The 140,384-nt window shown below is 52.4% G+C and overlaps 2 protein-coding genes across 11 annotated transcripts in view; both read left to right on the top strand.

Moving 5' to 3' along the window:
• The first annotated feature begins 49,348 nt into the window (after positions 1-49,348).
• Positions 49,349-105,241, top strand: NFASC (neurofascin). Of its 10 annotated transcripts, XM_075722413.1 has the most exons (30): positions 49,349-49,442; positions 52,463-52,480; positions 53,537-53,642; positions 53,843-54,039; positions 55,013-55,135; positions 55,345-55,515; positions 58,503-58,553; positions 63,539-63,650; positions 64,330-64,514; positions 65,508-65,639; positions 66,589-66,732; positions 67,129-67,240; positions 67,339-67,505; positions 68,069-68,216; positions 68,841-68,965; positions 69,897-69,932; positions 70,734-70,835; positions 70,949-71,146; positions 72,118-72,188; positions 72,811-73,033; positions 75,188-75,303; positions 76,568-76,772; positions 78,700-78,822; positions 79,457-79,630; positions 81,681-81,695; positions 88,480-88,683; positions 98,328-98,459; positions 99,040-99,109; positions 102,681-102,692; positions 105,010-105,241. In XM_075722413.1, the coding sequence occupies exons 1-30, from the start codon at positions 49,349-49,351 to the stop codon at positions 105,239-105,241; spliced, it is 3,798 nt and encodes a 1,265-aa protein (XP_075578528.1). The 10 variants fall into 10 exon arrangements, with proteins under 10 accessions (XP_075578528.1, XP_075578529.1, XP_075578530.1 ...); XM_075722414.1 differs by lacking the exons at positions 58,503-58,553; positions 75,188-75,303; positions 76,568-76,772; positions 102,681-102,692 and adding exons at positions 90,972-91,088; positions 93,255-93,410; XM_075722415.1 differs by lacking the exons at positions 52,463-52,480; positions 69,897-69,932; positions 88,480-88,683.
• A 24,927-nt stretch (positions 105,242-130,168) lies between these two features.
• CNTN2 (contactin 2) overlaps positions 130,169-140,384 on the top strand; it is a 16,221-nt gene continuing 6,005 nt past the window's right edge. Inside the window, exons 1-10 of the mRNA XM_009483807.2 lie at positions 130,169-130,223; positions 135,307-135,451; positions 135,744-135,919; positions 136,246-136,341; positions 136,661-136,870; positions 137,447-137,546; positions 137,819-137,994; positions 138,686-138,822; positions 139,355-139,484; positions 140,367-140,384. The exon at positions 140,367-140,384 is cut by the window's right edge and continues 133 nt beyond it. Coding sequence (XP_009482082.1) covers positions 130,169-130,223; positions 135,307-135,451; positions 135,744-135,919; positions 136,246-136,341; positions 136,661-136,870; positions 137,447-137,546; positions 137,819-137,994; positions 138,686-138,822; positions 139,355-139,484; positions 140,367-140,384 — 1,243 coding nt within the window. The remainder of the gene's footprint in view (positions 130,224-135,306; positions 135,452-135,743; positions 135,920-136,245; positions 136,342-136,660; positions 136,871-137,446; positions 137,547-137,818; positions 137,995-138,685; positions 138,823-139,354; positions 139,485-140,366) is intronic.

Consider the following 140,384-nt stretch of genomic DNA (forward strand, 5'->3'; position numbering starts at 1 on the left):
CTGGCCTCGAAAGCCCATCGGTTAATCCCAGCCTTCATGCCTGCTCCACACCGGAGCTCAGAGAGCCTGGGAGCACCAGGGCTGCACAAGGCTGGGCCACCCCTCCCGGCCCTGCCATGAGCATCCTTCCCCGTGCCCGGCCAGCGATAAACATGTCAGATGCACTAAGCTTGCAAGGATCGATTCCCTTCACAGGATCAACAAAGCAATTTGCTGTCTAGGTCTTGTTCTGTTGTGAATAATAAGCAGCCATGCAAGCCCGGCCTGTGTAACACCTTGTGCACTTGAAATTTGGAAACCATCAAGGGCTGCATTAGTCAGTAAAGGCAGGGAGCAGAAAAACACGGAGGGGGAAAGGAGGGAAGGAAATTCCAGCCACTGATTGTCAGCATCGTCTTCTCAGATACCTAATCCATTAAGGGCTCTTCAGGTTCTGGAGTGCTGCAGGCAAACAGAGGGCATGAATTCAGCGGGGTGTGAAAGTGCCACTGCAGCGGGAAGAGGGCGGCACGGGCAGTGCCGGCTCTGCCCACCAGCTGCCTGCCACCCACAACCAGCTCGGAGAGCACAGGGCACCGCCGGGGCTGTGGGGCAGCTTGGGTTGCTCCAGCGGTTGGTCATCATCTTACTTCACGTGGAGCCGCTCTCCTTAAAAGCTTCCTTTTTTCATTAGTCCTCCTCTTCCCCCTCAGGGCATGCACAGGGCAGGGATGCTGAGCAGCTGGGCTGCACAGGGCAGGACATCTCTGTTCCTGCAGCTCTGTGGAACAAGAACATCCTCGCAAGGACAGATCTCTTGGGGCCCTCTCCAAAACCATCTTCCTCCATCAGCCCGCCTGTGGCTGTATGGAGCTTAGAAACAGAGAATCGTTTAGGCTGGAGAAGACCTTTAAGATCATCCAGTCCAGCCATTAACCTAACACTACCAAGTCCACCGCTAAACCAATTAAAGGGAGAGTAATAATTAATTTCATGTTTCCTGGCTTGGTGGCTGAAATTAATTATTAGCTCTGGCCATCTTGCCAAGCTTTCTCTCCATGGCCCAGCCTCTGGCCACTGAGAAGTGTGTTATTCCCCACTGGACCCACTGTCACCCCACTAGTACTGCCTGTGCCAGCAAGCCCCATGATGAAATTGCAGGAGCTGTATCCTCCTTAAGCAACTGCACAAGCTCATCAAGTACCTTCAGCAACAACCCATGCAGAAGGCAGCTTTTGCCTGGTGCACCAAAGCCTTGCAGATCCCCCCCTCCTCAGGGGATCCGACCGAAGCCATATGCCGGTGCTTCATGCACAAGGTCCAGGTGTGAAGACGCATGGCCCGTGCCTGCGGTGGGTGCTCTACCTAAGATCAGATGCAAGGCCAGCTGCTGCCTTCACAAGGTCGCATGATTAACCCACAATTCAGAGGAGGAGTACAAGGAAGGACCCATGCATGTATCAAACTGTACATTCCCAGGGCCAGCCGTGCCCGACAGCCTCAGGGGACACCCTCAGCTCTCTCTTTGACAGCGGTGTTTTGTCCCTTTTGCTCTCCAGAGTGTTTTCAGCATACCAACATCAGCCCATTGACATTGAACCCAGCCCTCCTTCCCCTTAGCAACAGCATCAATATTTACGAAGGGTAGCTAATGCAGTCTGCTTATGTGATTTCTAGGATTTCAGGTGGGAATTCTTTGTACAAAAGACCTCTATTACCTTTCAGTATGGGATGCTGCTGTTCACCTGCAAAACACGCATTATGGATCTGCGACCTTTCTTTTACAAGCTATTTCATGCTGAAGAGACCCAGGCTGCAGCTGCTTCTCAATCACAGATAATTTAAGTGGGAATATAGGTACCAGAAACCCAGCTAATACTAATTGCTCTGCTTAAGCAGGTTTCTGTAAGTGTCTGAAAAGGATCAAGCATATTGATTAGTTAACCAATAACCTATATACAGGCTTTGGTGGGAACTCTGCAGCTGTGTGCTTGTGTCGTGCTGCTGCCTTCAGTCACACAAAATGGTGAGCAAGTTGAGCACCCTCAGGGTTGGCTTTATTAGGCTTTATTAGCCTCGTGCCTGAAGAGGCTGTTTGAAAGGCTGTGAAACGTCCATACCAAGGCACAACAAAGAGCTTGGAGGTTGATCAGTGGTGATGGAGGGAGACTGGTGGTGTGGAAAAAAATCTGGTCTTCGACTACTGAATAGGGCTAATGTTATAGGGCTGATGAACAGTAGGTGTTAACAAATTCATCGGGGTCTCAAATATTGTGGTGAGCAGCCCATGAAGCATCTAGGAGGAGAGTACTACCTGTGAGATACCTCTCAAAGGCAGGGTGCAGGAATCCTTGCATCGTGGATGGACTGCACCAGCTCACGAGGGTGTAAGTACACGTACCTGCTAAGTCATCTCTGGGCTCTTTTCCCCACCCCACAAGCTGACTCTGGGATGTGGCAGCTCTGTACCGCTGCAGTTTCATGCATCCTGCTGTTGTTCAGCGCGGGCTTCAGTTTTTTAAAGAGGGTGACTCTGAAAGGGCGTTCATCCTTCCTGGCAGCAAAGGCTTTCTGCAGGGGGGATCTTTTTCAGCTCACTGCCTGGCTAAGGAGGGCTGGGAGAAGTTGGTCTGGTTTTGGAGGGGTTTTTTCTTCATATAAATAGGATATTCAGCAAGAGTGGTGTTTTCAAGTCAAGCAAAAACACTGCTGAGTGATCAAGTCCCATGTGCTTTATTTTTGTTCAGACATGGCCATTTAAAGAAGGAAGCCAAATACTTTGTATGACCCAGCGCAATTACCATGCCTCCCTCCCTCCTTCCTTGCTTTTTCTGGAATGAGCTGGCTGTGCAGCTGTAACCCGGGCTTTCCCTGTTGCCCCTTGCTTCTGCTGTCTTCTCTGGACCCTTTAATTCCTCTGTGGTTTATACAATCCCAGAGTTTCCCACCAATCCCCAGGAGAGAGATTGCTTTAGGACTGGCATGTGCCAGACGCAGTGCAACCAGCTGGATGCTTCCCCCTTGGCACTAAAGCCCCACGGAAGGCATTAGGGACAAGGCAGTGGTTATCCGAGCGATGGCCCGAATGCTGAGAAATCCTTTAAGGCTCCCAGCCCCAGGACTGGTTGTTTCTGTCAGGACACGTCCTCCAGACTGGAAACTTCTCGCTGCTCCAGCAAAGCCGCTGCCCTTTTCTGTCTAGGGCACCTAGCAGCCAAAACCAGAATGTTAGTTGTTAAAAACAGTTGACTGATGATTATGTTCCCTCTCTTTTAATTAAAAGCCTGGCATTTACAAATCAAAAATATCCACACCAGGATTTTTCCTGCCCTGGTATTTTAAATAATAATTGTTAATTATTAATTATTCATGATTAATGAATGTTTTGCACATCTAAATGTCTTCCTTCCAGACAACCCTGTAAAATCATTTGCTATAATTGTGAGAAATCTGCTAGGCTAGTGATAGCGGTGAAAGTCCTGGGTCCTTCTGGGGCTCCAGTGGAAACGGCGGCAGATCTTGACTAATGTATGGCCTAACTCCTCACCGGGGAGGGTGCCTTTGGTAGCTAATGGGTCTGCTCTGGGTGTGCTCGGTTACATCCGCCTGCTCTAGCAACTACAGGAAGGCCATTTTGTTCCTGCTCTCTGTAGGAGGCTGCCTGGATCACCCCCAGTGACAAAATTGCAAACCGAGGGGCTGCAGACATCCCCTCGCGCGCAGGGCGGTGGTGCGGGCTGCCAGACGTGGGGCCGAAGGCACACAGCAGCAGAAGGGAGAACTTAACCTTTTGTCGTGGTTGAGCCCCAGCCCGCAGCTCAACGCCACGCAGCCATCACTCACTGCCCCTGCCCCGGTGGGATGGGGGAGAGAATCGGAGGAGTGAGAGTGAGAAACACTCCTGGGGTGAGATAAGAACAGTTTAACAGTTGAAATAAAGTAAAATAGTAATGATAATAGTAACAATAATAATAATAATAATACACAGAGCAAGTGATGCCCAATGCAATTGCTCACCACCCGCCGACCGATACCCAGACAGTTCCCGAGCAGCGATTGCTGCTCCCCAGCCAACCCCTCCAGTTTCTATACTGCCCATGATGCCGTATGGTATGGAATAGCCCTTGGGGCAGTTGGGATCATCCTGGCTGTGCCCCCTCCCAGCTTCTTGTGCACCTGGCAGAGCATGGGAAGCTGAAAAGTCCTTGACTAGCATAAGCAGTACTGAGCAACAACTCAAACATCGGTGTGTTATCAGCGTTATTCTCATACTAAATCCAAAACACAGCACTGTGCCTGCTACTAGGAAGAAAATTAACTCTATCCCAGCTGAAACCAGGACACCTTTGGAGTTTGAGACCAACATGTCCAAGTTAAGAGCCTAAAGTCCAGCTCTAGAACACTGATGCCAACTCAAGGACTCGGTGGGTTGAAGTTCAAGAGTGCTTAGCATGTAACTCCTCTTGAATTTGCTCTACAAAGAGAGCTACAGAGGAGCGGTTTGGTGACAGCCACCGCTGCTTGTCAGCCCCTCTGGGCTTTGATGTCTTTGATGGCTCATTGGCTTCTTCTTTCCTTGTAGGATTCACAGCCAAGTTTCAAGCTTTCGATGTTTGTGCAAACTTAGTAAAAACACAACGGTCCAGTTTCACTGGGACTGGGTTGTAACATTTACCTCCGTGGCAATGCAAAGCCTTGGGCAAACTGGCTGGGAAGCAGCATGATACCAACTGCTGCACCTACGGAATGTGCTTTCAGCCCAACTGGGTGGGCAAGTAAGATATTCTTGTGGGTTGCGTGCATCCTAAAGGTAGTGGTTTTCTTTGCTGCGGCTCCCTTTCTGCAGGATTTCTCACCTAGGTTTTTGCTAGAGTGGTTGCAAGAACGTTTCAGTGCTGCACGCTGTTCTGTTTGCTCTTTTCTCCTGTCCAGCAAGCGCGCTGGCAGCAGAAATAGGTGTTTTGCTGCAATCTAGTGGTGTAAGCACATGGAACAGGCTCGTGGTATTCACTTCGGGCTGAAGATAGGCTCCCAAGCAGGTTTTCCCAGGCTCCAGGCTAAGTGATACTTGTGTATATGTGCTCTGTACACAACTCCTTCATCAAATGAAAGAAAACAAAAGCGATGTACATTATTCTTCATACTAAGCAATAGAGAAGATGGATACTGCACAAGATAGATGATGCAGAAAGGTGTTTCAGGAAGTATAACCTTTTAAATGTGCCATCTGGAGAGTGCTGGAAATCTTAGGCTTTATGATGGGGCAACTTTACTGACTGCTTGCATAATGAGCAGCTGACTCATATTACAAATCAAGGTGATATAAGCACAGGCAAGATGGCCTAGTCCTTTCCAGCTGAGCAAGCTCCTAACCCTCTAGCAATAAATAAGTAAATGGAAGCACTCAGTGCCCCTCAAGTCAGTAGAAGTGCTTGCAGGGTGCGATGAGAGAGAGATGGAGATGTGGAGGGGAAAGGTAAAGGGTTGGTTGGTTTGTTTGTTTAAACTCCTTCACTTCCCCTCAGCCCCTCCTTGGGAACCTGAGGAGCTCTCAGGGAATGACATAATTCAGCTTTCCCTTGAAAAATAGCTTTACCTTCATCTTTTTCCCATCCCCTCATGCAAAACAGGAGGCTTGGGAAGGCAAGTGCTGCTGAGCATAGGGATGCAATGCGAATCTGCCTGGCAGGGGGAGAGGGGGGGAAGGATGCTGGGCAAAGCTGCCTGGACTCTTGTACCTGTGATCTTGAAATCTGCCTGGAAAGAGCAGTATCACAGTAAAGTTTTGTTCACGTCGAGCTGCTTAATATTTCGTGGTAAGCCCGTGTTAGGCACAGGAGTCTCCAGGAACGTCTGGAGCTGTGCAACAGAGAGGTCTCAACGGCCTGGGTGGCTGCCGAGCTGCCATTGCCCGTGCAGGCTTTGCTCTCGGCTGTGCCAGCGCTAGTGGGGTCCTCTCTGGGCTGGTAGCACCCCTGGTAGCACCCCTGCGCCCCCAAAGCAGCCTCCCCACAGCCAGCAGCCCACCGAGCGGTTCCCTGGACCAGGTCTGGAGCTGTGATCCTGGGGCTGCAAACTGTGAGGAGGAATTTGACCCAGGTAGAGAGGAGGTTATTAAAGGCAATTTTTAGGGAAACAACTGCTTTAGGATGCTGTTTTGCAAAAACAACATAGGGCAAGTTCAGCTGGTGTCCCTGCTGGTTCAGGAACAGGAATGTCAGTATTTCGTTGTGGACCTACCTGATGACGCACCTCAAGATTTCACCCACCTCTGTTCTGGGGTGGGTGCAAGTCTTGATTGCCACAAGCAGGCAAATAAAGGTCTTTTTTCTGGATCTAAAAGTTGAAGGAAACTTTTCCTGGAATGAAGGCTGGAGCGCACCTGGCTGACACCAAGTAAATCTCTCCATGGGGTTCAGAGCACTCACCTAGCCGACTGCGATTCTTTTCCTTCGCTCCCATGCCTGTAATATGCACACAGAGAAGTTTTACTCCCAGGGCCAAGGAGCTCATACTCTTTTGATGAATATTTGTAGGGAAGCGAAATAGCTGCTCTCCCAGTTTGCTGCAAACCACCTGCAGATTTTCCCCATCTGCTGAGATTTGCGGGCGAGATTCACAACAGCCGCCTGACAGCGGTACCACAATGGCGTATGTTCATAGAATCACAGAATGCTTTGGGTGGGAAGGGACCTTTAGAGCTCACCCAGCCCAGCCCCTGCAGTGACAGGGACAGCTTTAACCAGAGCAGGGTGCTCAAGAGTCCCGTCCAACCTGACCAGGAATGTTTCCAGGGATGGGGCCTCCACTGCCTCTCTGGGCAACCCCTTCCAGTGCTTCACCACCGTCATTGTAAAAAATTGTTTTGTGGGGTGGGTTGGGTTTTGCGCACGCTAAAAAGCATCGCCCTTAGCAGGGAAATGCCATTTTGCTGTAGCAGCAGATGGCAGCACCGCATAAGGAACGGCGTGTGCCGGGCTGTGCGCTGAGGCAGGGCTCCAGCATGGCTGGCCAGACCTGAGCATCCACACCCCCCCCCTCAGCCCCACGGGTGGGTTGGTAGCGGTAGGGGGGATTTTGCATCCTTCTGCAGTTGCAGAGGTCTGGTATTGCTGGCAAGTGAGATCCGAGGAGTTGGATGCTCATGAACTGAAGGATCCTTTCCCCTTTTAAATTGTTGGCTCCAAGTCTGTGCTGCGTTGCATGCTTGCAGTGGCTTAGCAAATACAGGATGAGTGTATTTAAATGCCAGCCGAGGTTTTAGATCCTCTGCACCAACACTGACTAAAACTGCAGGTGCATTAATGAGGCAAGACACCTCTGCCAGTGCTCCTGTAGCTACCGATGGGAAGGGCTTCGTGTCCTGCTCTTAACTAGGGAAGCACAGACCGGCTGTAACAGCACAATGATTTATGTCCTAGGGGCAAGCGAAGCTGCTGCTCCATTAAAACAAAGTGCCTGGGATGTGCATCCATCACTAGCTTTTCCTGAAAGGCTTGAGTGTCATAGCAGGGTGCCCATGAATCCATCTTCCCGAGTGCAAATGCTTTAAGGCTGATCAATACTTTTTGCAAAGAGATTGGTTGGAGGAGAGAAACTCATCTAATTTCTCCTCATCGCCCATTCCCTGGTTAACCATGTTAATTTGATTGCAGTGGATCTCTAGGGAGAAGGCAAAGGAGGGGACCCTCTATGAGCTCTTGAGTGAGGACAAATATCCAGAGTGGACCTGGCAAGGAATCGGAGCCAAGGGGGGAGCACGGCACTGCCGTGTCAGGAGTCGGCCCCTCGCCTCCCGGGACGGGACTTTGCCCTGCAAGGAGGTCTGGCTCAATAACCAACGCACATCTGTCTCTCTCCGTTGGCATGGGATGTCCTCCTAGTTCAGCCGCACGCTTGCTGGGAAACACCAAGCCCCTGGGCCCAGCTTCATGCTAATTTTAATGGTTAACTATCAGAAAGGTATCTTGCAAGTACAGGGTGCAATTTCTATTGCACTTGTGTGCTTCATCTCGAGTTGCCAATGGTTTGCAACAAACTCTTTCTCTTGACCATTTTGATCCCTGCTGCACCAGATTTGCCTATCCCTAGGCCGAGATGCAGGCTAGGAGACGCGTCTCGGTTTCATTTCCCCCATGTTTGAACAGTCTCCAAGCATCAGAGCTCTGGCTCGCTGCTTCTTCCAGTTCATCTCGCAGAGGTAGCTACAAAGAAGAGCGAGCAAATAGTTGTTCATAGCACAAACAGATCAGCGCTGCATGTTGCAAATCGGTATTTGTGTGATGCAGGTAGGCAGCGTCCTCCTCCAGATGGAATTCTCTGCAAAGAGACTTCCAAAAGCAAGAAGGGATGTTTCAGTTCCTTCCCAGCAGGCTCTTTTGCAACCAGCGCCACTAACAGGAGAGAAGGGATAGACACTTGCAGCAACAAGAAGTGAATTTTGCAAGGTACTGAGCAGCTCATGAAGTAGAGCGTGCCCGCAGATCCCTCTGGAGTTAAGAGCAATCAGCATCTCGGAGGAGCACTCCACAATGTTCGAGAGGGAGTTCTCGAGTGCCTTTACATACTCCTGCCCTAAATGTAGCTGTGCAAAGGGATCCCTGCAGAAATGGCAAAGCCTGACGAAGCCTAATGTGTCCAAAAGTGCTGAGCAGCTCCAGGGTAAGGGAGGTGAGCCTGTGCCTCAGTGACATTAACAGTAAAAGGTCCCCAGCTTTAGACGCCTGGTTTCCTCGTACTTTGCTACTGATCCCTCTTTGCTCCCGTGCACGGCTTGGCTTTTGCCTCTGCTTTCACCAGCACCCTGGCAGCTGGGGGTGGGTGGCTGGAGCTCTGCTCAGCACTGGGTTCTGCACTGGCTCAGCTATTCTTAATTGATTTATCTTCCTTCATTTCTAGCAGCTGGGCTGTTGCTGCCCTGCAGCACCTGCTCTCCAAATCTGGTTTTGTGTTACTGTATCTACTACCCGATGGCAAAATTGCCATCTCCAGCTTCTTTTCCAGATGCCCTGAGGAATCTTTCTTTTCTCTGGTGGTCCAGTAGACCCCACAGGATACACATTTAACTTCTGACACTTGAATTCTTCCATGACTTTCATGGGATGGCAACACACGTAAATGCAAATGAATCTTTTGAGCTAAGCCAGGGACCTCAGTACTTTTTATGAGAAACCCCTAAAGGGCTTGAATAAATGCTGTGCATCGGCATGTTCGATATATGTTGTCTAGAAGATATGCTAAATCAATATGGATCAGTGTGCCGCTTCTGGAGAAAGTGTCTATATTAGTTTAAGTTTCACAACTTCAGCAGAATATTTGTAATGTAATAAAATGTACGGCGAGGGAAGTGGCAAATCTCGCTGTGAGTGTTTCCTAGACGGGGGAGGCTTTAATTAAACTGACATTTCTGATAACGGAGTCACCAAAGAGATGTCTGGGCTGTGATGTTAACAGAAGCCGCTGCTGGGTCACTCGCTGGGGAGAGTGCCCGGTGGCAGGCAGCTCCCTGCTGGCATCTTACCCAGAGCCGAGCTGAGCTCCCTCTGCCCCTCTCAGCAGCACCCTGCAAAGGTGGCACAGGTCCCCCGGGCGGGCCTGCTGCTGGGGGGGCGGGGAGGGCGCTGTAACGGGGGGCTCCTCCGCAGCCCTTCCGCTGCGTGATTCCCTCTGCTCAGAAAAAGAATTGTGGAATCACAGAATGGTTTGGGTGGGAAGGGCCCTTCAGAGCCCACCCAGCCCAGCCCCTGCAGTACCAGGGACAGCTTTAACCAGCCCAGGGTGCTCAGAGCCCCGTCCAGCCTGGCCTGGGATGGTTCCAGGGATGGGGCCTCCACCGCCTCTCTGGGCAACCTGTGCCAGTGCCTCACCACCCTCAGTGTAAAACATTTCCTTCTTATATCCAGTCTAAATCTCCCCTCCTTTAGTTTAAATCCATTATTCCTTGTCCTGTCCCAACAGGCCTTGCTAAAAAGCTTGTCCCCGTCCTTCCTATGGCCCCCTCTCAGCACTGCCAGGCCGCACTCAGGCCTCCCCGCAGCCCCCTCCTCTCCAGGCTGAGCACCCCCAGCCCCCCAGCCTGGCCCCACAGCAGAGGGGCTCCGGCCCTCGGGGCATTTCTGTGGCCCTCCAAAAAAAAAAAATAAAAGACTTGCCCTTCCCTGCTGAAAAATCTTGAGATGGGCTTTAAAGCCTGGGACCCGCGTGGTTTGTGACCCCCGTTTGTGCTTTCAGTGCCTGCGGGGAATTTGGGGGGGGGGGGGGCGGGGGGGCTGCTCAGCCGGGAGGGCAGAGCCGGTGCCGGCCCGCAGCGCGCTGGAGGCTGCAGCCGCTAATTAGCGGCGCCGCTAATGAATCCCTCCCCCTGCCTCGCACCCTGCCAGACCCTGCCTTCCTCCCTGCCTCCTCCCGGGGCGCGCCCGCCCGCCCGCCCGGGAGCGCGCAGTGCGGCGCGGCCGCGCCCGGGACCGCGCAGTGCGGAGCACCGAGCCCCGCACCGAGCCCCGCACCGAGCCCCCCACCGAGTCCCGCACCGAGCCCCGCACCGAGCCCCCCACCGAGCCCCGCACCGAGCCCCGCCGCTCCTGGATCAGGTAAACGGGGGGCACCGGGTGGTCCCCGGGGGATGCTGGGGTCTGTCCGGCCGCGGCAGCCCCCGGGGCACGGCTGGGGCTGCGGGGGGGGATTGGCCCCGCACCCTCACCGCGGGTTTGGGACCCCACTGCATGCGGGCTCCCCTCCCCCCCACACACAATTTTTCCCTCCCCAGGATGGAGCCGCATGCTGGGGGAGCTGGGTCCCGGGCTCGGGCGTGTGACGGGATTTTTGCTCTTACGTCACGACATCGTGTCTATGCGTGCGATAAAATCCTGGCGTGTCGGTGTGGGGGGATGGGGCGCAGGAAGGGGAACGCAGCCCCGGTAGGGACCGTTGTGTGACAGGGCATATTTCGGTCCCCGAAAGCTCCTGGGGAGGAAGGCTCGCTCTGCCCCGTACCCTGCGTCTTCCCTCTCGTCTTCGGGGCTGGATTCGTGTTCTCCCTCTGAAACACCCTGTGCTGGCAAAATACATCCCCCGGCCTCGTCGGCGAGGCCTCTTTGAAACCGCCTGGGTTGCGATGCTGCGGTCGGTGGAGCCGGGCCCCGCTGGAGAGCAGCGGTCAGTGACTGCCGTATTTTTAATCTGCATGCTCTGGCTGTTGCCTGCAGAGCGGCTCGCTGCTATCGATCGGGCTTCTGGAGGTGGGGAAAGTGCTGAATCATTTGTACTCCCGGCTGCACGGGCGGTTCAGCTGTTCCCGATCTCCGGCAAAGGCTCAGAAACGGGCTGCAGAGGCTGCAGGCAGCTCCACGACGTGTGCGTGGCCGTGGCGGGAGTCGTGCGGGGCTGGAAGAGGTACGGTTTGGCGTGAGCACCGTGTCACATCCTCCTCTGCGGCCTCAGCTGCTCCTTGGAGGACGGGGCACGGGGCAGATGCACGCGTGCATCTCGGGGAGGCCTCCGGGCACCGTGCTGCGGGGATGCCGGGGGGCTCTAGGGGGGCTGAGGGAGGTTTCCTCTAGAAAATCCTGCCCCTTCTAAAACTGGGAAAGGCATGTGGGGCTTGCTGCTTGGATAGGGTTTTTTTTCTTTTTCCTTCTGAGCCCTGTCTTTGAGATTCTTTTTCAAGGTCAGGTCCTTGGAACAGCACGTGGGCTATGGAGCACTTCCGAAAGTCAAACGGGGGGGTTTCTGCCTGCTTTTTGAGAGAGAGGCAGCGTGAAGGGGCAGGGGGACGTGTGTATTGCAGAAAAACCGGAATACTGAAATGCCGACCAGATGCCTGACTGTTTTAAGATGGATACTGTGGCGCTGTCAGTGTTTCCGGGGTGCTCCTATCAGATGCTGAGGACAAAAGCAAGAATCCAGTGACTTTTACTGAGATGCCGACTCCTTTATTGTTGACCGTGTTTCTGTAAAAATATCTACCCTTTGGCAGACAGCTAAATTGATCGTCAGCGTGACTTCTTTGTTTCCAGAAAACTTCTTTGCATGGCCTACCTTGAAAGATAACTGCTCAAATTCAGCATCACATTCTTTCTATTTAACGGCTTCAGGCTGGGCCCTTGCTGACTTCCTTTTTTTGTGTAGCTGTAATGTGAGTCCAGCATAAATAATGCATGGCAGTCCTCTCAGCTGACGGAGGATGGGCTCAAGTTGTTAAATTTGAAAATGGACTTTGTTTGCAGGGCTTGAGACCTGGGGACTGGCTTTGTCTTCCCTGAGCTAGAGCTGTGTGGGAGCGCTGGCTATCGTAATAACAAAGCTCCAACATCATCTTCAGCGTCTCGCTGGGGGTTACTGCAGGCCGGAGTGTTTCCCGAGTTGTGTTGCCTTGGCTGTGGCTAGGGATCTGATTTAACCTAAGTCAGTCAATCCAATCATCTCTTCTCCCAGCTAATGATTAAATGGAAAATATCCCAAGCTCTCAAATGGTATTAATTCATAATGAATTATTTGCCTAGCTGTGATCTAATTGTCTTCGTCTTCATGGGTCTTGTGTATAAAATCGATGCCGCTGCTGGCAAAGTGCCACCGCAAAGGCTTTCTGCAGCGCACAAGCATCAAAGACGGTCAAATTTCTTTAATACTAACAGCAAGAAATGAGGTCTCCTTCTTCATATCTGTGTTCCTGCCTGCTGCCTGAGACCCTGCCGGGAGGCCACTTGCATGCAGACCCCTGTGTGTAGGTCTTGGCGTGGTTGTGTCCCTCGTGTGAAGGAGGGCACTGAGTCTCATGGGCGAGCTGCTGGGTGCAGCCCGTGCAGGGTGAGCGGGGAAGGTGCTGGGATCGGGTGTGAACGGTAACGTGTCGATATGGCGTGTTGGGGACTGCGTGGGACTAGAAATGAAAAGCTGTGAATGCAGACCCGGGCAGCTGTTGGCGTTGCCTGCGATCGTGACGAAGGGAAGAACGGACATGGACAGGAGGCAAAGGGACCTTTGTTGGTGCTCAGTTCAGGCTGATGGGAACCGGTAAATAGATGGCTTTTTAAGTAGTTTAACTTTCCACTGAAACGATTTTTACTTCCGATGCTCTGTTTCAGGCCTGGTCAGGTGACCCGGTGTCCTTGGGAGGAGGCTCGCTGGGTGAATTATTCATAGGTACCCAGTACCTTGCCAGACCTGAATCCTCCAACTGTTCCTGTCATCTCTTTAACCCCACTTAGCAGAAATGTGGTAGCTGTGCGGTGTCTCTAACAAAATGCCGTCTGGATAAACGCCAATGTTTCTAGAAATGCAGCCCACCTGGGCAGAGCGAAGGTTTGTGCAGGTTACTCGGAGCTTCAGAGCATGGTGGCTCCATCTTGTTCTTGGTGCGCTCTGGTAAGGAGCCCACAAGTAAAAGGTTTGTGCTTGAGATTGTTTAAGAAATCTGGGGAAATTAAAGAGATGGATTCCCAGGACACTTCTGCGGTTCTGACATTATCTGCGAGCCTTCGGCAGGAGTTGCTGAATTTCTTCCTTCTCTGTACAGATGTAGCGTGTGTGTGCGTGTGTATTGACTTTTATGAGGTTTTAATTTAGTTGTCTGTGCAGCATCAGGCTCTCAAATCTTATCAGCACTTAACCTTATATGTAGATAAACCTGAATGGCAAGGCAGAGCTCCTACAATCGTATTCTCACGGGACTTGAGAGAGCCGTGAAATTGCCTGATTTCTGCAGAGTTGCGAAGCCCTACTTGTTTAGGTGAAATAAGAATGCAGCTAAATTGTGAGGATTTAAATCCACTACAGTTGTTTACATTGAATGTCTCCAAGTCATATATCGAAAATAAGGTTTTGCTTGAATTTGAATAAAAGCAAAGCCTGGGCAGAGACTTTTAAAAATTCAAGAAAGAAACCTAAACTCTGGTACTTCCCCTTTGAATCTTTATTGTTCCTTGGGTTTAGATTGCCCTTATCAAAATATTCCCTTGTATCTTAAAACCGAGCAGGCAGCTCAAACCAAGGGTTGTACTCAGCTACAGGTTTTGAAAGGCTCTAGCAAATCTTGTCAGAGAGGTCTAGCTTGTCTCCCTGCCCTGTGGGTAACTCCTTTCAAAAATCATTTTCTTTATTTTAAATGTTGTTGGATGACTTCTGCTATGCCTTTTTTTTTTTTTTTTCCCCTTTTTCCTCCTGCTGAAGCAGGTCATACCTTCATTCTTTTACCTTTGCTGTCCAAGATAATTGTTGCATAATTTTAGAGATCCAGCTCAGAATTAACTTGCTTGAAGTTGTTGCTATGCTAAATAATCCCCCTCCTTTTTTTTTAATCCAGATCTGAAAGAAACCGTGCTGTGTTATTATGGATTAAAATAGAGAAGGATTTAGACCTCAGCCCTGCTTATAGGGATCACCGTTCCTAGTTAATGAGATAGGAGGAGAAGGATTAACAACTGAACAAATAGAGATGGTTTTGCGTGGCTAAACTAGGCAGAAGTTTCCAAGGATGCTATGCAGGCACAAGTCTTTGCCTTGCCTCTAGCTCCTCTAAGTTCAGAGTCCTTTGGATCTCATCCCACCCTCTTGCTGCTGGTGATAACCGGGTCCTATTATTCTCACTGTAGGAATGCAGCTTCGAGGGAACAGCCCAAGGGCACAGGAGAGCAAAGCATCGTGCCCTGGCTGCAGGCAAAGCTGGACAAAAGACAGGATCCAGGCCTTGGGAACAGGGAATGGAGACTTTGCTTCAAAAAGCAGCACCTGGAAATCCTTTGCTAGGGTCACTCTGCCTCTGCTACTCAATTAAGTCTAAACTGAGGGCTGCTGACTTCTGAGGCTGCCAGAGAAGCGTCAGCACTGGAAAGAGGGTGCTTTGTACAGTCAAGGTTCAATCTAGTATGGTACTGAGCACCTTCCAGCCCCAGTGACTCCAGTGGAACTTGGGAGGGTTTGACAACTTCATACACGAAAGCCTGTGCAGTCCGGGCTGGACCCACCTCCTGCCAGGCCCTGCTCCGATGGGCACTGCTGCTCCTTGTTGCAGGCAACAAATAATCCCATGTTCAAAGCGTGGCGTAGGTATAGCTGATAAATACCTGGCATGGGCTGTCCTCGATGCTGCTTTCCCGCTTTTGCAAGCAAACGTTGATCCTTACAGATGGCTAGTTAAAGGGAGCATAACCCAGCGGCTTGGTGCAAGGTGAACCTGGAGTTCATTTGAGTTCCTGGCAGATTTTCTACTGCTTTATGCCTCCTTGACAGTAGATTTTGCTATCTTCCAGCATGGGGACTGATGAGTTCCTGCAGACCTTCTAAGTCACAGCAAGCATGATACTGTCTCACTGTCAGCCAGCATATTATATTCCTCCTGAAATGCCCTGGCACAGATGGACAGGGCTGGCAATCGCAGTGTGAGCTGTGAGGTGGATGGGACTCTCCTTGAATCTGCAGAAAATGTAGTGAAATCCCCTCTCTGCTATGAAACATTTACTTTTCCTAGTTATCCCAGTAACCTGAAGAAACTCCGGCTTAAAAGAGAATGCAGTGCCTCTAAAATTGAGGAGGCACTGACCTGTTGCTCATGTTTTTTGTTTGTATTAAGTAGTCACTCTTTAAGGAGGGGAAAGTGGCTTCTATGCTCTAGGGGTCACTCAGAGAGCAGTGCTCTTGAACAAGCATTCAGGCTCTCCGTTCAATTTGCTTGGTGTCCTGCATATGTTGGGGTGCACGAGCAGGACGTACGCTCCCCGCTTTTTAAAGATTTTTTTTCATTCCACACAAGGCTCAGGGACATGGTTTAGTGGTGGGCTTGGCAGTGTTAGGTTTACGGTTGGACTTGATGATCTCAGAGGTCTTTTCCAAGCCAAACGAGTCTACGACTCCACATATATGTACGCTGAAGATGCAAACGAAGCCATAGGTGGTGATGTGAGCCTGAGGGAGCACCCCATCCCCAAATTCCAACACGGAAAGAGGCTAAAAGCTCAGTTGGTTAGAGCATGGTGCTAATAACGCCAAGTTCACAGGTTTAATCCCTGCTTACTGCAGGGGGGCTGGGCTCGATGATCTCTCAAGGTCCCTTCCAACCCAAAGCATTCTATGATTCTATGATTCTATGATTCTATGATTAAAGGATGGTTTACTCGCAGTTAGCAAGGAGGAACGAAAATCGCCGCGGGGCAGGGAATTCCAAGGAAACGCGTATCAATGGGTGCGGGAAAGCCCCGACGCGACCCGGCCCCGTCCCGCCGCTCTCCAGGGTGCTGAACCGCCGGGACCCCGCCGGGACCCCGCCCGGGGGTGGAGGGGCTCTGCGCGCCCTCCCTGCCTTCCTGAGCTCCCTCTCGCTCCTTCTGGCTTGGGAAGGAGAAGGGATAAGGGGCATAGGTGGGAACAAGAAGCTAAAGCTTCAGTTGTTCAATGTACCTACAAGTTCATTACAAATGAAAAAAGGTTCAAGTTTCCTCTTAAAAACTTTTATTAGGTAACTTGTGGAGCTTTTGCACAAATAGTCCAGAGTAATAAAATTGAACAACACTGAAACTTTTTTTGATGCGAAAATGCATTCATTTTTGGCGGGTTATATACCAAGTAACTTTCTAGATACACATTTCTTCTCTTTCTGAGCAATAAAGTATAAAGGGGAAAGAAGTAAGTGAAGAATAAAAGGGAAGAGAAAAGAAGGGAAGAGAAAAGAAGGGAATGGAAGAACATGTTTATTTGCATTTAATAAAAATTCTAACAGTTAGAAACTGATAGAAATGGAAAGGGGAGGGGGGCAATCCCCCCGCCTCCAGCACGGCTGCCAAGCAGCAGCGTAGGTCACCCAGCGAGGCTGGGTGGTCTCCACCCTTGCTGGACGGGCGTTTTAAAGGCCCGTCGGATTAAAGCCCTGCACAACCTGGTGTGACCTTACAGCTGATCCTGCTTCCAGCTGCCGGGTGGACTAGCTGACCGGCTGTGGGCCCTGCCAAACAGAGTAGTTTTGTGATCCTGTTACCTTAAGGGTTTTCACCAGCAGGAAACAAAACAATCTGCTTCCTCTCTGCATCACTTTGAGAACCTTTTCTCGCATACAAAGATTGACTGCCCATCCTCATATCGCTGTGAAGCGGCTTTTATTGGATATTCACAGCAGCCTTTATTGGATATTCACAGCCTGGGGGCAGGAGCGGGGGAAAGAAATTGCAGCACTCCCTTCTCACCCAACAAACTGAAGAGGTGAAGAGCAGCCCTGACTCTTGACTTGCTCCTGGAAGCACATAGTCTGCTCAGTTAATGAGGAGCTGCCTGCGCTCTGGTGTGCGAGTGGTGGTAAATGTCACTCTTCCTCAAGCAATTTGGATGATTAGTACTCGGAGCCAGCCTGCATCTTGTTCCACAGGCTCTTAACAGTTCCACAGTAGGGTATGGTACCACCAGCCGCCCCGCATTTAATTACACAGCCCTGTTTGTCATAGCTGGGAGAGTTACTAATATGCCTAACAGCACAGCATGGCTCTGCAGTTGATAAAGACACATCTGTATGCTGAGCTGTACCCTTATTGAGTTAAGGGCACAGAAAAAGCTCTCTTTCTTGCTGTCACTTAAATGGTGTCAGGATTCGTGAAATCTTGCTTTCAGATTCCTACCAGACCCAGCAACAAAGACTGCTTGTTGCAAGCTCATTGGCTTCTGTTCGAATCCCTGTGACGTGTTCACAGATGTGTGCAGGCAAGTGGGAGGCAGGGGGCACGGAGAGAACTGAGGCTTTGTAGCCATGCATGTGTGAGAGCATGCATGGGACCCTGGAAGCTCCTCTCGGGCCAGCCCTCCTTTCATGATACATCTGCCATGCCCCAGACCATGTTTTGGCACTGGCATTTTGAGCAGTCCGTCTGTAGCTGTATTGCAAGTCTTGCAGCGCGTCTGGGGCCTTAAATCTTGGCTTAGTTTTATTTCTCCCGTTGCAAATTCAAAAGAGCGTAGCTAGGGTAGGATTTGATGTCCTCTGCAGTGAAGCTATGAATATGAGTGTGCACTGAGAACAACCTCTTGAAAACCATATCAAATTAACTTACTTAATAAATTGATAATCCTATTTCCTTCTTCCATTATATCTAGTAAATTTGAATTCTAATGTAAAATGTCTTAAGACTGAACTTCCTGTCAAAACTAAGTGCTCCTTCCCTTATGCCCAGAAAAGCTGAAGTTGGGGTTAATTCATACATGCATTAGTTTATACAAAGTACACGGGCTGCACTTATTAGAAGACAAATATGCGTACAATAGAAGTGTCCTTCAAAATATTATGTTGCATATCACAGCCTGACATCTCTTATTGACAGCTCTGGTATCCAGATGCCAAGGCCCACAGGGTTTTATTTTCCAGCAGTATCAGCAGCTGGGTCCACGGCTATGTATTTTTGGTTGACCTCATCTGAATTCTCCCAGCCATGGTGACAGCTGTGAGGCTAATCTGGCTTGAGCCCAGTATAGCAGGCTCCTCTCTAATGTTGTATTTCATGGACTCTGGTTTCCTCTTCTGCCTTGCTGCTCTAACCTTCCTCTCCAAATAGACCAACCTTTCTAGAGAGCCTTGGTTTTGGAAAGGAGGTGGGACTGGTTCCTGTGAGTCCCAGGAGATGGGCCGGGGAGCCTGTGCTTTCTAAATGTTCCTGGCAGGCTTTGTACCCAGGAGATCGCTGTGTTTGCTCAGCTGTAGTGCTTCTTCCTTCCCTCTGACTTGCCTTGCAAGACAAACAAATGTGAATTATGTTTATGTCCATAAAATGGCCCTGGTCCGTGACACACGCTAATACATTTAAAAGACAACTTTATCACAATTAGGAGAGGAGTTAGGGACTTTTATAAGAACAAATACATCTCTGATGGCAGAGCTTGGATCAAGCGCTGCAGAAACAGGTTAGTTACATTCAGTGGGAATTGTATACTGGGATTGTCGCTTCTGGGGAGGGACGGCGCTTTCCTAGAACTGCATAAATGGGAAATTAATGCAGTGAGTCCCAGCTCTCTCACTGGCATCCAGTTGTTCCCAAGCGCTTCTTATCTTGGGAATTCACTTGCAGCTCCAGATGCTTCCCCAAGAGCAGGCTTATAATGGCAGTTTTATAATACACAATAGCATGGTCCTTCTGTGGAAATCAAACTCACGAAGCAGGGTTCGGAAGGGAGGAAGGACAGGAGCTCTTGGTTGAAGGGGCCAGTCAAAGCAGGAGAGCCTGAGAATGAATTTTAAATACATGTATTGCCTCTTACACTGAGCAAACATATAATTAACAATAAGATAACAGGGTGGCTCTACAAGGCAGCTAATTGCATTTTCAAATGTCAGCTTGTCAGCTCTTTTCGTCTTCATTCAATCTGGGCTTTGCCAGAGCAGTGTCTGGTTTTTAAATGACATTTCCCTCTCCTGGCACCGTGGACGGATCTTCTCCTTCCTTGTCCTCAGAAGCCTCTGCTAGCCCAGCTCCTGATTTGCTTCACCTTTGATGTGGTCTCACTTGCTGGAATGTGGTATTAGTCCCCTGGGTTACATTTAAAAAAGTCTTTGCAGGGGTAGAAAAAAAAATACCACCACAAACACTAGGAGACTGTCCTGCAGGCTGCAAGGCTTGCAGGGCATCAGCTGCCGGAGGAAGTCTTGCAGGCACTTTCCTCTTGCTGCAAGCGATAAGACGATTATCACGATGCGAGATGCCTGTGTAGCTGCCCCGGGCTCCACACGCTAGTTGGCTCGCTGGAACTAGGTGCGCTTGCTGGAGATGGCTCCATAGGGACTGCTGTGATGGGTCCTTTATGACCCACGTGCTGACGTCAAGGAGGGAGCTGGCAACCTGTGGACAACAGGAGATTCCTTGGATGGGAAGAAAATCGTGTCACGCTTGCAACTTGTTGACTTGGCTGCTGGTAGCTGGCTGAAGAGTTCTGTGCTCCACTGCTACTCCTCTGAGTAACCGTACGTGCTTTTAAAACTACATTAATTTAAGGTAAATGGCGATGAAGTATTTTGAGCTGCTTTGTCAGAGCGTTGATGTGTAGCAGGATTGAACCAGCCAGGCAGGAGCCCTTTGGAGAAAACCTCCTCCAGCAGAATGAGTGGATGAGAGGGAAAAACTCCAAGGCTCCCTGTAAGTTTTTGGTCTGTGGGTGCAGGATATCATTCCAGATGTGAGGGTACGTTGGCAGCCAAAACTCGGCCTCTGTGGAGAAGGCTGATGTGTGACTGCAGGCAGGAGCTGGGAAAGGAGCACGGGGACATCCCAGCTCCACAACCCCTCCAGGGAGGGTGAGGAGGCAGCTCCCCAGCCCCTAGACAGCCTCCCCGTGCCACTGAGCTGGCTTTGCTCTGCTTCTGGTTTCCATGAGCAGAAGCGCTGTAGGAAGACGTGCAGCAGGCTGCTGTCATGGGAGGGTGTTTAACCCGCGCTGGCCAGCGTGGCCGTATCACGGGCAGAGATCAGCATCACCCTCCTGTCTGAAGCAGACAGCGCATACGCTGCGTCGGCTCCGGCCACACGCCACAGCAGCGTATAGCGAGCAGCGGCGTGTCACTTCCACTCAGCGCAGCCGGGGACCGTGCCCTCGCAGCTGACCAGCAAGTAACGCCGGCGCTGGCCCCCGTGCCTGCCTTAGTCTGTGATAAGTAGGGAAATGGCACTAATGAACTTTTCAGTGTCTAAGCCCTGACGTGCTTAGGCAGGAGCGGTAGGACTTGACTTAAGGATGGCTTTGGACCGCCTGCGGTGGCGGAGAGCATCTGTGGAGCTACTGCTACCTACTTAAGGCTCGGAGGCTGGAAAGCGCTTTGCATTGATGTGTGCAGACGCGCCGGGGGTGGCTTGTCCGGGACGAGCGCTGCCCTCCCTGCCCCGCAGCTGGCTGTGGGCGGACGAGGGCTGGGCTCCAGACGCGGCCCGGCCGACGGGCGAGGTGGATCAGGCGGCAGGAGAGCAGCGAAACTTTGAGTTCCTCTTAATCCCTCCAAATCAGACCTCCTCTGCGCTTCACTGCACTGACAGGCTGTGGGCGCAGCCTCGGAGCAGCACGACACGGGAGGGAAGGGGGTTGGTGTAAAGTACGAGCCCCAGCTCCATGCTCGGACATCCAGGAGAGACTCGAGCTGGCCTCTGGTGTTCTGGAAACCCTCGTAGCTGCTGGCTCTCAGCACGGAGGTCAGGGTCACGGGGTATTTCTGCCCCTTCCCAACCATTCCTGGCAGTGATGCCCCGGGAGATCCATCGTCTCCAGCTCGGTGTAGGGGAGGATTTTGCCTTCGTGACTCCTGTTGATGGAGCAGCCTTGTGCAGAGTGATGGGGCTGCAGGGTGAGAGTGCTGAGCCAACTACAGCTGCCTGGTTTAACCTTCTTGTGGTCACGGTCTTGAAGATAAAACAACTGAAAAGAGAATTTTCTAAAGTTTTTGCTTTGCTTTTGCTACATTTCAAGGCCCATCCTTGGGGTCCCATCCCCTCTTTGTTATTGTAGGATTGTTCCCTAAAATGCAGCTAAAAAGTTATTGAAAATAATCCGTAGAACAAAACCAGAAGTCCTTGTTCTAATTCCAGCTCTGCTACCAGGAGGCTGTGACCCTGAACCAGCCATTTAGATACCCTGCCTCAGTTTCCCCACAGGTAGATAAGGAGGACTGTCCATGTTGCAGGGACTGGTATGTGTTTTCTCCTCACGTCAAGAATCTTTGAGACCCTGGGTGAGCTCCAAATATTTATTCTGTGGGCTGTTGAATGCATTAAATCACTGCCTTTGCCTGGTTCAAGTCAACATATGTCAATCAATTTGCAATAAATCCTAGTTCTCAATCAGAAGGAGCTCTTACAAAATCAAATAGCAGAGGCAAACAGCAGGGATGTGGTACGTGCACAGCCACGGAAGTTACATGCCAGAAAGCAAAAAAAAAAAAAAAAAAAAAGCTTCTCTACAATGGAAATGCAGTTTCTGCCTGATGCTGCCTATTGTCCAGTAAAAAGGGGTTTGTTGAGCTGCGCTGGCGACGCTCCTGGTATTGATTCTGAACAGATGCTGAGATGCGGGAAGGCAGATGGAGCCCCGCGGCGCAATTACCCCCCGCGATGGGGTGGGCAGCGTCGGCTCCCAGATGGGTTGGTGCGGGGGCTCAGGTTCAGCCCGGGCTGCGGCGAGCCCTTCCCCGCGAGGCTGCGGTGGGAGAGCCTGCGGAGGGGACGTGCCTTTGGGCTAAACACAGTCCTGCTCTCGGGCAAGTGAATCTGACACTTGACTAAAATCCTAATTGTGCTGGTGCTGAGGGACCCCGCGCCGCTCAGAGCAACATGTGCCACCACCTTTCTATTTCTGAATCGCAATCTGTGACAAATCCATAGGCGTCTTCGGCGTCGGGCTCTAGAGGGCAAAAGAAAGGCTTTTGGAGTTGGGTTGCCATCAGCGTGTGCTCGTGGCTAATTATAGCCCCGTGCCGGCAGCTGTGGCTCCCGTGGAGGGAGGGAGGGAGCAGTGGGGACCACCAGTGCCGGCTGGAGCAGCATGGACCTGAGCCCTCCCGGGATGATGGCGTGGGCTTCGTCCTGCTGCTCTGACCACATCCTTGGCACCTCTGTGCACATCTGGGGGCTGAAACCCCCCTCTCCGGTGCCTTTTGGGTGCAGAGGACCCAGAGGGTCCTGCCCTGCAGCTGAGCATCTGGATGGGAGCCGGGGGTGCATGTGGGGTGTGGTCAGAGGTTTTGTGATGAGTTTCTAAGCTAGAAGAGATGGTTGAAATGAGAATGCAGCTACAGCTGGGATCCTGGTAGCAGAGTAGCAATGTTTCAAGAGCAAGTTAAAGGTGCGCTAAGCTGTTAATTGGGACTTCTGGAGGGTTTGTAGAATGCAGCCTTAAGTGCTAATCGGGCAGATAAAAGGCATCTTCCTCCTGGAGAGGAGCTGAAGCAGGAGAGGAGGTGATCTGCCTTTAGACAGGGATGACAATTCCTGGATTTCACACTAGATTCCTACCCCTTCCTCATACTTCCTTCTCTGAGTTACGGCAGTCTGTAGGCTTGCAAGAGGAAGAGAAGCCATCCTGCAGGACAGCAAAATGTCCTGCTGTCTGTGTGGGCAGGAGCTTGTTGCTGTCCTGCCTCCCCCCATAAAGAGGGGCAGCAAACAGGACAGCAATACGCAGAAACTGCACCAAGTACAAATACGAGAAGAAACCAACTGCTTTTCTCTGAAGTTTCCTTCGGGACAAAGGCAGAAGAGAAATACGGTTAGTTTATTCTGGCCAGAAACTTTGCGGGATTGTCAAACTCATTCCGTGTGACCGTGCAGGAGGTTCGTGGGGCTAATGAAGCAGAAGGCAGCGCTGTCTTTGCTCTTGCATGCTGCCATTTCAAGGAACAAGAAGTGCATCTTGTTTAATAAACAGCTTTATGCTAAGTTAGAGTTGTTTCCTAGCTGCTGCCCTGGGCATGTTTAGTCCCTGATAAAGCACCAAGCCTGAGCTGCAAAAGGAGCTCAGGATTTTCCCTGCCATCGCTGCTGACTTGTGGGCCTCCACCCCATGAAAAAACTCATCCCCTGCCCGCAGCTAATTATCCCTGAAACACGATCGGTTCTAAGAGCCTCTTCGGGCTTCTCTGGGGGGGAAGAAGAACCAGCTCCAGTGGACTCTTCTTGCTCAGCGTAAGCCTGTGAGCAATCAATGGGATTTCAAGGGTCCTGAAAAGGGAACATGGCTCACCTTCCCTGGGGAGCCTTTATTCATCCTCATTATTCCCTATCTCCCAGGCCTGCAGCTTGTCTGTCCCCAACTTAAAGCAATAGAGATATCGGACTGAGTTAGTCCCCGGTGACTTCATTCATCTTCAAGCAGGGATGAATTTTTGCTGGCAACCAGCCCTGCTTCTGACCACCTACCACTGCTTTCCGTGGCACGACTGAGGCCATCGCCTCCTGCCAGGCTTTGCATCTCTTCCTCCGCACCTCCGTAACGTGCTGTCTGGCCTGTCCGTCACTAAGCAGACAGCATCCACTGCGATGGGAAATTTTTCAGACTGCAGTGCTGGCAGGGTCCTGCTGCTGTCTGGAGTCATGCGGAGAGCAGATCTCTCGGGCTGCTTTTGTGCTGTGAGAATGCTGGTGCTAATGTGCGCCGTGCATCCGCCTGTCTCGTGGGAGTACGCTGCGTTGTAGAGGTCAGCATCAAGGATGATCGGCAAAGGTTTGGTGGCTCGCTCTCCAGGGTCAGGGTAACGTCCTGGGGCATCATGAGGAGATGCCACACAGCTACTGCAGCCTCCGGCACTCGCAGCCCCACAGAGAGCTGCAGAGCCAAACCCGCTCTGCTCCCGCACGGGGAAATGGAGATGCTGTGGCCTCACCAGGCTGGGCACAGCGGCAAGACCAGAGTTAGCAATTCAGGGCAGCTGGCAAGATTTCGTGGCTCTGGGTGCTGTTAAGTCTGTCATCCTTGCAGGGGGACCAGTTCTGCAACGATAAGCCCTTAAGGCAGCGTGAGATGCGGAGGGTCTGGGGCGAGCGGCACGGCTGGCAGCGAGAACGTGCCGTCGTAGCCGGCCTTTTGCAGCAGCTGCTGTTGCTTCCCCTCCAGGCGTGGCTGATCTGCCTCATCCTCTACCTCTGCGGTGACAGAGCAGGCTGAGCCACCCGCGCGGCCGCTCGGTGCGGTGGGAGCGATGCTGCTTTCCACAGCCGTCTGCTCCGGTCGCCGTTTCTCAAGCGTAGCTTGGCATCGCATTTAGTCTCTTTGGTATCGTGATGGCTCAGCTGAGGATCTGCATTAGGCAGTCTTTGCAGATTAAAAGTAATTCAGGTTTTTAAACTCGGATCTTACTTACAGCTCTTTAAAGTTTATTCTTTAAGGGGCTGGTTCATGTTTTAATTTCACCAGGTAGCAGGAAGGCATTGCCTGAATACAGGGGAAAAGAGAGAGAAGTAATTAATCAATTGGTAAGAATGTGGCTTATGGTTTCAAATCCCAATGCTCGGTCCTGCTCTCATTGTCCCATTGCATTGGACCCCTTATCCTTCTCCCTTCCAGCCCCACTCTAATTTTCTAGTGGTTTGAAATCTGTTTGGGCTTGCTGGCTTGCCCGTTGGGCACTGCCCAATCTCAAAAATCCGGATCAGCAAGGCTGACTCTGTAATTATCTCGGCAGCTCCGCTGGGTTAATGAGGAATACAGACAGCGGAGCCGAACCGAAATCAGTTTGTGGTGGTTACGATGCCCTTTCGTGGGGGAGAAGGGATTTGGGGGGCTTATGGAGACTGAGGTGCATTGTGCTTGTGATTGAATTAGCTGTCACAAATAACCTTCTGATCAGCTGTTTGAGGCTTAAAGGTATTAGAACGGTAATTGCTACTAAAGGGTAAGTTTTGCAGCACTGGGAGGGGATTGTGTGCTCTTGTTGGTGGAGATAAGAACATACCCCTTGGCATACAACATCCAGCGAGCATTAATACCGAACGCTTGGGAGACAGGAGCCAGAAAATAAGGGAGATGTTGCCATGTTTGCTTTGAAGTATCAGGTTCTGGGTACATCTGGGCTGGGAGGAAGGTGCGTCCTGGGAGGGCACCTTGGGAAGGAAGAGAATTGAAGTGCTTGCTCAAAAAGGTGTCACCCAAACTGTCCCCAGGGTGGGGGACTTAGACCTCTTGGCACCAAAGCATCTCCTCCCTGGAGGATAGCCAAGCCCACAAATGCTTCTCTACTTGCACCCGTTTAATCAGGAAAATGGAAATAGCATTTTAATAAGATGGTAATGAAGTTGTGGATCAGATTGGTGGATTCCTCATTTGAGGCTACAAAGGGGAGCTTTGTTTTTTCCTTGGGTTTATCACTTCTGTTCTTGCCTGATTAGTCATAATCTTCTGCTGTCCTTCACTGGGAAACTCCCTCTTTTATTCTCTCCAAAAGTCTATCCTTAAGTTTGTGTACAATCCTCCAGGGAAATCAGGCCACCTATATTTCATTTAGTGACTTCAAACAATTAACCTAACAAAGATTCCTCCCTCTCTCCCCTCCTTCCCCCATCTGTTTCCTAATTACCAGTAGAACTGGGATGCATATGCAGACTGTGCCCATTTTTTAATTAAGTCACCTCTCCGATGTTTTGTGGCTGGCTCTTTAAAAGCTGCGTCTCAGTACTGGGAAAATAGTAAAAATGCAGGATGTACCACGAAGGCAAATGAGCCTGAAAAGGGTCTGAGATTCAGATTTGGGAGATTTTTTTTCACATCAGAGCTGCAATGCAGAATCACTTCGGTCCTTCTCGTGGATCAGAAAGTGTCGAGTCATCCGGAGGGGAAGGCTGAGCGACCTGGGACCCCGGAGGAGGTCTCTCCCCTCTGCTTAACCTGGAGCAGCTCTGGGATAAGCTGTCTTGGGACCGGGGAAGCATTTTGGGGAGGAGAGCATCTCCTGTTTCTCTGTTCAAGAAGGAAACCCCCCCCCGTGTCCCCCTGTCCTTGTACCGGCTGTCCTGCCTGCCCCATCCCGCTCCCTTCGGAGAGCTCGGGGGTGCCATGGCCTGTGCCGTGCCAGCGAGCAATCCCTTCCTGCGAGCACAGGGCTGTTAAAGGCCCTGTGTGATGATGGGGAGGCCGGTGCATCTGTACTGGTGTTACTGGGAGAAGTGCCCTGCAGTGGGGGCTCTGGATCTGTATGGGAACTGATGCCCACCTGGTGCAGGGTTTGATGCAGCCTTCGGCTCTCATAGAATCATAGAATCGTGTAGGTTGGAAAAGACCTTTAAGATCATCCAGTCCAACCATTAACCTACACTGCCAAGTCCACACTAAGCCAATCAAGGGTAGACCAGACTGAACCATGTCCCTAAATGCCACATCTACCCGTGTTTTGAACACTTCCAGGGATGGGGACTCCCCCACCTCTCTGGGCAGCCTGTTCCAATGCTTGACCACCCTTTCCGTGAAGAAATTTCTCCTAATTTCCAGCCCGAACCTCCCCTGGTGCAGCTTGAGCCCATTTCCTCTCGTCCTATCGCTAACTACTTGGGAGAAGAGCCCAACACCCCCCTCCCTGCCCCCTCCTTTCAGGGAGTTGTAGAGAGCGATCAGGTCTCCCCTCAGCCTCCTCTTCTCCAGGCTGAACACCCCCAGAGCCGCAAACGACCGCGTGCTCTCCAGCTCCAGGACCCCGCTGGCATCTTCGCTCCCTTCTCCCCCCGCTCTCTGCCCTCCTCCTGCCCACCCCCTGCCCTTTTCCTCGCCCTCTGTTTTACCCTGCCTTGCGCTCCCCTGTGCTCCGAGTCATCTTGTCTGCACCTGGGGGGGGGGGGGGGGGACACGATGAGGAAAACCTGTTCGCGTCTGGCTGCTCAGCCCACGCCGCCGGCGCGTGGGAATGAGCCGAGATGCGTCTGCCTCTCCCCCGCGCTGGGAGTCACCCCGCTTCTCAGCCGTGCCCGGGCACCCCTGCACCCCAGCAGCCACGCTCATGAGGAGCTGCTTTCCTGACAGCTAGAGTCTGGCTGGCAGAAAAGCATTCAAGTGTTAGAGGTGCAGTTAATGATAGGCAGGGCTGGACAGTTGGGGCTCTGCTAAAACCTGCTGGGAGGTAATTATCCTCTCCTCGGCTCTGAATGCCTTCGGTGTGCTGCGATGCTTCAGGAGTTAAAGCCGCAGCTGATGCTGCTGAGCGCCGCGTCTCGGGCGTGAGGCTCGCAAGGCTCGGGGAAGGTCCCACCAGCGGTGCCGGCAATGCAGTAAGTGATTCAGCAGAACGGCTGGAACGAAGGGGCTTTGGGAGGAGGCAGCTGCTTTGCTCTGTTGGTTTGTGCTTCGCCGCGTTCGAGCCCGGCTCGTGTGTTGTTAGACCGCTGTGGTGGTAGAGGATGGACGCATCGCAGTCCGGTGGGTGTTTGGGGGGCGGGGGGAAGGCCACGCACCTCCCAGCGCGCAGCAGCTCGGGGTAGGGCACCTTGCACCGGGCACAGAGGCTCAAGGACGGTTCGGGAACAGGCAGGGTTGAAGAGACATTTGGAGCTCAGTTCTGCAGTGTGCTTTGTGCTTTCTGCATTGCAAGACCAGGATCTGGGAGCTCAAAGTGAATTTTCTTTTTTTTTTTTTTTTTTTTTTCCACCCCAGCTGGTAGAAGGGCAGAAAAGCCCGTGCTTTCCAAAGCGTGTCCCCTCCAATGCGGGCCAGCCTCCTCCTCGGCTTCTCTTGCTTGAACTGGAGGGATTCGTGCTTCTCTTGCACCTTGCAATAAATAACATTCTCCCTGAAGTCTGTGTTTGGGGCATATCAGGACTGTGGCTACAAGGCAAAGGGCGGGGGGTGTGCGTTATTAATTCACTCGCTTGCACTTCCATTTGGCACCGGCAGAGTTGGTACCTGCACAATCCGAGTCGCTCAAATGAGTGTGGTAAAAGATGAGGGTCCCTGCGACCCCTCACTTTCATTGCCTCAGTTTCCATAGCTGTAAAATGGAGATGCTGCCATTGGAGAGGGGAGAAATTGTGCTGAAGTATTGGTGAAATACTTAGAAATCCGTGGCTAGGAAGCCTCTGTCCACGGGCTGGCTCCGGAGTCAGCGAGATCTCTGCTCTGCCTCTTCGGCAGCTTTGCTGCATGATGTCCGGGTCCGTCTCACCGCCGCGGACGCCATTGCCAGCAGGGCTGGAACAAAAGGAAGCTGCATCTGGGAACAAAACCCCATCGTACCGGCGGTGCTGGCGCCCAGGACACGGGGCCAGGCCCTGGCTGGCACTCGAGCCCGATCCCCGCTGGCTCGGGGGCTGGCGGGGGACAGAATGGGTAGTGTCCTGCACCACAGCGCCTGCATTATTCATGAAGGAAAACCCAGCAAGAGCAGGCAGGGAAGGGAGAAGAAAGTCGGAGTTATTAATAACGGCTATTGTGCCTTCTCTTCCCCAGCCCGTGGGGATGGGTGGGCTGGGGATAACGCAGCCCTGTGTTGGGGGCGGGGGGAGGATGGGGAAAGGGTCTTGGGCAGCAGCCCAGCGATTTCTGGGCTCGCCCCCGAGCAGGTCGGGTCCGCTCCAGGGCTGGGGGATGCTGGCGGAGCCGCGGGGCTCGCAGCTCTGCGAGGGGCTCGGTGCATCCTCCCCGGCACATGGAGACAGGCTGTGTTTGGGATAGAGGAGACGGAGAACCTTAACCCGGGCTCTGGAGGGGAAGAACCATGTCTTAAATGGGAAAGGCAAAGGTAGGCGGCTCTCAGCCTTTGGAGTAGCTTGTGAGGAGGTGGTGGTGGAGGTGATTTTCTGCAACAGCCTTGGATGTTGAGACATTTGCGGTAGGAAGGGCAGGAAAGTGCTGCTGTGTCCTGCTTGAGGGTTGACCGGCGTGTCCCAAGGGCACGGCGTGAGTCACCTTGGGGTGAGACCTGCCGGCGGCTCCGTCCGCGTGCGTCTGTCCCGCTGCGGCAGCGGTGTGCGGAGAACACACCGCGGCCGCCTGCACCTGGGCCCCCCTTTGCTCTTCAATCACCTCGTTTTGCCATGGCTGGATGCTGCCTGCAGCAAGTTAATTGGGTTTTGATCTCTATTATCGCAGCGCGTCTTTTGACTGTCTTGCTTTCCGTTCTTTTCCAAGTCAGGCAGAGATGACGTGTGCATCTAACCCCTTAATTCCTGCTCTCGGGGCTGCTTGTCACTGAGACAGAGCTGAGTAACGCTGCCGCTGTGCCTGGATGGAAACAGCCCGTTCCTCTGCAGGGGGGAGGTGGTGGAAATGGCAGTGTTCATCAGAAACACGCATACCTTTCGGTTTTATTAGGATGCTTCTCTTTTAATCCAGAGAGCTTTAGGGCAAGACGTAAAAGTGCTATCCTGCCTGCTTGGCTTACTAATAAGCTTTTTCTCGCAAAAGGAGTTGGTGGCTCTGCAGTAATCTGGGCGCAAACTGATTGTAGCCTCCCTTGCACTGCAGGTTTGTTTGGATCTGGGCTGGTGTGGGAAGGAGGGTATTCCAGAGCACCTACAGATGCCCCCCCCAGGGTGCAGACATCAAGCAGTGGGAGCAGACCTTGTAGCATGGCCGGGTCTGCCTGTGCATCCCTGCACCGCAGGCAGCCCAGGGCAGTGGCAGGAGGCATTCAAGCACCCGGCAGCCTCTGGGCATGAGGAGATGGAGCCGATGGAGGCGAACTCCTCGGGGAGGTGATTAGTGTCCTCTTCCTCCCACAAACCGCGCTGGGCATTTTCATTACTATTTAATGGCAGGATTTGTCTGTTCTGCTTTGCCCGAACCCTCCTCGCACTGAGATGCTTTGGCTCTTGAGGCCCTAGAAAGCTCCATGCACGGAGGAGAGGGCAGCCCGCTGGGCTGGCTTTGTGCTTTGGAGGAACACAAAAGGCATGTACGAGCTGGTGAGCTGGAAATCTGCCTCCCCGCTCTCCTCCATCCGTCCAGGCGGACTCGTGAGCTGTGTGGTACGAGGATACTGCATCTTCGCTGCCCCCAGCAATGGCCAGCCCTTCCTCGCACACAAATTCCGCCTTTCCCCCCAGCCCTGCCCGTGCTGCGGGGAGGAAAGCTGCTCTCTGAGCTGCTCCAGATTTCCACGCAGGCCACATGGTCAGACGGTTTGGGTGTAATTGCAGCCGCGTTGCTCTGGAGACGCTGTGTCGAGTCATATACATCAGTCGTACCTGTCTGTTGCTGTAATTTGATCTGATTAAAATGAAAACCTCTCAAAAGATTGCCCGGGAAACCTATCCTAAGAGCCATGGTTGCTGAAACACAGTTGCTGCTTTGCTGGTTTGTTTGCAGAAAATGCTCCACCAGACATCTGTTGGGGGGGGACCCTCTTTCATGGACCCAGAGTTGCCTGCAGTCGGTCTCCCCTGCATGCAGCTCAAGTCTCAGCCTCTCTCCTGCCCGTGAAGCATCTGAATTTGGGAAAGCAGAAACCAAAGTCTCTGGATAAGCTCAGTTTTGCTGCCTTTTGTGTTCCTCCTCCCGTTGCCCTGGCATCTTTCCTTCCGTACCTGTAACTGTGCGCCACAGTCCCAGCATTGAAAGGCAGGTCAAAATTATCCCCCTCCCCGGGCTCCGCGCTGGGCTGCGGTGGTGGAGACGCAACAAGAGCTGTGAGTCACTACGGAACATCCAGCAGCCGGTTTGCTGGGAGCTGGTGGAAAGGGCGTAACGCGTGGCAAGCTCGCCTGCACCCCAGCAACGACCCGGCAGGACGGTGTTAGCATTCCCAAATGGAGCGGGACCAGGCGTGTCTGGAAGCTGATGTGACCAGCTGATTGCGCTGCCGGCACTCCGAGTATGGCAAATACATTTCCATGCATCTCACTCTGTAGGAAGGATTTGCATAAAACCGTACAGAAAATAATTAGCATGAAATGGCCGGAATGATGCTGCTGGATGGGTAGCAGACTCCCGGGGGTGCAGCGGGGACCCTGGGCAGTGCTGGCCCCCTGCATGCAGGAGCAAACCCGCTGCCTGCTCCGGAGGGAAGCGGGGAAGCGGCCCCTGAGCCGCAGGGGTAGCCAGCTGCAGTTCCCGGTGGGAAATGCTTATTGAGCTCTGGTGGGAATGGTGAGGAGGTTTCTGGTTTCTCAACCATTGTGTAATTGTGGCAGAACATGGTCCTTTAATCGAATCAACTTCTTATAGATCCTGACTGGGTATTTTCTTTTCCATGTCAGTTTGCTGCAGTAAGTAGTGGGATTTCCCTGCCCCTCGCTGGCCAGGGTGCAGGAAAGGGCTGAGATGAAAATAAGCAAGCAAAAGGCTGTGGGTGGCTGGGGGCAGAGGGGTGGGGAAAGGGGTGGCTCAGGGCTGCACCTCTCCCCACGGCACTGCTGCATCCCTGCGAGGCTCTGTCCGCAGCCCCAGGTTACCTTTAGGTGCAAGATCAGGTTTGGCTTTTGGAGTTTAAGAGAAAAAAAAAAAATCTACATGGGGTCAGAAATCTCTGATGTGAGCAACTCATGCCGGCTTAGGCTGCAATGGGAGCTGAACTAGGGGAGTAGGAGAGGGGGTCTGAAAGCAGCAGTGGGGTGACCAGCCGCTCTGCCAGCTGCTCAGAGACTCCCTTCAGGAAGGTTTTTCTTCTAATTAAGAACAACAACAACCAAAAAAGGCACTCAGAGTGGTGCTTCAGAACTGGCATCGCAAGAAAGGGCACTTTTCCTTTTTTAATATTACATTAACAGCCTTTTGCCAAGGGGAACGGAGAGGAAGGTCCTCCGCCTGCCTGCTCCCAGGCAGGGCTGGGGGGGGAGCACGCTTCAGAGGGCTTCTTGTAGCTCTCACTAATTTCTCATGAATAATTTTTGAGCTGGGGAGCGAATTCCCCCCCTTTTTTGCTCAGGCAGCGTTTCTGCGCATGAACACAGGTTGCCATGGCCACGCGCGAGTGCTCCGCTCCCGGGGGTTGCGAGCGAGCGGCTGGGGAGAGCGCTGGGGGCTCGTGATCCCCAAAAAGGGGTCTGACATCCTGCGAGGGCGTCTGCTGCTCCAAACCGTCCTCCTCTGGTCTTGATGTGCGACTCGGTGACAGCTTTCGTGCCTGCCTGTGTGCTCTTGGGCAGGGTTTGATCCTGCAGGCTTCATTCCTTCTTCATGGAAATCCTAATTTGTCCAAAACTCAAAGCTCGCCTCTCTTGCATTCCTCGAGATTTTGGTGGTGGAAGCCTGTTAGTTGGGGTGGGTGAAGGACTGATTTGATTTAATGCCACTGTAATTTAATCCTCTTCTCACAGGATTCTGCACCGGGCAGGGAGCATCCGGCTGCACCCCGCGTGCGAGCTGTGGCGTTGGGTTTGCTCGCGTTTCCTGAAGCTCTGCAGCTTTCTCAAACCATGCAAAGCGTGCAAAGGGTTACAGATGCCTGCAGGTTTCGCCCAGCGAGGCAGATATTATGGGAATTGTATGCATGCCTGAGCGGGAGGGAGGCTCGGCTGCTTGGCATCCGCTTGTCACATGGGGCCTTGTTTGGATGCCAGAGGAAGGATCCTGAGGTTGCCATCCAGAATAGATGCTTGTTCTTAAGCTAGTTGCACCCTTCCAGTGATTCTCAAATAACAGAGGGCCAAGCTTTCTCTGCTCCGAAAATTCCTGGAAAATGCCTGACACTTTTCATTATGCATTGGAAAGAATGCTTTAAAAGAGCTAAGTAGCAAAATAAACAGTTGCTTGTAAGATCACAAAAAGGAGTGTTTTATGAGCAGTTAAAAAAAAAGTCTAGCTTTATCGAGCTGCTTCAGTGGGCTCGGTTCTGACAGGCTTGTGATTTCCCCAGTTACTTTGGGAAGCGCTTGCCAAGTGAGAGTGGGCTCAGGTCCTCAGGGGAATAGGGCTTGGGCATCTTCCCATGTCCAAAATGGTACAGACCCAATTCCCCTGTCCGCACTTGTAGAAGTCATGTTTCAGTCAAGTTTTTACAAATGCATTTCCTTCCGAGAGGGTGATAAACGCTCAGGAGCCGCCTTGCCAGCCCTGCCTGCTCTCCGGGTAGCAGCTGCCTCTGCAGCCACCCACCTCCTCCTGCAGCCAGGCAGCAAGGCTCTTCCTCCGACAAGAGCACCTGGAAAATGCCGTTGCTGCCTTTATGTATATTCAGGCAAGAAAAAACAAGTGGTACTGCTTGGCACCAAGCCAAAGCTCATTAACAGAAGCTCCTTGGTACCTTCTGATGGGGATGGCGTTGCTTTACCGTTTTGTAGTCCCGAACATGGGCTTGCCTGCAAACGAGCGTGAAAATCCCAGCCTTAAATTAAGAGCGTAACTCTTGAGCCAGGAGCCTGGTTGAATTGGGTAGAAAGATGCAGCTGGGGATACAGGATCAGCCCTGAAGTGCTCAGACTCGTGGCTAGCTCTCCATTTGTTCACGCTGGGTTTGAAATAAAGCTACTTGTGTGAGAAGTGCATTGCCTTGAAGTGCAGCTTGTTAGGAGTGAAACTAGCAGCAAGGCTGGAAGGCAAAACTGAACTCATTGCTTGCTATAGCTTAAAAACAATTGAAGCTGGCTTTCCCCCTCTTGTTCTTTGAGGGGGTTTAATAAATGAGCTGTGAAAATATCTCTGGGGAGAGATGATTTTTTAATGTAGCTATCTTTTAAGCATATGCTTGCCTTATCAACATTTCTAACAAAGTCTTAAAGTGGAGAAATGTCTAAATGGGTTAGGCTCTTCAGTGCCGTTAGCGCTCGGTGGGATTTGAGCACGTATCTCTCTGGTGGCATGGAAGAAACCAGCCTTAACCTTCAAGCCCGGCAGCCACAAGTGGTGGTACCAGCGCGTACGTCACGGTACTGGTTCTTGAGGGGAAGCAAGAAGTGCAGGCTGGGGATGCTGCGGTCAGCACTACACTGAAGTGTAGACAACGTGGAATCAGTGTATTGCACTTTTTGTTTTTATTTTCTGTTTACAGTGATCCAGCTCCACACGGTTCTCTGTGTGCATTTTGGTCAAGAAGCTCAAATTCACTCTATTTTTAAAATGAAAGTTAGTGTGCAGCTTTCCTTTGGATTCTGTTCCACTCTTAAAGCCACTAGACAAAGCCCAAGCTTGCGTAGTTCCTTCAGTGTGAGAATAATGTTGCTTGGAAAATGTCAGCAGTTTGTGCTAGAAAAAAGGGGAAAGAAACTCTTTCAAAACCCATGTGAAAAACATTTACAATTTTCCATATCGCTTTAGCCAACGTGGAACATGCTCGGCATTTCTATATTATCTTCTGTCCTGGGGGAAGTCGAGGGAAGGAGCTTGGGAACAGTTTTTTGTGAAAAGCCCCGAGACCGGTCGTGCCTGGCGCCTGGCTGAGCGCTGGTGCCTCCCGAGCCCTGTTCAGGCAGCGGTGCAGGCAGCGCAGGCAGCCTGCCCGGCTGGAGCGTGGCCAGGGTGCCGGGGCCGGGAAGCGTCGGGATGCTTTGGCTGAGCGGCGCTGAGCACCAGCTGTCCCGACGCTCCCTCTGCGGCTCCTGCCAGAGGTGATCTCGGGTGTTACTCTGCGATCGCTCCTCCTCTCCTCGAGTACTGTCAGGGGGAAAAAGCATTGAGGTATTTTACTAGAAACCCAAAGGCAGATTTCAGTTCAGACTTTGGCGCACAGCACTCAAGAAAATTGCTGATTCAGCCCTCGGTTCCCAATCCCTTCTCATTACCCCTTGTTTCTTGTCAGCTACAGTGGTTTAATAGCTTTACAAAGATACTTTGCATTTAACATTTGCAGCCGTTCACCTCCGTGATGCAGAGCTCGGCTGAGTGAATTTGAGATGATGTGAGAGGCAGCGTAGTTGAATATTGAAGTTTTCCTTTGTTTTCTGCTTGTCTTTAAACTCCGTTATTTATCTAGTGAAGTTTTCCCCCGCTTCCAGTCCTTGTCGGCAAGAGGACATTTGTATTTGCAAGGGTTTGTAGGAGACGGGTTCCATATCTTGCAGCCTGTGGGATGTTGGAAATGTTTTGCAAGCCAGAGAAGGCGGATAAAGGTCCTTAGCTTGTGTATCCCCCGCCTCAAAGCAGCCTCCCAGCTAAATACTGCTTGTAGTCTCGGGATTGATCTTGCACAGCTGGAGATCGCAAAGCGATGGTTACTCCTGCAGCCGGTTGGGTTTTTTCCTCCTGGTACTTACCTATCATTTGTTGCTAACACCTACGCTCTTCCTGTGCCCGTCTGCGCCTTCTCAAGGCACGAACCGCTTGCTTTTGCCTTCCCGCTTCCACAGCTAGCGCCAGGGACGCTGCCGACTCGGCGTGGGCGTCGCGCCGGGCGCCAGCGCCCGCGGGTTTGCACGGCAGCTCGGGAGCAGCGGTGCACGGAGCAGCTCCGCTCCAGCAAAGCTTGGTGGATGCTGTGCCCAGTGCCGGGCGCAGCCTTGCTGCCTTCACCTTCAGTTTGACTCTTTAAAAAGAAATACTCGGCGCCAGCCTGGTCTTTCAGTATGCATACACAGCCCTTTTTATTTATGAGGTTTGTTTTTTTCTTTTTAAACACAGCGAACAAGTAATCCCTATCCTGCATCCTGTACTCAGTCCTGAAGGTTAAAAGCTGGTTTTGTGCCAACTTCATTATGTAGAAGCCAAATGCTTCTACCAATTAACTGATTACTGTTTTGGAGGGGGCTCAAAAGGCAGATGGAGTGACTGTGCCGGCAATATTAATGACCGTGTTGCAAAGGGTGAGAATTTTATGCAGAGCAATGTGAAAACGTGCTGGCAAACTTGCGAAGGCATTGCTGAGAAATACCGGAGAACGGTGTTTTCCTTCTAGTTCTGAGCTCAGGGTAATAAATAACGTGTGATTTCACAGCTATACCAGGCTGAAATGCGCTGTCTGTCGTTTGAGGCTGTCAATATTTCACGTCCGAGGACAGGCAGTGAGAACGGGGCCACCCAAACGTTACAGGCGGGTGGTGGGAGACGCGCGGACCACTAACTTTGGGTCGCCAGTTGGTTCTGTTGGGAAATAAACTACTTGAAAATGGGTGGGTGGGTCTGAGGGAGGCAGGGGGAGTGAAGGAACCCAGCCTGCCCGGGTCGGGGTGGTGGATGCGTGCCGGGGGTGCAGTGGGAGCCGTGGGGCTTGGTTTTAACTGCATAACTAATACAGTCTGTGCATCTAAGTCTCCTGGACGAATGTCTGTCCCATAAGAGGAAAGCTCTCCGACAAGCGATTTCCATGAAATTTGCAGGAATTTAATATCTATAGCAGAGGCAGAGAGGTCCCCAGCTGGATTTGAAATGAGCCAGCAGGCTGAGGAGTTACTGGCAGTGCCCAGCTGAAAGGCAGGCAGTGCGGGGAGGGTTTTTCCTTTGGGAAACTGGCTGAAAATGTGGATTTGTGATACTTCGTTTGCCCATTTTGGAAAACCATTACAAGACACGCTTTATGCCTGCAGAATAGTGCAGTAAAAGATAATTTCTTGTGAAGATTTGTGAAGCTATGGCAGGTGGGTAGTCATTGAAAATCAGATTTCCCAGACATGAGCTCCATTATGCTGTAGTAATGTGACTTGTTAAGGGAGTGTAGAGGAGAGGTAATGATCTCCTTCCTGTGATTGCCCACCTGTAATCAGGATCTAAGCGTGCACAGGGCAAGGAAAACCCGTTACACAGCATTTTTGCAAAAGCAAATCCAGTGCTACTGAGAGAGGCAGACTTCCAGGTAGCCTTGTTGTTTGCATTTTTATATAAGGTTTTCAAGAATTGCCCTATCTTTCTTGATCCCCTCCCATTTCTCCAAGCTGTTCTGTGCCATAGTCTCGTCTAAAGGTTGTACATCAGATGGCTCAGGGTTGAAATGTCAGATTTGCTGCTGTTTTGCTCCGTCACCACTGTCGAAGCGCCTGGGGTTTGCAATTAAATGTCAAAGGCATTTTGCAGAACACAGGAACCAGATGTGCTCCAAGACTATGTCTGGGAAGAGCGGAGCAACTAAGTCTGGGAAGAGCGGAGCAACTAATTACTTACATTGACTCTTCTTTGGAGATTTATCTCCGGATTCGGGCTGATACCCGGTGTAGGGATGTGGTCCTGGAGAGCCGTGCTCCACACAGCGCAGGCTGCCCGGTCTAGGGGTGGGGATGGAGGACACGGTGTCTGGCAGCTGCCTGCACATCGTGACTAGCTGTAAGGTGATATAACAGCTTGGGGGCCCTCGGCCAGGCTCTGGGGAAGAGCCGGTGTCTGTAAATACAGCTCACTTAAGGGATTAATCATCAGCAGACATGTTCCTGCCTTGTCAGTGACACCTGTGTGTTTGATCCGGTTGCAGTCCGGGGGGAGATGGTGTCGGGGGACCTGCGCTGGAGGGGGGTGGTGGTGGTTGGAGGGGTCGGGTCGGGAGTGTTGCCGAAAGCAGCCAGGATGGGGGAAACTGTGGAGGAGGAGCAGAGCCTGCGTACCCGGGCAAACACCCGTGGGGCTGCGGTGGGTGGGTCCCCACGGACCTCAGCATCTCTGCCGGCTATGGCCAGCCCATGCCGTGTTGTGTTCCCGCTGGGAATGTGGCATTTCCAGCTTCTCGGAAGGTGCATTCCTGCGCGGGCGGGTGGCTGCACAGTCCCGCTTTGTTCCCCGTGCCCTCTGAGGAGGCACAGAAGGACTTGCCCCGTGACGCTGCCCATCGGCTCCTTAGAGCCGGTCGCAGCCCTCGGTGCCGTTTCTGCCTCCAGTTCTCCGGGGCAAAGCCCTCCTTGCTCATCCCGGTAGCTCTTGTCCCAGCTCTTCTTCTGGGCTCACGCCACCCCATGAAAATTAAAGCTTTTGTGCTCAAGTCCTCCTTCACCTTTGAATGCTGTAATTTCCAGTGGGGAATGTTCGGCGCTTGAATAATTGCACCCATTCAGTGCGTCCTGCGCAGCACCCACGACCGAGAGCAGGTCTGAAAGAGCCCAGCTCTGCGCCCAGCCTGGCCTCGCTGCCTGCACAGCATCAGGACGGCTGCCCTAGAGCGGGCACTTCTGCTTTTCAACCCTAAACCCCAGAAGTATTCACCTTCCTTCCACCTGTGCTACTGAAATAACCGCATTTCCCTGATGGAGGGAGTGTTCGGCTTAATAAAATCACGGGTAGTCTGTACTAATGCAATTGTTTTCCACCTGCTAAATAAAAAAATCTTGGTGAATTGTTTTGAAAGGAGAAGCCATGGAATGAACAGTCTCTGTTTGCGGAGGCGCAGGCAGGACCAGGGCTCTCCCGGGTCCCTCGGCCGCTGTGTTTGCCCGGGGATGCTCCCGCGCTGCTCCCTGGGCTCACCCTTGTCCCCGGGTTCGCTTCTGGCAGCGCTGCCCCTGCCCGGCCACCAAAACTGCGGCGCTGGGGATGTTGGCTCTGGGCTGCGGTGCAGACCCTGCTGAGGCCGAAGGCAAGCTTTCCTGCCGGTCAAAGGACTCATCAGGGCGCTGGGGGTCCCTGGGAGGGAGTCAGAAGGTAATGGAAGGGTTAATCTTTTTTTTTTCCCCAGGCTCTTTAGTGATCACAAGCAACCATGATGTGCGACAGAAACACAAATACTGCGATTCAGTTAGTACCAAAGTGGCTTCCTGGCGCAGGAGCAGCCAAGGGTCTTTTAACCCCTGGGCACCCGCTGAGGGTCAGGCCCTTTTGCTTCTTTAACCTTTTCCCTCCGTGCAAAGGGAGAAGCCTTCCTGCGGTGTCAGGGCACGCGTGTGGCGATGTGCACCGTGCCCTGGGCGCAGCTGAACGGGGCGGCTTGCCCTGCCCGGCACCGTGGGTGGGAGAACGCGGGCAGCTCCCGTGGCACGCACCGAGGAGGGGCTCCGGTGGCCCGGTTGAATAAGTCACCATTTATTTATGACTTGAGGCGGGGAGGGATGCTGTGGGCTCTGGGAAAGCCCTGGGCATGGGAAGGGGAGAGGCTGGGCAGGGGCAGGGCAGCTCTCCGAGTGCGTGGGACCCTGCGGGACCCTTCTCCTTCCAGGAGCTCCGTGTGACCAACTTGAGGTCTTGCTGATTTTCTGAGCTTTTTAGCTGAATGAAAGCACAGAGGGAGGGGACCTTGCCCGGGCAGCGTGTCCCCTGCCACACCTTGCGGTCTCCTCTGGCCACGGGGATCGACTGCGGCCAGCAGCGTGTCTGGGAGGCTCGGCCAGCTCACAGCTATTGAACCCTCGCTGCAGTCTTGTCCAGAGTGCTGCCGAGACGTGAGCTGAGACACAGCTCCTGCCTGGGCCACCGTTATTTGCTGTCACGAAGGAGAAGCAGCCGCAGGAGGGAATTGCTGCTGGGACAAGTTGCATCCAACGCTCTTTGCAGGGCTGAGAGCTGCAGGCTGCCTTGCAGAGCCTCTGCGGTGCGAGGCACGGGGATCCGCGTCGGCTCCCTCCCGTGTCTGATGGCTCCTCGGGCGGTGGGAGGTCAGCGCAGGGGTGCTCTGCCCGGAGCGGCTTTGCCCATTGCCACAACCACCCCCCGATCTCAAGGCACATCACCAAGGTGCAGGTCACGACCAGCGTACAAGGAAGCAAGCAAGGGTTGGCGCCCTTAATTCAAGCCAGACCCTCCCTGGCCCCGTACCATTAGAGATGCACGTACTCTTGCTTCTCTCTGGGTGTTGCATCCATCGTCTTTACTGGAGAGGCTCAGCCTGCTGCAAACCCCCAGGCCTGCCTGCTCCTCCTCGGGGTCGTGCCCCGCAGAGGGAAGCGGAGCAGACTGGCGTGGGAGCCAGAAAGGGAAAGGCAGCTTTTCCAGAGCCATTGCTGCACGAACCGTCCAACAGTCGCCGTTTACAGCTATCGCTCTGCGTGATCAGCAGTTGGCTAATCACCAGGGGCCAGATGCTGCCGTCCCTGGCCGGGGTGGCCAGGGACACGGCGGGGGCAGGCATTAAGCGCTTGCAGGCTGGGCGTCCCCCCTCGCTCTTAGCTCCGTCGCGCTTCCCCTGAGCAGCGTGGGACGGATGGCCCTGGAAAGGAGCTTTGCTTGAGGGTGGGGGACTGGGACCCTGTTGTCTCCACCTCTCCTCAGACTGCCGGGGGGTTCGGCCGCGCTGCTGTTGGGGTTGGGTTTGCAGGTGGGTGCTGCTCCGTCAGGAACCGGCCGAGATGCCCAGGCTGTTTCGCACAGGCACCGCCCGACAGCCACTTGGGGGTCTGGCGCGTGGGACTCCTGCTTTGGTGTCGAAATGGCGACTGAGAAGCTCCCGGACCAGCCCCAGTATCATTGCTGCCGGGTGAGGTGCTCACAGGCAGACGCCCTGGCAGCACTAAAACGGGCTGCCAGCGCCAGTGCCGTCGGTGTGTCCTGTGCCCTAAAACTGCCCCTTAAAAATTCTCATTGAGAAACTTTCCCACCTGTTTTTTTTCCTTTTTAATCTGTATTTTTCACACCGGTTCCCTTCCTTGTCCCTCTTAAACAAAGCAACACCCTAATTAAGTAAATGACCATGTATTTTTTCCAAATAGTTTGCAATATAAGGAGAGCTGTTAAATATTTTTCCCCCAGAAACAACAAGGAAAAATGATTGCTTTTTCATCTTAGCTGTAACCCACCCTGTGTTCCTTCAACGTCACGACATGCCCAAGATGCACCCCATGCAGAAACAATGCTCTGGAGCCCCTTTGTTTTCTACCAAGGATAACTCAGATGAATTGGGTTTTTTCTTTTTTCCTTACTCGCTTCTCAGTCTTGCTGATGAAAGGAAAAGATGCGGGAACAAGGGGCTCCCCGGGAGGGTGGGAAGCTGATTAGCGGGGCTGGTGTGCCCCGGGTCCCCGGCGCGGCCGGCGGTCAGCTGTTGCCGGACCAATTCCCAGCTGCTGCGGGGGCACGGCACGGGCTCGTGGGTGCTGTGCCGGCTGGCAAAGGCCACGGCGTCATCTTCCATGGGAAGTTTCATGCTTTTGCTTTTTTTTTTTTTTTTTTTTTTTTCCCCCTGCATGTGACCGGTTCGTAAAGGTTAAATGGTATTTTCTGATTAAACCGAGTACTCCGGTGATCTCAGCTCATTTCCCGCTCATGCCGTATCTTTTGTCTGACCTTAGGGTAGCACTTAACCTCTCCGGACTGGAGTCCCTCTGTGTAATAGAACGACAGTATTTCCTTACATTACCAGAAGGACAGGGCGATAAATTAATTCCCGTTTATGTAGTGCTGAGATATGACCGTGATAGATTATGAGTCTGTCCCCGGAGTTATCCGTGCTCTCAGGAGCAATACGCAGCTCTATGGGGGAATGAATTACCTCCTGAAAGCGTAACCGCTGCCTGCGCTCTAACGCTGCGAAACACAGCCGCAGCTCTGAATAGCAGCAAGTGCAATTATCCCCTTCCTCCTGCGTTTTTTGAATATTTCTGAAATTGGAGCCCGGGTGCAGCTGGTCCCAACTTGAGAGCGCTGCAGGAGGAAGGTTGGGTGAGCTCTGGCTGGCTGATAGCTACCGAGACAAGCTAAAGCGTAAGTCTCCTTACTGTCAGCATCAGCTCTGAAGTTCAGGGGATTGCTGGATTCATTCCTGCTTCCCACGCGTTGCCCTGTGCGGAGTCGGAGGGATGCTGCCACGGCTCTTCCTGGCATGTGCTGGTGGGTGACTCTAGGAAGCCCGTCCTTGTTCCTGCTGATATCACGGCGCTTCCTCTCAATGCTTGTTCGTTTGCTCGGTTCTTTTAAAATGCGTACGGCCTGCAGGGCTTGGGTTTGAAAACTCACTCACGTGCGAGGCAGGAGAGTTACAGGGAGTGAAAGGAAAATGCAGCATACGGCAAAAATCCCACGGAGGAGTGAGACAAGAAACCAGGGGCTGCGAGAAAGAGCCCGTGCGTGTGTTTCTTCAAGATGTGCTGAAAACGTACTGGGAGGAGCGTGTGGGCAGTTACCCTGAACAAACAGGTCTGCCTGGAGGTTTTACGGAGGGTTGGCAGCGATGGTGTCGAAAAGTGCCTGCCTCGGCAAACCTCTGCTGCTGCAGGTCGTGCGTCGAGAAATGTCCTTTTGTTCAGAGGGCAGGAGCAAAGACGTGCTTGGGGACTCCTTTGGGGTTACAGTGGGTATAGGAAATGGTTCTTGGTAGACACTGGGCCACCGATAATCTTAGCCTAGGACCTGTTTCCCGTGACGAGCCCGACTCCTCCTTGCCTGTGATTAGAGGGTACGCAGGTCTGAGGCGCTAGTTGCTGAAGGGACGGGTACGATTGTTTTTTAAGGGGGAGACAGACAAGATGTAAATGAATTTGCTGGTGTTTGCTCTGACAGTTGTTTGGCAGAACAATCGTGAAAGCTGTACCCAGCCTCAGGAACAGACACAAAGCGCTTCTCTCTCCTCCAGGCAGAGGCGAGCGGGAAGCGCTGCCCTCCCCGTGCGCCGCCGGCTGTCCCCGGGAAAGAGCACGGTCCATCCCTCGGGATGGAAATGCCAAACGACCATGTCTTGCCACCTTTGTGATCGTTCCTTTGCTTCTTCGTGATCGTTTCTTTCCTTCTTTCCACTGACTTCTGCATCGTAACGCGACATTTGCTTTGACCGGCTTCCTACGCGTGCTGTAGCGACACCGCTGTACGTGCATCGTTTACCGGCGTGTGTCTGCGTACGATGGGGGAGATGGAAAGGCGCGTGGATGCGTCCATCCGTATCCCGCAGGTTTCGTGTCGCAGGGTGGGTCCCAGCTCCCTGCCCGGCTCCCGATGGGGATGCACCTGGGTGGAGCAGTTCCTCTGATGGGCTGGCAGGGTCGGCTGCACCCGTGCGGTGGCTTTTACCACGGGTGCCAGGAGGTCCTGTCACTGCCGAACGAAAGGGGCGTGCAGATTTTTGGCCTGGAAGTCAGCAACCCAGCAGCCCATCTGACGTGGTAAGTTGGGGCGGCCCACGGAGAACCTGAACGGATGCAGGAGCAAAATGAAGCCTTCAGTCACTGTTAGGGAATCGCATACATCTATTCCCTCTAAATGAATGTTTTTCATTATCTGAAGCCGAAAGGGTTTTTTTGTTGTGGAAACATCGCTCTGTGCCATTTAATCAGTATTAATTAAGCGGCTGAAATGCATTAAATGGTGCTGTAGGAATCTTCTTGGGAACGCTAGCTGCTCGAGTTTTACTGTTCCTCTTACAACCGTAAATAAGGATAAATGCCTAACTGCTACTGAAAGAGTCCTGCTGGACCTAATGAGCTGATTAAAAACAATCCTTCATTGTGGAATTATTTAGTTTTATTTAACTTTTATTTCTATTTAACTTTATTTAGATTCCCCTTGCTTGCCATCTCTGCCTCGAAGAGTCCATGCCCGTGGTCATTTTGCAGGAGTGGGGCTACAGGAAAGGGATTTGTTTCCATTGTTATTCCGCAAGGTCTCATTTCATTAAGCTGTTGAGGAGGAAATTAATTTCAGGCCTTCCCTGGTGTTTTTTGTGCACCCAGGGGAAGTCCTCGGGCTCTGCTCAGCGTGCCCAGCCTGATGAAGGATGTGTGAAGGCAGGGTGAAGGGCAGCGGGGCTGGGGCAGGACATCACGCATGTTGTGGTTTGCAGGGATGCGGTTTTGGGAATTATGACAAAGAGCCGAGCTGTGGCCAAATCAGCCTGGGGGATCGGGGTGCTGGTTTCTGCTGCCTTGGCCTGGAGCGGGTTCTGGCTGACGGTTGCATCTCTGCAGCAAGAGGAGATATTTTCACATTATCCTTTGCCCTCCAGCGCTGCGAAGCCGTGGAGCTCTGAAGGGGGAGCCCGGAGCCTGGCTGGAGAAGACGTGAACGGATTACATGGCATGTGGTTCACGTTCCGCTAATGAGCGGAGCATGTCAGCAGCCTCGTCCGTCCGCTTTCTGCTGGCGGAGGGAGCCTGCGATAGGCAAACTCCCCCCTCCCGCCTCTCCTGGCCATGCCAATCGAAGCCAGCGGGAAACTTGTTGGTGCCGAGCAGATGGGAGCTCTGGCTCGCAGGCACGGGGGGAAGCAGGGATGCTCCGGGGCTGGGATGTGAGGATTCGCTAGCTCAGCTCACCACCATCTGTGGAAAGGAGCGATTTCCCCCACCTCAAGGCAGGGAGGAAGCAATGTACATGTCAAATTGACATGTGTGTGGAGAAATAGAAAATCAAAGTTTCTTCTGTATGGCTGTGAAGGCTTGCGGCTCCTCCGGGTTGGTACGCAGCCCGCGGTGCTGGCTTGGCATCCCCGCGGAGCTGTGAAGCGAGGAGGCAGCGCCTGCGGAGAAACCCTTCTCTAGTGGTACCATCCGCAGCACTGCTGGTGCTGGAGCAGGGCTCTGAAGAGATGGAGAAGGACCTACGAGAATTTTAAAAGCTGATTTTTTTTTCCCTTTCACTGCAGATTTTGAGTGGCTTACATACAAAGCACTCGGATACGTTTTCTGGGTTAATTATTGGCACGCGAGCGTTGTCTTTACATAAGGAGAAACCCAAGAGCGTGAAACTTGCAGCAGAGCAGGGCAGCGAGCCTGTAACAGCATACGGGCCGGGCATAGTTTCAGTGGCATCCTGTTCACCACGGGGCTGTTGGGATAATCGAGGCACGTTCGCCCCGTGGGTGCTGTGACCGTCGGCACCTCTTGGGAGAGGGTGTCACGGGGGGCTTGTCCCTGCTGGAAGGGGCGCCCGGGGCTCCCTGGGGCCAGGCTGGGCTCTGCTGGGCCACGCAAGCATCCCATACCCCTTGACTCTTCGCACCTCCTCTCGACTCCACCAACCCTTGGGGCGGTTGCTTACCTGCAGCTCTGTCATTTGCAAATCTGGATTTGTTTGGGAAATGTTTGACAATGCAGCAAAATCGCCCTCTGCCTTTAAAATAGAACACAAAACCCACGCTGCCAGGATGCGGTCCTCTGCCCGTGTGTTTTCTCATGCAGGATGGCCTATGCACAGCAAGATGTTTCCTTCTGGAAACTTCTTTTTCTTTCAAGCTGATTTGTCCTGACTGATGCACAAGAATAAAAACTGTGGCTAATTTTTCTATGGAAAGTCCAAATCCCCTCCAAACCCCATCCTGGTCACCCAGCCCTCCGCTGGGGCAGGCACGGCTACCATGGAGTCCCAGCATCTGTATTTTCAGCCCCATTATGGGTGTCTCCATCATCCCCAGGTGTCCATCCTTTTTTTGTCCTTTTTTTGTCTTTCTTGCATTTAATTTTTTCCCTCCAGTGCCTGTTCAGAGAGAGAAGGGAGGCTACGAACTGAGCAGAGTTAAGGTTGCACATCCACCTTTCAGCTGCGCCCCGTGCTGTGTGGATATTTGGTTGGATTTTGCGAAGAGTCTCTAGTTGTAAAGGTTCTGTCCTGGGGTTACTCATGCTTTTGTCCAGAGAAAAACATATTTACAAAAGTATCTGATGCATGTGGAGAGAGGTCTGGGTCAAGGTCTGGGATGTGTTTCTCAACCCAGACGAACCGTTTGTGAGAACTGATGTTGCAGTAGGTCATCAGGGAAATGGAAAGCACCAACAAGTCTGAAAAACACTTCTGAACTCTGGATAAGTATTTGGGGAAAAAGGCATCGGAGTCCGCCTCACTGCTGTGTCTTGCCTGTAGCTGGAGGAAAGTGGAGCAGGGACGCGGCGTTTGTTGGCGCTCGGGTGCAGGCTCAATGCTGGATGAGAAATGCATTTAAGCAGTTAAATTCCTATTTGATGGCGTCACAATCTTGCAACTATTTGCATGAGATTTTGCTCTGTGTTGTGTTTTTACTGAACATTACGGGCCCAGATTTTGGATGGGGTTTGGGTCCAGCTGGCTCAGCGGCTTCCTGAGCATCCCCAGACTCAACCCTCCCGCCTCCACGGCTCTGGCCATCCCAGGACGTGGCTGCAGATATGAGGTTGAAGGGCTTGTGCAGCTCTTTGGGCAGCAATCAGATCTTTTCTGTGTTGCACAAGAGGGCCAGGAGCAACGATTAGGAAATGCTAAGTGTGGGAAGAAGAGGTCTCATCTACCCCTTTGCATGGGCCGTTTCGGATTGAGTCAGTCTCAGAAGTAGCTGAAGACATCAGACAGCTTCCCGACTCTTAGCGTCCCCAGATCAGCGCATTTGTGCCCCTCCCGCAGCTCCAACCCTCTGTGCTGGGGAGATGTCCCTGTCCCCAAGCGAGGAGCAGCCCTGACAATGTGGGCTGTGTTCTGCACGGCCGGGGGCTCACGGCACTGCCTGTCCCCGGGACCCACCTACACGCACAAGCACGGCGGCAAATTGTTCCTGATGCGCAGCGAGTCGCACCCACATCTGCCCCGAGACAAAGGGGCCCTGGAACAGCCCAGCGTTCGCTCTTCTAAAGGCGGGGATGCATTTTGTGCGTGCCCTGTCGTGGGTTTTATTCTTCGCTCTCGGTCGGTGCCGCTTGGCGTGGACGTGCGGTCACCCGTGCCGTACGGGCCGTCCTCCCTGGCCGGTCCCACCGGCACTGGAAGCGCCTGGGTCGTTCCCACGGGGCTCTGCCCACGGTTTCAGTCCAGAGCCGCCATGTGCCTGCTGTTCCCTTTTGCAGCTCAAAAGTTATCTGCAAATTTCTCTCTTCCTGCTATGCACAGCCCTGACTTTTCTAGTCCCTGTGCACGTGATGATGGGTAGGATATACTTTTTTTCATCAGTTAGACCACCCAGATGCCTCCTGTGTATACCGCGTGTATCAGTGTTTGGGCTCAGTCCTTTCTGTATTCCCATTTAATGCAAAATCACCCTCATATGCATGCACGTACAAATATCTCCCAAGCATCTATGCCAGGAACCTACTCCTTAGTGTCGCAGCCATTTCTTTCACACTAACTAGTACTCAGTCTAAAGAAAATAACATATTCTTCACTTTTCGGGCTCCAAGCAGCATGTAGAGATGTGCGCTACTTAAATCCCTGCTGTCTTGCACCTCCCCTCCCATACTACATCTGTGAATGAAGAGGGGTTTAAAGCATTTTGTGATAGTGATGTGAAGCATCGGTATATGAGCATAGTAAGGACACTAGAAATCATGGCCTCGCTAAATCTCTGGTTGCGGTATCGGCTGATTCAGTTCCTAAGTCAGACTTGTGCTTAGTAACAGAAAGGCATAAAACCAGCTGACCCATTACTCATTTTAAGCTGTAACTGGAGAAATGAACCGCTCTGAAAAATGAAGGCTACAGATCAAAATGATATCTTCCCTTAGACAGAAAGCTAAAGAAATAATTTGGAAAGCTTTGTTCGGCATGACCTGATCACAGGACTGCGGAAGTCCTGGACATGACTTTAATTACTGGCCCAGTCCTATAATTATTCTGTCCTTCAACTATTTTTATTGCAACAGCTGGATTGGAAAATCCTTAGAACGAGCAAAAAAGATCAAAGCAACACTCCCCTCCAAGCCCCTTCACAACCTGCAATCTGTCATCTGGTGTAACTGGGACACGCTGGGACGATGAGTTCCTTTGGGCTTCAGCCAAAGAGCGGGGACGTGGAGACCCCGCTCGCACCCGAGCAGGGCAGCGAGGAGGGATGGGTGGAGGAACCATTAAGCACATCTCGTTCCCCATAAGGGTAATGGGGAAAGGTGTCCTTAAAAGCTGTCTGGCGCTGGGTTTGATCCTGTCTGGGGGTCAGGAGAGCTTCCCGGGCCATGTGTCAGGGCTGTTTATTTTCCATGACATCTGTTCCTCGCTGGCTCCCAGCAGCGTTCCCTGCGGTACCCGGAGCCCCCCGGCAGCCCCGCGCTCGCCGGGTTTTGTCTGTTGTGCTGGGTCCCCCCTCCCTCCCGCAATCGCTTCATGGCGGGCTCGGGAACAGCTGAAGGGGTGGCAGCATCCAAAGCTGCAGCCGGTTATTTATATTTCGTGAAGACGGGCTCTCCTTGCTCGCCAAATGGCCTCTGCGCCGCTCCCCTGCCTGGCGACATCCCACCTTGGCGAAAGCCTGCGTGAGGGCCAGCGAGGAGCGGCGCCGAGCAAGGCTGGGGATTTTCCACTGTTTGCTGCCCTGGCGTTATTTTTGTTCTTAGCCGAGAGAGCTGTCTGCACGGCTGATGCCCTTTTTTATAACTATTACAGGGAGTTGTAACTCAGCCGTGATGCAACCTCTGCGCCACAGCAGCCTTTCTAAGGGGGCTTTTGTTGTACAGACAGGGTAATTTATCCTCATTTTCACTCTTTTTTTAATGTGCATTTAGGGTTCATTAACAGCAAAATAAAAGGTATGTGAATGGAAAATGCAGACGATATCCTGACAGTCCCCAGGAGGTTTGGGTGGGTGCCCCTGGGAGGCTGGCAGCGGAGTGCTGCGCACCAGGGACCGTCCGGGGAGGGAAGCAGCCGGAGCCCGGCGGGAAGCGGGCTCGTTTAGAGACCGCTTGGGAAAGGTTCCGCCGCATCCCGACTCCTGCTAGGGCTGTGCCGGGTCGGCGACGGGCTCTTTGGTATGCGAGGGGGTCTCTGGAGCCGGTCCCCCTGCTCTTGGCAGCCGCACGTGCAGGCAGAGCTCACCCCGGTGCCCCGCCGGAGGGAGCGGATGTTCGCTATGTAGGTATTTCTTGTGCATAAAATAGAATTATTATTATTTTTTTAAACAGCAAATCATCTTTTTCATTTTATCCTATGGGGACCGCGGCTTTTGTATGCACTTGCTCTGAGTAACTTTCCATCAGTCCCAGGGGACAGTGCAGCCCTTCTCCTTCCATCCGCGAGGTCTCTCCAGGGTTTGAGCACGAATAATCCCGTAAGGCCGATTTTTCTGCCAGCAGAGCCACCCAGGGGTTGGGAGGACAGGGACCACGGGCTTGTACGTGGGTCACCAGAGCCTGGAAACTATTTCTGGCACTATTCACGCTCCTGTCCCTCTGCACAAATATTGTTGGATTGGAAACCCTCTCCCTCCACAGTTGCCAAAAGGAAGATGACAGAAATGGAGCTGCAAATGGCTCGCTGACCGCTGGGGTTGTGTTTGTTTTGCAGCTGAGGATCTGTCTGCACTTGCCGCTGGTCTGCTCGCCTCAGGGGACGCAGCCGAGGTCCTAACGCTGCCCAGGCGTCCAAAATGGTCATGCAAAGACACCACCTCACCTGCGCAGGAATAGCACTGGCTCTCTACCTTCATCACCTCGTCAGCACCATCGAAGTCCCTCTGGATTGTAAGTTACGGTTTACCCCGCTAAAAACTCGTGCTCAGGTGGTCGAGGAGGTAGAGTGAAGATGTGCATGGCCCAGGTGGCTTTCCTGGTCCAGCCTCAGGTTTTCTTTTCTGTTGTTTGGTTTGGGGCTGTTTTTCTTCGTAAACCACATGCCCTCCAGCACGTCGCCTAAGTCGCGCTCTGATTTAGTGAATTTATCTCAAAAGCTGAGCGAAGGACTCAAACCCACATATCAAAATGGGACAGAGCACCCGAGCCAGAGCCGGGGAGGAAACCGGGTCCTGACAAGTCTTCAGGCTGTTGATTTCATGGAGCATCCCGGGCCTCCTGGTGTTCCTACAGAATACGGGTGGGCTTCAGGATGCTCCTTTGTGAAGGACGTGAGCGCGTTGCTTATCTGCTCGGGGAGATGCTGCCACAATCTGACACCCAGGTCCCCGAGGGCAGCGGGGACCTGGGCAGCTCCTGCAGAGCAACGTGATTTTTCTCTCTCTCATTCTCTGTTGGGACTTTTCAGTTAATTATGAGCTGGAAGTTATGTTTTATTCAGAAAAGCTGGGGGATATGGAGCGAGGAGGAAGGGGGACATGGGCTGATGTTTCTGCTGAATGGGCATCTTCAGGCCAGTGCATGGGAAACGCATGACTTGTTTATAACGCACTTGAGACAGGGGTTCATACTGAGAGCTGCTCAGCCGCTGTTCTGGAAACCAGTTTCATAATTTCTTTGTATCCCAGCTTCCTCCTGTAGCGGCTGTTAATAACAATCGGCCCGTCGCTGCAGGGAATCTCTTCCGACAGTGCAATGCACAGAAATCCTCCAGTGAGTGGTGCATTAGTAGAAAACGCGCAGCTTTTTGCAGGGGTCTAAATTCAGGCTGAAGTGCCAGGGTTGCTCTCGATAGGAGAAATTTCTGCCCTGTGGGCTGTTGCTCTGTGGAGTCCGGGGTGTGCGGGCTGTAGCTGTGGTACCTCAGCTGATCCAGCAAAACGGGAAGGAAAAATTTAAGGCAGTGGCTTTTGGCTGAAATTTGGAAATGACTGAAGAGAAAGGATGAGAAAGCTCTGATTTGCAGATGTGAATAAATACTTATGTTACTTGAAAAGAAGAGGGTCCCAGACTCGAGCCTGAGTCCCTGCTCTGCTCCATTCCAGAGAGTTGTGGATGAAAATACCTGTTCCCCGGGAGTCAGCGCTGCAATACGCACAGGGCGCTCTTGTTCCCAGCAGTGGGAATTTCATTTGATGCACAAAGCTCGGTGATTCCTTCAGGCCTGGATTTGTTAGCATCTATAATATTCCAGAAATGCAGGCAGACGGCATGGAAGTAGGGGCCAGTGCAGTTGGGGAAAACGGAATGGGTCTGCAAACAGCCGCCTTCTGCCATTGCTTGTGCTTTGCATCAGGAAAGGAGTAATTTTGCTACTTAAATGTAATGTGGCCTTAGAAGAGTAAGAGAAATGCTGACAGCTGGTGGAGAAAGGCTCAAGGCAGCCTGCGCAGCTCACCATTTCCCAGCAGCTCACCGTTTCTCTGGCCGCCTCCTCCTCCTCCTCCCTGCTGCACAGCACTGAGCCACGGGAGAGCATCGTCCCCTCCAGTTCTGGTGGGAAACTGGGATCGTAACTAAGAGCTTCCTTCTGTTATCCTTCCCTGAACGGGTCCCTGGCATGAGAGATATCTGTAAATAATGTGCGCGGGGGGCAGCTGCGCACAGCAGCGCCAAGAGCAGGGGGGCGAGGAGCGTCTCCCAGCCCCGGGTGAGGGTTGGGGTCCTGCCGACGCCTGTCACCGCCAGCCCACCCTTCCCAGCATCCCGGAGCTCTTTTGGACACATGGAGCATCAGCTTCGTTTTACATCCATCCCAACCTTCAGAGCCATCAGGGGTTTGCTTTCAGCTCCTGTTTAAGCCACCTGGGGCTCAGGGCTCCCTTACCCACTGCTCGTCTGCGAGACTGAGCTAATGAAAGCGCCGCCTGCACTTGAGCGGCTGCAGGTCTGACCAGGTGGTGTGTAAAGAGCCCCAGCTGCTCCGGCTTCGTGCAGGGGCCGATCAATGTGCAAGTCACGGGCTCCGTGAGTGCCCGAGCTCTGTCCCCTGCGTACCGCCAGTGCAAGTCCTCCCTGCTCCGCGGAGACCAGCTCCTTCATCCAGGTGCTGGGGGGTGGGCTCTGCGCGGTCCCCACCGGCAGGAGGGGGGGGGTCCCCACCACCAGCCCCGGGGGGTCGAGGTGCTGGTGGGCACCCAGCTGCCCTGACACACCTCGGGGGTGGGAGATCTCCCCAGGGATGCGTTTTGCTCCCTGGACCTTATGTTTCAAGGGCAGAAGCAGCTCGGGAAAGGGCACATGTGTGGGCAAAGCCTCAGAGTCCCCTCTGGGCAGAGGGAACAGCCCCCGCTCACCCTGTGTCGGGGGAGCTGCACTATTTGCTCTTTCTTTTAAGCTTGCCTGGGTGTTTTCTCCCCTCCCCAACCCTAACAAGTTTTCTTCTTTGGATAAAATCCTGCCTGCCGCTGTCCTGGGGACAGGATATATATATCTCCCTATATTAGAGGCACCTTCTTTGAGTTTGACTGTCACCTAAGAAGCCAGCTAAGGGTTTATCAGGCACATTTTAGCCTCTGACTCAGGGGGATGAAGCTGGAGGGGCTCAGGGTAAGCCCAGCCAGAGGGAAGCGGGGAATGGTGCTAACTCCTGCGGGCGACCCGCTGGACCACGGGGCCACCAGTGCCCGCAGGCGAGCGGTGCAGGAATGCCTACACCTTCTTTTGGCCCCCAAAACCCCTGCTGCAGAGGCAGCTGACAGCTAACGGGACCGCTCAGCAGCTGCTTCTCCCACGTGGACAGTAAGTAGGTAGATTAGAACATGCTTGAATTGGAAAATGATTTGTGTGTAGTATTTGTGAGCCCTACAATAACGATACATGTTTATGTTTGCGTACACGACGTATACAGGTTTGTTCTTCAGTTAACCTTTTTTCTTTCTTTCATTATGCTCGCGCTTTGGGAATAACAGCAAGTATTCAGAGTGAACGTAAGTGTTCCCCTCGCCCTCTGCGTGCACGTGCCCGTCTCCTCTGCATGGCCGAAACAGGGCACGAGGGGTCCGTACCGAGCCGGGGGCCGGTGGTGGCTGTGGCTTGGCACGTGGTGACCCAACGTACGTGGTGCGTTGCCCGCTGCTGTGGCAGGGCTGGCCAGAGTCGGGACAAGCCACTTCTCCCGCACAGCCAGGCATGGCTGGGAGAGACACGGGAGGTGCTGGAGCAGCTTGGGAGGAGTGCTTAGGCTCTGCTGCTTTCCCTGGAGCAGGAACCAGGCTGCCTTTGCGACGCAAATGTTGTTTCTGCAGGGGCTTGTTACTGCTAACGCCACGCCTCAGAGGCGAGCAGGCTCCTCTGCCTTGCAAGAGTGCACGTGCCGAGCTCAGCTCCACGTACCCACACCTTTGCAGCGTCGCTAGCTCTCGGCGGGGAGAGCAAACAGCCTCGGACCTGAGCAGCTTTTTCCAGGACAGCCATGGAACTGAGCTCTTGCATTCAGAGTTCAGGACCGGAGCCAGGTCCTACACTGGCTGCTGGGCTCGTGCGCCGCTTTTCATAAGCCCTGCCCTGCTAAACACCAGCGCTGCGCTCCTTCAGGGTAAACCTGGGAGGTTTTGAGCCCCTTTCTTGCACAGGGAGTACCTGTAAGCGTCTTGTAGTGGCTCCCTGGCTCCCTGTCCCAGCTGCAGCCCCTGTCCTTGAGGTGCACAGCCAGGGTGCCTTTCAGTCTGACTCAAACAACCTGTGGTAGCAGGAAGGTGTAACTGTGAAATTTCTTAATGAGACCAAGATACCAAGTGAGAAGCAGGGGCTTCCTGGTACCGAAAGGGGGTCTGAACAGTGCTGATGGTCTGAGAGGAGATGAGTAGCACAGCCCAACAAATGCTCTTGGTAATTTCCTCAGGTGTTGAGTGGCTTTAAACCACAAATTGCACGTCCAGCCTGGGGAAGATGCTGAAATCCCATCAGGATCTGCTGCAGGATGGCAGAGAGGGGATTCACCCTCTTTCCACAACCCTCCTCATGGCTTTTCCTTTGCTTTGCAGTGCCTCAGCCCCCCACAATCACCAAGCAGTCTGTGAAGGACTACATCGTCGACCCAAGGGATAACATCTTCATTGAATGTGAAGCCAAAGGGAACCCCGTTCCCACGTAAGTGCAGCTGCAGCCCTTGTTACGCCGAAGCTGTTCAGTAGAGCTGGCTCAGGAGGAGCTCCCCTCCGGTCTCCGGTCGAGCTGTGCCACTTACACAATCAGTTAATCCAGCTGTTGGCTTGCACAGCACAGGTAAGGATCTCACCGGGTAAATATGGTCCATGGTTACAAAACCAACCTCTCCCTCATGCTTGCAGCTTTTCCTGGACGCGGAACGGGAAGTTCTTCAACGTGGCGAAGGACCCCAAGGTGTCCATGCGACGGCGGTCGGGGACGCTGGTTATCGATTTCCACAGCGGGGGACGGCCAGAGGACTACGAGGGCGAGTACCAGTGCTTCGCTCGGAATGACTACGGCACTGCTCTCTCCAGCAAAATCCACCTCCAGGTTTCTAGTGAGTAACGTCAGTGGTGCAGAGCAAGCAGCCAGCTGTGCCCCGAGGGGAGCAGGGACTACCTGCACTGTATGAGATTCTGTAGAAGGGGCATGGAGAATATCCAGTGCTCAAACATCTCAGCCTGCTTGGTCTGTTACCTGTGTTGGGAAGTACCCAGCCACAGGACCAAGATGCGCTGGTGAGGCCGCACCTGGAATGCTGTGTCCAGTTTTGGGCCCCTCAATACAAGAAAGACATTGAGGTGCTGAGGCATGTCCAGGGAAGGGCAGCGGAGCTGAGGAAGGGTCTGGAGCACAGGGCTGGTGGGGAGCGGCTGAGGGAGCTGGGGGGTGTTCAGCCTGGAGAAGAGGAGGCTGAGGGGAGACCTGATCACTCTCTACAACTACCTGAAAGGAGGGTGTAGTGAGGTGGGTGTTGGTCTTTTCTCCCATGTGGTTAGCGATAGAACGAGAGGAAATGGGCTCAAGCTGCGCCAGGGGAGGTTTAGGTTGGAAATTAGGAGAAATTTCTTTACAGAAAGGGTGGTCAAGAATTGGAACAGGGTGCCCAGAGAGGTGGTGGAGTCCCCATCCCTGGAGGTGTTCAAAAAATGGGCAGAGGTGGCACTTTGGGACATGGTTTAGTCTAGTCTGCCCTTGATTGGTTTAGAGTAGACTTGATAGTGTAGGTTAATGGTTGGACTGGATGATCTTAAAGGTCTTTTCCAACCTAGATGATTCTATGATTCTATGATTCTATGATCTTAAAGGTCTTTTCCAACCTAAACGATTCTATGATTCTATGAAGACATGGGGGTCATGGCTGTAGCTAACAGGGAAATACTCGGTATAGATTTAAGGGAATCTTGCACATATAGAAATGAAGTTTGCATTGAGGCCGCTCCATTGAAACCAGGCCAGGTCCGGTGGGAAGAGATCTGCAAAGCTACGGCCCTCCCTTCCTCACACCGCGTCTTTGCTTCTTACGGCAGAGTCTCCCCTGTGGCCCAAGGAGAAGGTGGATGTGATAGAGGTGGATGAAGGCGCTCCACTCAGTCTGCAGTGCAACCCCCCGCCTGGCCTGCCCTCTCCCGTCATCTTCTGGATGAGCAGCTGTGAGTCGGGGGAGCCCCTTCCCACCTCGAGCCCCGCGGGCAGCCTTTCCGTCACCCGCAGTGCTTATTTAAAATAACTATGTTTAGGGTCATTACTGCTAGTTCAGAGCTTGGAGGCACCCGTATGTGGCCTGGGCCAGGGGTTTCTCCTTTGTGCAGCCGCCCGCGGGAGGATGTGACTTGCTCTGATCGCCGGTTCTCCCCTGCAGCCATGGAGCCCATCCATCAGGACAAGCGCGTCTCCCAGGGCCAGAACGGCGACCTGTACTTCTCCAACGTCATGCTGCAGGATGCCCAGACCGACTACAGCTGCAACGCGCGCTTCCACTTCACCCACACCATTCAGCAGAAAAACCCCTACACCCTCAAGGTGAAAACCAGTAAGTGTCACAGTGATCGCTCAGGATGGGTCGTCCCTGGCCTCCCTTGGGCAGGGTTTTCCTTCCAGTCACCTTGTTTCTGTTCTTGACAGCACTGAGACCTACCAGGGAGAAGAGTGGCTTCCTTCATTTTGTTTAGGATAGTACAGGAACCTGTTTGGATGAGGAATGATAGTCCTTGGACAACTAAGCTGGCAGGGAGGGGTGGCTGGGTTCCCTCCAGCATCCCAGAGCTTTGCATCTTCATGAGTCGAGGCTGCAGAGGTAGCTCGGTGCAGGTGTTGCTATGTCCATGTGTCTGGGATAAACTGGAAAGCATTTCAACACAGACGGGGTGTTCCCCTCATCTCTAGGGAAATGCATAATATCAAGTGATCTTTCCTGAGTTTGAAAAGCTGGAAATAGTCTTGGTTTGCTTCAGGCTTAGGTTTATGGAGAACGCCTGGCCGTGCTGGTGCTGCACGGGGGGACTGAGTGTGCGTCAACCTTGCACAGCTCAGGATTTACCTCCTGACCAGGAGCTGCTGTTTAGCGCCGTGGCTCTGGGACGTGCTGACAGGAGGGCTTGAGCCTTTGGGGTCTGAGCGTGTACACGTGGGACGTGCTCAGGATGGCCAGAGATCTCAGTTTCACCTTGGCGAAGAGCATCGTCTTGGGGGACAGGAGGAGCACGTGCGTGGCTCTCTCCAGGCACATGAAGAGCCTTTCCACGGGCAGGTCAGGCACCAGCAGTCTCTTCTCCAGAAAGGAGACTGCCTGAAGGAAGGCAAGCTCGTGATGCCAATGCGTTTCACGCCAGCTGGCTGAGGGCCTGAGCTGAGCGCTGCAGGACACGAAGCTTTTGAGTTGGTGCAGGTCCTGCAGAGCATGGGCTCTCTTTTGGGCTGCATGTGCAGAGCACCGGCACAATCAGCACCTGACACAGAAGCAGCGCCTACGGGTCCCAGTCATCAGGCAGGAGCTGTCTCGCGTTCCCAGTAAGGTCAGACTGGGAGGAAGGGGTAGCGTGTGCTGGCAGATGCAAGGCTGTGTTTTGGGGAGCAGGCTTTTGTCCAAAGCAGGCACGAGGCGCTCCTGAATCCCAGCGTTAGGAGCTTAATCTGGTCTCGCAGCAGCTTAAATTAGAAGTAACGCTATTAAAGTGTTCTGATAGCAGTGACCTAAAAGCGATGTGAGAAGCAGACGGGCCCTGGAGTGTTTTGCACTTTTATTGTAACAGCTTCTCCTCTGTGCAAAGCACGAGTGGAGAATCAGCAATATGAATACTATAAACGGGCTCTTTGCTAACGGCGAGGAATGTGTGTAGGTAATTCATTCTGAATATTATTTGTCTGTTTACAGAGCTGGCCGAACAATGCCAACGTTTACCTGCTAGGGAAGGACTGAGTCCTAATTTAGTGTGAGCTGGAGGGATTCTGGCAAGCAAAGATCTGTGGTCATTTGAGCCTCCAAAGGCTTTAGCCTGACATATTTGTCAAGCTCTAGAAAAGAATGTGGAAGAAATCCTGGAAGATTTCTGGGCAGAGAGATACAGGCTCCCCCTCCTGCTACACTCAGACACCACGACAGCGCTTCTCTCCCAGGCTGTGTAGAATTGGCTTCCAATTATATTGGACCCTCTCTTTAAGTTTTCCTTTGGAAAGGTCTGCTGCATTATCAGATGCAAATGCCACCCCATGAGCTCCCCAGAGGCCCTTATAATTTAAAGAACCAAGGCTCTAATTTCTCATCTGTTACGATACAAAAAATTCTTTATACGTACAGTGTTCAAAGGAGACGAGCTTGTATTTGTCTCAAGCGGTTCAATCATCTCAGCCTTAAGCCATGAGTATTGGCTGTCCTTAAAAAAAAAAAAATTCACCAGCTGCTGAAAAATCCTTGCATGGGATTGCCATGCTCTTGGATGTGAGAAGAGAAAACGCAAAGGCTTGGGGGAGCGATGCACCCGTGCCTTTCCCTGCAGAGTGTTTCTCTGGTGTATCCAGGTTCAGGTAGCTCTTGGGCATCTGCTGGGCTCTCTTAACCCCCTTGCACTGAGACACAGCATGTGGCTGATGACTTAAGGCTCAGGGCAACAACTATATGGTAGCCAACAGAGCCTCTCACATCTGCTGTTGGGCAGATGATACCGTGACACGGCTCTGCCACATCCTGGTGGAAACCGGGGCATTCTCCCACGCCACAGCAGTATTTTGGGTAACGGTGTGAGCTGAGGAGGGCAGATCCTCCAGTAGCCGCGGGCCAGGACTGGATGATCTTAAAGGTCTTTTCCAACCTAAACGATTCCATGATTCTGTGATCCCCGCAGAGCGCGGGGGCAATCAGCTCACTGCTTCAAGTGTAGGTGATGGCTGGCGGTGGTTGGCAATAAACAGGAGCAGCGTGGCATTGAAGAGCTGGTATTTTGCCTGTGACACAATCTACTTTAATTACCTGGTAATTAAAAGGGATTTTACAGCAGATTATGCTTTTAGAGCCTAATTATTATTATTATTATTTGTTCATCTTGGCCATGCCTTTCTGCATTGTCACGCTGCTGCCTAGCTGTGTCCAACCTATGCTTTACGATGGGAAAATGTAGCTGCAATATGTTTCCCTCATAGTTAAGAAACTCAGAGAAAAAACATTTTCTTCTCCAAATTGAACTGATTTTTTTTTTTTCACCCAAAGATACAAATGTCTTTATACCGAAAAGAAAAGCACTTCAAGGCAATGGTTATGATACAATTGTCATACATTTATTTGTCTTCCCATCTTCCAGGAGGAAAACAGCCCTCTTTTCCTCTCCTTTATTGCTGTGTTATGTTTGTCCTGGAAGGCAGCTGTGCTCAAGTGCTTTTGTATCCCTGCCGTTGCGTGTCCGTGTCCGCACCTCTCTTGTGTTTCGGGAAGTTATTTTGTTTTCCGTCCCCCATCCCCCCCGCACCGCCTGTCCCCCCGCCCGCTTTGTGGCACTCGGTACGCTCACGGTCTTTTGTTTATTGCAGAGAAACCCCATAACGAAACGTCTTTACGAAATCACACTGACATGTACAGTGGTGAGTCAACGCTGGCTTCTGGAGACCTTCACGATTTAACCCCCTTCCGCCTAACCTGACTTATCTCCTTCGCTAACCGGGCAGCGAGCGGCCGCGTTCGCAGCGTCGTCTGCCTCCGTCTGTGCCCACGCACCCCTGTGTGTGCCCCTGTCCCCGCTCGTGGGTTACAGCCTCGACTTTGCAAAACTGGGTGCGAGGAAAGAGCCAAACAGCGACAAAAATCCCCTCCAAGTCTTCCCAATTTAAAATTATTGAGTTTTCAGCTAATTAACTGGCTATGCAGAGCTCAGCTTGAGAGGCGTTTGGATTAATAGGACCTGGCCCACGTGAAAAAGTCTGCGTGGCTGAGCAAGCCCAGCTTGCTTCCTCGCCACAGAGGTGGCTTGTCCTCAGCAAAGGCTCATGATTTAAAGATAAGACCCACCATCCCTCTTCCGTCCTCAGAAAGAGCATCTATTGTATTTGCAGCTAAGCACAGGCAGCGACTGGGAGAAAAAAAAAGGGAAAAAAAAAAAAAGAGTATTTGGTTTTCTCAAAAGCTGGGTGCTTTGTTTCTTTGTGCCGAGGTTGTACATGTGTTGGATGCTTTTGCGAGGCTCCTGCCCTTTGTCTGGGCAGGGAGATTACCTCCGGAGCCTGTGTTTGCTGGGAGAAGCCCATCCCAAACTCATAAATTATGCTTTAGACACAAAACCGCGCAGCTCCCCGGGGCGCGATCGCTGCCCTGAGAACAGATTGGAAGTGTCACGGACATGATGGGATAATGCGGGCAGAGTTGGGCAGCAGCAGGGGTTTGTAGGGGAGCGGGGAGATGGGGCGGATTGCGGGCGACGCTGAGAGCGCAGGCGCTACCAGGGGTGCCAACGCCTGGCCAGAGACCACCACGGAGTCCGATTGCCCCAAGGCCAGGCGCCGTCATGGGCAGGATTTGCTTGCTGCCCCTCTCACTGCTTACGGGGCCGGGGCTGTGCGGCAGCCAGGTGGGAACAGCCCCGGCGATGCCCCGCGCTGGTCCCCGGCTGTGTCCGACAGCGAGATCCCGCTCCGCTTCCCACCCGGAGCCACAGCTTGCTTTGTGCCTCGCGCAACCCAGGGCACATTTTCTTCTTCCACGGGGACTTTTGGGGACAAACAGGGCTTTTGCCAGCTGAGAGCAGAGAGAGTTGGAGTGTGAGACGAGGAGGATGTGCCAGGCGAGGGCACTGGGTTCGGTGTCCCCGGCAAGAGCCCTCGTGCCGACGGGCAGCCCAGGCATCCATTCCCCGCCGAGGGAACCGGGGTGTTGGCATCTCACCGGCAGCCGGGAGTGGGAGGTTTCTGAGGATGCTGGAGAGCTGAGGAGGGCTCAGCAGAAGAACCAGCCTCAGAGGAAGTGCTGGTGGCAGCAAATGGGCTGGGCGTAGCCTGAAAATATTTGTAGAAATGACCGTGAAAGGGGGTAGCCAGCAAAATTAGCTTCAGCAGGAACAGCATAAACTGCATCACGCCTCAACCAGAGGCGAGCAGGAGGAGATGCCTCCCTTGCAGGCACGCAGGGCCAGGGACCAAAGAGAAATTCAGTGGCGAGCTCTCCTGTAAATACATCTTGTACATCAGCAGTGTAAATGATGTTTGCTTTTCAAAGGGAATGTCTTCACGCTGGCTGGGCACCATCTCTGTGTTTGCAGCCCTTGCCGGATCAGGAGGGAAAGTCACCACAGTGGTCGTGGGCTTCTTGATCTCAGGGAACAGGGATGCTTACTAGTCACTTGGTTAGGAAAATGAGAGCTTATCTGCACTGTCTCATAGATTTCTCCAGATTTCTAGCCATAGGCGCGTAGGATAAACTGCCCGCTCTTTGCACTACATGGATTATTTGCACTGAATGTCTCCTGGAACATTTTATGGGTCCAGTGGGTTCAAATCACCCGCTCACGCCCCTGTGCAAATCTGAGCTCCAAACAAACAACTCCTTAATGAATTGGTAAAAAAAAAATTCTTAACCCTCAGCCCTTTTTTCTTTTTGCTAACCCCGTGTTTCTCCCTGGAATGAGCTGTCTGGCTGTACTGGCTGCTGGAGCCAGCTCCAGCAAAGCAAGGAGTCTTAGGGGCAGGGGAGCAGGGAAGAGGGACAGCAGTCTCCCAAGTATTTTAGGTGTTTGGGAGACCTGGGGCTCTCGGAGCCCGTACCCTGGGGTGCTGGTCCCTACGGTACGGGCTCAGCTCCAGAGCCAGCGGGCAAAGGGCTCTGCAGAGCTGGCAGGGAAGCTCGATGGGACGGGCTGGGGGTGCGCGGCAAAGCAGCGGGAGGCTGCGAGTCCCCTTCCCTGCCCGTCTGCGATGGACGCGCCCGAGCTCACTCGGGGACGTGGGGCCTGCTGGCGCGGACACGGGGCACGAGCGGTTTGTGGGACACTCCTCTCAAACCGCGCTGGAGGGCCAGGCTAATCGCGGGAGATGCAGCCAAGCCCTTCTCCCCACGGCTCGTAGCGGGTGCAGGGATTTCCTTGCTGCAAAGCTTAATTGCCTCGTCTGCAATTATGAAGGAAAAATGACCTAAAAGGATTAATTGAATATTTTATTCAGCAGAAGTTTCTCACCTTTTTTTTTAAAATGGAAATTCAAGTCTGGTTTGTTCTTTTTTTCTTTCCTTTTTTTTCTTTATTCTGGCAAACCTGCAGGATGTTTTAAAGCTGGCTAGCTGTGCAGGAGGCGAACAGATGGGATGTGTCTGGATGTGCATATTCCTATTATCGCCTCTAAGTAGAAATGCAAGCTGATGTACAATTTTTAAATGCCGTCAGGTCAGGACTGTGGGGAGGGGGCACTTGGCTGCTCCCGGGTGAGAAGTGGCTGTTTCTGGGATATCCTGTTCACAGCTGAATGGGTCCAATCTCGTAGAGGCCGGGACAACAGCAGCAATATACTGGAAGCAGAGCCTATGTTTGAGCAGAAATAAATAGCCATGGGATTTATTTTTCCAGTTGTGTTCCATCCAAACAGATGAGTGAGACACTGCTATTTGTCTGACAGCTTCCAGCTGTAGCTGCCTCAAGTTCAGAGCTGGAACGGTACCGCTGCCTGAGAGAATTTCTGGCCGCTCCCTATTACAAATAGCAAAATATTTATTAGTAGCGCTGTACTAAGGCAAAAAGCTTATCAGCTATGCAGTGTTGTTGCTGGGTTTATTAAACAAGTGGACAGGGTACTAATTTATCTCCCTTATTTTTAATGTTCATCATCATTAATACATGGCTCGTAAAATTTGGCTTGCCCTGCTGCTTATCTCTTCTAGTAAAGCCCCGGGCTCCTGAGCAAACGGGTTCATTGTGGGAGTGAAACGTGCAGCCAGTTCAAACAGGCTGCAGACTGTTGGCTAATAAGAAGCAATATTGGCTTATAAAATAATATCCCACTCTCCTAACCACGTGAGAAGAGAGAAGTTCACAAGTCTGGCCGGAGGTATGGGGCTGTTGAATACTGGCTACAACCCAGCCGCTGGCTCTCTCATCCCCCCGCAGAGCCCGGCGCGGGCTGGCTGGTTTTAAGCAGGAACAAGATCTGCTGCAGCAGCAGGCAAGCAAACAGCGGCGTGCGCCTGCCCAGAGAACTGGCCCTTCAGGATAAGGTCAAGATTTGCCTGCCCTGGTAATCCATTAATCAAATAATTGACTAACCCGCTGACCAGCGCGTGCGGACTGGTAACCTGTGGGCGCGTGGAAGCGGTGGGACGCGCGTGTGCGGCCGGGCTCCGGCAGATGCGGAGTCGTTTCAAAGGCACGGTTTAACTCCTGGGGTTGGGGTTTTCTTTCCCCCTTGTGAGCCTGGTCCTAGGCTTTCCCTAAGGCAAGCTGAAGGAACTCCATGAACAGCCCCTGCCCTCTCTCCCCTCCTTCTTCCCAGCCCTTTTCCCCGACCAGAGCTCAGGTGGAGGCTTCCCAAATAGACGTGGGCATCCCCAAAAGCCTTGCGGCGCTGGGCACGGTGGCTGCCTCCTGCTTGCTGAGCAAACGAAGCTTTTGGGGCGGCAGGAAAGGGCTTGGTCTGCACCCCAAGATCCTGCTCCTGCACCGGGGTGGGCTCTCGCTTTGGTATTTGTAGTGACCCTGTGCCAACCCCGTCCATTCTGTCCCCTTTCCTAATCTCGTAACCTCCGTCTCTGCTACTGCTGCTTTCAAGCCCATCTCATCCCATTTTGTCCTCACTGGTCTAGATCTAGTTTAATAATTCCACTTATTAATGGAATTTATTCCATTAATAATTATTTTTTTCCCCTACAAAGAGACCTTTGCTGTGTGTATCTGTAGAGAGTTGTCTTGTGTCTTCCCCTGGTTTTCTCCTGTTAAACTTTCCTGTCCAGTCCTGAAATTTGTCATTTTGGTCGCTAAGTTGTTCCTTTCCAACGGGCGCTGTCCTTCCAGGCCCCGCAGCTCCTAGTAAGGGTGGGAAACCTCCTTGGTGCTGCTAGAGCCCCAGACAGCGCCGGGATCCTCTGTATTTTGGAGATCTCTGTGGCAAAGCGGCTCAGTTATCCGAGTAAACCCTTCCTGTGCCCACTTGTTCCTTTTGTCCTTCACTACATGTTCTGTCCATCAGTATTTCCAAGTCTCATCTGATTTCAGCCCATTTCTTTGTGCTAGAGGCGGGGGTGGGCAGGAAAGGTGCTGCCCCGGCGGGAGCTGATGGTGCTGGGACTTTCCTGATGCACCATCCCCGCGGCTCAGCTCCCTCTGCCCATCCTCTGCTGCTTCTTTACCTCCCTGCCTGCCCAGCGTCCTCTCTCTACCCTTTTTTTTTTTTACTTTAAAAATCACCTTGAGCCCTTCTCTACTTTTCAGGTACATTTCTGGGTGAGTTCAGCATCCCAGGCTTGGCCAGGAACTTGACAGCTTCCCCCCAAAACCACCACGTATTTCTGGCCCTGTATGTGCCCTCCCCGTGGCTGCGGCAAAGGAGAGTTTAAAAGCACTTTGTTTTGTTTGTTTTTTCTCTCCTGCTGATTTCAGCCCGAGGGATTACAGAAACAACTCCCAGCTTCATGTATCCCTATGGGACCTCGAGCAGTCAGATGGTGCTCAGAGGGGTGGACCTCTTGCTGGAGTGCATTGCTTCAGGAGTGTACGTACCGCTTCCTGGCCGGCGGCGATGGGGAGAGGGTGGTCCCCAGCCGTCCCCAGTGGGATGGCCTGGGACCAAGATCCTGAATTGCCAGTGGAAATACCTCTGGCTAGGAAAAGGGGTTGTTCCCTTCCTTTTACCTGCTATTAACAGCACTCTCATACCCTACTCGAAGCGTAAGAGCATGGAGCGAAGGGGAGAGCTGAGTTTTGCGGCACTGTTCAGAGAAGCAGGTGTCTCTGGATACTTGCTGTCCAAGGATAATTCCCCACTGGTTTGTCCTTCTGGCTATTTGCAAATCTCCTGGGTGCTCCTCACCACAGCGTACAAACTGCGGGTGAGGACATTTGCGGTCCATGTGCTTGCAGAAGCGTCCCGGGCTCGGGGCAGACTTTGGCAGCACTCCCGGGGCCTGCTGCGCGGTGCTGCCTGCGCACGCGGCCAGACCAGCGCTCTGCAGCCCCAGGCACGAGGCATGAGATGGCCCCCGCTCCCGGCCAGCGGGTGATGCTCGGGGCCCTGGTTTAGGGGCTGTGGTGGGAAGGAGGGTGGCCCAGCAGTTGGGAGCAGTCCTTCTCCCTGGGTGTGAGTGGTTCCGAGTGCAGGATTATCAACTGGGGTTTTTTTAGGAGTAGTTTTCTTGCCTTGCAAAACCATTTATCTCCTTCCCTCTCCTTAGACCAGCACCAGACATCATGTGGTACAAGAAAGGAGGAGAGCTCCCAGCAGGCAAAACCAAGCTGGAAAACTTTAACAAGGCTCTTCGTATCTCCAATGTCTCCGAGGAAGACTCCGGGGAGTATTTCTGCTTGGCATCCAACAAGATGGGCAGCATCCGCCACACGATCTCGGTGAGAGTGAAGGGTACGTCACCTTTACCTTGCCATCTTTTTTACCTTCGCAACCAGAAGCTGTGAGGGGACGTGCACGGGAGGGGATGCTCTGATTTTCTGATGTCGTGGTTTAGCCCCAGCCAGCAGCTCAGTACCACGCAGCCGCTCACTCACTCCCCCTGCCCCGATGGGATGGGGGAGAGAATCGGAGGAGTAAGAGTGAGAAACACTCCTGGGGTGAGATAAGAACAGTTTAATAATTGGAAGAAAGTAAAATAGTAATGATAATAGTAACAATAAAATAATAATAATAATAATATACAGAACAAGTGATGCACAATGCAATTGCTCACCACCCGCTGACCGATACCCAGCCAGTTCCCAGCAGCGATCGCTGCTCCCCGGCCAACCCCCCCAGTTTCTATACTGCCCATGACGCCATATGGTATGGAATAGCCCTTGGAGCAGTTTGCATCAACTATTCTGGCTGTGCCCCCTCCCAGCTTCTTGTGCCTCTGGCAGAGCATGGGAAGCTGAAAAGTCCTTGACTGGCATAAGCAGTACTGAGCAACAACTCAAACATCGGTGTGTTATCAACATTCTTCTCCTACTAAATCCAAAACACAGCACTGTGCCTGCTACTAGGAAGAAAATTAACTCTATCCCAGCCGAAACCAGGACAGCTGAAAGGGGGAGCGGGGGCTTTCTGCAGGGGCTGTCTCTGTGCTGTATCCAGCTGTAGTTGCTTCTCGTCCAAACTGACCTAAAAGCAGTGTGAGATGTGATGTCAGCTGGTGCCACTCAGCAGAGCCGCACTGGTGTAAATGGTTGCGTTTTTGTGCAAAACAGGAGGATCGTGGCCAAAGAGGGGGCAAGAGGACTCTCCGCTCTCACTGCACCCCAGAAAGCCCACTCGAGAGGATGGTGTTTTCATGTCTTAGTTCGGCGGGGTGCAGGCAGGGAGGGGATTTTGGATGAGGTAGCACTGCTGTGTTTGTAACTGGTGCATTGGCGTATTTTAAAGCTGCGCCATACTGGTTGGACGAACCCCAAAACCTCATTCTGGCCCCTGGCGAGGACGGCAGGCTGGTGTGTCGAGCCAACGGGAACCCCAAGCCTGCGATACAGTGGCTGGTGAACGGCGAGCCTATAGAAGGTGAGCAAGGAAGAATCTGTGTGCGGACATGAGCCATCAATGTGCATTGCAGCCCGGAAAGCCAGCCCCATCCTGGGCTGCATCCCCGGCAGCGTGGGCAGCGGGCGAGGGAGGGGGTTCTGCCCCTCTGCTCCAGTGAGACCCCCCCTGCAGCCCTGCGCCCAGCTCTGGGCCCTCAGCACAGGACATGGAGCTGTTGGAGCGGGTCCGGAGGAGGCCACAAAAATGCCCCGAGGGCCGGAGCCCCTCTGCTGCGGGGCCAGGCTGGGGGTGCTCAGCCTGGAGAGGAGGGGGCTGCGGGGAGACCTGAGTGCGGCCTGGCAGTGCTGAAAGGGGGCCATAGGAAGGATGGGGACAAGCTTTTTAGCAAGGCCTGTTGGGACAGGACAAGGAATAATGGTTTTAAACTCAAGAAGAATAGATTTAGACTGGATATAAGGAAGAAATGTTTTACAGTGCGGGTGGTGAGGCACTGGCACAGGTTGCCCAGAGAGGCGGTGGGGGCCCCATCCCTGGCACCATCCCAGGCCAGGCTGGACGGGGCTCTGAGCACCCTGGGCTGGTTAAAGCTGTCCCTGGCACTGCAGGGGCTGGGCTGGGTGGGCTCTAAAGGGCCCTTCCCACCCAAAGCATTCTGTGATTCTATGATTCTATGTACCTCCTTTACAAAAAACCTAGCCAAGGATCTCGTGGCTGACCACGAGAGCCAGAGCTGCTGTCGGGGTGCCAGGCACCCCACGGTGTGGTGTGCGTGGGCTCCGGCATCGCAGCACATAAACCACCTGCTTGTCTGAGACGAGGCCAGATGAATTGTGTCTTTGTAGGCTGGGGAGGTCACGTACCACCGGCTGCTTTTATCTGGGCTGAGACGGAAAGATGCGTAATGATACCGACAGTCTTGTGAATTTTAATTTAAAATTTAATTTAAAGAGTGCTCTCTGTTTTGAAGCTTCTCCCCCCAACCCGAGCCGAGAGGTGGCTGGAGACACCATTGTATTTCGAGATACCCAGATTGGCAGCAGTGCTGTGTACCAGTGCAATGCGTCCAACGAGCACGGCTACCTTCTCGCCAATGCCTTTGTCAGCGTCCTGGGTAAGTAGTTATGAAAGATGAACACCCTGCACTCAAGTTTTCCCTCCAGGAGTTCTCTGTTTGCTTTCCTCTTTGTTGCTAGCTACTCTGAGGCGAATGCGCAAAGGTACACAAGCTCTGCAACCAGGCTTTGGAGCAGAATCCATTGCCGTGGACCTGCGAAGCCAGGCAAGGCTGAGCAAGTCCTGCTGGCGCTAAGATGTAAGCTGATTCATGTAGTGAGGCTAGAAAGGGAAGGAGAGATCAGAGGGCATGGAGAAGCTCTGCTGAGTCTTGAAAGTGCCAACAAGGAAGAGTGAACAACAGAGAAGGGAGGGTGGGTGAAAAGACTGGAAAGGGAGCAGCGGGCTGGGAACTGGTTTCTTTCTCAATGGCTGTGACTTTTGCTGTTTGCAGATGTGCCTCCACGGATACTGGCCCCTCGCAACCAGCTCATCAGGGTGATTCAAAACAACAGGACCCGACTCGACTGCCCCTTCTTTGGCTCGCCGATCCCCACCCTGAGATGGTAAGAGCTGCAGCACGTCCCCTGCCAGTCCAGAGGGGTGGGGAAGGGAGGTTTCCTGCTCTTTCTTCCCTTACAATAGCACTTTGTGGTGTTGTGAGGTTTAAGAACGGCCAGGGGAACACACTGGATGGAGGAAACTACAAGGCACACGAGAACGGGAGCTTGGAGATGAACATGGCTCGGAAGGAGGACCAGGGCATCTACACTTGCGTTGCTACCAACATCCTGGGTAAAGCGGAAGCACAGGTTCGCCTGGAGGTCAAAGGTAGGGGCACGAAGGGTTTTAGGTCAAAATGGTCTCTTGGATCTTCTGAAATTTGCAGCAGAAATAATAATTTAGGTTAAGGGAAGGTTAGCTGTGTGCTCCAGCAGTCTGTCAGCAGGACAGGCACTATGTAATTTGGAGCTGAAATCCAGAAAATGGTAGAGATTCCCTTCTAATGTTGGAAAAAAACAAGGCTGTGGATATACTGAAGCTGTCGAAGGGCTTGGTGTGGATACTGAGCTGTGAGATGCCACAAACAATGCAAAAAGAAATACAAAGTGTTCCTCAGGGTTAACTGATGGCAACAAAACATTTTTCTGAATCAAGTTTCCACTGGGGCTTTCCCTGTTCAGCAAAACTGATTGCTGACTCAGAAAACTGGGTATTTTTTAAAGGGTCGGCATAAATTAATGGCTTGTTAAATTAATTTATTTGAAAGCATTTGTATCAGAGACAGTCCACTACAGCAAGCTGTCCTTTCCAAGTAACACCGCTCTTCATTGAGTTCCTGAGCTAAGACCCAGCAGTTTGGTGCCTAACGCTTTCCTCCTGACTTTGCGCAGACCCCACCAGGATTGTGAGAGGACCAGAAGATCAGGTGGTGAAGAGGGGCTCCATGCCTCGCCTCCACTGCCGTATAAAGCACGACCCGACACTGAAACTCACAGTCACCTGGCTGAAAGATGATGCACCCCTGTACATTGGAAACAGGTCTGTGTTTAACACTTTCATGGGTCTTCTCTCCCAGGATTGTCGGATTTTTTACAGAACGTTTCAGGAGTCACCAGGGATAATGTGGACAGACATCAAGTTCCCATCTAGGCAACATTTGCTGTTCTTGATACTTTTAATGTTACTAGCTCCTTCCAACAGACACCACCTAGCAATTAAAATTGACTTAGCAGTAAATCAAGACTTTGTCTATAGGTTTTATTTACAGATATTTCCGGACATCTTGATAAAACAGGTGGGTTAATAACAAGCTACTTCAAAATTAATGTTTATCTGCTGTGAGTGGTCCAGTTGTAATTTCCTTTCCATAGCTGACTCCGTTCTCGTGAAGTGCGATCTGATCGTGGGACACGAGCCAATCAGAGGTCAGGCTGTTTTCCTAAAAGTGTGATTATTCCAGAGCACATTTGCTGATTCCTTAGGAAATGAGGTTTCTAAGGATAACTCAACACATCCTTAGCTGATAAAATCTTCAGACCAGAGGCGTACTCCTGTTCCGTTTGGGCTTTTATGTGTATTCTACAAGAGAACAGTTAGACCTCAATCCTGCTGCCTATTGTGCTTAGGCACAGTTGTGTGAGTTATCGTTTTCATCCCTTGAAGGATGAAGAAAGAAGATGATGGTCTGACAATATATGGCGTGGCTGAAAAGGACCAAGGGGATTACACCTGCATAGCTAGCACGGAGCTGGACAAGGACTCGGCTAAAGCGTACCTCACCGTACTAGGTAAAGCTGTCCTCCCAACGCACTGACACAGAGCTAAGTGCTTTATTTTTAATACAACAGACTGACTTCAAGGTCAGACCGAAAGGGTGATCTGTGATCATGGAATCATCCTCTGAAGCAGAGATGCTCAGGGAGATGCTGGCAGAGCAATTGTTCCATTGCTGCAGGACTCGGCAAGGACGTGCTGCCTGATCTCTGACTCAGACAATGGCAATGAATTTGAGTCAAGGGAAACTTGCTTTTGAGACCAAAAATAAAGAGTAGTTATTACAGACAGCTAAAAATATCCAAATGTGGATGTCGAAGCTCTGTGAGAACAGTCCTGAATTTGCAAGTGAATTGAACTGAATGTCAGGCTGCTGAGCAGCGTTGGAGACCAGGGGGTGAGGGAGCCACTCCTAGCCTTGCAGGTCCCCTTTTCAAGATGGGGACTGACAAACCCAAACCCATTCCCCATACCTGTTTATGTACGCTGCGAGATCTACTCGCAAAACACAGACTTATCAGTCCCTGCTCTTGGCCACCTCAGATCTTGCTGACGTGCTGCATTCACAGGAGTGCCGCAACCTGCCAGCGCTGCTGGCGTAGACCTGCAATGCCCTACAAAAGTTGGAGTGCAACATGAATCTCGCATCCCTAATAATTTGACTGGGCTTGATTTATTTCCCTTCCTTTTCCCCTAATAGCTAATTAACTCTAAAGCAGGCTGATGTTTCCCCTTTGCCATGTACTAGACATATGAATAAAGGTGTGCAGAGCGTGCCTGGAGGTCGTGGGGGAAGGACGTACCTACTCTGGTCTCCAGGCAGGATCGGATCCTTCTGAAATCTGTAACTGTGTGTGTAACTTTATGTTTGCCAGGTACTCCTTTGGCCACCCAAGCTTAATGACTTAAACTAACACCGTTAACAACCAATGTCTTACCTTGCAGCTGTCCCTGCTAACCGTTTGAGAGACTTACCAAAAGGTAATCATCACTAATTCATTGGCTTTATTTTATTTTGTAAAGTGCTTTTGTTTTGCCTTGCCAATAACACCAACAGAAAATCTAGGTGTAGTGGTTGAAAAAGCTGGGAGCTGATGCTTCCAAGTCCTGTCCATGTTGTCCTTGAAAACCCGTCCAGATGGCCGTAGGTAGAAAGCTCCTGTGTCGCATCATTTCGTGTCCCACGGTGCCAGCGCTTGAGTGCAAGAATCACCTTACCCATACCTGTAAATGGTGAGCCCTGATGGGAGAAAAAAAAATTGCATTGAATTCCTTGACCTTTACCTGTAAAGAAGTTATTACTGTTACTGTTATTGCATGAGCTGGTTCTGTGCAACCATGTGGGGTGTGACCAGGTAAAGAAACCAGAATTGTGCCCAGAGCATTTCTAATAATTATGTGTTTTCATTGAGGCTTTGTGTCTTTTCTGTTCTATTTGTTTGCATTTATTTTTTGGACAGCTACATGTAGTTTGTTGTAAGATCATATATCCCCCTTCTAAGCCACGATATCGTGCTTCCACCACCAGATAACATCAGTTGTACAGGGAGCAGGTAGGGTTTCAAGGCAAAGCACAATTAGTACGTGAGCAGATTTGTATTTAAAAAATTGCATTGGTCCACCAAGAGCTGCAGGACGTGAATCGTGCCGCAGAGCACATGTCCTCCCACGGGTCTGGACTAAGATGGCCAGGGCTTCCCCTCCCGGGAGAAGCGATGGGAACTGGGACTCCCAGCTCCTGGGACAATCCCAGCCTAATTTGTGTCATTCCTCGGCCAACAGAACGACCCGACCGGCCCCGTGACTTGGAGCTGACAGACCTGGCTGAGAGGAGCGTGCGGCTGACGTGGATTCCCGGAGATGACAATAACAGCCCCATCACAGGTCAGCCGCTGGACCCTCTGCCCCGTATCCCTCCCGCTTTCTTCTGCACAGCAGAAGGAAAACTTTCCTTGTGAGCTGAGCCCTTAACCCCACCTCTCCATCCTCTCCCCCAGACTACATTGTCCAGTTCGAGGAGGACCGGTTCCAACCTGGCACGTGGCATAACCACTCCAGGTACCCCGGGAGCGTCAACTCAGCCGTCCTGAGCCTCTCTCCTTACGTCAACTACCAGTTTCGGGTGATTGCGGTGAACGATGTGGGCAGCAGCCTGCCCAGCGTGCCCTCCGAACGATACCAGACCAACGGGGCACGTGAGTACCATCCACCCGGTCCCTCTTGCCGCGGTGACTTGACATTGTTCTTAGCACCTGGCCACCGCTCGCTGTGTAGACTCTTCCCTCGTGGTGTATGATCGCAGCTCCTGTAAGAAAAAATGATTTACACGGGTGAGGGAATGAGCTGGTCCATGCATGTGCTGCGGTGTAATTTTATATATCACATCCTCAAGCCTATGACTGATATTCTGCAGAGCTGCAAAACTCCAATGGAAAGATTTATGCAAAGGTCACTCCAGCAGAATCTGTTGAAGGAAAGCCCAGGTTCACCTTACACAGAAGCTTTCTAAAGAAAGTCTTTCATCCTTTCTGACCACAGGAAGCTCAGAAGTCTCTTGGAAAATTAGACTCAAGTGTAAACTGGCCACAAGCAAAAGGCATTTTGTTCCAAAATTGCTAAATCATTGTCCACTGCTAGCGCTGGCCAGGAGCCCAGATGGATGCAGGAGTAAAGTGTGCTCCAGTCCCCGACCAAGACTCGGGTCTTCAGTTTGTGTGCCCAGTGCTTTGTAGGTTGTAGAATACTTGGGAAAATTCATATGAGGAATTCATAAGAAGCTTAGTAGTGTGGCTGCATTTCTTAATTTAACCATTGCAGAGCTACTTCTGCAATGTCTACTGGCATCTAGTGTTGGCTTTTGACATTACTCTTGTTTCAGATTTCAAAGGTGTCAGACTTGGCTCTTGGGGCAGCTTCACAATGGCTGTCTTTCAAAGATTTAGGACAATTTGGGGGGGGGGAAGAGGCTCCTAAATAAATGGCCTGGTTTTCAAGAGTGCTGAGAGTCTCATGTTCCATTAACCTGAATGCGAACTTCTGGAAAAATGAGGCCATTAACTCCTGTCTTGGAAGTACTTTTGGCTTGCACAGTAAAGGGTTTTTAACCACTCAAGCGGTCATTTTTCAACATTATAAACTGCATTTTTATTTTCAATGTGAATTTCAGGTCCTGAAATTAACCCAACAGGAGTTCAAGGTGCTGGGACCCAAAAAAACAACATGGAGATAACCTGGACGGTGAGTTGTTCTTTGATGCTTGACAGCCACCCAGCATCTTACCATTACGGTCACAGATGCCAAGGTAGAGAGAACTCAGCATCTCTAGCACGTGAGATGTACCACACAGAACACCATAACCCTAAGGATCATAAAAAGCAGAAGATGCATCTACAGGAGAGGACGTTATTAGTGCCTAGAAGAAGGTTTGTGATAAAAACAATAATTTGCAACTATGTAAGCCAAAGAAAAGATGCTGGATCACAGATACAGGTTAGGGAGGATGCTCAGAGAGTCTGATTCCTGGAGCAGTACAGAGGGCTTACAGACCAGCTCTTGCTTTTCTTCGTGGACCAGCAGGTGTCATCCACAAATAAGCCAGCATCTCTAAGGAGGATAGCAATTGCAGTGGGAGTACGGACTGGAATATAAGGATATGGTTCTTGGTTTTGCCTTGGGTCTGGAGGGCAAGGACTAGGCATGTCTGTCTCTGGGAACAAAAATATTGACCTCCTTTGAGAATCTCTGATGGAGCATGAAATGAGAACCAGCTGCTGAACAGAACGTTTTGGAGCTCCATGGCAGAGAAATACAGTTGCTCTTTCTCCTTCTCACTTTCTTTTTCTGTTTTGGTCCATTAAAGCCTCTGAATGCAACTCAAGCTTATGGGCCCAACCTCAGGTACATCGTGAGATGGAGGCGAAGGGATCCCCGAGGGAGCTGGTACAATGAGACCGTGAAGACACCAAGGCATGTGGTCTGGAACACACCCATCTACGTCCCCTATGAGATCAAGGTGCAGGCAGAGAACGACTTTGGTAGAGCACCAGAGCCTGACACCGTCATCGGCTATTCAGGGGAAGATTGTGAGTATTTTCTCAGTCAGAGACCTGTAAGTTATTCAGAAGGGCAGGATCCCACCCAAGGTCAGTGGGTTGGCACCTGTGCCCGGGACGTGTTCATAGTGCTGCTTGATTTGGCACAAAAATCCAGTCCCAGGCGTTGGAAGAAAGAGGCTTGGCCATTAGACTCTGTTCTGGGCTCTGCCTGCATGACCCGAGTCACTTAGCCTCTCCCTTGCTCTCTGTAATACCCAGATAACACTTTGAATGTGGAACACAGTGAGGTTTCATTTAAGATGAGCTCTGGCTGTATTCCAATAAACCGCATTAAATTTTTTGCCCCTGACATCTGTAGAGCACCGAGTTCACCTCGGATGAGAGGTGCTATGATGGCCAAGAGGGCCTTGCTTCATCCTGGACTGGATTCTTGTCCCTCTCTGGTAAGGCCCCAGCTAAGCCCCAGCTTGGGCTCCTGTTTGCAACACACCATTGGCTCAGCTTATCTTTCTTTAAAACTTTCCACCTGGTCACGCAGAACAGCAGCCAGCTTGTTTAACTCTCTTTTCACCTTCTTTCTGGGCTACTGGTATCGCCTTCCGTGCCTGTAGCATCCAAGACTCTGAACTACGATTATCCTTACCCTGTTATGATAATGTGGTTTGCTGCCAACAGCTTTATTTTTAAAGAAGTATATATTAGTTCCTTGCATTGCAGCATCAGTGGGGGTCCCTGGCTGTGTGACTTTAGCATTACCAAGAAGTAAGGCAGATAAGCCAGCGAACCGCCCATGACTCTAGGCTTGAAGTCAAGGGGGCACAAACAGGGCACAGCAATTTCAAGAAAATCTGCAATCTTGGTGCTGAGATAGCACGCACGACACACCCTCCGACTGGGCACCTTCTCCCAGAGGAGACAGGGCAACAGGAAGGAAAATGGGCAGAGACGGTGGGAGTCAGGGTAAGAGCTGAGCGCTGGAAGCAAAGCTGGACCTAGCTGAGAGGCTCTGACTGGAAAAGCTCCACAAGCACCCAACTGCACCATCGTCTCTGCATTACCTGTCTGGACACTACCAGGGTGCTTTGGTTTTTGTTTTTTTTTTTTTTCCTAGTTTCAGTTGAAAACTTGTGCAATAATTTTGAGTTTTGGGAGGATCTGAATGAGCCTGCACATGTGTGCTTTTACAAGGAGGTAAACCACGGAGACCAAACCAGCTGTATCACACCCCAGGCACAAATGTGTTCCTGCCTGTGTCCCAAGGGCTGGGACAAGTTTTAAAAAACCCCAAACCAAACAAAAAAACCTAGTCCCCGCCCTGTCATGTCTGAATCACTTCACAAATAACTGCAGATTTCTACATTACAAACAGGTGATCTGTAAAGAGGAGGGTAAAAAAAAAAAACCAACTGGATCAACAGCAGGTTCCGGCCAAATTCAGATTAACAGGTGTGGAAATAACAGGTAGTTTTGTAACTCTTGGGTCTAACAGTGGCCAGCCGGTTGCCGCAGGAGGGGGCTGCATTTGCCGGCAGCAGAGTCACGCCGTGCTACCCTTCGCTCGGAGAGGGAGCGGGGCCAGACCCTTCCTTGCGGATAACGTGATCCGTCATCTCTTGCAGCAGCGTGCAGGAAGCCCTGCTAGTAACTGGATCGTGAATATTCTTGCGATGCCTGGCTGAGTGAAATAGGGTTGGGTTTTTTTTTTTTTTTTTCCCTTTCTTCCCTGTGGAAGCACTGCTAAAAACCCCAATAGTGAGCTTCTAAAGTGTGCACATGTCAGGGAGAAAGCGAGGGGGCCAGAGGTAAGTGATGCCAGTCTGTGTATTTGCAAGGTTGTAGGGGCTGCTCACCCCAAACGAGGGCAGCCAGGAAGCTGCGAGTTGGCCTGTTGCTCCTGTTTTACGCTATCGAGTTTGGAAATCCTCAGAAACTGAATTTAAGGAGGGAGAAAAGGTGCTGATTATCCCCACGCAAACCCCGCTGGCAGACAGGGCCGGCCGGGATGCCAGCAGATGGCAGAGCCGGCGCGCAGCCGCTGCTCGCCCCGTTTGCAGCAGCCTGGCAGCGCTGCCGTGGGAAAACCATGGCGAGGGGGGGCAGAGGGGCGTCCGTCTGTCTGTCTGACCTCCAGGGCACCGCTGGGTGCCTAATGCACGCTCTGCTTTATCCCTGACCACTCAGATCCCAAGGCTGCGCCTACCGATGTTAGGATCAGAGTTTTAAACAGCACTGCCGTTGCTCTGACCTGGACCCGAGTGCACCTGGACACCATCCAGGGACAGCTCAAGGAGTACAGAGTGAGCCACCCCACCGTCTCTTCAGCGCTGACTATTAATACAGCTAACCTTCTCACAAGCCGAGGCGGCCCCGGTGGTGGAGCTGCCTGCGATGGGGATGACAGAAAACTCTCTTCCGGCCATCAGGACCCCTTAGCCGCAGCCGGGGTGCAGGACCACAGGGGCTGAGCTCTGCTCTGGAGCAGCACCAGCAACCAAGGGCCTTGGTTTGCTCTTCGTGGTGCCGGGACGGGGCTGGGGACGTCTCCCGTTGCTCCCCCAGAGCTCGGTGCTGGGCTGGCCCTTGCCAGTGCCTGCCTGCGGGATCTGGGGTGCTCAGAGAAAGCAAGCGGGGCTGCCCTCGTGCACCCAGCGAGGGACTCGGGTGCTCCTGCCCATGCAGCGAGGTGTCTCCTGGCTCTAGAGCTGCCCAGGACCACAGGCTGGCTGGCTCGGGGGTGAGCGACCTCAGATAGGTACGAGCAGGGTAGTTTTTGTGTCATCCCCAAAGTACCTACACTGGTTTTTAATGAACACAAACCCCTGCAAAGCCTAAACCCAGCGGTTCGTACTAACTGGCAACTAAAGACAGCATGGATCCTAGTTGTTTATTTACTGCTAAGGTAAAATACCAATGTTTCTGTACAGAGGATAGACCCTGTTCAAAACAAGCTACAGTCTGGACAGAGCCCCTTCTGTCAGCGTTTAAGACGTTGTCAAAAGTGCATGTCCTGCAAATGGTTATAACATTTCAAATCCAATAATCCACTGGGCATAAAGAAAGCTCCCTGGGTACTGCTTTCATTTTTTTTTTCCTGCCTCTGCTCTGTCGTTCTGGCCTATTTTCTGCATGAATCTTATTTCTGCATGAAATAAGATTTACAGTCGGGGCTTTGAATGGGAGGCTTCCCAAGTTCAGACTTTCCTTTGTGCCTGGACGCGTCCCACCTTTCCTCGTTCACCACTACGGCACTAATCCGGGTAGAAAGGGGGAGTCACTCGACGCCTAGTGCTCGGGAGCCAGAAACGGCTCTCTGTAGTCTGAGCTTAGCTGGTTTTGCTCTGGGACCTCTGGTAAGCGCTTAACCCCATGCTCAGCCTCTTCCTCGGGTAACACCACTGACCTGCCTCGCTGGGGGGACGTGGAGCTTCATTAATTCCTCAGAAACGCTTCTGCAGCCGAGAGCTGCTCTTTGGAAAGGCAAAGTTTTGCTATGCTTTGTTAATGAAAAACCAGTTGCACTTAAATGGGAAAAGCTTCACTTGCCATGCATGTTTCTTGAAGGCCTATTTCTGGAGAGACAGTAGTTTGCTGAAGAACCTGTGGGTCTCCAAAAAACGGCAGTATGTGAGTTTTCCTGGAGACCGAAACCGGGGCATAGTGTCCCGGCTGTTTCCTTACAGCAACTACAAGCTTGAGATGGTTGTAACCAACGGGCGAGGAGATGGGCCACGCAGTGAAGTTAAGGAGTTCCCCACACCAGAAGGAGGTACGTTCCCGGGGGGTCGTGCAGGCACCCGTCCCTCGGGCGCGTGCGGGGAGAGGTTCGGGTGGTTCAGCTCCACAGAGCGGACCGGGAGCCGCACGGCTCTGCGGCTCCGCGACGCTGCTGGGGAGATGCCCCAGGGACGATTTTTAGCTGAGCCTGGGCAGCGTCCATCACGCAGCACTGCTGCGTGCCTTCGTCACCGTGGGGTAGGTGACATCTCTGCAGCTACACCTAGAGCTAACTACCGGCACCGTCTCATCAATCTTAAAAAAAAAAAAAACAACCCCTTCAGGTACTTTGAATGCATCAGCAAGTAGCTCGTAGGTTGAACAAGAGAAATGTTTGCAAAGCCTCTTCAGAGGCGCAGCACCGTGCCCTTGATTTGCTGCCTGACCTGCAAATGTCACCGCAGCCCCCCGTGCTGTGGGGTCGGTGAAATGGGAGCGAACGTATTCGTCTTGCTCAGTAAAAGGCAGTAAAATCTCTGTAAGACCTAAGTACTTTTGTTCTAAAAGGACGTCACTGCTACCCCTGTCAGGCTTTTAAGGCAAGAGCACCTCGTTCTTCCGTTCAAAGAGCTTGTGTCAAGGATGAACCTGAGATTTTAATTTTCTTGCTGTCACAGGAGCTATTTATAGACACGCCAGTAACTTTTTGTTGGAGCTGCACTTTCAGTGGCTGGCAATGAATCTTCCTATAGCACAGATGTTTTTGGCACTGTATGTTACAAAAACGCAAGAGGAGAAAATAGTAGAGGCTGGAAGCAAATCCTGCCTCAACTAACACAAAATATTGTGGGGCCTTCCTCTTCATCCTACTCCTGTTGTACAAGAACAGCCTCTCTCAGTCCTCTCTCTTCCTTCCTTAACGTTTTCTTGGATGCTGTCACCATTTTCTAAGGCGGTTCAATTGACCAGCCATAATTAAGCTTCTTTAAAAAGAAAGGACTCTGCTGCAGACGGGCGGTTTCGCAGTCAGGCGCATTTTGATCGAGCTGCTCACCTGCGTGCTAGAGGCACGGAGCATTTGGGGTGGTTACATGCAGGCGTGGGCGGCATGGATTGAAACAATTACAGCAGATTATACTCTTGTCAGAAGTAAACTGCCGATTTGTTTTTTCCTATACCACTAAGCAATTTTATTGACTATATATTGATGTTCAGGAGCGTGAATTACATTCTGCAAAACTTCTTTTTAAAAAAAAATAAATTGCTAATCTCTCGGATCAGAGAGTCAAGTTCTTTCCCCAGTCAAGACACCGCAATTATGAGTAAACCAGGAGAATAATTTAATTCAAGAATGCATAATGCTTTCCTTCCTTTACTAGCTTTGAATAAGCAGTCATAAAAGCAGCCATTCCTCAGGGTAAGAACCACTGTATGCGTGCACCAGCTCCGTTACACGTCTCTGGGCGTTAGTAACACAAAGATGCTTCGCAGTAAGAGAAGCTGCTATACTATTTTTCCCCGTTCCAACAGACAAATAGATGAGATGTAAATGTTGGGCTGGATGGGGGCTGTAAACAAGACCGGTAAAGTAGGCGTACCACATACAGAAGCGGGACTCGAACTGCGTCACAGCTCCGCTTCGCGGCTGCAGCATCTTTTGCGGGTGCCTCCCCGAGCTACGCGCAGGAGGGCAGCGGCACCCAGCGAGCGCCGTGCGGGCACGGTGCTGCCGGGGCTGGGGTTGCATGCAGAGCTGCTCTGGTTTCTGCTCCCCGCATACACGCTGCTGAAAACCCTGGGCTGGCGCATGGTTTCTGGCAGATTCTTGTTCAATCAGGTTTTGACCCTTTAGTGTGTGTGTATTTATGAGTGTCTTGAGTGTATCAGTCAGCCTGCGATGTATACGGTATTGTAAGGTATGTTATCTTGTATGTTTTTTCTTCTTTCTTTCTCCTTCCTGGCCCCATCCTCCTCCCAAGTGCCCAGCTCCCCCAGGTACTTAAGAATCCGACAGCCAAATCTGGAAAGCATCAATCTGGAGTGGGATCACCCAGAGCATCCCAATGGAGTCCTCACAGGATACAACCTTAGATACCAAGCCTGTACGTTCCACGTTACCTTTTTAGTGATAATAATTAAGTCATTAAGTATTTTCCTTGCCGCTAATTCCCTCCTCACCTAGCACAGAAAGCTCTCCGTAAGTAGCTGGAGGCTCTCATCCCCAGATGAGACACGCTGGGGCTGGAGTCCTGGAGCAGTGCCGGGCAGCTGCAGTTAACCAGGGAGGGCTGTGGACGCTCAGCAGTTCTCCAGACTTGACCACTGAAGGGAAATAAGTTTGGTCTCTGATTTAGAAAGACCTCGAAGCGCGGTGTGAGTAGTTTATGCGCTCGCTCAAACACAAGCTCCCGGCTGCATGAGATGCTGCCCGGAGCGCAGCACGCTCTGCAGAGCCCGGCACGGTGCTGGGGGCAGCACAGCCTTCTCCGAGACCCTGGCGCTTGTGCTATGCCCTTCCTTGGCCGCCTACACGACCCTGGACGTCCCCACTAGCAGGTCCCCCAGCCAGTAAGTCACCAGCTGCCCTAGCCGAAGCGTATTTAACAGCAGCTACAGCTCCACGCGTACGGGGCCCCGCACCGACCGCAGGTCCGGTCCCGGGGGCGAGGTGATGAGGTAGCACGGCGTATTTCTGAAACAAGGCTGAAGCCCCCACGACCTGCCTTTCCTCCCCAGTTAACGGATCCAAAACGGGCCGAACCCTGGTAGAGAACTTCTCTCCCAATCAGACAAGGTTCACCCTGCAGAGGACAGACCCCATCTCGCGCTACCGCTTCTTCCTGCGCGCACGGACCCAGGTCGGAGAAGGGGAGACCATAGTGGAGGAGTCGCCAGCCTTGCTGAATGAAGGTATGTGCAGCAGCAACAGCTTCTGGCTTTGCTGAGGGGTTAGGGAGGTGATGGTACATGCATCAGCCAAAAACTGCAGGGCAGAGAATCAGGCGGTCCACAGGGCAACCAGTACAAGATAGTAACTGGTGCACAGCTACTGTCTACTTAGAGATGGATAGGTGCCTGACCAGAACCGAAAACTGCAGCAGAAATGCTGCAGAGGTGACTGAGGGGACTGTCCTGTGCTCTCAGGAACCACCTTGCTGCCCCCCGAGCAATTAGCATCCCTCACGTGCCCCAGAGCAGGAGCACATCTTGCTCTTGTCTTGCAAAAGGTGAAGCTCTACTCCGCCCCTCTGCAGCCTCTGTACGAGCTCGATGAGGGGCAGATGTGGGTGATTTTTACGTGGTTTGAAGGGGTTGCAGCAGCTGCATCCTCCAGGCACTGAACCCAGGCAGGGGCTACGGTGCCACTTCCCTGTCACCCCATAACCAGCAGCTGACCTGACCCTCCAAAGCGAAGCCCCAACTCCCAGATTCATAATAAGATAAAATGCCCATTGTGGGACATTCATCAAACTAAGTGAAAGTTCAGGAGCCCTGAGGGAACTCAGGGAGACAAAAGCTGGCTCTTTCCTTTCTTTAGCGTTTGCTAAAAGACCTATGATTTGGTTAGCCCTCTGATTTAATGGGGTTTTTGTCTCTTTCCTCCATCTCCCCCTCCCCAACTAATGGCTCTGAGTAGGAAAAGTAATTCCTACTGATGGCCCAGTGGAAAGGAAATGCTTCCTGACACCTCTTAGGTGGGCTCCAGCATCCCTAATTGACGCGACAGGATGGGAGACCGGGCCGCATATGCTATGGGGGAAAAAAAAAAAACAGCTAAGTTACGCCCTGGCAAACAGGAGCGGGGGCATGTCATCGCTTTAAAAAGGAGCTTGGCTGACCAAACTGTTAGAGCACAGAGAGCGGATTGAAGTTGCCGGTGCTGACCGTCAATAGTTGTTTCATATACAGTTGCTTTACTGGGTTTGTTTCTAAGTGCTGTTAACAGTGACTGTTAGGAGAGCACAGCTAAATAATAGCCATAACCATGGCTGTTGTATCAATATACCTATCAATTGCTCAACTGATTTGTGTCAGGACATGGCAGGTACAGCGTCTGCCGGCGTGACAAGGTAAGGTTCCCTGTCCGCAGGGTCGGGGACGTGGATGGGCAGCGGCACCCAGGGCTCCCCGGCTGCCCTGCCGAAGGGACAAGCTCTGCCACTTAGCAAAAGGACGAGGCACTGGCCGTTAAGCAGCAAGAAAAATTAAGAGAGTCAAATCCCAGTCTGAAGTTACAGAACTATGGCAAAGTTTGGCCTCAACCAATGAGACCCTGAGGTACAACACGGCACAGGCGAGTTCTGCTAATGATGGGCACATAGGTACGGTTGGCAGCTCTGAATGCCCACTCTGATATGAAGGTACCGGCTGTAAAGCTACGTGAAAGATGAGTTTGGAATGTAAAAAACAAGCAGATTAAGAAAATTAAACCCATTAATGCATCCAGAGGTTGTTTTCTGCTTGCCAGACTCATTCACCTGAGAAGTTTAAATAAGACGAATCTCTCTCGTATTCTGCACCATGGGCTCCAACCCACGCCAGGTAGGACGAGCACTGATGGTAGAATTACACTAGAAAAAAAATTAAGATGAAATTCAGAGTGTCAAAACCGGTCCTTGCTGGGATTAGATATAAGCACCTGCTTAAGCACTTTGCTTAATCGACACCACCGGCATCTTCTGCTGCGGAGCTGGCGTGTGTTTAACCGGTAATTTCCGTCTCCAAGGGGCCACCCCTGCCCTCTCTGCCCGCTGCAAGTGGCTCTGACGCACAGGAGGGTGCCGGTTGTAGTTAATGCATTTATTCCCTCTCTCTCAAGTCTCTGGTGACTGTGCGCAAGTGGTCCCCAGGCTCTTGTTGGTGTGTTCTGGTTGTTTTATATATTCCTCTCTTTTCTCTTCCCTTCTCTTCTATGCTCTCTTCGCATTCCCCTCTCTATCCTTGCCGCTGCCCTCTGAAGCCACGCCAACCCCAGGTACCGTACCAGCCGGAGGAGGTAACAGGCATGGGGCAAGGCTCACCCCTCGCTTGCTCGGGTGTGCTGCCAATTAAGCATGCACTCCATTAACCCTTTCAATGGGAAGGTGAAGTGTCAGGAGTCTAAATTGGACATATGAAACGACGGCAGGTAAAAAGCAGCCCCACAGGCAGCAGGGACTAGGGCAAGCTCCGGGGGGGGGGGGCGGTCTGCAAAGATTAAAGTATCTCTGAGCAGAGCTTAACAGCCTCCCAGATGCCTAATGATAGCCAAACCCACCAAACGCTGCAGCTGCCGCGGACTGTGCAAGCTAAAATGAGAGTCAAGTTGCCCTAGTCAAGATGGTTTTAATCCCAGGTCTGCACAAAGCCCTCTCCCCTTTTTAAGCCTCAACATCCCTGCCCTGCAAAAATACAGCCGAACATTTACCGGCCCCTTCCCGACTCAGCGGTGCCTGCCTGTGCCCTGCAGCATTTAAGCTGCAATTTTACACCCAGGAGCCTGCGCTGTTGCTGCCGGAGCAGGGCTGTGCCACGCAGGTCTGTGTCGCAGCATCCGGACGCCGCAAGCCGCGCACCTCCCGGGGTTCTTTGAGGGCTGCCGGGGCTTTTGTACAGGAGAATCCTTTTGTTTCCAGGTGCCCATTGAAAGGGTTAAGGACAATGTTTGTGCCACAGCTGTGCATGTCTGCATGCGAGGCTATCGCTGGCTTTGCCCTCGATTGCGAATTTCTCCAGCAGCGTTGACGCAGAGAGAAACCTTTTCTTGTAACGGGGCTGGGAGGGGGGCAGCACCTCCACCTGCTTTCAAGGAAACCCAAATCCTCAGTTACCCAGTGTCAAACCCTGCAAAGTCCAAAGCGTAGGCAAAAAGCGTTGCCCAAAGGCCAGCCACCTCTTAGGGAAGGGGCAGACATGACTTCCCCACCTGCCTCTGAGCCCGTCTTTCAGCAGCAGGGACAGCCCCGTGACCAAGCTCCAAAGGGGGCTAGCGGCAGCGCTAGGGCGTGCAGCAGCCAAAACGCACCCCAAAAGCTGCGGAAACCCTTTGGGCGGGCGCGACAGCGCTCCCCTGCCCTGCACCAAGGGCTCTGTAGGAGGGCGTGCTTTGCCTTTGCTGGATGTGGCGCCGGGGCTTCCCAAGGAGGAACAGCTTCTTCGGGAAGACTCTTCCCAAGTGATACAAGTGCAGGACCTGCTCTCTGCACCTGTAGGTTTTGCTTTCCTACCTCATAGATGTTTCTCCGCCTTTTATTTTGTTGCAGTGATGTCTCTCTACCCAATATTATTTTGTGGCTTTTCCTTTCTGAACAGATGCCAATCTTTTTCTTGCTCTATTTTCTCTTCCTTATAAAAAAGATACGTCTGGTTTGGGTGGTGGGAAACTGAAAACAGACGTAACCTTTTGGCTTAGAGGATCTCAGCCCTCCAAATCCGGAGGGCTGTTTTGCTGCGATAGCTCGGACTTCGGCCAGGGTTTAGCTTATCCACAGGAATCTGGATTTTTCTTTGTGGATCAGGATCACCTTCTGAAAGTACTTTTCTACTTGCAGTGGGTATTGCTGAACTTTGAAAACACAGCGTGATCTCTTTATCCTTCTAGCGTCATATCATTTCAGGCATAATGTCTTATACCGCTGGAAGCTAGCTGAATGAATTGCCATTTAAAGGGTAATTCTGCAAGAACAGAGCCCGCTGCCTCCCCACCCCTCTATTTTTTACCTTCTGCTAGGAGACATAGTAAAGTGAAAAGATAGGCCAGAGCTGAAAGACGCCTAAGAGTTAGTAACTGGAGTAGTAGGTTGCTAAGTGCTAACTCAGCCGCATCCGCAGCTTCCTCGCCGGGCTGCGCTTCAGCAAGAGCGATCAAGGCAGCGCGAGCCGTAGCAAGATCCAGCACACATCCTGGCCTTGCTCTTGAGCTGGATGTCATTTCTTGTTAGGACACGGGGCGGGCGCGGGAGCCGTTGCACAACTCGAGCGGCATTTGTCCCGAGAGGCTGCTTCTCTTCCTAACAAGTACAGGGTTCGAGTGAAATACTGCTTGACCTTTCCCGGAAGATTCATCTCTGCTCAGTGACCTAGATTTTGTAGATTTTTTTTTTTATGGATTTACAGCGCAAGTTGTCTTAAATAGCAGTAAACGCTCTTTGCCGTGGGCTGCTGGCAGTAAAAAAAAAAAAAAAAAGAAAAGGTCTTTTTTTTTTTTTTTCAAGGGTAACTTTACATATACAGGGTCATGGCTGTTTTGGACGTGTATGAGAAACTGGACCAGCTTGATGAAATCGAAGTGGAGGGACTTTCCCTTAGGAAAGCCTTTACCTTTCCTAAGCCAGACCTGGACAAAGGGAGAGGTGATATGGGAAAAGAGAGGACATCTAAAAAGGGCTCTCATTTATGCTGTGAATGAGGAAAAAGTCAAAACCAGGTCCTATACTGCCCATGTGTATGGAAAAACTTCATCAGGGACCATAAAGAGTATTGGGCTTTTAGACTTTAAGGAAAAAAACATTGACTTTTCTCTGTTCCCTTCTTGTCTCTCCATAATTAGGAATCGGAGGAGAAAGAAAGACTCTATTGTTCGTTTTAGAAAGGGACAGCAGTAGAAACAGAGAGAACTGCTGACCCCTCTCTTTTAGAGGCTGCTCAATTGCTCCTTTCTATTCTTGAACTTCTTATACCCATCATCAGATTTAGAACACTTTATGGTAAGGACTTTACAATTTCCTTCTGTTGTTAAAAACTGGGAGAGGGCGAGAAGAAAAAAAAAAACAAAAAAACCTCTGCAAATGTATTTGGCTAATCATCAAAATTCATGAAAAATTAATCAAATTTCTCCAAGCCCAATTATTTTGTAGACACACCCAAGGGAAAGCTGTTACTACAGCCTCACAAAACATTAAAAGCAGCTTTAAATAATTAAAGAGCAGTATGGATGTGTATTGTTTCCTGTATTTTGCAAAAGAACCATACAACTACTCCCTGAGCTGCTACACTACTCAGAGCAGGACTTGAATCCCTCTCTTAAGAGGCTCCCTCTTTAAATACCCCCCCCTTTTGCTTTTACCCTTTTTTTTTTCCCCTTCCCCTCAGTTTTTTCCTAAACTGAGCCTCGCGCAGTTTTTGTCCAAGGTTTGGGCTCCTTTTTACTGGTCCATTCACGGTCAGAGAGGCCGCGCTGCGGCAGAGAGCGCAGCCGTCGCGCTGCAAGCATCGCTCTCGTTACTTAGCCTATTAATTGCTCCAGCCAGGCTGCTGCATCCCCTGGCCATTACAACAGCGCAGCTCCTCCCCACCGTGCCCCTCGGCCTCCATTACCTGCAAGGGTAATGCAGCTTGCAGGCAGAAAAAGCGATCTCTGCCTTGCCAAGATGGGGCCTATTAATGAGCTGACGGGTCGCTGAGATGCTTCCAGGAAGAGGGGCTAGGCTGCAGTGGGAGCAAGAGAATGGGAATTGCTGTTGCTGACTTCTGCTCTGGGTTTCCTGGGTGCACTGGGGCAATGTCAAGCCTGCTCGAAACGCTGGTTTTTTCAGGGTGCTGCTCTGCCCTGCAATTGAGAAAGTGCAGCCCCTTCTCTGCACCGCCTCCTGCTTTCGGAGAGGGGGGAATTTTTTCCCCATCACATAAATGCCAGGTGCTCAGTCCTGTACCGAAACGTGAGGCAACTGTTGTCAAAGCCCTTGAGTGACGCTGCATTGGGAATGCAGAAAAATAAAATCAGCTACTCTGCAAAGCTCAGCAATGTTACACCTGATGAAGTATTGCAGCGACACTTTTAGAAGGCTGTGCGCGACTTCTAGATTTTCAAAACGAGCGCTTCTGGACAGGCCAGCCTGGCCCTCCATCCCGCCCCGGCCCCCGTTCGCTGCCAGCAGCAGCGATCCGGCGCTCCTTAATTAGACGGGGTGGGCAGGAGCGGGGCACCCCAGGTACCCCGGGGATGGGCCGCGGCCATGCGGGGTGCTCCCTGCCGCTCCCCCGGGCTGGAGTGCCCTCTTCTTCGGGGGCGCGGGAGGGCTCTGATCTCTGTCCAAGACCACCTTTAGCTCCCCCGGGCTGAAACCAGCCCTCATTAGGGGACAGATTTCAAAGCCCAGAAAACGCCCCTCATCTCCTCTCCCCCAAACCTCCCAGCTGAGTTTTTCTCCAGCATACAGCTCGCATTCAAACACAAATGAGGCTGTAGCTTTGAATCCGGGGGCAGCTTAGGATTGAATCCCCCCACGGTGCTGCCCACAGATGCGCTCCCCATCCTCCCCTCTCTGAACTACCGCTTTTTTTTGGGCTCACACGATCCCACCTTTAACCTGTTCCTAGTCCTGCCCGGCTCATTTTCACCCCCAGTGCCAACACCCCCTCCGCAGTCTCCCGCAAGGACCCGCTCGGGATTGAGCCCGCGTTATCCTGCTGCAGTGCGATGGCCCAGCCCTCGGGGATCGCATCCACAGGAGGGTCCAAATCCAAATCCTGCCTGGCACTGCTGCCGGCCAGCGCCGAGCAGCACCGCTCAGGCCCATGCCGGATCACTTCGGGCAGCGCAGCATCCGGGAGGGTCTTGGCACCGCAGCTGCACCTGCGTGCGTGCGGATCCGCGTGCATTACATAAAGATGATACCCTACACGAGGGATAGCGAAGCTTTGAGCCCAGATAATCTCTTCCCAGCTAGGGGCTAGAGGAGCAAAAAAGCTGAATCTCTCCTGCTAAAGCCGTCGTATCAGTGCTGGGTGATGGAGCCGGTCCCCGAAGGTGCTGTGCGGGAAAGGCGCGATGCAGATGTGCAACGGGGCTGGTAGCTGGGGCTTATACCAGGTTTCCCACCAGCTCCTGCCTTTCAGCAAGTTATTCTGTGCTTTGTTGGGTCCTGTCTTCCTCAGAGGGGAGCCAGGGATTCACAGGGGAAACCCTGAGACTGCATTAGCTAATAACTAGTGTCTCCCGTGCCGTTTGATTGTGTACATCGCAAACCTATTCAGGCGCTGCAGCTGAAACGGGTTAATGGTGGTATTAACCTAGTGACACTAATCTCTTAACCTTCCAAAACACCCACTATGAATCAGCCAAGATGGATGTTAATACTTCCCAACCCCAGAAAGGCTTTTGTAACTTACAGCCTCAGGCCACAGCGAAGCCCTCCACCCGTAACCAGGCGAAACGCAGAGCAGCAAAACCCCCAGCGCCCCTACAGCCGTGGCCGGGTCAGGCTGGAGAGGGCTTTGCTACGCTACAGCTACCCGAGGACAAAGCCGTGCCGTTTCCCACCCCGCCTGGGTCCCCTCCCCATCACCACCATCTCTGCTCCCCCCAGCCCCTCGCCGGGCAGCGACGGGCCGTGCCAGGCGGGTGCTTTATTTCGGTGGCTGCGCTGCTGCATGAGGCTGGTTGCGACGCCGCGTTGGCACCACTGCGGAGGGGACGCGCTGCTCTCCGGACACACAGTGGGGTGGGCTGGTGGGCTGGGGACATGCCGGTAACCGTGGTTTTATTGCAGCTGTGCGCGGTAGGGAGATGGACCGAGTGACCTCCTGCTCTTCTCTGCTTTTGGGTCTCGGGAAGGGCTGAGTTTTTAGGGGTTGGCCCTCCTTGGGGATGGACTTGGTGAAAAAGCAAGCCCTGGCTTGGTTCTGGGAAACCTTTCAAAGTACCTTCCTAGAGCTATTCTTGTTTGCGGGTACTATTTAAAACAGCCGGTGTCATTTGCCTGACAGGGGGATTTGTAATCCCTTGACCTACAGTAAGAGTAAGTAAATATAATCTAATGCAAGCGTCACAGGGTAAATCTCTGCTCGTTTACCTTAGGTAGCTTAAGCAGCATTTCAGCTGCGTTTTCTGCTGGCAGCTTTTCAGGCCCAAGCCAACGCACTCCCTTCAGTGGTGTTCAGGACCCTCTCACCGACGCCGCGGGGCGCTTTCATAACGCGCACTTTTACCCCTTTGCGCTGGCAATATGGCCCAGGTGAGATGTGATCAGGGGCTATTTAGAAAACAAATTGCTCAGACTTCCCCCCCGCTCCCCGGACAGCTTGGGGTGTGCCAACCCCTTTTGTCCTAATTTAAATGTAAATTGTGAGGGGCAGTGATGGCAAAGCACCATCCAGCACTCACCTACGCTAAAATCCACGTTAACGCTAAAGCCGCTCCATCACCAGACCGCAGGATTAGCACAGAGATGAGCCAGGAAGGAAACAGCCGAGAAGCTGCAGGCTGAACTGGCAGCTCAGAAATGCTGGAGGTGTAGTCCAGGGGCTGCTGAATTAACGTAATTGTGGCTCGCCTGGCCCATGACAAATGGGATTACGATGTTCTCTTAAGAAATAAATCCTGTTTCTTATTTCAGGGAGCCCCGAGTGCTCTCAGCGCAGTTCTGCGCAGGGGGACGATGGGGCATCCCCCAAACACCCCTCGCTTCCCTCCTTCCATGCCCTCTGCGTGATTTAAGCCCAGGTTGGGGGGTCACCGGTGGCAGAGCAAAGGCAGAAGAGAAGCAGGTCGTTCGGCCCTGGGAAAGGGACCAAACCGTGGGCGCAGGAGCAGCTTGCCGGGGGCAGCCCCCCGCTTGCTGCCCATCTTCGCTCCCTGCCCCTCGGCCGGGCGCGCGGCCGGGAAACGCGGTTCAGCTGCGTGTTTCCCGGTGTTGTTTGCTGCCTCCCTCCCCAGTCCCCCCGCCGCCGTGCTGCGCTGCTCTCGCTCGCGTGCCTGCACGCCCGGCCGTCGGGGATGGCGAGTGCAAGCCCCGAGGAGACATCACCTCGTCTAAAAAGCCAGTGTTTCCCTCTCCCAGCTGCAACTGGGTTGCCTCCAACTACAGTCGGTCTAACCAGTACTACAACAACCCCAACTACCACCACTACCGACACAACTACCACCACTACCGACACAACTACCACCACCACCACAGCCGCCACCACTCTACCCGCCACCACCGTCGCAAGCACTGCAACAGCTACAGAGAGGGCTCCGGCAGCCACCACAAAGCAGGAGTTGGGTACTGCGCTTTCCTTTTCCTCTAACCCCTCTAACCCTACTGGGACCTTCCCCGCATCCTCAGAGCAAGGATTAATAACGGGCAGAGGCAAAACTTAAGGCATCCCGCGCTCCGGGAACGGCTTTGCGAGGAGCCGGAGGTGGCACAGGCTCAGGAATCGAGGTTGCACAAGTGGCTCCCAGCAATTTGGGGGGCTGGTGGTCTCTGTGCCGCCCTCCTGGTCTCGGTCTCAGGGATAACGCAGCCCTCCCCGGGGTGTCACGATGCTGAATTAGCTTCAGGGTTTGGGAAGGAGGTGGAAGACCCTACAAAAGCTCTCAAAAGTATTATCTCGTATCTTATCGCCATTAAAAAGGGGTCTGTTACTATTACAGAAGATGTCACTTCAAATTTAGCACATCAACTGTTAGCCAAGAGACCTGCCATCATTTATGCAAGTCTTTTGGTTTACGCTCCTGCTCTCTGCGATGTAACCTAGCCGCAGCCACAGCAGAGCTGGGGAAGCGTTTAAGTTACAACACGCAGGTGCGTGCCAGGTATTTATCAGGTCAAGATAAACTTCTCATGCAGTCAGCTAGAACGGGGTGATCAGACTCTGGGCTGGTGGAGGAATATTCTCTACTGTGTGTGTTTTACTGATAGATACAGAGAGATACATCTTGCTGAGCCTTGTTTTAAAAACACTATGATAATGATATCTGCAGTTAATTATGGATAGTTATATTCAGGTTATTAAAAAGGACTAGTAGCAAAAGGGAACGCAATCAAAAGAATTCAGTTACGTAGCTGGATAGGATGCGCTCAAAAATGCAAGTGCAAAAGCCACAGAAATGCTTGTTAACTCTTCATAAAGAGGGAAAGGAGATAATAGTAATGAACATCAAAGGTGACACCCATTTAACTCAGGGAATTTGATTAAAGCAGTTCAGAGCCCTTTCTTTATATTCTTGCGTAACATTAGTTCAGGATGGCTAAAAAAACCCCGCTAAAAACATATGCTGGGAGGCCCAGCCTCCACCTGATCCTCTGCAGCAAAATAGATTTGTGAATCAGCAGCACATTTCCTGCTCTGCACTGATTTGCTTATTAAAGATGCAGACCCGAACGGAGAAATGTGCATCTGCGTTCCAGCTTGTGGCACCACGCGCCTCCCCAGCCAGAGAAGCCTTACGCTGCGCAAAGCCGCTAACTGCAAATCAAGGGAGAGCGTAAAGGGAGCTGCACTGCCAAAACAAAATCAGCTTAAAAACTGGTGCAAGCTACACAGATGTAACTTCATCACTATGTACGAGGTCTCAGTAATGAAGCAAAATTGCTACGACAACACAGTCGCTATTAAGTGACTACATGGGAAAACGCTGCTAATTGAAAATAGGCAATTAAGTGGTGAGGCACGCGCTGCCACAGAGCAGGGAGAAGGGATGGGAGGAAAACGGGAGCTGCAAGAGGAACCGCGCGTGTCCCGAACCCCCCCGGGCACGCGAGGGAAGAGGCTGAGCCGTGGTGCGGGCAGACAGGGCAAGCGCGTGGCAGCACAGGTTGCCTGTGCGAGGGTCTCCAGGTCACCCCCCGACCCCGCAGCATCAGGTCCCTGCAGTTTCCTAAAAGCCGCAGAGCTGGCCTCATCCCAGGGACTGGAGTTATTAATCTGTATTTTGTCAAACCAAAACCTGAGGTACACCCTGCAAGTAAATAATAATAACCACCATGATAATAAAATCAAGGTGTAACTTACCCGGCGTCACTTAAACGCACACTAACTCTAGCTCCGCTAGAAAAGAAGTTCATCCGCTCTCCAAAGCAACGTCGACAATCCGTAACTTCAAAATCAGAAACGAGTGACTTCATTGCCCCACTGGCTGTCTCTAGACCCAGTAACATGACAATATTCTCTCCCGGTCTCTCTTCCTCAGTTGTGGCAGTGAGCCTGCGTGCACTCATGCACGCGTCTCCCACGCCCGCTTGGGCACAGGTTTAGCCAGCAGATTTCCCTGCTGACCGAAATCCTCAGGGATGTGCCACAGAAGTCTTCAGACTCCAAAGATAAGCTGAGCGCAGTTGGACTTAAACACCAACAAGCAATGAGCTTCTGCTACCAAACTTCCCGCAAAAGTTTAAAGTTAAGGATCTTGAACGGAACAAATACGCCCTTAGGCAGGCTTGTAGGTTAAGATCAAGGCATTAACTTCAGGAATGATTTTGTAACGTTTTCCCAACACCAGATGCTAGATGAGGTCTCGTTCGTGTATAAGCCAAAATACTAACGCCTGTTCTAACCTGTCCACCAGCCACCAATGGATCGTCCATATGGGACATAAGAGCTATGGCTAATAGTAACTGGGCAAACATCACCTGGAGCCACAATTACTCTGCAGGAACTGACTTTGTGGTTAAGTATATCACCAGTAAGCATCAGATCGCGTGGGGACTCTATAGGGTGGTGATGCCGTTAGAGATCCTGCCAGCTCCCACGGTTGCAACCTACTACGTGGTCTTAATTACTGTGCGCGGACTGATGCTCTGTGGCCATGCGGAGAGGAAAAGGCAGGTCATGGTCACGGTCGTGGTGTTTAGAGTGCACCGGAGCTCATCCTGGTGATTCACAAGCGATTCCCCTTCCTTGCGCTGACTGTCGCAAGATGTTTATGAAACACAGATGAGCAAGGCTGTTCGTTTGTGAACTGTGCATTGAGCTGGGCTGTATGCAGTCACAATGTAAAGAGCCTAAAAAACAAAAAAATAATATATATATACGTACATGAAAGGGGACAAAACTTTAAGGGAAAACAAATGAAACCTACATAAATCGGAGAGTAGTTTTAAACGCCTTTGAAGACAGGCTTCTTGAACCTGGAGTTGGCAGAATCATCTATGATCCCAAACCTCCTGTCGTATCGGCTATCGTTGTCTCTTAAAACTGTAAGGCTACGTACTTAGTCCGGAAACTCAAAGCCAGTATATCTGGTTTTAGTTTAGAAAAGATGTTTACGTGTTGTTGGTTGGTTGTTTTGGTTTGTTGTTTTTTTTTTTACAGATAGGCAGTGACGACTACTGCTTATCTCTGACTTTACTTCCCAGCCATTTCAGCCCTCACGTCGTCTGGTATGCTGGTCTTGTATCGGCATTTAAAATACACCAACTAGGCGTAATCATTAACAGCAAACCACTTTTGGTCATTTACAACATTGTTTAAGGATGCCCTTGCTTTCTCCTTGAAACAATTTCTAATGCGCAGCCAGCGCCTGGTCTCGCTCCGCAGCCTGCACGGCTTCGTTAGGCAGCGCGGGCTGGGCTCTGCTCAGCCTTCCCCCTTCTGAACTGGTTTCCAGAATTCAGGATACACATCAGCTTCCCAAGCCCTAAATGCCAAGTACCCCAGCTCCCAACTCACCCACCGCCAGCCCTGGGTTCTTCCCCATCATCGGGAAGCACAAAGAGCCGGCGATTCCCTTCTAGGGAATCCCTGTGCTCGGGACAGGCTGCAGCAGCAGCAGAGCCTTGGGATGCCCTCATCAGGACCTGGCCGAGAGGGAGGAAATCTCGGAGATTTCAGCCCTTCCCAAACAGCCGCAGCTCTCCGCCCTTTCTGGTGGCGTTTGAAGCCCGCAGCGTGCTTTTGGCCTCAGAGCCTCACCTCTCCTTCCCCACAGCACTGCTCAACTGGGGGGTTCGCACCTCCAGAGCCACAAATCAAAGCCCCACTGCAGGCTTGCTTAGAATTCAGTGTTTAACGCTCAGCATTAAGCTCATCAGCAAATGATTCCCAGCCCAGTGCGAAGAACAGGTCAGCCTGGGATAGAGCCTGGGAGCTACCAGCCCACAAGCCTCGCTCCTTGAGCTGAAGGGCGAGACCCCTCCTGCCCCCCAAAGCAGCGACCTGCCAGCTGGGGCGAGCCGTCTTGCAGCATGTTTAATGCAACGTCCAGCTCATTCAAAGCCCCCTTAACCTACCAGCAAAACCGGTGCACAGGTCACGCTCCCAAAAGCACAAGAATTGGCTCCTTTACCAAGTCCTGTAGCACCTTCACCCAGCCGAGCGGGACCAGGTAAATTCCAGACCTGTCCTTTCCAATCTTAATGATTCCTAGTTTTTACTTTCATTAAAAATAATCCACCGAGCCAGGAAACATGAAATTGCTACTCTACCCTTAATTGGTTTAGTGGTGGACTTGGCAGTGTAGGTTAATGGTTGGACTGGATGATCTTAAAGGTCTTTTCCAACCTCAACGATTCAATGATTCTATGGAATACCCAACTATCCAGACCTGAGGCTGGGCAGATAAAGGACCTTTCGGGTCTTAAAAGTAGGGAGAGAACTGAACAGCTACCGGTATTTTTTCCAGTACGGCAAGCAGGGATGCAGCAAAACCCACACCATATTCCTGCATCGCTGATTTTCTTCTGTTCTCAGTGAATAATAATCACGAAGCCGTTAATAGCTCCTTGACCATCAAGCCGTATTATTTCTGCTCAGCGGCTAGGGATAGCATAATGCATTGCCTGCAGTGTCAACACGGTAATCTCTCCGAGCCTCCTGCGGCTGGGTTTGATGTGCGGTTTCTGTTTCTCAGGTAACAAGACAGAGAAATCTATCCCTGTTAAAGCTCAGACCCCTTCCTCTGTGCAGCTGGCGAATCTGACGCCGGGAATGATGTACAAGCTGTGGGTGTTCCCCATATGGTCTAGCCCCAGCGAACACTCGTACATAACCTTTACCACCAGCTCAGGTGAGACGGGCTTCAGCCCCGCCGCGGGGTGCATTTCCAAGGCATGTCACATCCATCACCGCCGACGTCATTCGCGTGGTGGCGGGAGGTGCTTTGACCGTGACTGCATGGAACGACCCTCATCCAGCCCCCCGCGATCTCTGCCCTTATTAAAGAGCCGTCCCCAGCGTCGCCGGGAGGTTGCTCCACGTTGCACGGAGAAGGAGAACCCCAGGAGGGGATGGGGGTCCCTTTGAAGGAAAGGGTCTTTAAGGAGGGTAGAGACCACGCTCATGACGTCACGCGGCTCTGCTTGAAGCCCGGCCACCGCGTGTTTGCACTTTCACAAGCGCGTTGCTACTCGTGGCGGTTGCTTTGGTCCCGGAGCGCGTGCACGTGTCTGGCTCCGGGTTGTGGTGCAGTTACGGGAGCAGAGGGGCAGGCAGAGAGATACCGGTGCTGGGGCAGGCGGGGCAGGACGCGGTGTTGGCAGAAGACCTCGGTCAGAGTCACGTGTGGCGTACGCATAGGGCTCTTCATCCTTCAGGTATGTTTCCTCTGGCAACTTCGCATTTAATAGCGCAAGCCATTTTCCAGCTTTAGCACCTGAGTGATTTTTACAACTTTCTAATTATGGGCTTCCTACGCTGCCCACCGAACGCCAGAGAAATACCCTTATTGACTTCCAGAGGCACTGAATCGGGCTTTATGCATTTACAAAACTTCCCCGTTCACACTCAGTGAGTTCCAGTAAATCAAAACAGCCCTAACTTCCTTTGTATTCACCCGGGGGTTTTGCTGTAGGAATCTGTGCACAACGCCGGTCAAAGCATAGGTCTAAACACTTAGCTGAAAAACCAAGGAGCGAGCAACACTGGAGCAGCCCACACTGACAGCTGTAGCAGGTAGAGGCTGTGATTTTCAAAGAACTAAAATTACTTTGCTCAGATCCAGCCGCGTAATGGAAAGCTGAAGCACTTACCAGTCTCTTTGCTGAGAAGCGCAAAAGGAAAATGGAATTCACAGCAAGGGCGTGCTGCAGGGGGACGTGGGGAGCAGCAGCTCTCCCCACATCCCCTCTGCACATCTTATCCGGGGCCCGAAAATTTGGCAAGCCGTAACGCTGCCAAGTAATTCTCCAACGTGCTAAGACGACACAGGGACAGATGGCAACTGCTGGTATTTCTGCGTGTCTAATGCCGCCCAACACAGAGAAATAACCAGCGAGCGCTGACCTTGGCTCCGTCCTGCCTCTGCCCCGCACTGAGGCCTGGCGCGCCTCCTCAAACTGCTCCAGCACCCCGGGATGTGGTCAAATCCACGGCACAGCAGCCCCTGGAGCACGTGCGGCTTTGCAGAGAGCCAAGCTTTCAAAAAGGATTTATCTTCACCGGGGCTTTTCCCCATCGCTCCGCTGCTGTACGTGCCGCACGGCGCGGCTGCCTCGCCTCGGGAGTTTTCCCAGCTTTGATTTGGCAGGACTCGGCTCGCAGGCACGCAAACTGTCTGCAGGTTTCAAGTCCCTGGGCTCCCAGCCCGTTCCTACATTGCAGAAGCTGATTCTGACCCCAGATAATAAAAGAAGCTGATTTTTCAACTCAGACTCTCTCCAGAACAGCTCCAGCTGCAATGTTGCATCCCCAATTTTGTTTCTGCTTCTGGACCCTCCCCTGGCTCAGAAATCACCACCAGCTCGACGGCCCCTGCCCATACCATGCAGCGTGTCTTTCTGGATAACCATTTCCCAATCCGGACCCGTCTCTTTTCTTTTGTCGCCTGCTTTTCACCCACTTTGGGATCTGGGGCGGGGGGGAGAGAGGGCAGCCCCCTGCACAACAGACTCCAAGGGGCAGGGAAGCGTTAGAAAGAAGCGGGGGGAAAAAAAAGCAATATCCTTGGCTGATTGATGCTGGCAGTCTCAGCGTATCTATCTTCTGTAATTGAGGGGTTCCTGCTGATATTGTCAGGGAGACTAAAGGATGGGGCCACCTTTGTCCCTGTGATAGAGAACGACTGGCGACCTGAGCCCCATCACCGCGGGATGCACAGAGCCATCGCCGTCCCTGCATGCATAAACGCTACAGATCCATTTCCTCGCTGGCTGGGTACTGCTGACACGAGCGTTCGGCCCCCGCTGATGATCATATGCCATCAAGAATGCTTTTGACAAAAAAAAGCACGGTTCATTTTTTTGCGGGTTTTGCTTTTTAATGTTTTGCAAAGACCTATTCTGAAAGTTTCTTCAGCTTGAGTGTAGATAAATAAGTAGTCCACCTGCACTGTGGCTGCAGGACACTGCCCTCCAACTTGGCTTGTGATTAACTGACAGCTCAATAACCCATCAGAGTTCCTTCCAGTCGTAAAGGACGCTTTGAAACTACAAACACAGCTTAATACAAAGAGGTCTTCTAAATTTATTAAAAAAAAAAAAAACAAACCAAAAACCAAACAAAAAAAACCCAAACCAAAACAAAACCCCCCAGCCTGTACAAACCCTGGGAAGAGAATCGTGCAAGGCTGGAGCTCGTGAGACTTTACGTACCCAACGGTCTGCTTTACAAAGACAGACAAAAATTTTTTCTGATCTGTTGGTAGAACAGAGGCGGCTTTGCTATTGGCATATAAACTATGACTGTTAGGTAACATGTTTTCTGCCACAAAATTAGAATTCATTTAAAAAAAAAAAAAAAAAGGCACTGCAGTTGCATTTCAAATCAATACCTGTTCGATTACACAGCTGCCTTCCACTATTTCCCCTTGACGCTGGCCTTACATTAAAGCAAATCAAAACATCCTCTCTGACAGCCATGTACTTAATCTTCTCTTTCTGAATGCTGCAATGACAGTCACTCGTTTACTCTAAACACAAGATTGCTGTGGCTATAATTTTGTCGTCATGAGTTGCTTTTTTGGGAAGGATGGCAATTATACCTCTACCTTGGCGACAGGCAGTGCCACAATCCTACTGCAAGATCCCCCGGTGACTTGGTACTCGGAATCCTCCTCCTGTAAAACTCAGCCCCAGTCCGCATGGGCGGCAGGAAACCCACCTCTCGGGCTGCTTTAGCATTTCACACTTTAAAGACCCCCTTATTTCTCCCTTAGCGTTGGTTTCTGTAGAAATCCCAACCCATCAGGACTGCTAATACAATCTCTTTCCATTTCAAAGCTCTCCAGTAAAGCTTCCTTCCCCTTTCCTCCCTAAGCACTCAGCTAATTGAATCCGGTCCTCAGCTCCACTCTGTTATAATCTCATTCTCTCTGTTATAAAAAGTGCATCTTCAAGGACTGTGTAGCTCAGGGTGTACTAAAGGTAAATATTAAATGTGGCAGCATTAGAGGGAAAAGCAGCAAAAGGGAGCCAAGGCACCATTAGGCAGCGACTTCCACCCAGCTTCCCCAGGAGCCCGGTGCCGCTCGCAAACAGCGTTCAGGGTCCAACATAATTTCTTTAACAAATGGTACTCTTTCTCCTTGTTCTCCCCTTTCAGCTGTGAATTTCCTTGTCACAGTTTGGCTGCGCTTATCTGCTGGCAACGTGGCTTAGATTTCATCCTAAGAAAAGCACCTCTTCTCCTGGGTTCAATTTTGATGGAATAAGTAGGTGCTTGCAGCCCTAAAATGGCGTGGGTTAGGAAAGTTTGCCAATTCAACTCCTTTTTAAAGTCGGCGTCTCTTTTACACGAGCCTTTCTTTCAGCATACATTAAGAGGGCTATCTTTTATGCTTTCTTTGTAAGCACCATCTTCTTTTTGTCACATGGGTGCCAAAAAGGATGCTCGCTGCACTCTCCTGCCCATTTCAGGCAAACCCCCGCTCAATCCCAATTCAATCCCATCCAGCTCAGATCTCCCGCATTCCTGCCGGGAATACCTATCTCTGTTTGCACTGCAGTCTGGTTAAATTTAGCCCCCCTGCTGCGCTGAAGGTTATTTTCTCCTCTGCTCTGTCTTGCTGAATACGAAGTGCATGTCAATGAGAGCCAGAAAATGGCAGCTTGTTGCTATTTATAGGACACAGATTTGTCTGTCTGACCGCGTACGGGAGCTGCAAACAAGAAGTCAGAGTATGTGAGGGAGGACATGGCAGTCAGGAGCCGGAGCGGTTTGGGGAGCAAGACACCTCCTTGCTTGGTATTAATCATATTAATATTCAAGTAGCCTTGTGAGGGTGCTGGAAGCAGCGGTATAAAAGAGTTTGCCCCAGGAGAAAAGACTTTGCAGCGCTATCAGACCACCTCTCAACTACCTGGGACCCAGCCGTCGTTCCTCAAAGAGCCGTTCCCACCGCTTCTCCCCTCTTGGGCATTGGCCAAGTCTTGGTGGGCTTCCACAAGTCCCCTCCCAGCCCTGGAGACCTGCCGTGGCCGCCCAAAGGCAGCCGGACCGCGGCGGTGCTGGCAGCAGAGCCGCTGCCCATCGCCTCTGCAGCTCGGGCCAGGCTGCCCCGCGGGATCTGGGATTCTCCCAGGTCGAGCTCAGCGAGCCTCCGGATCCCGCGGTGCTGCTCAGCCCCACTGGACCCCAGGGACTGGATCCGCTTGGGCACATTTCTTCCAGACCTTCTCACTCCCAGGGCAGTTTTCAGAGTAAATGCAAGATCAAACCTGTTACCCAGCTTCTTTTGCTATTATTTGCAATGCACCTTTCTCACTGGTCTGTGCTAGGCTTTACTTTATGTTGTGACCCTTCGCTGTTTGTAGCTCCTGCTGAAATGTTGAGTTGACCTACCACCACAAAAGAAGGAGAAAAAAAAAAAAAAGCCACAGATCCCTGTGCTACAGTCTCAGATAACCTGGTCAATACACACCTAGACACACCAACGCGGCGCTAAAGATAATTTCTAAACCAGTGGACTGTATCTTACTATTCATCTACTTCCCTCCGTGGTTCTGGTCTGTCCCTTACAGCTTGTTATTTCTTTCAATTTTCCTCCCAGCCTACACCAAGAATCACGTCGACATCGCAACGCAGGGCTGGTTCATCGGGCTGATGTGTGCCATAGCTCTCCTGGTCCTTATTCTGTTGATCGTCTGCTTCATTAAGAGGAGCAGAGGCGGGAAATATCCAGGTAAGAGCGTTGCATGGCAATCACTTGTGCTCATGGTTTAAACATCTCCAGGCTTCTGGGGGCTAATCAAATTGTATTGCTCTCAGATAGATGCTTGTGATTACAAGGGCTTTTCTTTCTCTGTAGTGGGAACACTGTTATTAGTGGGAAGTATTTCAGTTAATTAAAGATCAGGTGAGGGCTCTGTGCTGTGCAGGCTTTAGGCTGCGGAGCTGGCCACTCCTGCTATGCGTGACCCAACCTCTATTCTGCAAATTTCCTTGTCCTTATCTACAAAAAGATCTTTTCAGGCAAAAATCTCATTAAATTTTTGCAAAGCAAAGATAAGGCTTAAGAAAATTCACCAATTAATACATCCTCTCTCGCTATCTGGAGCGCCCGTGCCCTGGTGCCAGCACAGCAGCACCCTTTGCAAGCCCTCCCAGGTGCGGGTTTTTTACCGAGTCGCTGAAAAACTGTACTTCACCCTGCAGGGATTTCACAAAGACAGCTTCAACACCAGCTGCTGTTACTGTCTCGTAAAGCTTTTATCTTCTGCACTGCTTTTTAACGCGAATGTTGGGGATGTGCTTGTTTACAGTACGAGACAATAAAGATGAGCATCTAAATCCCGAAGACAAGAACGTAGAAGACGGGTCATTCGACTACAGGTACGCTTCCATCGGCATGTGTACCCACGCGACCACGTCTCCCCATCAGCCCCACTTCCAGCCATCACAGACCTCACCGCGCTACCCCTCCACATAACCGCAGCACCGCGGTGCCACACAGCCTCTTAAATTATTTCTCCCACCTTCCTCCTCCTGCCTCCTTCCCTCTGCAAGTCCTCTACCGAAGGAAACATTTCCCACCTAAAACCCTGGAAGAGTAACCAGGCCGTGAGGATGCTGCTAAGGTCTCCTCCTTTCCCTGTCCCAGCCTGGGAGGATCAGTCCAGGCAGAGAGCTGGCACTCTGGCATCAGCTACCCGGGACACAGCTCTTGCCAGGTGCAGATCAACTTTAATGACACTCCTAACATTCCAAAAAAAAAAAAAAATTAAATTCTGAAGCAGCCTGAGGATATTTCAGGTATATCGCCCTGTAGCTCAGCCTCTCTCCTACCCTAAGAGAATATCCAGGGGAGAAATGCCCAAAGTTATGTTAGGATCAACCCTGAAAGCATGCAAGAGTACTGACTGGGGGGTCTGCCTGCGTTCCAGTCAAGGCTTTTCTGTAAGGTGCCCAGGCAAACTCTACAGAAACACCTTCGAGGGCTGCAGCACAGCCTAGCAGCGGTTCTGCTAAAACCGCTCTGATTTCCCCCTACCTCCGCTCAGCTGCTTTCACACAAAATGGCATCCTTTGAAGAGCAGCAGCACCCGTTTCTACTGCAGGAAAAACTCCCAGGATATTTCAGAAAGGGGCAAGTGCTCTTCCAAGCCTGCTCGCGTGCCACGCAGCATTCGCAGCTCTGCTGCTGTTAGTGTTGCCCCAAGGAGCAGGAGCAGGTAACGATGTCAGGTCTCCTGGGGTTGCCCACACTTGATGGATGACAGGGATGTGTTACAGCACACCCAGCTTGCCCTTTGAGCACCTACAGTGGGCTGTGCTTTTCTTTAAAGAATTAAAATGCACCTTTCCATCTGAGCTGGATCCAAAGCCCAATTAGGCTAGCAGGAATTTTTCTCCCAACTTCAAAACAGGGGTTAATTAAACCCCGTGTCATTACCCATACTCCTAGCATTACAAATTGAGGTGGCAAAGATAGGAAGAATTTATTTACAATTCAGTAAGGGATGTAAGACGACACACGTGTTCCGTCAAAGACTTTAGAGGAAGCAAAATGAATATATCTGCCTGCACACAATACATAAATGGAAGTAGAACAACTGCAGCACTCAATACGATCACATTTTATTGTTAGTAGCACGGTAACTCTATTTCAGTAGCAACTCTTTTTCTCCAAAGGATGTTGTAAGCCCAAAGCTCCCCGGTCTTCTGATAGCGCAATACAGAATACAAATACACCCCAGCAGGAACCAGAATAAGCAGCGTGTTGTAGGAAAAGGTCGCCATTCTTTATTGCCCTAAACAACACCCGGGGGCAACACCTTCCTCGCCTCCCCGCAAGATTTAGTTATCACTTCTAGTGGTGGCAAGCCACACCGGGGCAATTACATTAAGTCCACACACAAATTGCAGTCTGGGGATGTTCCCTTCAGATTCCTGGCTGGGACACAGAGAACAGCAGAGAAGAAATTAGCTGCAGGCTTTGCCCTGGATCAAACGCATCTCTTCCCAGGCAGGATTTTGCAAGTGCAGGCAGCGCTCCTTGTACAGATAGGAGCCAGAAACAGAACTGCATACTACACAGGTAGCGTCCATACTTTGGCCAGAACAAGTCCCCTTAATGCTCTGAGTCACGATAGGGATGCTCTTGGTTCCCGAATTTGTGGGATGGTGTAAATACCACGTAGCAAGCCTGAAACACCTCATCACCCAGGAGCTACCCACACCCAACCCTACAGGCTCAGCTCCATCACCTGGGTCTCAGACGAGGTCTCCACAGCCGAGCTTCTGGCAGTACGCACCGATTTCAGAGATCTGCTTCTCAAGAGTCCGTTGAGATGGTTGCAGTCAAGACCTCCTCACCCCTACTGCTCCTAAGGCAATTGCGTTGCCAGGGACCACTTGCCTTGCACAGAAGGAAAACCAAGCTCTTGGCATGGCTGGCAGCATTGCGACAGTCAGCAATGCTGCATTTACTGCCCAAGCACCATCCAAGGGACATTGCCTTCCAGGCAATAGGAGGGAACGCAGTAAATCCTTCATCCTACTACGCAGCAGCTTCTGCTTAGCTGAAGCTCAGACTTTTATTGACAGCCCCATTCCCAAAAGTTTGCAAGCTAAAGGCAGAGGTCAGCAGAAGGGCAACAGCCAAGCTCCAAGATGCTCCCGCGTTTTCAATCACACTGTCCCAGGGACTAGATGGGGAAAAACCCCAGTCAAACAAGAACAAGAAGAAAACCCCAGCAACCCATGAACTTTGCCCCCTCCTTCTCAGGAACAAGTTTCCTGGGAGAAGTAATAGGAGGAGGCTTCCCTCAAGGAGGCAGAAAGGAAGGTGAACCTGAAGGATTGATATGAAATGCTGTTGGCTGATTAAGATTCAAAATGATTGCAATGTTAGGCTCAAGGAGGGTAGCAATTAGTATTTCAAGCAAGGACAGGAATTGAGCCAACGTGAGTTCTTCATTGGTTTCCCTCCCCACCTCCACATAGCATGTCTGATATGCTCTCATCATATCTCACGTCCTTAATGCCCTGTGCATGCAACTTTCAAATCTCTGCAGCCTATAATTAAGAGATACTGTCACATCTTTCTGTTCCACTAACAGAATAATGGTTTTCCTGAGCAGAGGCTAAGCTGGGAAGCTTATTTGCAAAGCAGGAGACCATTATCCTTGGACGATGTTCTGTGCCAGTGACTGTGCCTCATTATACCAAATGTTTAAGCTGCACGTGGGGGAGTCGGCTGGAAACCCTGGCCGCTGGGAAGGGAAAGTCGAGTGGTTTTAGTTTCTGGGTTCCCGTTCAGACTCAGGATGGTGTCCTGCGGCACAGGTTACACACTGCAGGCAGCACCGGCTCGCCCCGAAGGGGCCATCCCGGCAGACACCAAGACGGGAGGACACAGAGCCGTCCCGCGAGCCTAGCGAGGGGAGGAGAGGTCTGGCGAAGCAGCCTGGGGAGGGACAGGCTCGTCAATAGCTAACGTGATACTGGTGCGTGACCGTATCATGGAAACCCAGCGGAAAGCTGGAGGGGAAACCGAGCGACCCGTTCCCTTGGCCCCGGTCCTGCTGCGCGTCGGTCCCCAGCAGCGACTGCTGTTCCCTACAGCCGCTCGCCAATGGACTTTAGCCACAAGCCCTTTCTGAACAGCCTGGCAGCAAACAGCCCGCTTCCCACCTGCGCCACCCACTGCTGCTCCGTATTTGCTTTCTCGGGGAAGCCAATGAGGCTCATCCAGCTCTGAACAATTATACTGGCTCCATTTGGTATAACGAGGCAATTAGCTCCATGAGGAATGCAGACATTTCTTTTTGGTTTTTAGCACTGCCCCTGTAAATGCAGACCTCATCATATCTCTCTCTGATCAGGCTCTTTCTGCTTCTCTCTGTTTTATTCCCATTCTTTCTTCTCCTTTTCACCTGGTCTATCCACATGGACCATGAAGGTCTCTTGAAAGGTAGGACCACGTGCTGCCAGAAGTCCGGCACATTTAGCTTTTTTTATTTTCCTTCCTTCTAGCTATTGATTTCTTTATAGCTGAAACTATACCTTCCCCTCCCTATTCCCACGTACCTGCCTCCACCTAACACATTAAACAAGATCCCTCTAACTCCTGCTGGCATCAGGGGTACCCCCACCTCCAGCGAGCTGCATCTCGCTTGGAAATGCTGAGTGGGCTGGGGGCACCCCCGAGCGCCAGCCAGGCCCCCCCAGCCCCACGCTCGAGCGGCTGATCCCTCCGGCTGCAGCGGGACCGGCCGAGGGCTGGACCTGGGGACGATGCCCTCGGTGCATTCAGCACCCTGATGCCAGACACCCAGGGGATGGTGGCAAGGGACACGAGCAAAAAAAAAAAAAAAAAAAAAAAGCTAGATCCTGAACAATCCGCCCACTCTTTGTCTCAGTCCTGAAAATCCTCTCTCCGGCTCAAGCCTCCCCCTCTTCTCAATGATTTATGCAACTCAGGACAACGTCTCCCAAATGGTTTTCATCTGGGTGCTCTGGTTCTCTAATGCACACATCAGCAAACCCCACAGAAATCCATTTTAACAGGGTTATATTGCATCAAGATGCTGATGAATATCTGCTTCGCCCTCCTAATGCACTAACAGGATAAATAGTACTGGAGAGAGGTAAAACCGGGGGCAGGTTCGGGAAACGCATTGCCAGGGTGTTTGGTGCTGCAAACCCTTCCCCATTAGGGAAAATCTGGCTCTAGGTTCACCTTTAACTGAACCCCAAACCTTGGGAAAGGATATTGCAAACAAAGGGATCTGGGTTTTGCCACTCTCTACTTGGCATTTATTGGGCTTTCTAACTGGCAGTCCTGCTTGCAGACTGAATTCTCTTCCTCCTCCCCCCGGAAAGAAGCTGTTTTTAAAGCTAACAAGTTTTTTGTTTATTTTTTTTTTTTCTTACGATGCCAAGTTAACACAAGGCCTCAAATATTGGTTTTGTATTACCGCTTAATTCACAAAGTGCTGATATAAGGAAATACGTTAGAAAGCAAGCTGCGTGTTGTACCGTGGGATACAAATTCCTCTCCCACCGTAGAGAGCTGATGCCGTTAATTAAATGGCATGAGAGGTCTAGTGCTTCCCCAGCTGAAGAGCATTTTGCTCCCTGGCCCAAGCAAAGTGTTTCTCATGCCTCCACGGGAGGCAAACACCTTCGTGTGGACACCAACTATCAAGGGCTGCAATCAAAGCCCAGTACTTTTACCTATTTTAAGAAAAATAAAGGAACAGAGGAGGGTGCCACACTGGTGAGTGAGTCTGATGAGTCCCAAGCTAAAACAGCAACAATAAAAAGACAGGAATGGAGGTGGGAGGACAAGTGTTTGGGGTACATATGCGATACCTTTAGGAATACTACAGAATTTGCATGCTGGACATAAGATCAAACATTAACTAAGGGCTAGCTTAGTTATGAATATGAAAGCTAATTTTTTATATCTAGCAATCCATTCATCCTCCATGCAATGGTATCTGTATTTATGAGATACCAGCCCTTGCCCTCCAGAGAGAAAACAGCTTTTCCCTGGGTTTTTTTTGTTAAAAGCGTTTCTTTAAAGGTTTGTTTTTTTCCTGTGTGTCAGACTATTTATTTCTCAGTGACCTGGCTTAATCTTTCTAGTGAAAAAGAGAAAAGGATAAAGAATTGAACAAACAAGCTTAGATGCTCAGAAATAAGGCTGGAAAGGTAAATTCCCATGAGTTTTGGAAGCTGCACAGAACTTGGCATCCTATACATGCCCCCTCACAGTGCTTCGAGAGCGCTCCCCATTGCATGTAGCTATCTAAACAGCTGAGTGTGGTTTTTTTGCAAGGAAATCCGGAAACAAACCTCACTAAACCAGGTTACACCAGGGTTGGCTAAAATGTTAAGAGAAAGAAAGAATATAAGCAATGACAAGGAAAGGATATTTATAACGTACATCCAGTTGGACTGATCTAAGCATCGCATGTAACACACGTTCCAAACCAAATTGCTTTCTAAAAAGAAAAAGCAGGAAGGTTGGGCTTGCAGAAATACCAACCACAGCACCAACTGCCCAGGCAGCTGTGGGCCTCCCACGCGGAGGCTGTCTCCCCACCTTCACGTACGTGTCAGACGCATCACGATTTGCTGTCTGCAGCCAGAGCACCCCGCATTTGCGGTCTCTGGTCAGTACATTCGCACACTGGATTTATTTTTGAATATCCAGACCTTGGGTGAAGGTTGTAAGCCCCATTCTCAACCCTTACTGTGTCTGTCTGTCTTCTGCTACCCAGCGATGAAGACAACAAACCCCTGCCAAACAGCCAGACCTCCTTGGACGGCACGATAAAGCAGCAGGAGAGTGACGATAGCTTGGTGGACTATGGAGAGGGGGGTGAAGGGCAGTTTAACGAGGACGGCTCCTTTATCGGCCAGTACACAGTGAAGAAGGACAAAGAGGAGACCGAAGGCAACGAGAGCTCGGAAGCCACCTCCCCAGTCAATGCTATCTACTCCTTGGCATAGCGCAATGCACTGAAACCACAAACAGCCCGAGGTGTTTGTAGTGGATGGGGCTTGAACAACAGCCCCGCCGCCACTACCTCCAACAGAAACATGTGAATGAAACCAACCAACGATGAAAAAAAAAAAAAAAAAAGAAAAAAAAAGAAAAAAAAGAAAAAAAAATCCAAGCAAACAGGCAGACCAGGTGGCTGCCGATGCCATCTTATCCTTAGCAAACAAGCAAACGGCAAGGACTCCGGGGCGCGGATGGGCTGTAGCTGTAGCTGAAATCTGGGCTGAGCCAGAGGGGCCGGAGGAGGAGCGGGATGCTCGAGCTGCACCCCAGCTTCGGGGCTGGCCCCAGCGCCCAGAGCCAGCCTGGCAGGGGCCACGATGGGCTCGGCCACCCAGGCTCCCCGAGGCCCTTTTTGTTCTTTTGGGAGGGAGTTAAAAATTCTTCTTTTTAATCTTTGCAGGAAGGTTCCAGATAAGAGGGGGAGGGGGAAAAAAGAAGAAAAAAAAAAAAAAAAAGAAAGTTTTGGGAAGGGAAGAGGGGTGAGCGGGGCCTGGGCAGAGTAGCAAGAGCAACATAAATGCATAAAAGGAGGAACGTGGTGGATCTTTGGTTACCGACACCACAGCGCCGTATTACTGAGATGTCCAGGTGTCCATCCTTGCAGCAGCATCTCGCCCATAGCCTCTCCCAAACCAGTCGGCGCCACAACCTCCTTCCCAAAAGATGAAGCAGCACCTATGCAGGGAAGGGCAGGTCCCCTACGGCTTCCCTTGGCACCGTAGCTCACATCCGTGCCGAGGCTCCGCGGTCCGTCCCCCCGCAAAGCCCATGGGGAGGTCACCCGCCACCCCCGCGGGGCTCTGGAGCATCCTCGGAGGACCAGAGGTTGCGGAAGAGCTTGTGGGATTCGTGCAAGGACAGTCAGGGGCTGCTCACCCTCCGAGCCCGATAACAGCATTGCTTGCCTGGGTAACTGCAGGCAAACCATTTTGCTTTAGTCTTTGCTTTGTAAGAATTTGGGGGGAAACTGCCCCCAGACCACGCCTGCTGTCTTTTAAAGGCAACTCCATAAATTTTATGTAGCAAAAAGGGAGTGGAAGCAGGACCAGTATTACCATAGGACGAGGGGACCAGAAATCACTTGTTTTTAAAAATCAAAGCCACCCGGTCAGGATGAGAAGCACCCGCCAGGATCGGGTGGAGGATCCCCTGCTGTTGACCTGCACCGCAGCTCCCGATCCGCGGCTTGAACGGTTCCGGGACGCGCGTCCCTCGGGAGACAGGGAGGAAGGCACGGCGGGAGCACAGGACCCGAGGTCCACACCTTCCCCAGGCGCTGGGGACGAGCCAGGTCGACAGCGTTTTCCACTGAACTCTCCTCCTCATCTCTGACAGTGGCCTTTCCCCCTCCATCAATCAGCCTGAGCGAGACCCTTCCACGAGCGAGCGCCTGCACCGTGGGACCCCCTCCGCTGTCTTATTTACATATCAAGACAACACGCCATTTAAGTTAACCCGTTAACACACTGTAAACAAAGCGTCTCGGGTAGGAGTGCTCCTTCACATGCCTTACACAGCTTCGAACTTCCCATGAAGTTTAATAAACTGATTCTATTCCCCCACCGCTTACACGCCCCTAACGCGATAGTCTCCGATCCGCCAGACCAGTAGGAGTAGGATGCCTGGGCAGCTCTCCCAGCTGAGACAGCACGGATCACCGTAGAAGGTAGAGTTTTATAACAGACAGTACTCAGTGGCCAACGCCATGTGTATTCTCCCACTTCCTGCACTTTTGAAACCAAAGGTACCTTCGCTGAAAGAGATCGGATTTCTTCAGACCGTTTCACAGACGGTGAACGATGTCAGGATGGATTTTTCTTTCATTTCTTTTTCTAAGCAGGATGTTTTCGTTCAGCATAATGGATTAAATGCAATAGGATTAATGCAATTATTCTTTTAGCTTTCAAGCTGGTTTGCTATGAAGACATATTGCTAACAAGAATACTTCTACTAATATGGATTGTTGAGATGGACCTTGCCACGTTCTTTTAAGCTGCTAATGGCACAACTACCCTGCGCTTCGGGGAAGAGCCCGGACCCCGTCAGCACCCGCGCAGCATCTACCGCTGGATCACGCAGAGGAAACAGGAGAGCGCCGGACGCAAGCCAAATGGCAAAGGAGCTACGTGCACCGCATGAGCCAGGAGGGCGGAGGCTGGTGTTAACAGGCAGAGCCCCCTCCCAGAGCTGGGGGAGCTCCTGCTACCCCAGGGCAGCGCAGGGACGTCCCCTCTCCACCACACAGGAACCCGCCGGCCAGGGTCCTCCATCCGCATCCTCTTACCGAGTAGGAGCCATACCTCTGGCGCTGTTACCGCCAGCGGAAACGCGTTCGTGCAACAAGCCTATTCCCACTGCTGCCACTCACCCAGCTTAAGGAGAGCATCTGCCAGCCCGTTCCCAGGACATGCAGCAACTGTATTCGGTTTCTAAGCAAACGCACCAGGCCAAACGTAACACAGCCCGTGGGCACGGGGACAATCGCGTCCCAAGCCTACGGCTGTCCTTACGATGCTGCGTTCGCATAACTTCCTGCCCAAGCACTGGTGGAAACGAGGAGAGAAAGAAACTACAGCCTCCGCTGCGGAAAAGGCTCTGCCACCAGAGCTGGGCACCTCCATTCACACCCAGCACACCAGATCCTCGCTACTTGGTGGACCAACCGCTAACGGGGACCACAAGACCCTTGGCTACCACGCAACACCTCCAAACCTCAACGAAGTTGGTCAGGCAATACTGGAAGCAGGGTGGTCTGTGTCATGTGTCTGTATTACATGCCGTTTATATTAAAGCCTGTATTTCTGTCCTGTCATTAACCACCCTCTTACTGAGCAAACCTCTTAGCATCCATTTGGAAATGGAGAAGTGTTTCACCCCGTAGCTTTGCAGCGTGTGCCCCACAGCATGCCTCGGCAAGCGGGGAGGGAAGGAGCTGGACCCAGCCCAGCTAGTCCTGTCCTAACACCAAAAAGTCTCGCAAAAGCAATTAGAGTCCTACCACAACATTGCTTTAAGTAACCAGAGAAGGAAGGAGATGTCTGCGGAGGTGGACAAATGGCTCGGTGTAAGTTACTTGGAGTCTTGTATTGGCTTAGTGTAAAAATTACTCAAATATTAGAAGGTAAAGTCAAAATGTTAACTTTTTTTTTAACTTCCCCTGGAGTTTTGGAGCCCAAAGAAAATTCTCACTAAGTTCAAAACTCATCATGAGCTTAACACTTTTTTTTTACTCCCTTTAATAAAGATTCAGTAGATGTTTGCACGTGCGGTTACTGCGTCACGGGGAGCAAAGCCCTCACTTGCTCCAACCACCAAAACTCCCACAGCTCTGACAGGGTGACCCCACACCGCCCCAGAACACATCACCCCCCAAAACAGCCAGGGCCAGGCTGCACCCACACCAGCACGGCGGCCACGCTTCTGCTGAGCAAGCGTCCTCTGAGCCCTAGGAGAAGGACGGAGACCCCGCACAAGGACCAGCGGTGCCGACGGGTCTTGCCCGCCCGTCTCTGCCCGTCCGGGTGTGCGCCGTGCCGGTGGTTGTGTCTGCCTGTCCCCAGCGTCACCCCGCGGGAGCTGCTTTGCTTCTCCATCCCTTGCTGTCCCTCTCCGGAGGGGACAGGCCAGTCACCTCGGCTCCCACTACCTATAGCGTGACCCCCAGGATTAGCAGAGGGGCTCAGGGGAGCCCTGGATCAGCCACCCCCTGCTCCAGGGGCAGGACCCCGCCTAAGGGGTCGGTCTCCATCACAGGGGTGATGCCCTGGGATCTGCACAGCCTCTCTGGAGCAGGGCACACTTTCACCTTTTCTTTTGCAGATGATACATCTTCATAAAGGCTTTAAATTAGGGGCCAACACTTCATAAATAAATAAATAACTAGACAAGAGCCAGACCCAAAATCAAGTGCTCTCAGAAGCTGGGGAAAAAAAGCACTTTGGGTCCAACTCCCAACTTGCAAACTCGAGCCTGTTTCTAAAACAGTCTGAGCCAAAACCTCATCCACGTTCCGGAGATGGATCCAGACTCTGCCGGCTGCATCCAAGGCCAGGGACACCGCCCGCCCCGCCCCGGCACGCAGCCCTTTGCTGTCCGGAGCCCCACACGCGTGCAACGGCCGACACAAACCACGGGAGCGAAAGCACGGGATACGAGAGGACACTTGCTGCGTTTATGTGATCTTGAGACTGCTCCTATTCTCCCTGAAGTGATGTTGCAGTAAGAGACAGAAAAGCAGCGGGAAAAATCGAATTTTGGTATGAGCCCTGCAATCCTGCTCACAGAAACCCCAACCGTCTGTCCTGTCTGGACACCAGGTCACAACGTCCCCACAACGCATCCCCCGCCAGCGTTGCCTTCTCGCAGATGACAGACGCCAGGTCCGCGCGTTACGGTCACTTCCGACCCACGAGATCCACCGGTCGATGAGGAGCCCCGGCTCCTGCCGCCGTCGCGCCAGGGGAGCAGGAGGGGTGCAAGGGCAGAGCCGCACAGCATCGCCCATCGCCGGCGCCGTGCCCCTCGCTGTGCCTTACCTGGCAGGCAGCCTTGCTCCATCCGTGCCACCGCCACCCCGGCGAGTCCCCACACCTCTCCTGGGTGCGCAGGTCCCAGCAGAGCTGCGAGTTCAACCTGCAACGTAACGCCCGTCGTACCAGGCTTAATTGTGTACTAGCAGCAAACGATTTCAGTTAAGCAATAAACAAAACCTGTTAAAAAAAAAAAAAAAAAGACCACATTCTATTTCTTGGACTAAGACCTGTTTTATTATTTGATTAACAAGAATCACAATGCTTTTCCCGTCCTAACAAAATAACCCACCACAACGGTAGCTCCCCCTTGCCCAGCAGCGCCTGTCTCTCCATGTCCTCCGCATCGGGCTTTGGTTGTCAAACGCAGTCTAAACCCCGTGTCAAACTCACAGAACAGCCTCCTTCCTTTGCAGTACGGAGTTTTAAATGTTTGTTCCTCCTGCTCACATCAGAAAGAAAGTATTGGACTGTTTTGTTTGTCTTTAATTTGTAAATATATCGCCATCCATCCATGCTCTCTGTAAAACCTCCTGGTTGTTCTAAAGTATTCTATGTATTTATTTGCCTTTTTTTTAAAAAAAAAAGCAAAAAAACCAACACCTTTGCGTTAACCCACTTGTTCCAATGAGAAAAGTATAGCTGAAACTGTAAAATTAACAGTTTACAGCAAGGAGATTTATGGACTACAGAAAAAAATGTTTAATATAAGGACTTATAAACTGACTGCATGAGAGATGAAAGAAGGCCAAAATACTCAGATATCATTTTTTTGAATCACTGTAAAAAGAGAAGACTGGATTTTTTTGTATAGAGAACACTAAACGTATAATAAAACATTGTTCAAAACTCACGCTAAGCCCGCAATTCATTTCCATCAGCTTTCAAAAGGTAAAAGCTGGCGCCGCTGCCACCGCTCACCAAGCCGCCCTTCGCAGCCTGCGACCATGCCGGCCCCCCACGACCCCCAGCTTCGCAGCCCTCCGCAGCCCTTCCCCAGGACGGGAAGGCTGCTCAAAGGGATGGGACGTTCCCCCAAAACCATCCCAAGGGGAAGCACTGCCCAGCCTGCGACACCACCGCGGAGATGCGGCACCTCCTTCCAGCAGGTCAGCGCTTTGCTGCTTCTGCGGCTCATGGCTTGGACGGGCGCAGTCTTCGCTGGGTAAAAAACTGGCTGGGTGGCCGAGCCCAGAGAGTTGTGGTGAATGGAGTTAAGCGCGGTTGGCGGCCGGTCACGAGCGGTGCTCCCCAGGGCTCTGTTTTGGGGCCAGCCTTGTTTAATCTCTTCATCAACGATCTGGATGAGGGGATTGAGTGCAGCCTCAGTAAGTTTGCAGATGACACCAAGTTGGGCGGAAGCGTCGATCTGCTCGAGGGTAGGAAGCTCTGCAGAGGATCTGGCCAGGCTGGACCGATGGGCCAAGGCCCAGACCATGAGGTTCAACAAGGCCAAGTGCCGGGTCCTGCACTTGGGTCACAACAACCCCATGCAACGCTGCAGGCTTGGGGAAGAGTGGCTGGAAAGCTGCCTGGCCGAAAAGGACCTGGGGGTGCTGGTCGACAGCGGCTGAACATGAGCCAGCAGTGTGCCCAGGTGGCCAGGAAGGCCAACAGCATCCTGGCTTGTGTCAGGGATAGTGTGGCCAGCAGGAGCAGGGCAGGGATTGGCGCTGGTGAGGCCGCACCTGGAATCCTGTGCCCAGTTTTGGGCCCCTCAGCACAAGAAGGACATTGGGGTGCTGGAGCGTGTCCAGAGAAGGGCAACGGAGCTGGGGCAGGGTCTGGAGCACAGGGCTGGTGGGGAGCGGCTGAGGGAGCTGGGGGTGTTCAGCCTGGAGAAGAGGAGACTGAGGGGAGACCTGATCGCTCTCTACAACTCCCTGAAAGGAGGGGGCAGGGAGGGGGGTGTTGGGCTCTTCTCCCATGTAGTTAGTGATAGGACAAGAGGAAATGGGCTCAAGCTGCGCCAGGGGAGGATTAGGTTGGAAATTAGGAAAAATTTCTTCACTGAAAGGGCGGTCAAGAATTGGAACAGGCTGCCCAGAGAGGTGGTCACCATCCCTGGAAGTGTTCAAAAAACGGGCAGATGTGGCACTTTGGGACATGGTTCAGTCTGGTCTACCCTTGATTGGTTTAGTGTGGACTTGGTAGTGTAGGTTGGACTGGATGATCTTAAATGTCTTTTCCAACCTAAACGATTCTATGATTCTAAAATTTGACCAAGGGGTTTAAAAACTTCAGCATCTCCTTTGCTACCCTGCTAGATCGTTTCATTAGCTCTCGGTTTATCTAGGCAAAGCAGCACAAGCCCTGGGCCGAGACTGGCAGCGATAGGACACCACGGATGCTTTGTTTTCAGAAGCGTCTCCCAACAGCCAGGTGCAGAACTCAGCACAGCACCGTGCCGAGATGCGAAAGCAGCAGCCAGCATGGCGGGACGGGAGAAGACCCTGCAGCAGAGCCCTTCACCCACCAGCTGGTCTCAGCACAACCGTCCTGCGGGCTCAGGGCAGAGGGGACGGTTCCCAAAGCCCGCGCAAGCTCAGCACAGCAGCTCCTGCGTTTCTGCTGCTGCAACGCCGCACGAGAGGTTCACACCAGGCTGCAGAAGGGGCCTGGGGAGCGGCAGGTCTTTGGTCTTCGCTCCTGTTGCACCCAAGCAGGCTGCGGGGATGACCTGGCGCAGGCAGAGCAGCTCTCCCCACCAGTATTTTTACAGCCCCCCTGCTCTGGGTGCTCCGACATCTCCCACCCACAGCCAGGAGATCTCCTCGGCCACATTAAATAGCGGGAGATGCTTCGTTCGTTAAAAACTGGTAGAGGCTAAAACATGGGAGCGGCTCAAAGCGCCGGGACAAGCCCGTCAGAAGTATCCCGGGTGAATGGGATGAGAGCGGCTGCGCAGGCGGGGACGGGCGGCACCGGCACGTCTCGCTGCACATCGCCCTTGGAGGCGAGGAGCCCACCCGGCGTGGTGGGTGGGTGGGTGGGTGGGCTGGCAGCAGCCGGGCCGGGCAGCACCACGCAGAGCATCCAGCGCAGGGAGCAGAGCCCGTCCTCCAAGAGCCTGGAGCATGCTACTGGGATTTCAGCCGACGCCCTGCCTGATGTCTGTCTGCCAGGTGAGAGTCACGAAAGCCGGAGAGTTTAACTTCTCTCCTAGCTGTCAACAGGGTTTTAAGTAATTGCACGTGGCTGCCAGCCCACGAGAAGCATTCGGGGAACCACTCCAAGAGCAGCAATATCTGCTCCAAATGCCTTGGGCAGGAGCGCATCGCTCCTCGCAAAGCCCTCGCTGACCGTCTCGGAGGCCAGCGAGGCCTCGGTGCAGGCAACGGTGTCCTTTCCAGGTGGGGAAACTGAGGCACAAAGGCTGCCCAGTTACGTGGGCACACTCGTGATGCTGGCTTGGCACATTTGAGATGCTGCGCCGGCACACAGCAGCTCTGCATCCTTGCCAGTGCCGGCCGCAGCACAAACGCCCTTCGGAAGTGCGCGATAAAGCTGAGCAAGACCCCCCCATGGCCCAGCAAACACACGGGAGCGCCAGGATTTAACCCAGCTCCCCCCTCCTGACCCGGCGCAGCCTGGCAGACGGGCGGTGAGCGATGCCTCCCCCCGGGGCCAATCCTGCACTCCCCTGCCTCCCCCGAGGCTCCAAAGTGCTCTTAGCAGAGGCTCCCAGGTGCAAAGCCTTGACGAGAATGGGCTGAAGGAAGGGGGGAAACGAGCAGAGCCTATTTGGCTAATGAAGATGTAATTGCTGCAGCCCTCGCTAATAGGATGAAAGTATTAGTGCTTCCTGCTCCAGTGCTGCAGGGGCTTTATGTGCCCCCTCCCCACCGCTTACTTGAACAGTAGCAAGATTAAAAAAAGCATGCCCAGTGTAGGAGACCTCCCCAGTGCAGACCAGGGCGATGGAGGCACCAGCCACCCTCAATCCCCACTCCAAGGAAGGCTGAAGAAGGAATTGCACTTGGCCCTTGATGCAGAAATTCAAGCTAGCTGGAACCCCGGGACCCCTCCGATACCTCAAAGCCACCATTTCCCACCGCCCACAGCCACAGGAACCAGCGGGGCCCAAGGTCTCAGCCTCGCAAAGGGTTGCACAGGCGGCTGCTTCCTTCATTCCCATAGGATACGGCGCTGTTATCATCCAGGAGCGAGCAACAATGGACCCATCCTCATCCTCGCGATCGATACGGGGGGAGACACGCACGCATTAGCCCTCAGCCCTTTTTATGGCACGATAATGACACCCACTTCTTCCCTGACCTCTGCCTGCCCGGTGGGGTAGTGGGGCTGGATCGATGCTGACAAACTGCCTCCAATTACCCTCCTCCTCCTCGGAGAGGCAGCTCCAGCCTATTGCCCATTACCGTAGCTAAGAGCCATCCACTGTCGGCACGGGGAATATCCAAGGGAGCCCTTACAGAGCTGCTTCCTCCCCAGCTGCTATCGCTGTGGTCTTGGTACACGTCCGCACTAGGACGAACGCCCAAGAGGTCACCGATGCCCTCGTCTCCTGCGGACAGACCCTCGGGGAGCTGCTGACGGCAGAGACACAGAGGAGAGGGGGCAGAGGGCAGGCCCCCTCCTGCCACCGGGGACGGGGCTCATCACCGCTCTCTGCTTTCCCTTCATTAGGCCTTTTGCTGGGGGTCAGCATCCAGCCCTCCTCTTCTTTCCTGTCCAGCAAAAGCCCCTGCTATCCAGGCGAGGTCTGCGAGAAGGGCTGTGGCCGCTTTCTCCCGGTCTCGCCCCAAAACGGCTGTGGGGAGCAGGGAACGGAGCAAGGTGGGCAAGGGGGAGGGCGAGGGGACCTGCAAGGCGCTCCACCCCACCACAGGCGCCCTCCTGCCTGCACCCATTTGCTGGAAGAGTCTAGACCCGCTGGAGCTTTGCCAATCAATAGAGATACTAATGCCTTAATTACTCCTCTGTAATTGCACACCATTAACCTGCGGACAGTCCCAGCACCCATTGATCTCCTTATATCATTAACAGGTCTGGGCTGGAGCTGGGAGGGATGGGGAGTGCGGGGTGGTCCCTGCCACGCTCCCAAATCCTCCGCTTCCCACCTCGCTGCGCGCAGGCTGGCGGCGACCTGCCCACCAGCGAAACCCGCGGCGGGGCTCCTTCGCACCACAGCTCGCTCAGCAGCACCTCTTTCCCCCAAACCTCGGTGCCTGCAGGGTTATCGCGGAGGAGGTCCTGGAGCATCCCTGTCACACCTCATAGCGTCGCTCCGCCCGGACAGACCCCCCCCAGCAGCCAGAAAACAGCACAGATCTCACGGCTGCAGACATTCACCAGGAAGGGCTCCAGATGCGGCCCCGCGGGGGGCACAGCTGCTGTTTGCAGAGCGCTGCCAACGCGGGCAAGCTCAGCCCTAAAGCCCCTTGCACCACAGCAACAACCAAAGGTGGCTCCTGCACCCCCCAAAATCCAAAGCTGACCCCCGGCTGCTATTCCCTGTTCCCCCCCAGGCCAAACAGGCAGCGTGCGGAGCCACCCGCTCCGTCACGCACCGTAACCCTGCTGCAAGGAAACCCCGTCCTCCCCGGCACAGCGCAGGTTGGGTACCACCTATGACAGCCGCGCTCAGCTCGATGGAGCTTCCCAAAAATTCTGCTATAAAGCAATCTCCCCAGCATGCATATAAGCCCCATTATGTGTGCATATATAGATACACATATATATTTAGGCACAGGGGTGTGCCTATGTACAGAAACACACACCCGTGCTGCACAGAGGTGGGTGTCCCTGCTGAGACACCCCCCAGCTGGGGCTAATCCCTTTCCTGGGATCACACAGACATGGGCTCAGATCCCCCCCCGGTTCCCCCAGCTCCCCCCCACGCCTACACCTGCTCCGGCCCCAGGGATGGGGCGAGCCGGCGGCGCTCGGGGCGGACGAGGGGTTTCTGCGGGGGACTGGTGGGAGCAGCAGCCAGGGAGGCTGAGGAAAGGCATGAATTATGCATGATGCTGCAAGTCGCTCTGCCTCCCTGACTGGTCCTTGGACTGTGGCAAGCGAGGTAAAGGCAGAGGAAAAAAAAAATGCCCTCTCCAGGGACCGGCGTGGCGGTTGGCAGCGAGCGAGGGAGCGCGCACGCAAGGAGGGAGGAGAGGGAGGAGCACATCCTAATGCAGAGATGCTGCAGTGGCTTTGGGCACACACATCCACACTCGGGCAGGCACCAGCCAAGCGCTGCCTCGCAGCCCAGCCTCCGGCAGTGGCGGGGTCCCCGGCTCACGCATCCACCCCGCACAAGGTAAGCGCCTTCTCCCTCCTTCCTCCATCCGAGGGGGACGAAAGGGGCTCCGGGTTTCAGGGCACCATTCCCCATTCGAGCCAACTTGCAGGCGCACCCGGCTTTGCTCCGGCGAGAGGGAACCTGCCAGATCCCGCTCGCCGCCGGCGGGAACGGGGAGGCAAAAGCAGGGGCTGGGTTTGGGCATTTCTCGGCGGGCGATGGCTTTGCGGGCGATGCGGGCTCTGCCTGCGCTGGACAGGAGCCGGGGGTGGAGTTGGGAGGAAGGGGGGGGCTACGGCTGTGTCACTTGTGGCAGGGACTGAGCGGCCGAGGTCGACACGGCTGTCGGAAACGTTGACACATCTCTTACGGAATAAGTCCAGGAATATTTTTTTTTATTATTATTATTCATTATTACTGTTATGCTTTTCCTGGTGCATTCCGGCTGGGGGCACTTTGAGAGCCCGCTCGCGGGGTCAGGCATCTTGAACGCGGTGCCTGGGAGGGGCAGGGGGGCTCGCACAGCTTTTGCTGCACAAAACTACTTCAGCATCTCCAGCATGGGCTGGCAGAGCCGAGAGCAGCCCAGGAGACCCAAGTTTCCTCTCCAGGGAGGGAGGATGAGGAAGACCACGGTGTCCCAAGTCCCCTCCCTATGCACCCCCCGTGAGGGCAGGTCCCAGGTGAGGGGCAGGAGGCTGGGCTGCTCTGGGCACACAGGGATATTTCTGGGTCTGAGCCTGGCCAGGGTTTTGCAGCGTGGCAGGGAAGCTCAGGGCAGCGGGGAGCTGGAGGGGCTCAGTGCAAAGTCATGAACGAGAACCTGCCCACCCCAGGCCGGCACCGCGGGGCACGGGCAGGCAGGGCAAGGCTTTGCTCTTTCCCACGTGCAGCGGGACGGACGCTTGGCCAGGGGAGCAGCGGTGGCTGGGCAGGCTGGGGTGTGCTTTGGGGGCTCCAGTCCCGTGTCTTAAACTTCCCGAGCTCCCTCCTCCCTTTGTATCTCACCCACGCTGACCCACCGGCTCCCGCAGGCTCGCACCGCTCCCATAAGCCTCGGCATTCTTTTTCTGGCTGGACTGGGCAGTATTCATACAAGACTGTCATCTCTCTAAGGAAACACTAGTTGCTTTGAGGATGCGAGGCAGCAGCCTCTACATCCAAGAGCTGTGAACAACCCCAGCCCAAGGCTTTAGCCAGATCCCCAGAACCTCCCAGGCCACCTCCAGGCAAGTCCACGACAAGCTCAGAGGGTACAAAGCTGAAGCACGGGCTCTTGCAGGAGATTTAGGAGCAGGTTTGCATCCATGCATGAACCTCTCAAGGCTGTGTATTTGCTACTGAGCGCACCCGACAGCAACACCACCAACCCTGAAAGTTGCTTGCTTTGCTAACAGAGGAAAGCACCAGATCCCAAACTTCCTAGAAATAACTTTCTAGAAATACTTTCCACGGGTAGATTAGAATTACCCGAGGCTAAAGAAAACAAGAGGGTCACGTTAAGCCCAGCTGCATGCTCCCCATGGAGCACGATTAGAGTAGACCGAGACAAAGGGATGCTAACGCTCTTCTCCGGTACCCGATCAATTACTACCAAACAGAGCAACCTCGACTTTTGTCACTCAAAATACATCTGCAGAGAATTTAATGGCCTGTCTTATTGTTTTCTCTGTAGATTTACCACAAGCAAATCAAAGGCAGCAAAAAAACCCCAACCGTGTCATTAGGGTGGTATTTCCCACACACGCACCTAAGCGCGGTGCACGGAGGATCTGGCCCATGGAGCTGGGAGTCCACGTGCAGACTGAGCTCACATGCATTAAAGCATGGCCCAGCTATTCAGCCACCCTGCGTGCTTTGTGAACGTCCAAAGGCCAAATTATCCACGAAAAGTCATCAACCCCCATGAGAGGCAGACGCTTCCCCATGTTTCTCAGTGCCTCCTCCCTTCAGCAACCCCCTGCAAGCCCCGAGGTCTCCCACAGCACTTTTTGTCTATTTGCAACACCCATGCCACAAGCACACCCCAATCTTTGAGAGTTTTCCTGGAAGGTGCTGGGCACGAAGCAAACCCACGCAGTCACCTGGAACACATCACATCCCAAGGGAGCCTCCCAACAGCTCCCCAGCTGAGCAGCACAGGGCTCCCCGCTCAGCGGAGCGGAGCTGCGGGAGCCAGCGAGCCCCGGGCTCAGCGGCCGCAGGGCTGGCTCCCAGCACCAGGCTTGCCCGCGCCGGCCAGCCCGGAGCGCTGCCCTTCTGCTCAAAGCAGGGATGGGGTTTGCTCTGTCTCATGGGGATTGGCTTAACACAGCACTGCCTGTAGTTATCCCACGCAGCTGGGGGCACCTCTCTTCCTAAATCAGTGTCATGCACTACCAGCCCTCCTTTCCAGGGATAAACCACCACAGATGCCCAGGAAGATTTTGGGATGGGCTGACAGCAACCCTGTAAGCCCAGGGCTCTGCATGCATCCCCTTCGCACCAGGTTAGCTTGCAGCGTTGCCATATAAACAAACACGCCCCGCAGGAAACCCCAGCATCGACCAGGGGCTTTCAGAGGTGCTGTTAAAGCACAGATACACAGACAGAGGCAAGAGAGGCTTCCTTAGAGAGTCCTTTAGGAGTCAAAAACCATAGATGGAAAGGAAGAAACATTATTAAAATCTGCTGTGATAGGCAGCTCTTCCTAGACACTGTCTTTTCCTGACACTAGATGTCTTTGGGTGCTTGTGGAGCTGTCAAGAAGGAAGAGGTCTCAGCAGACAAGGAAACAAAGTCTGCTCAAGCCACACAAAAGCTCTTCCCTTGAACCCAAAATGTTCCTTCTCCATGACAAACACTCTTGGTCCCATTGCCACAATGCAGTTTTAGGGTCCGGGATCTTACCAGAGGGATGTTCAACATGACCATGAGGGAGATGTTCCAAGACCTCAGGGAGCACGAGCGGTATTCCCACCTACAGCCGGTTGTGAAATACTGAACCCAGCCCCCCACAGCAGCCTAGGTCCTAAATTATTACACGTATTATTTATTATACAGCCTGTAGAGCTGTCAGTCCTGCACCGGAGAGCCCACAGTAGAGGAAGGAAGAGGGTTATAGGTTTTGTGCTGGTTCTTGCTTGTTTTTATAAAGAAGAGAGCAGCTTGGCACTATTTTGGTTCAGTTGTTAGTCTTAGGTTAACGTTAGGTTAGCGTTAGGTTTGATTTTGGTTTAGACTTCGTAGCATTAGGTTAATGGTTAGACTTGATGATCTTAAAGGTGTTTTCCAACCTAAACGATTCTATTTGGAGACTGAATACTAAAACCACTTTAACAAAGACAGGCAAGAAGGTTGGAGACAGGGATGATGCCTTCCAAGGAGCAAAATAGGTATGTCACCATTGCAGGGGATACCCGAACCCCCTCCGAGGAGGGAGAGGATTTTAGCACCGCTTCACCGCGGTCCCCTCTGCCTGGGGATACTGCACCCCCCCAGCATCCCAGTGCCCAGCATGGCCAGCACAAGCCCCCAGTGCTGCAGTGGGGCCAAGGCGAGGGCTGGGGCAGATGCCTGGGGCCATGCATGGACCCACCACACTGGGAAGGCTCTCACTGCTGGCACGACCTTACCCAGCGACACAAACGGGGCAGCCAGCGCTGGTGTGACGGGCTGGTAGGTGTTAGGGCTTCCCCATATAACACATCGCCTTCCTGGGGCTGTGTGAGCCTGAAGGTTTCCCCGAGTTCTGCACTTGTTTCTCCTCGCTGCAGCCTCTCCCCAGGACTGGCTCCTGCCAAGTGATTTACCAGGCAGCGGAGGGGAGGGGATGGAGCCAGGCTCCATCGCAGGTAGGGAGCTATTTATACCGGTGTCACATCAAAGAGTTTCTGCTGCTGACGCCACGGTAGCACTAATAGCAGAAAGTGGGTGGGTTTGCGAGGCTGGCAATGCTGTGGATGTCCCGGAGTTTAGGCAGAGCTCCCCACGGCTGAGCCGTGCGTGCTCAATGCGTGGTGCCGTGCTGCAAGAGGAAAGGAAAACCTGCAATGTGAAGCTTTATTTGGGAGTTTTATTTTGGGGAGACGATAGCAGCGTGAGCAGCCAGACCTCAACTCCCTTCCCATCCCTTCTGCCAGCATTCTGCCTGACATCCAGCCTGTCTCAGCATCCCCAGATTAATAACCTGCATTTCCTAGGCAAAGAGGTTGCAAGGTTGTGCTCAGCTATGCTTAGAGAGCGGTTTGCAGTACGGTGCATTTGCAGGGCAGTGCCTGGAAGAAAGACCCAATATTCCGAACTTTAGCAACCGTGATCAGGGTGTTAACAATGATTTCAGGCAGACATCATCTCTCAAACACCCATGTGCTAAACTGGAATCACCTGTGGCCTTGTTTTTAAAGACTTTGAGCATCCTTCCAGCTCCTACCGACTCAGGCTATCAATTGAAATACAAGCCTTCAGGGAGAGCTTAGGAGCTGCAACGCCGGCAGCCTCGGCCAAACACCGCGCTGGTGTCCAGCCTGCCAGGCGGCTCGTGGGGAAATCCCCTCCCGAGCAAAGCTTCCTCCATCCCCTCTGCCCGCGGGCTCCGGAGCCTGCGTGGGAAGCTCTCCTGGCTGTTTGTCGGTCTCCTTTGCTCTCTAACATGCTGTGCTGGTCCCCGTGGCATCTCCTCGGGGCTGAGCTGCTGCTGCAGCCGCCCCGGCAGCGCTGCCCATGGACCCCAAGTCTTGCCCGGAGGTGGCACAAGCCTGCTCCGGCTGCGGTGGAGCCTCCAGGTCCCACCGAGAGCTTCAGCTCCAAAACCCTGGGCATTTACCAAGGGCTTATTGCAGCAGAGCAGGGACTCACACAGCTCAGGCTGGATTCCCACCACCCTGAGGCACTAAGGTGATTGCAGCCAGAGATGGGATCTGGCCGGTTCAGGGGAGGGGAAAAAAAAAGGCAAAAAAAAAAAAAAAAAAAAAGGCAAAACCTCTAACTGCAAAGCTCAGATCTAAAAGTCAAACTGCCCAACACAGCAGTAAAGGCCCACTCATAACATCACCCATTTTATTACAATTAGATTTCACCACCACAGCCACTCCAGTCCCAAACCCATCACGCCCCAGCGCTGCGCACACCCCCAGCCCGTGTCTCCACACGCTCCCAGTCCGTGTCTCCGGACTGAACGCAGATCCCGGCTTTGTCTCCCGCACAAAGAGGCGCTGAGCTGTGCTCAAGCACGGGGGTTTGCCTGTCTGGGGGTGGGACACCAAAAGAAAACTCCCACTGAGACCTGCGATGTACATGAACGCACCAACTAGTTATTAGGAAAAAGCACTTAAAAGACACAGAGAAAACAGGCAGTGCTTGAAGACCGTGCCTTAATGCAGCTGTCCTGCTGGGATCGCATCAGGGAGCCCTGCCCGCTCCTCACGCCAGGATGAGGAGGACTGACAGGCTTATTTTAGCCCCAGGTGAAGCCAAACCTCTCCCCGCCGTTAGCAGGGGTTGCTCTTAGGCATCAGGATCGCCCTGCCCGTGGCACCCCGCACGCTTGTCCCCGTAACACAACATATAATCCACTCGGAGGAGCGCAGCAGCTCTTCTCCCAGCGCTTTGCTCAAACACGGGTCCATCTAACATAAAAAAATGGATGGAAAAGGCACAGGCGTGGCAGCCTCGGCCCCCTCCCGGCAGCACAGGGCTCTCCCCAGTCACGCCAGCGATGCATTTGTTGAAGCGGAGTTTCCCCGCGTCCCACGGGCATGGCTTTCCCTCCCCTCGCAGAGATTTTTGTCTTTTGTTGGATAATCTGGGCTGCCCCCCTCTCGCTGCACACGCACCCCCCACCACCACTCTGAGCTGCTCCCTTCCTTTCATCCACCTGGGGAGGAAAGAGCAGGAGCCACTGATCAAACATTGATCTTATCAAGCCAGTTCCACTACAATTAAATTAATCAGCGATTGATAAGACACAGCAGCATCGCCAAGGGGCTGGCGCAGGGCTGGAGCACCCGTCCCAGCGCGTCCCCTCCCCAGCTGGTCTCTCAGCCCTGGGAAAGGGACACCCAGCGCCTTTCCTCCCCCAGGCAGGCAGCGCGCAGCCTGCGGCGCACCAAGGCGCCGGGGTCGTTAAATAAACCCAGCCATGCTGGAGTCGCTGCCGACCGTTCGCCAGTGCCGGGTTCGCCGTGCGCAGACAAGCCCAGGCGTGGGTGCCCCATGCATCCAGATGTACACGTTCGCTGCACAGCCATGGGCTGGTTTAGCATCGTTCACATGTGAGGCTCTGCCCTTCCACCCATTTCACACCCCAAATCCTACAGCCTGCTGCACCCTCCGAAATAACTAATTAGAGCCCACGCACACACCTTGGGCCATGCCCTACGAGCTCTGCTCTGCACAGGGAGCGGATCCTTCTGGATGCTCCATGTCAAAGGGAGAAGCACATTAGTTTCCATGGATATGGTGATTCAGAATTGCTCCAGATGTAAATTGGTTTGCAGCGCACTGCGAGGAGGCCTGCAGCATTCCTGCCCGGCAAGGCAGGACCACAGCCCCGAGCCCGTTCAGCTAAAAGCAACGGGAGCAGAGCCAGATCCAAACCAAACCAAACCCCACCACAAATAAAATCCCACCCCTGAGTTTTGGAGGTACCCCAGCAAACACAACTAACTTTTCTTCTAGCAGCAAGCAAAGCAGCCTTGTACGGTGCGCTACCCCTGGTTTGGGATTTTGCTGCTTGACTTCCTTTCTCAAAGTACAAGGCATTTCAGCCAAGAGCTCCCAGAGGCAGGCAGGATGCTCTTGCTAGGGAAGGGACAGGGACACAGAAGCCATGCTGGGGGTTAAGAGCACAGCTGGGGCAGGGCACCCCAAACTGGCAGCGGTCACCAAGCTTGCAGCACAAACCAGTCAGGGCTACAGATGACAAGAAGAACCAGAGCAAACACACAGCGCCAGCACCCAGCGATACGGGCCCGAGGAAGCTCAGTAAGGGGCAAACCCCTGCACCCATCCCCTCCTGACAGGATCCTGCCATGCTGCAGCTCCCCACCCTCCTCCTCCGGGTGCTGGAAAGCCCCCAAATTAAACCTTTGCCTCTCTTCTTTTCCCCCTTACCTCTCTCCATCACACTCTGGTCTCCACACTGAGCTGGGAGGGCAGAGCCCAGCCCTGCCTACAATTAATCTAACGAGGGCTGGTTGCAATTGCTCACACCTGGGACACAGGGCCAGGGCAGCAGCACCAGCTCTGGGGGCTCCTGCTCAGCCACGGAAGCCCCTTGCTCCCTGCTTGGTGGCCCCGCTCCTGTCCCGGGGCTCAGACCACCGCCCTTGTCCCCGAGTCGGGCTGCTGAACATCACGGCCATGGCACCGCACCTCGCCCGCCCTGCCTGCCGCCTGCCTGGCCCAGGTGCAAAAGCAGCAGCAAGGGCAGGCATGCCAGCCAGCCAGCCAGCCAGACTGAAAACGCTGCTTTAATCCACCCCACGTGGGTGTCAGCTCCCAGTCCCCAGGTGCCCCCTTCACCCAGCACCGCAGCCAAGCCCCCCCGCAGGCAGGAGTCCTGGTTTAACCCCAGCCGGGAGCTCAGCCCCCTGCACTGGTGGGATGGGGGGGAGAATCGGAGGAGTAAGAGTGAGAAACACTCCTGGGGTGAGATAAGAACAGTTTAGTAATGGAAATAAAGTAAAATAGTAGTAGTAATAACAACAATATAATAATAACAATAATAATAATATACAAAGCAAGTGATGTGCAATGCAGTTGCTCACCACCCGCCGACCGATGCCCAGCCAGTTCCCGAGCAGCGATCGCTGCTCCCCGGCCAACCCCCCCAGTTTCTATACTGGGCACGACACCGTATGGTATGGAATAGCCCTTTGGCCAGTTTGGATCAACTATTCTGGCTGTGCCCCCTCCCAGCTGCTTGTGCCCCTGGCAGAGCATGGGAAGCTGAAAAGTCCTTGCTGGTGTAAGCAGTGCTGAGCAACAACTCAAACATTGGTGTGTTATCAGCGTTATTCTCATACTAAACCCAAAACACAGCACTGTGCCAGCTACTAGGAAGAAAATTAACTCTATCCCAGCCGAAACCAGGACAGCAGGACACACCATGCTGGGCACTGCAGTGCAGATCGCTTCCCCCGCTTTGTGCTAAGGCCTCAGCCCACCGGGCAGTAACAAATGCATGCGGACAGCAGAGCCCCGGCTCCAGCCCCGGCTGCGGGCAGCATCGCCGTGGCCCGGCAGGGAGCTGCCAGCAGGGAAGGAGGCCGGGCTGTGAGCACCATCTGCTCCCGCAGCCGCGGGCTGGAGGCTCCGGGCCTCCTGCACCAGCCCCAGCTCCTCCGGTGCAAGCACAGCCGGGGGCAGAGCAATCCTCCTCCAGGTCCCCGTTCTGTCATAGAATCACAGAATTGTTTAGGTTGGAAAAGACATTTAAGATCATCCAGTCCAACCATTAACCTACACTACCAAGTCCACACTAAACCAATCAAGGGTAGACCAGACTGAACCATGTCCTGAAGTGCCACATCTACCCGTTTTTTGAACACTTGCAGGGATGGGGACTCCCCCACCTCTCTGGGCAGCCTGTTCCAATGCTTGACCACCCTTTCAGTGAAGAAATTTTTCCTAATTTCCAACCTAATCCTCCCCTGGCGCAGCTTGAGCCCATTTCCTCTCGTCCTATCACTTGTTACTTGGGAGAAGAGACCAACATAAAATCACAGAATCACAGAATGCTTTGGGTGGGAAGGGCCCTTCAGAGCCCACCCAGCCCAGCCCCTGCAGTGACAGGGACAGCTTTAACCAGCCCAGGGTGCTCAGAGCCCCGTCCAGCCTGGCCTGGGATGGTTCCAGGGATGGGGCATCCACCGCCTCTCTGGGCAACCTGTGCCAGTGCCTCACCACCCTCAGTGTAAAACATTTCTTCCTTATATCCAGTCTAAATCTCCCTCCTTTAGTTTAAACCCATCACTCCTTGTCCTGTCCCAACAGGCCTTGCTAAAAAGCTTGTCCCCGTCCTTCCTATGGCCCCCTCTCAGCACTGCCAGGCCGCACTCAGGCCTCCCCGCAGCCCCCTCCTCTCCAGGCTGAGCACCCCCAGCTCCCCCAGCCTGGCCCTGCAGCAGAGGGGCTCCAGCCCTCGCATCATTTTTGTGGCCCTCTTCTGTCCCCCCCCGCCCCGCTGCCCAGCTCCGTGGGGCGACGTCGGGGCGCAGACGGGAGCCCGGAGCCCAGGGCAGGTGAATGCGCCCATTGCACGGTCCCCGCAGCGGGGACAGCCGCCGTCCCCAGGCCCTGCCCTGCTGAGGGTGACAGGGTGGGACGGGGACAGCGGCGTGCAGCTGATGGCCGGGAGAGCACCTGATGCTGCTCCTCTCTCTCAGCCTGCACAGCAGAGAAGGGCTCTGCCTTCAAACGCTGTGAGGGGGCAGAGCCTTTGGGACTTTTCTAACATGCCAAGAGCGTTCCAAACCCACCTGGGCAGGAGAGAGGGCACACAGGACCCCCCAGCTATTGCTAGAAGTGTTTCTGGGACCCATCTCTGCTGCAGCTGGGGACAGGTATCAAAGCGAGCAAGCAGTGCCCGCAGCACTCGTCTGCACCAGGTCCAGACCTGCAAGGGGGAGCAGGGTTCCCCAGTAACGGCAGGCACGGTTTGGTGTCTCTTACGGGATGACTGATGAGCCTAGGGAGGGCTGAGCTCCACTGCAGGGCTCTGAACCCCTCTGCAGGTGCTTCGGCCAGTCCTCATCCTGACCTTGGAGACTTCACTGCTTAGGATGGTTTTTGGGTGGTCCCAGGATTTCTGCTGTGGGTCCTGGGGCCACCAATAGATCTGAACCCAAAGCAGCTCAGGAAAGGCTGAATGCAGATTTTGCATCTAAATCAACCTCCCCTGGGCACAGGCAGTTTTACAAGAGAACAGATACATTACAATAAAACCATTTGCAACTCACTGAAACACGCTGTTCTGGAGAGGGACAGAATGTACCTAACCTTGAAAAGGTTTTGCAAGCCAAAAGCCAGCAAAGATCAAAAGCATGCCCTTTCCAGCCTTAGTGATGATCCTTAATAAAAAGGACACTCACAGCACAGGACAAATTCCTGCATCGCCCACCCTCAGGAGTTCTCCTTCCCTGGGGAATACCGCAGCAGCAGGAGCCGCCCCACTTATACCCAAATGCTCATCTCATCGCCTAACCACAGGAGATTGAATTACGCTCATTTATCCCGGTAACAGATTGTGCTTTGCCTGTGCTGGCCATGTCATCTCTTCTTAAAGCCCATTTCCTACCGAAAGCCGTTCCTGGCCCTCTCCCCCCATGCCCCGCGTCCTGCCGGAGTCACCTCCTCCGAACGACGCTGCTCCACAGTCAGGACTGGAGCTGCGGGCGCCGGACAAGGCAGCATCTCCTCTCCCAGAGGCTCAGGAGGACTCAAAATCCCTCTGTAGCTCTTCAACTCTGCCTCCACGATAATGGATCACTCCCAGGTCCCAGGGGCTCCAAAGGAAAGGGCTAATGCACGCATTTTCGAGTGTGCCCAGGCCTCCCTTGCTACTGGAAGTATTAATGACAGCATCCATTAGCAGGGGTGACAGATCCCCTTTCAGTACAACAGAAGGCTCTCGAGTGACTGTCAAAATACCCTATGAAGAGGGGAAAGAACAGGTCCCCATGGGCCCTCTTCTAATTAAGGACGGAGAGCAGGCCTAAATATCAGATGCGAAGCGCACGCCCACGCTTCGGAGAAGTTCAGAGTCAGATGCAGGATCCGGGGCTCAGGGTCGCGGCTTTAAGATGCCCCCAGGGTCCCAGCGCAGCCCCAGGTGCGATCTCGCAGCACCAGGCCCTCGGGCGCAATCTGATCATGGCACTTAGGTGATAAGACAATCAGGAACACGCAAAACAGTATCTGAGAGGATTATTTCATCCAGTCTCTAATTGCGAACAATTACGGCATCAGCACTTGTGAAAATTACTCTGTTACTCTCTTACGTGCGTGTTTGCTGTGGATTGTGCCTGGAGCTCTCCCTGGCTATCACATTCCTCCTTTTTTACAAAGGAGTTAAAGCACGGGCTGGGCTGAGGCTGGATTCAAAAGAGCAGAACGGCAGCATCTCCCCGTGCCCCCTCCGCAAGAGCCTCCCCGCGTCCCACCTCAGCCCGCAGAGCTGCAGCACCGCACGTCTCGTCTTTGGAAAGGGCCCCAAGGGTTTCAGGAGCAAACACAATTCTGTGAGTGCGAGGGGGATTTTGGAGCAACGGAAGGATGGACGCAAGGAATTGAGGAGAGAAAATGATGCGAACGTTAAGGATCAGAGCAGATGCGGAGGTCGGGGTGGCAAGGGGGAAGCTGCAGAGCCGGAGCCAGCAGCAGAACTGGGGATCAAAGCTGTAGTTTACATCATAAATAATGAATCGATAACTAATTAAATAATTCAGATCAGCTTAATTTTTACAAGATACCAGCTCTGCTCGGCCGCAGGAAAGGCAGCTGAAGGGGGACACTGGCAGAATTATTTCCCCAGAAGGGCATCGCAGCTCACCCTCCTCTCCCTCCTGACCAGATCCCAGCTCGGCCCCTGGGACCACTGCTTGTTCAGGCGAAAGCCCCCAGGAGAGGCAGGGTGCAATTCGTTCTTGCTCAAATGAAGACTCTCTCTTCCATACAGCAGAAAGTGTAACGTGCTGACAAAACCAGAAAGGAGGCAGAGGGGCAGGAGCAGCCCGGAGGAGCCTCCAGCCCCCGAGGAGGGCGAACGGCCAACACCGCGCTCCCCGACCTCCTCGCGCTGGCTGCTCCTTATTAAAAATAGCAAAATCCACCTTTCCCAAACTCTTTCCCATTTGTTTTGAAAGTGAGAGGAAAAATACATAGAAGAGAGCAAAGCTGCACCCAGGCAGTGCCTTGGCGGGCAGCTCCCGGGGCACAGGCAGAGCACTTGCAGACCCAGAAAATGGAGCAAGACTCTTACTTTAATTTGCTGCCGCTGGGTGCAGGAAGAGCTTCGATGCTCGCTGCCTTTCACAAACCCTGGGCATTGTAACACGCTGGTGAAGAAACCAAACTGCAGAGACTTGGAAAAGTCAACTTATTCATTAGTGCAGTGCTGGCATTGCCTGCAAGCCCACATCGCAGCGCTGCCTGCAAAACAGATCGAGCAAAAAGCTGGTCCTTGTCCCAAAGTGCTTACGACGTGAGCACAAGACACACGAGAGAGAAGCAGGCAGAGGGTGAAGGCAGGGGAACAATGAGGCAGTGTTAGCTGAAAGGCCGTGGGTTCAGGACACCATTTGGGGCATGATTCTCGTTGACATCAAGTGATTTCATGTGACTGACTCACTTCAGGGCTGCTGGAACAAACTGCGTGGCGCAGCGTTCATGTAAATGCATCTCACGCCCTTCTCCGCTTTGTCCCCGAATCGCCCGTCTGTAACACGGCTCGGCCCTCTCCCGCCGGGCGCTGCCATTTCTTTATGGCAGGGGTCCTCCTTCCCCGGCCGCGCGGTACAATTAAGCACCAGCCTTATTTAGGGGCCTGTCGCATAAAAAATATTTAACCAGGGTACGAGCATGCAGGCTGGGCTCTGCTCTCCCAGCGCTGGACCGGGAGGCTGGGATCCCGCCCTCCGACCCAAGCAAGATAAAAATCAAGGAGGATTTGGGATGGGGTCTCCTCCCTTTCCAATGCTGGTAGCAAAATCTTCTCTTTTGGGTGAGGACACAGAGGCCAAGGTGGCTTTTCCACCCAGCCAGGGTCCCTGGAGGCAGGACGCGGAGCAAACACAGCACTATCACTGTTTGCTCAGGTGCGTTTCAAGGGCTGCTATTAATGAGCAGGGCACCGGATTTTTTAAAGCAGCAATGCACAGGGGGCTGCATCCCATGGGATAGAAAGCTAATCCCTGCTCAGAGAGGCTTAGGAGCAGCACTGCCTGCGCGGGCAGACAGATGGGAAGGGAGAGGAGTGGAAGCGGCACCAGCTGGAGCAGCGGGATAAGCAGCACTCGCAGCCCACGAGCAGCCCGGCTCTTGGCAGCGCCTTCAGCAGCAGCTCGCTGGGGTGCGTGTTTGGGAGGGCACCGGGGAACACGAGGCTCTGCCGGGGCCGTGGGGCTCCTCAGTGTGTTATTCCAAAAGCATTTGTTAACAAAGAGGGGAAAAAAACCCCAGCCCAACATCCCCGCCGGAGTTACAAGGGAAGAGGTGCATGTGCTGAAGTTGGTCCCACGGTGGGTGCAGCCAGGAGGGCGCAGGGGCCAGGGTCTGCACAAGCAGCTCAGTGTTTTGGGTTTTTTTTTTTTCTTTTTGAGAGATCTTTGGAAGACAGGAGTCCGTGGAGGGGACTGGAAAACACCGCTCCACCTACTAACGTGTCTCAGGGCATCAGGAAATGCCTTGGCACTCCGCTACCTCTTAACTATTCAAATGCATCGAACTCGGAAGAAAAGCAGGAAACGACCCAGCAGGCTGCGGCACAGCCACTTTGTGCTGCTCGCTTTCCACGCTGCCCTGCAAGCGTGAGCTCACCCTGCGGATGCTCTGCAGCTGGGGTGCAGTGCACGGTGACGAGCTGGGTCCCCCCAACCTCTCCAGAACAAAAGACTCGGGCTGGCACAACACCCAAAGACAGTCGCTGCCTGCCTGAAGAGTTAAAGATGCCTTTTGCACGAAATAAAAACAACAAATTATTTCTTCCTCCTTCCCCCCTACCAATGTCCCGTGTACTTCTGGCTTTGTGGTTTTTTAGTAACAAAATGCTAGGAAAGAAGCATTATTTTTGGAAGGAGGGAAGAAGAATAGCAGATAGTAAGGGAGGAGGAACAGTTTCCCAACCTGATCTGTCATGTCAGAAAGAAAAAGAGCTCCTTCAAACCCATGCGTTCCCCTCCGGGCAGCTGGCTGTTTGCTCCCGAGTGACTCTCACCCCGGGCCCGTGGCCAGCGGGGACGCCCAGCTGGGTGCTGGGCCCCGGGCCCCGAGCGGAGGCACCGGAACGCCGCAGATAACTCCTTTCTCTGTCGCAGGGCTGCCGTCCCCGCTCGCCCGCAGAGGCTCAGCTGCAGAGGCCATAACCCGGCCGGAGGCGCAGGATGGGAGGCACCGCTGGATTCGTCCGCACGTCCCTAGCTGTCAGCACCTTTCTGGGTAAGAGCAGCCCCTCGCCTCTCCGGCCCGGAGGTTTCGGTGGGACGCACCCCTCCCTGCTCTGCACAGGGCTTCGGTGGCCGCAGCAACGCCGAGTCTCGATTCTGCCGCGGGGTTTACGCAGCCAGGGGACGTGCCTGTGCTACGCCCAACTTCCCGCTCAAGAAAGAGGACAGGGAATGGTCGACACACAAGCCTCCCCCTTTCTAAATTCAAATTTAGGTGAAATGCAGGAGACGCAGATCCTCAGGCAAAGCCTTGGCAGGACCAGTGCCCCTCTGCAGCCCGTGCTGCCCAGGCTTGTCCTCGCCTCGGCACAAGGAGGAATTCCCTCCTGCCAGCGGGACTCGCTCGTGGCAAAGCCACTTTGCCTCCCGGTTTTTCTAGGGATGCCTTTTTGGCCATACCCTGATGTCGTGGTTTAGCCCCAGCCAGCAGCTCAGCGCCACACGGCCATCGCTCACTGCCCCTACCCCGATGGGATGGGGAAGAGAATCGGAGGAGTAAGAGTGAGAAACACTCCTGGGGTGAGATAAGAACAGTTGAATAATGGAAATAAAGTAAAATAGTAATGCTAATAGTAACAGTATAATAATGATAATAATAATAATGATATACAAAGCAAGTGATGCACAATGCAATTGCTCACCACCCACCGACCGATGCCCAGACAGTTCCCGAGCAGCGATCGCTGCTCCCCGGCCAACCCCCCCCCCAGTTTCTATACTGAGCATGACATCATATGGTATGGAATAGCCCTTGGGGCAGTTTGGATCAACTATTCTGACTGTGCCCCCTCCCAGCTTCTTGTGCACCTGGCAGAGCATGGGAAGCTGAAAAGTCCTTGACTAGCATAAGCAGTACTTAGCAACAACTAAAAATATCAGTGTGTTATCAACATTCTTCCCCTACTAAATCCAAAACACAGCACTGTGCCTGCTATTAGGAAGAAAATTAACTCTATCCCAGCCGACACCAGGACACCTGACTGCAAAGATTCCCCCATTCATCGGGGACCATTTCTGGATCTCGGGGAGTCTGAGGCTGCACTCTGAAGGTCCCTTTTCAGCAGGGAGACATTTCATTTCAGACAACTGAGAATTAGATAATGTCTTCAAGCTAATTCATCATCCCAGGCAGAGACTGCCCGCCTGTCCTTATAAATATCTAATTACCTTTTAATGTTCTCTGGATCCCTGAGGAGGCAGAGGGAGGGGTGGCTGCCCTAGATTGGGAGGCAATTAGCCTGTTTGGAAATTGGTCTGACCCAAATCTGGTAGAGGCAGCGAGATGGAGTTGGGCTCTCCCATTAACCAGCTGAGTTCGTGCAACTTGCTCCCCATCCAAGCTGAGCCCACAAAACATGACTCACTGTAAAGCCTGTCAGGGTTTTTTTCTCTCGACCTTTGGCTCATGATGCAATGGATCTCAGGAGCCAGCTGGGACAGAGAGAAATCCTCACTGGGACCATGAGCGAGGGACCAGGGACAAAAAAATGCGAGCTACAGATGAGGCTCAAGGAAACATTCCAGAGTGGGTGAAGACCCAAAGCCTCCAGGTCTGAACTGTCAGCTCCAGCCCTGAGAAGCTGGGCTGGCAATGTCACCCCTCCCTCGGAAGTCACCACCGAAAGGATGACTTCCAGCAGTATGTAAAGGTTTAAAGCTTACGAAGTGCACAGAGAAGACGCTCTAATGAACAAGGCTGTCAGTAAAGTCTAAAAATCTCTCTGGCCTTTCTTCATTTGGTAAAAGCCATGGAAAAATCTTGAAGTCTAAGGGTAGCCAAAGTGCTGTCCCTTTGTTCCTCAGAAAGCATCTCATTAAAAATAACTCTGTTCCTCAGAGAGATGCTCTTTAAAAATAACCACTTTGATTTTGTGCACATGTGTGCGTGTCTGTTCACATTTCCTATAAAACCAATTAATTCCCAGCTCCCTCATGTGCCAAGGCTCCAGGCTGTGGTCAGTGCTCCGGAGCTACGGCTGCGCTGCCTGTGCTCAGTGAAAGCATTGCTGCCCATGGCCTCATAAACTGGAATACAACTTGGAAAATGTTCAGCTGAGACATCTATCATTTCCTGGTCTCCAAAGCTGGTGCGGGGCTCAGCACAAAGTGAAAGCGTTATGGACACTCCTGGACACCTGCGCTTTCCAGGTCTGACTTCCAGCATATTCCAAATACTAATAATAATGCAACCCCCCCCCCCGCCAGAAACGGGCCAGCGCCACTGCACAAGGCAGGCACCGGCAGTCGCCTCCCTGCTCACTGCAGTAGCAGAGGAGGTAAGGTTTGAGTTTTGTCTATTCCAGCAATATCTGGTTTATTTGGGGATTTTTTTTATACACACAGAGACTGCTACATCCTTGGTGGTGTATTTCACAATACGGCATTTTTCTCTCCCAAACAGTAGCACAAGTCACTCTTGGAACACTATGCGAAATCTTCAAGCATTTCTGCAGCTGGTTTTCCAAATTTTAGGTGTTCCACTTTCACCTATTCCTATTTATTTTGGTGTTAATATTTATTTTTCCTAATAACGAATGGTGTTCTAGAGAGGCATAGCAGCACACTTACCATAATTTCTGCTCTCCAGGCTGGATTTTAACACAGAAAGTAGGGCTGCATAAGGCATGCCCAATTCTGAGCAGGTCACTCTGCTTCTTGCAAATTTGGCTCGCAGGCTTCAAGACCTTTACTTTGTGTTTGTCTTCTCCCCACTATCCAAATGACAGAGCCCAAGGAAGAGACCTGTTTTGGTAACATTAAAAATGAGAGTTGTGGGGTGACAAAAGTAGCCCACACAATCAGTCTCAGAGGTACTGAGATTCACCACTTTGCTTGGCTCTCAATTCTTAGTTCTAACCATATCCCAATCTTGTAACTGTTTAATTATTACTTTAATCTAACCATTGTTTTGCTTAATGAGGGAGATCCAGGCATTTCACCCTCAACCAGACACCTTGGAACGGTAGATAAAAACTCATCCGAACTTCTGGCATTGATTACATTTGAGAAAATCAATGCCTGACAGTTTAGTCCATAACCTTGGCAGAGAAAAAGGGGACAGCAGTGGATAGCAACAGGGTGCAGACTCTGGGTGGAATCAGAACTGGTGATTAGTGTAATTTGGCTTGATTGGGAAAGAGCATCCCATGAGAAAAGGCATGCCTATGAGTGTTAATAATATGTATTTTATTTGTTAACTAAACAGAAATCATTTATCATATGCTACCTGCTAATCTCAAAATATAAAGCTGTTAAACCTTAATCCACTCACTACCATCTATCAGAACACAATTAATACACTACTTTCTTATTAATTCTCCATTAACTCATGATTATTTTACCTGCTGGTCAGCAGAGTTATTTCCACCTGAGACTTGTTCAGCTGTTGCTGACCCAACTGAGAGAAGATTTCCAGCTTACACAAGCTTCTCCTTTGTGAATATAACGATTCTAGAAGGAAAATGGCACCTACGCTGATTTGGAGGGAGTACAACCCTCAAAATGCTCCTTTTCTCTTATTCCAAAGAATTAGACACAGGCTACAGTCCCTCTCCCCTGTGTGAGGGGGGACCATCAGGCGATGCCTGCATGCAGCTCCCTTGCTGCAACGCATCCCCGCTGCCGCCGGAGCCGAGGGCCGGGATAATTGGCAGATGCTCGGACACAAGGAGCAGCCGACAGCTGCTTTGAACCCGCTGAGCCAATTAGTGGAGCCCCTCTCCCATCTCACCCTCATCTCCGCATGCGAGAGCAGCCGGAACATGAGACAAACCCCAGGAGCTACAGGTAAAGGGCTGCTTCCCCTGAGCTCAGGAGAGCTGAGCTGGCCATTCCCTGCTGGAAGTTACTCTTGCATAAAACATCACACTTACTGGAGTCACTTCATTTAACTAGTGACCATGCTGTGTACTGTAGGGAAGGAAACAGATTGCTGGCTGGCATAGCAGTTTTAAGACAGTTATTAATTCAATTATAAAGCACGGAAGGATCCTGGGGCTAGCTAAGCATCTCCGAGCTTATCGCTGCAGAGGCAGAAGGGGACTGTGCTGAGCACACTGCCTTGAGGTGGCTCCATCCCTGCTCGGGGACAGGCATTTCTCAGGGTGCCAGGGAGAGAACAGGCTTGCTGGCAATCATTAGCCCACTAGCCGCTTCCGCAGTTCAGAGATTTCCAGGCAGCTTCTGCTTTGTTCTTACTTATTTGCATTGCCATTTTCATAAAGCCTGTGTGGAAGGGGGTCTGCTAGCATTTGCAGTTTATCTGAGACACAGAGTCACTCACTGCGGACGGCTGGCACTTTCCAGTGAAACACCATCACCACGCCGAAGGGTGGCCCGGGCACAGCGTAGGAGAAGGCAGGCAGGTTCTTATGTTCCTCTTGTGCCTATGCCTGAGCCATACTTGTGACAGCAAGGTCAGAATCAAACCTGTGTCTGAACACCACAGAGGAAGCTTCAAGCTCCTCCTGTTAGTTCAAAAGTAGAACCGATACCTGCAGCATTGGTTTGCACGCCAGCAAGCAGCAGGTTTGAGTCATCGAGAGCTGATGATGTTGCAGATGCAGGAATGGAGGGGATCTGCCAGGCACGTGCAGGGAGGTGGTGGCAGAGCTGAGAACTTACTGCGAAGATCCAGGTTCTCCTCTCTCCTCCCTTGTCCTGGAGAGGACTTAGGAAGAACCAACCAGCCAAAGTTTGTACAGGCAGAGGAGGAACCAGCACATCCTCACTGCCAGGGACAAGGAGGGCATCCAGGGGTTCCCAGCTCCAGTCTTGTCTGCGCAAGGCTTTCCAAGAGGTGTGTGTCAGCACTCCTTCATCTGCACATCTTTAAGCATGTCTGGTCCCTCTGGCACGGCAGAGATGGTGCAAGATGCTCGGTAGGAAATGCACACTATCTACCCAAAGCCATGGCTGGGGCTGGGCTGTAGTGACAGATGGTTTGCGATTTTCACGTTGCTCCTTCTTTTATTCTAGATGCAGTTCTGACGCTGCCAGGGACACCCTACAAAATGGAAAATGAGAATTTTTAGAAAAGGCTAAATTGAGCTGAGCAGGTTTTCCCTCTCTTGCAGTTTGGTGCCAAGCACAGAGCAGCACAAGGAAGTACGGGCCAGTGTTTGAAGAGCAGCCTGTCCACACCCTCTTCCCTGAAGGCTCAGCAGAAGAGAAAGTCACGCTGGCTTGCCGAGCAAGGGCCAGTCCTCCTGCGACCTACAGGTGAGCTCGCTGCTCTCTCTGTACCAGGACTGGGACACAACCATCAAGAATTTCGCTTTCCATTCTCCGCTTTTATATAAAGAAAATCACTAACATGAGGATCAGCCTCCTCATCTACACGTGATGTTCAATCCCATCCAGGTCATAGACCAGACATAAGTCTAACTCAAATCCCCGCACACCACAGCTAGAAAAAAAAAAAAACAAGCGCAGCCTCCTATAAGGCACCACGCAAGCATGCGGTTGCAGTGAGTATTTACCCCTCTCGCTTCTTTACGCTTGCTCTTGGCAGGTGGAAGATGAATGGCACAGAGATAAAGATGGAGCCAGATTCCCGTTACAGGCTGGTTGCAGGCGATCTAGTGATAAGCAACCCCGTGAAAGCCAAGGATGCTGGCTCCTACCAGTGCGTGGCATCTAATTCCAGGGGCACGGTCGTCAGCAGGGAAGCCTCCCTCCGCTTTGGCTGTAAGTTTGTCTCCACAAGGTAAATGAAATGCAGCCACAGTTACGCTGGGGTAAACTGAGCCCCGCCTGCTTGCATTAATAAAGGTTGGAGAGAAGCTCTCCGGTGCATGGTACCAACATTATCACTCAGAGAAATCCCCCAGCGCTTTCCATTAACATGGAGGTGCAGTAGAAATTTGATGCACTATGGAGAAAGTCAGTAATAGTTTTGGATCGCCCTCTGTACAACCACAAAAAAGACCAGCCTGTGGAGGGAGAGATAAAAATACAGTAATTCCTCCAGCTGTTTTCCTCATCCACGGACAGGTTTCATTTTGCATGTTTAGTTTTGCAGGAATTCTCTGCAGAAGAGCGAGACCCCGTGAAGATTGCAGAAGGCTGGGGAGTGATGTTCACCTGCAGCCCTCCTCCCCATTACCCAGGTAAGGGTTTGCATTTCAGCATCGCCACAGCAGCGGCACTGCTGGTGCCAGGTGGAGAGATGCAACAGAGCAAGGGATTCTCAGACACATGAATCACTCCTTGCTTTTCTTTTAGAGAATTTTAGGGAAGCAAATTTGGTTTTAATTCAGACTCTGTAAAGCAACAAAACAGAGGTAGGATTTAGCACGTGGAGAAAACAAGTACCATCCAAGGGCCACCTTCAGCTTAGACTGGTCTAGAAGACAGCCTGCTGGGTTTAGTCCCCCCCCGGGAGGACACAGGCAACTTGTGCAGTTTGTTCCTTTTCCCCCTCCACAGGCTTATCCTATCGATGGCTCCTGAACGAGTTTCCCAATTTCATCCCAGCCGATGGAAGGCGTTTTGTCTCTCAGACCACAGGAAACCTTTACATTGCCAAGACAGAGGCTTCCGACCTGGGGAACTACTCATGCTTTGCCACCAGCCACATCGACTTCATCACCAAGAGTGTTTTCAGCAAGTTCTCCCGGCTCAGCCTTGCTGCAGAGGGTCAGTGTTCTTGGATTATCATAAGGGGACCGGGCAAAATGCAAAATTAACAAGCCACTGCAAAGCACTCAGGCTCCACAGGACTCCAGCAGTGCACAAAACAGCCTCTCAGGGGAGCTTAAGAGCTTACAAAAATATTAATTGGCTGGAACCTGGGGGAAGCAGCCAGGCTTCATTGCTTGTGCGGCTAGAAACCCCATCCATGGGGTTTCTCTGTTTGTAAAAGACATGGCACAAGGTGCAGCCTGCGCAGGCTCACATATCCCCGAAACTACTCTCCTCTGCCTTTGGTGACCTTGCTGAGGTGCGGCTAAAGATACTTCTTGGCCAGGGCAAAGGGAATTAAGCAGGTAGGAAATTAAGGACAAACAGTCCTGAGATGTTGTAAAGAGATTTTTAGAGACTTTAGTAAGAGCTGATTTAAAAAGGAAATGAAACTTCGCCTCTGTTGCCTTATCCAAACACACAAAGGTTTTGGAAAGTTGTGTAACCTGCGGGTACCTCTGCCCTTTAAGACCTCACGTGTGCCGTTTTAAAGTCATCCAGGATGCCTCAACAGTACTTTCCTTTTAACAGATGCCAGGCAGTATGCACCCAGCATAAAAGCCAGGTTTCCTGCGGACACCTACGCTCTGGCTGGGCAGATGGTGACTTTGGAGTGTTTTGCTTTTGGAAAGTGAGTGCAACGTCTGTGTCGCTCAGGCTCGGGATGGGGAGGGCATCGCAGAACCTGCAACTTTCAGAGTCCCTCTCTTCAACGGGTCTACTGTAGACCAGAGACAGAGGGAGACTAGGAGGAGGGAGGAACTGGCTAAAGCCACCTGTCCTCCTGGCCGAGCCCCAGCTGGGATGGGACCCGGGTGGCTGAACAGGGAGTGAGTTACACTACGCTGTAACGCAGCACGGGGAACCCGAGGGCTGGCTTTCACCAGATTTCCTTTTACACAGCCCTGTTCCTCGAATTAAGTGGAGGAAGCTGGACGGCTCGCAGTCCTCCAAGTGGATCGGCAGCGAGCCCCTCCTGCAGATCCAGGATGTTGGCTTTGAGGATGAAGGCACTTATGAGTGTGAGGCTGAAAACATCAAAGGGAGAGACACCTACCAGGGCCGCATCATCATTCAAGGTAACACATGCCTTGCCAGAGGCAAGGCAAGATGCCCCAGGCAATGGACTGAGCCTTTGGGAGTGAAACCACCTCCTCTGATCCTGCCTCCTATCAGCCCTAATTAAACCTATTGCAAAGCCCTAACAAAGTCCTGCTGAGATCACTGATATCTTTCCTCAGTTGATACGTTTATTTAGGCTATGGCAAGGGGAGAGAGAGACCTCTTAACTTGCTCGAAAACAATTCTAGCAAAAATGAGGTAACCAGGGATGGAAGCACAGTGGTAGAAATCAGACTTAGCTGTCAACCAAGATCCTCTCCAAGCCTGGGGTCCTTCCACAAGGGTTAACACTTGGAGCTATTAATCAGATCTAGGCAAGTTACAGAACTTAACCTGGTTCTCTTAGTCTGAACCCAGTCTTTCCTGAAGCTCAGGAACGACTTAAGAAGCAAAATCATAACCTTCTTCCCTCAGATCTGGATTCTGCCATAATTTTGTGCAATCCACATGCACAGCTGCAACCAGACCCATAGAGGACTCAGCCTTGCATCGCTGCACAAAAGGCAAAGGCTGTTACTATGGTGAAACACACTGTGAAAAATAAATCTGCCAGCAGAGATGACACAATGAGCATCCTTCTGCCTGCCTGGCACAACAAACCCCTCATCTGATCTTCTTGGCTCTGCCACCTCTCTTGCTCCTTTGCAGCTCAGCCGGAGTGGCTGAAGGTGATCACAGACACGGAAGCTGACATCGGGTCTGACCTGCGCTGGAGCTGCGCGGCTGCTGGCAAACCCAGGCCCGCAGTCCGATGGCTTCGGGACGGGCAGCCGCTGACCTCCCAGGTACCGCTGCGCAGGTCTGACAGCGAGAGCAGCTCAGCCAGTGCACACCAGAGCTTGCAGTACTGAACCTGCTACTTCAGACTTAGACCCTCTACTGCCTCGCTGCAAATGCATCTCAACCCCGTTTTATCACCCCGCATCCCTATTCCATGTACCCCCATGAGGCTGCAAAGCAATGCCACAGTCCTTACCGACAGCAAGGTCCTTCTCCCGTCACTGCCATCCCAGCCATTGCTTCATGCAGCTACAGGAACTCATAGCCAGTTACCAGGGCGGATAAATAGCACCTCGTACCTGTCTCTGTATGACCTGCACGTTGCTGCTCAGGCACTCAGAAGTCTCAGCAAACAGCACAGTGATGTGGGGTAGTGACCAGACACACAGAAAAAATGGCCTGCGTTTTCTCCCATGGAAAACCAGGCTGGTTTCAAACTGGCAAAGAGTCTGTAATGAAACTCAACCCTGAACACATGAGGCTTGAGTTCCATTTTTGTTTTTCTCATCTAATGGGTTCATCCTCTTGTTTGCACAGAACCGCATCGAAGTGAGCGGTGGAGAGCTGAGATTTTCCAAGCTAGTCCTGGAGGACTCTGGCATGTATCAGTGTGTGGCTGAGAACAAGCATGGCACAGTATATGCAAGTGCTGAATTAACAGTGCAAGGTAATTTCTCGTTTCCCAGTGCTCTGGGTTTCAATGGGACACTGAAGCATTTTAGATCTCTTCCTAATGTCCTATGCTTGCGATCTCAGAGTAAGATAAGAGCAGACAAAAACTGCTTCACTCACCATTGAAATATAGTTACTGGTTCAACAAGACACTCTACAACCCTTTAAAATTTAAATCTTGTGCAAATTCAGTAATGCCGAAAGAGAACAAGGACATCTGTTTAGCTACCGAAAGTGTACAGGACAGACAGCAGCACAAGCCCTCTTCCACTACACAGCCTTCCTCTTTTTTGGAGGAAAGAGGTCAAAGAAAAGAGTTCAGTATCCATTCAGCCAGCTTTGATAGATGGTGACTGGAACTGGACTGATGTCAAACTTGTTCCACATTAGTCTAAAAGCTTATCTCCTCGTGGTCAGTAGATGCCAGAGATAAATTAAAGGCCCTAAGCATCAACTGTTCAACATGAACACACGGCAATGCACAAGGGCAACAGATAAAACCCAATTCTATCTCTGTAATTCCAGGAGGAGTTTTAGGTAAGCTGGATGTCTGCATTGGTGACTTTGATCAGGATACTGAAGAGGATATCCTCTACATTTTCAAAAGCAGCTGTTCTTGTGTCTCTCAAAGACCTTGCACTTGTTAGGGTCATATCCCATCGCTACGTACGACACGTGTGTCACATAACACCTGCCTTGGCAGGCGTTAGAAACCACCCGGCAGCACAGGAATCGCTCCATCTTGCTCAACAGATATTGCCATGCTTCTGGTCCCAAGTCATCTAACAACAAATCAATACCTAGTCAGGTGGCAGTTAAAATGCTCACGTAGCAGGGTTTTCGAATCATTCCTTAATCATCTTTTTTTCCCCTGTAGCCTTAGCACCAGATTTTA

The sequence above is a fragment of the Pelecanus crispus genome, chromosome 17 (genome assembly GCF_030463565.1).
Source record: "Pelecanus crispus isolate bPelCri1 chromosome 17, bPelCri1.pri, whole genome shotgun sequence".
NCBI classification, from domain to species: Eukaryota; Metazoa; Chordata; class Aves; order Pelecaniformes; family Pelecanidae; genus Pelecanus; species Pelecanus crispus.

Bases quoted from the DNA above. Each gene is read 5' to 3' on its own strand.
- NFASC (XM_075722413.1), top strand. From the start codon at position 49,349: ATGGTCATGCAAAGACACCACCTCACCTGCGCAGGAATAGCACTGGCT. The intron at 66,733-67,128 runs GTAAGTAGTTAT...TGCTGTTTGCAG, and splicing joins TGCCTTTGTCAGCGTCCTGG to ATGTGCCTCCACGGATACTG. The intron at 70,836-70,948 runs GTCAGCCGCTGG...CCTCTCCCCCAG, and splicing joins CAATAACAGCCCCATCACAG to ACTACATTGTCCAGTTCGAG.